The sequence below is a fragment of the Passer montanus genome, unplaced genomic scaffold (genome assembly GCF_014805655.1).
Source record: "Passer montanus isolate IOZ18808 unplaced genomic scaffold, ASM1480565v1 scaffold12, whole genome shotgun sequence".
In the NCBI taxonomy this organism is placed as follows: domain Eukaryota; kingdom Metazoa; phylum Chordata; class Aves; order Passeriformes; family Passeridae; genus Passer; species Passer montanus.
Genome location: NW_024358722.1, coordinates 12129610 through 12250952, shown reverse-complemented (window position 1 = coordinate 12250952; position 121343 = coordinate 12129610). Strand labels below are relative to the sequence as shown.

Below are 121343 nucleotides of genomic sequence, written 5' to 3'. Positions count from 1 at the left end.
TGCTGCAGTTCTGTGTCCAGCACTATGCTTCACTGCCCGTGCTTCACACTCATAGGTGCCTCCAAGGACACAACCTGAGATGCTAAGCAAAAGCAAACTTACCCAGAACCTTGCCGTTTTCACCTCCAGAGCAGAGTGACTGAGACAAAAACACTTCTTGAAATCAAAGGAAAACCGAGAGTTGCATGCTTTTCTTGCAAGGCATGTTATGCAGAGTTGCAGTTACCCTCTCCTGCCCCTGTGAATCTTTAAGCCAGGTGCTGTTTTGTGTCACCAGGAAACAAGCCTATCTTAGTGACCCCAGAGTTGTTTGTACTCCAAGTAACATCTCTCTGCCAAACAGCAGCTGCTCAAACTCACTCCTGAAGTCACAGATTGCTGCATTTCAGTGAGCAGTCATCCCAGGTCTGTGCTTCAGAAAGTTGCTCTACTCTGCTGATTGTTATCTGAGAAATAGGAAGCATTTCTTTGGTGTTCTTATTTGCTTTTAGGACATGGTCTTTATCTTTTGTTTGCACACCTCCAAGTGATGCTGTCAAAATTATGGACAGCTTGGTTGTATGTTAATGAAATTTGCACTTAGCCTCATCCTCCTGATCCAAGGATCTTCAATAAGGTAAGAGCAGTGTTCAGTGAATTTTGAGAGGAAAGCTTTCTGAGGTTAGAAAGAGCCTATAACAATGCCTTAAACACTTTCTAGTCACTGGACACCTAACTGTAGTAAAAAGCTGATTTTTTTTTTTTTTTTACCAGTGACCCCATAAAGCAGTCAAGGAGATACTGAAAATGTTTTATTTTATAGATGATAAAAAACTTTGCCCATAGCTACTTCACAGTCTTAAAAATCGTTCTTTTTCCTATAGATAAGGAATCTTATATTCACATTCCCTCAGATATGATTGTGGAGTTTTCCAGAAGTCTTTTAAAACTTTGATTACTAAAAGCAGTTGTTTAGAAGGTGTTTTTTAAGGATATCAATGGTGACTACAAAGCTCCAAGGAGGATAGGATAAAATAAGAGACTTGTGTGGGTTGGCTGATTTAAAATACTTTGCTCAGCATTTTAAGTATGTGGCTTGCTGGCAATCCATTTTATAGAGCCCTTCCTTGCTTCCCAGAAGCTCTAAATTTAGGAATGCAGTTAATGTGAAATTAAGAGCTGTCCGTGCTTAACACACAGCTAACTATGGAGAAAACCCAAGGAGTAGCAGTTGAGCTGGAAGAGACCAGAATAAATATAAACTGAGTGTGATGTGCATCTGCCAAACATGGTGGGTGAATCTTCAGGGTACAGTTTCATGCTTCACTTGACACCATCTAGGTCTATGGCAGTGCTGAAAAGCTTTTTGCTTTTCAGCAAAATAATAAGGCTTTGCTCTTTGGATCAGATCATGAGTTTATCCACTCAAAACAGTTCTGGTTAGCTTGAATGTTTTTTCTGCTGGTTTGTCTTGTCTGACTTGGTCAATGCAGTCTGTACCAGAAAGGTGCTGGGGAAGAGTGTGGTGTATCCTGGAAGTACTAGGGAACTGCTGGACTGGCTGACTGTGCACCTGCAGTGTATTTCTGTATTTAGCAGGAGTCTGGAGGGAGCCGTGTGTTCATGTGCATCTGAGCTGTGGCTTTTCTGCATGGGCAGCTGGAGAGGGCAGAGAGCACTGCAGAGTTCCCAGCCAGCTGCCCGGCCTTCACCCTGCTCTGAGTCACCGCCCAGAGTGAGTGAGGCGACAGAAGGCCGGGAAGGAGGGAATGCCCTTTGGAGCTGGGGCCAGCCTGGGTGAGGGTGGGTGTCAGTCTCTGCTCTGCAGCAGGTGAGGCATGCTTGAGTATGTCCTGATTTGCCAGCAGTGCAAGTGGGCAGCAGCTCACAGTGGTGAGCGAAGGCAGCTTCCGACTCACCTTGTTTCACCAAGTCCCAAGGCGTGCAGAGGTCTGATTGCAGTTCATACCAGTGATATTCCTACATAAACACTTACAAATTCTGGCTAAAGCTAGGCTTTTATCCCTTATCCACTGGTACTAGTTTCCTCAGTATGTATTTGCAGAAATTGGTCTGTGCAAATGACAGTGTCCAAAGCAGATCATTGGGTGAAGTGGATGGAGACCTCTCAGAGGCGGTCACCCACTGCAACACAGAGGAAACTTCAGGAGTTGTAATAATTGACAAAAGATGTCTCATCTCTTCAGAAGGTCTTTCCCCCATTCCACAAGGGAGGAGCAAAAGCAATTGCAATTAATTAGGCTAATTATTGCTACTCATCAGTGAAGCTGATATATGTAAGCAGTGAGCTGATCCTCCCTCCAGTGTACAAAGTCTAATAGTTCATTTCCTTCATCTGTCTGTCACCTGTAGTGAATTGATGTGCATTTTCACCCTTGCAGAGGAAAAGGTTTTCCTGACAGCAGTCTGTGCCATGTGAGAGAGATGCAGGAGATTTGCTTGATTCTCCTTGTTGTAAGGGTTTTAAGTTTTAGTGTGGACCAAGTCTTTGTGAGTTGGGTAGGAATTTCTGAGTATTAATCCTGACTGCATCTGAGTAGTACTAGCCACATTATAGATCCACTGGAGAGATTTGTATTTCTGTTAGTGTGTGTAAATTAGTTTGAGAAGAAAAATATACACTGATTTTCATTTTTGGGGGAGTGGGGCAATAGAGATGAACCAGAAGAACAGCTTGAAGGCTGTATGTTTAGTTGTATTTCAGCTGACCCTAAAAAAAGCACCCAGTTGTGTTGGTTTTCCTATTTGAAACAAAACCATATAACAACAGCCCTCAAACCCCTGATTCAAACTCCCAGCTATGTTTTGCTGGTCAGAGTTTTAGGAATTCACTAGGGTCATAGAAAATATTGTTCTGTTTTGTGGAGGGATATTTTTTCTTTTTATATAGGAAAAAGGAGGATACAACCCCCATGACTCTTAACTGGGTTGCAATGTCTCCAGTAGTTCAATTTGGCAAGATGACAAAACCAGTGCAGAATTTAAAAGGTAATTAATGCTTTTGAGAAAAAAGATTTTTAAATGCCATGGTGATGAATCAATTTTTTTTAATTGAACTTTTTTTCAAGAAAAAGAGTTGCAGATCAGGTACTCATGTTCAGGTCTGCCCTCTTGTGATGTGAGTGTACTAAATGGCAGATGGGAATGTTGATGATTCATGGAATATATTTGTGTGTCAACACTACCTCACCAGAAAACAGCTTACCCAGAGGGATATGGAACTTAAAATTTGTTTTCAGTGAAGCCTGCTCTGTAGTACAAATACAGTGAGCTCTTGCTGTGAGAAGACAGATGGGAGAGCCCTCTGTGATGCCTGTCTAATCACCTGAGAGGTGCCTTTCTGCTGCTCTTTGTGCTCTCTGGGTACTGCTCTTGCAGTCGTGGCTAATAACAGCACCTACAGGCTGTGCTGGTTTTGTGCATCCACTGCCAAGTCAGCCCCTGCTTACCTGTGATGTGGTTTTTCTGACTTGTGAGTTCTCACCTGTGTGTGACCACTTATCTCCTCCTGGCAGCAATGACAATATTCTCTGCTATGAAAAACTGCTGGGAGCTTGACATCCTCTTCCTGCTGCAAATCTTTGACCACTTCCAGCAGCTCCAAGGCAGCCCAGGGAGAAGTTGGCATTGACCACCTCAAATACTCTGCTGTGCAATCTGAATAAATTTGAAAAATGCCACTTTTAATCTCTTGAGCTCTTACTTTCAGCTGCTTCTCTGCAATCATGATAGCCATAAATCATGTTTAGCCTAATCTCATTCCTCATTTTTATTTTTAGTATGACTCCAGGAAGTGTGACTTTAAAAAATTATTTTAAAAAGAGCCAAATGCTCAGTAAAATCTGTCCTTCCAAAAAAAAAAAAATTAAAAAAATCTGTCCTTCCAACAGTATCATTAGGCAATTCAATTAGTTTTGGTTTGACCTTTAGATGCCCAGTCTTGCTGGGCTGTGCCTGACATTTTGCCATTCAAGGAGTAAAGGATTATCAGCACAGGAATTTAACAGTAGTTTTACAAGCCAAGTGGCTGCCACTCCATCCTGGGTGGGACTTGGGCAGCACTTGCGTGACTTTGCAGTCGACAAAAGTTGATTGCAAATTAGCAATTAAAAATTTTATCACTGTTATTATCACCTGTTTTATTTCCTCATCTCCTCCCTTTAGAAGAGATAAAAAACCCCAGCATTCTTGTGCTCACAGAAATGATAATGAGTAATAACGTTATTTACTTAGAACACTGGAGTATGGAAATACTGAGATCACATGTGAACAAAAACATAACTCATTTTGTCCTTTATCTTTCCTTCAGGAAGACTTTGACCTGTAAGTTGTAAAGAAGCTGGAGTGGAGCCTGGGTCAGTCCCAGCAGTTCAGCTGTTGGAGCAGTGATTCATTTGTACCCATGCTTAGTTCCAGCTGTGGTGCTGATAATGAAAAGCTGACAGCTCAAGGGCAGGGGTGGAAAGGACTTTGTCCAGCAAGAGAGCAGCAATCTACAGCTGTGCTGCCTGAGATATAATTTGTTCACCAGTGATTTGATTACTCAACAGTCTACATGGATTCACAAGCCATTCACAGGACTTGAATTTCTAAACAGAATGTAGACAAAAGTTGCCTTTAATGTAGGACAAATCCCTGTAACGCACTAGTAGGGCTGACACAGGTGACAGGATCTCTGCCATAGCTCTGTGTTGGGCTGCTGTTAAAATGAGGTGCATAATTCATGCTCAGCACAGGCAGTTGAGACCATGACTCATTTGTGCCTCTCTAAAATATTAAACTTCCAGGCCACTTCAATTACAAGCCTGGCAAGACATACAACCTGATACAGTAAAATATTTATCTGTGTTACCCAGGTAATGGCAAAAGAATCCAGTCATTACAAAGAATGCTACTTGTGATTAATTATTTAATTAGTTTCTTTAATCATTTTGGCTGGCTAGGAGTAAAAAGAGCTGCAGTTGCATGGACATTTCACTTACTAAAGTATTTTGGAGATGCACGAAAGCTTTGCATCTTCAGGAATATAAGCCTTTAAAGTATTTGTGCATGTGTAAGCAACTGTTAGTCTGAAGCAGGGTGGAAGTTAAAAAGAAACTGGACAAACTTAAACTTCTGTAACAGCAAAGATTAAAGATGAATTCTAAAAGAGAATCTGAAAAAGATCTCGAGGTATTTGAGTTTGAGGAGGGAGAAATACTAACAGTGCATTTAATCAATGCACTCAAATAGCACATGTTAAGTAATGAAGCTCTACTGATTAAAGATTAATTTAAACGTTCTTGATGATTAGGTGTAATGTAACAGAATTAGTGCTTCCAAATTGCTAAAATGAGAATCTGGTCCATGAGCTTTCTTTTTATTCTAGATGGTAGCAAAAGCTAGATTTCACATGCATTGTATCACAGGTCCAAAATTCAATTTTTTTATGTTTCTGTAGGCAGCTCTGTATGCAGACAACAGATGTACTTAGCAGTGGACTTTGCCTGGAACTGAATGCATGCAAATGGCTCTATATGTGAAACTCTAGAATGCACTGAAAAATCTGAGTATTCCAGCTCACGTTTCCCTGCATAATGAAGTCACTGACTAGCATGATCAGATTATAAAAAGTCATCTTTGGTGTTTATATAATACCTAGGTTCAGCTGAACTATTTTTAATCAGGAATTCAATTGTTTATCTTGTATGTTCTTTTATATCCTTTCATCCTGCATTTGCATACATTGTGATGACCTTTTGTGGAAACCCTGCAGGATTTTTATAACAGTTCAGCTGAAATTCAGTGTGAACTTAATCAGCTGTTACAGGCTGGGTAGGATCTCAGAAACCCAGTTCACAGAGTGAAGAGCTTCTGTGAACAAGGGTACATAGAGTTTTTCTGTGATACTCATTGCTTTTCTACTGGATCAGAATGTTAATCCATTTATTCTGTAAGGATATTTCATTTTTCATCTGTTTTTAAAGATAGTGTAGGGTCTTGGCAACTGCTGATCTCCGAGCTGCAGCATTGCAAGACTAAAATTGCAAGTCAATGTTTTTATCTTTTTGTTTTGAACATAAAGTCAAGTAGTATTTTCTAAGGCCTCTGCCAAATACTGGTGAAGAGTGACTGCCCCTAGGTGTGTTGGTTACAGCAGTGGTTTGCAAATCTTCCTGGCATTCTGCAATGATTAAGGCTTCTGCAGAGTGTTTTACACAGTGTATTGGAGCAAGCTTGATCAACTTTTTCCCCTACAATCTATTGCCTTTATTCTGCAAATTCACAAGTGGATTCTACTCGGTTGTGTCTTCACTCAGCTGCTAGCTTACACTTTTTCATCCATCTCCTCAAGACATAATCCACAGCTTCTAACAGGTCATCCTGCACAGCAGTGCTTGCACCCAGTCCTTCCAAATGCACCCAGTGATTCTTTCTGTAACTCCCTGAAGTTACCTTTGCAAAAGCTGTGATGCTTGAGTTTCTGTCAGAGAGGAGGAGGAGCAGAACGAGCTGGGCAGTGCTGGGCATGTGTGTGCTGGGACAGCAGTACACATCACCCTGGCTGCTTTACAGTCAGTGGCAGCCTCTGCCTGACCGCGTGTCAGAGCTGCTCCCTTCCTTGCTCACCTTTCACAGGGAAAACTTAATGCCCAGGAGCAAGTGTCTGGCAGCACAATGAATGGCAGAGATTCCTCACCTGGAGTGTGAGCCTTTCTGCTGTAGATTTGGACACGTGTAATTAATGTTTGCTCCCAGTCCTAGATGCTGCTGCTGTTTTCTAGGAGAAGGAGCCCAGGGAATGTTTTTGTGCACTCATCTAACGACTGATGTTGGTTTAGGTTTGGGGTTGGTTGGCTGGGGGTGTTGTTTGTTTGGTTTTTTATGTGTACCACATCCTTAGGGGAGAGATGATCAATATTTAAGGAATGTAACAACTCCTATACTACCTCCACTTGGAGACAGAAGTTACCACAATAAGAGTGTGTGTTGTAGGGAGTGGAATGTGCAATATAATTTACATAGTCCAAATTACTGGCCTCCACCCCAGTTTGAGACAGCAATAGCTGGTGTGGAACAAGGAGGTGTCAAGCCTCTGTTTCCATTCCTCCCTGCCTTCAGGAAAATAAAGAGCTTATCACTGGGCATGGTAGATACTCCTGGACATGTCTGAGACATTGCCCTGGCCCGGGCTGCTCCCTGCTAGGTTGTCTGCTGGTAATCTTGGCACCAAGATAGTCTGGAATTCAAGTACCACCCCATGGTATGTCCTATTCACCAGTCAAGCCTGAGAAGCCTTACTAACAAACTGTCACAAAGGCAACATAATTTGTTCTTCAACTGTTGTTTATTTTTCTGTTCATCTTTGGTAGATTTGCCTTGGTAAGAATTGAACTCAGTCATCACTAAGCATTAACAGTGGAAAAGAGGATGCAAGGCTGCAAATTCCTTGGCATAGACAAGTACGGAGAACATTAAATAGTAGGTTAAGTACTCAAGCCTACACTCTGCTGTATCGAGCTCTTTCTGCAGCATATCACTGCTTTGATCCATACTTACAGTTTGCCAATCAAGGCACATTTTATGACAAGATAACATTTTACTTACTTTTTCACGTTTTTGCTCTGAGTAGGACTTTCTGCTTCTCTGTAAAAGGTTTGAATTAATGTCTTCTCTTTAGACAGATGCTGCCATTTAGAAGTGTTATCTGAAAGACATGCAATTAATTCTTGACCTCAATTAACTCAGTACACCATACTCATAGCTGAGTGTGATAAGCAGTTATGGTTCTATGATACTGAATTTGCTGTGATGTATCATTCTGCATTAACACAAGGCATATCTTGTTTGATAATTTTTCAGAACCTCAACACATCAGCCTGTTCTGTCTTCTCCTTCCTCCCCCCTTCCAAAACTTACAGTGGCTTCCACTGATGTCTCAGTCTTGACAATTTTAAGTAGAAGCAAGTGGAAAGACCTGAGTTCTACCAATAATGAGACTTCATTTATCAATCTCACAACTGCATTTAATGCCATTTTTAACCCCCAAAACTGGGGATGGATCCTGACCTGAACAACATGGTGAGTGTCCTGCTCAGAGCCTCCAGCTTCTATTGGAAACTTTGTGGCTGTAGAGCAAGGAGGTGACACTGGGACTAGAGAAACTTGCATTTGAGACAGTGTGAAATGAGACACAAAACACTGGTAGGTTGATCAGCCTCAGCCTGGCCACATTGGATCGACAAGGGTGTGTAGGGCTCCAGAGGAGCTCAGTGGAACTCAGACTACTGACACTTCTGTATGGAGAAAAAGGGGTAAGAGTCGAGCAGATGATTGAAAGGGTTTTTATTTCCTACTTGCATCACTTCTGTTTGACAAAGGGAGTTTCTGTTATGCTTTTAATTTCTTCAATTTTTTTTTCCTAAATATTACAAAAATAGTATTACAGTTGTATCTATCATTAGGAAACCGTATGATTTTGAAACCTTACTTTAGTTTCTTTGTTTCTTTTTGTTACAAGACTTAGGCTGAACAAATCAAACTGTGTAATCCCTTGTGGATTCATCCATGCCATTAGGATTGCTTTTCTTAGCCACAGTTAACAGTGGTGTAATGGGTTTTACAACATTTTATTAAGTTGAAATGCATCAATAGCACTAATGATAAACAATTGTGGTATTTCAGGAAGAACAATTTCCAGCTCTTACTGCACATGGCAACCTATGGAGCTTTTGGGCAGCACTTGACTGTGTGGCATGAAAATAGGAAGTGATTGCCCCTTACAAACATGTTAGTGGTGTGGCACAGACTTAAGGAAACCAGTCTTGGATTTCTGTGGTAAAAAATACATAACAGCATTACTATCATCTAGATGAAATCTCTTTGACTGATGAGTGTTGCCTGAGTTTGTGCTGTTGGCTGGTGTAAATCAGGATAAAGTGGTTTGGACTGGCTGTGGGGAGGACAGGAATGGGCTTTATTGTTGATGCCAATCATAGGACAGGGCGTGGTGCCTCCTCCCTTCCTCTCCTTCTGAGCACATTGGGCCTGCCCTGGCTTAGGATGATAAACTTAATACAAAACTACAGATAAGATGTGTAAGGGTTTTTTGGAATTCTACTTTCTCCTGCATCTATAGAAAAAAGAAGGCTTCAGTTAAGACCTAATTGTGGCCTTGCACTACCTGAAGGGAGCCTACGAGAAAGATGGAGAGGGACTTTTTACAAGGGCACGTAGTGATAGAACGAGGGGGAATGGATTCAAACTAAAGAGAGTAGGTTCAGATTAGATATTAGGAGGAAATTCTTTCCTGTGAGGGTCGTGAGGCACTGGCACAGGTTTCCCAGAGAAGCTGTGGATGCCCCATCCCTGGAAGTGTTCAAGGCCAGGTTGGATGGGGCTTTGAGCAACATGGTCTAGTGGAAGGTGCACAGAGCAGAGGGGATGGACTAAATGGTCTTTAAGGTCCCTTTCACTCAAAGCCATTCTGTGATTCTATAACCTTTCCCTGTAGGAAAGAAAAAAAACAAAACCAAAACAGGATACCTTTTAATGCCGAACTGATAGTGTTGTCTACGTTAATTAATGATTACTCATTAACCAGTGCCAACAGTATCTTTAACTGATGTTTTCCCAAAGAAATTATTAATTGCTGCTAACAGTGGACATCAGTATTCTACATTCAGCAGAAAGACTGCAGCTGTGTTTTTCAGGCAGGTAGCAAGGCTGCAGGGGATGTGGGTAGCTTGAATGCAAATTATGGTGTGACTTCTCCTTTTGGATTTCCTTGAGCTTGTGCAAAAACTGTATAAGCAGCTTGCAATGTGGATGTGTTCATGACCTTCTTTGGGTATCCAAGTTAAACATAGTCTTGAGGAAGCTCAGCAAAACAGTTGCAAAGCTGCATATGGCATCATAAGACAAGGATGCTGTGCTTAACTGGGGGAGGGAAGATGAGTATTTTAACAGATCTGTCCTATCAGATTTCAGTGATGGTATTTATTTTACAATGCTGGCTAGCTGGAAATGTACAGTGGACCTTGGATCAGACCTGATTAGTTTCTCCCCAGGTCTTCAGTCAGCTCAAATATGATGGATCTTTGCACTTTGACCAGTGCTGTTTGAAATCACTGGAATTCAGCACATGGACAAATAGACTCCCCCACAAAGGCAGCTGTCATTGTTACATTGGACTCTTTACCTTCTTTTTCAACTTGAAAATCACCACTTTCCTGAAACATCAATATTAATTTTAGATTGTAACGATATAGAATTCAACAAACATAAGAAGAATAAAGTAGTGTGAATAACTCTTTTATTTTGTAACAAGCTGTTCACTAGGGATTGAAGTGTGATAATCACATTTAATAACAGTGATAAGTATTTGTTTAGTTCTCTTGTATTTATGGTTTGGTCTACAAACACTGACTTGGTGTTAAGAGTTTACCAAAACCCAAGTAGGTCAGTCTGGTAAATGCTGACTTGAAGTGAACTTGAGTGAAAATAAGAGCTTCATCTGATCTTTATGAAACATATGAACTTTACGATCAGGAACATACACTGTAGTGCTTAGTTTGCCAGTACAGATGGAGAAAAAAATATTAAGAGATTAATTCAGGGCCGTCAATTTCCTGGTTTTTCTATATATATATATATTTTATTTTTTTTTTTTTTTAAATGGCTAATCACAAAACAGTGTGATAACTAGAAAATGTTAGGAGTCCCATCTGCCTAAAGATGGGCTGGCTTCATCTCTGTGTTTGTACCATGTTTCCTTATACAAACTTAATGGGCTTACAAAAAAATCTTGCAAAGTGCAAGCTTATATATAATCAGCATGTTATCATTGCCTGAAGTAGTAAGATTCTGTAGATGGGATTGAATTAAATCAATGTTATGGATAAAAGATTTCATAACCAAGCAAACAAAGAGGTTAAACATTAATTAGCTGGAGTAACTCTAGAGCTCCTTTCTTTCAAAAATGCCAACAAACCAACACAAAACAAGATGCCACAAAAATCAAAAGCAAACCCTCAGCTCAAACTTACCTTGGTGACAGTAGTATCAATGGGGTGAAGAAAACACCCATGGAACTGAGATGAGGACCCAGCTTTGTTGTGCTCTCTGTAAGCTGCCCATTGGCTGACACACGGAGTATGGCAGAAGCACATTCCAAACAGCAGCAAAGGGAAGTGTTGCTCACTGACCGCCTGGTTGCATTGTGCTGTATCTGTTACCCATCTTTAATGAGAGGCCTCTCTCAAAGTCTTCACTCTTGCTTTAATGTGAAATCAGACACCTCAAAACACCTGAATTATTCAGCTCACAATTACAGGCGTTGGTATGGAGACTTTATTATGGTATGAAAAGGCATTGTAATAGCAGGAACAACCTCTCTGGTTTTTAAGATTATATTGATTTGGCCAACTGTGAAATACATTGAGTAACCTTACCAGGTCTGCATATGAGTTACAGAACATGTAGCTGCAACAGGAGGCCTTATATTCTTCATATGCTGGACCAAGAGTAACCCAAAAAATTATAAATATGGTGTGTATGTCTTATGTAAAACAGATTGAAGTGGAAAATCCAAGAGTGGCATTGTGCGAAGGTTAATGAGCTCTGCCTAAGTGGAAAATTATAAAATTTGCATAGAGCTGGTAGAAGAAAGGGAGCAATGACTACACCTGCCTCACCTTCTGCTAGTCTTGACTAGCTGGGAAGTTGTTCAAATGGGATATATTCTGGGTTTTTCCTGTCTTACAAATGGTGAAGGTCATGAACAAGATGACTGCACTGTTCTTAACCAGCTCCAAAATTCCTTGATTTGCTCCTGTTATGCTGTAGAAAGAATAAGTACATTCAGATACTAATGTACCCAAATTCTTTTGGGAGATCAAGATAGCCTTCACTGAATCATCATATGGCTTTGTCCCCCTCTGTAGCTTATGCTTAGAGTGTCTTTAGATTCTTTGTGGTGGAAGTAGTACAGATGCTGGTTATCACACACAAAGGAAATAAATGCATCCAAAACCAGTTAAAAACAAGCCTTGACAAATTCTAGATAACAGAGTACTTCTAAATATTAGAACATAATCTACACCTGAAAAAGTTTATGAGCTATCACTTTTTATGTGTCCATAGCCAGTAAATCTATTTTGACACCACCTTGGACATAGCAAACAGTTGGAAAGCACATGATAAATAAAAATTAGGTATTAAATGGGACAAAAATACCTTCCCATAGAGAAGCCCAACTATGCTGGCCAATTAAATAGAGCAGCAGCAATCCAGCAGATGAGCTCCATCTGAAATGCAGAACAGGGAGGATGCAATATACGTTCTCAACAATCTCTCTATAGAAAGACCCAGGTTGATGCAGGACTTAGTAGATGGAGTGATGGGACCACAGCCAGCCCCAGCATTAGACATAAGCAGTCTTCTCTCTTCCCCAGTATTTTTGTATGCTGATATTTTTATATCCTGATTTTGTGTAGCTCTGTCTTCCATGTTGCACAGCCTCCTTGGCTTGGTTTGCTCTGAGAACACCACAGAAACTGTGTGACAAACTTTATTTTTTACTTTATGTTGGACAGGACTTCAAGCATTGCACTGGAGTTGCCTCAGTGGAGCCAGAGTTTCTTCTTCTTTCTGTGCCTAACTGTACAAAATTCCCTTGGGCAAAATTACAAATGCAATAATGCCTGGTTATAAAATGTTTACTTGTTCTCATTTAGGCTTACAAAAATTTTGGAATGAAATATGAACTTAAAGAGCTATGTAACAATCCAACTTGCATCATATTTAATGATTCCTGGTTAAAAAAAAAAAAACAAACAGCCAAACAAACAACAACCAAAACCCATTTTAGGTCAAATGCTGCTACTTCAATGCTACTTTTTTATTCACTCAGGAAAAAAATGCATTTTATTTAGTCTTTCTTACACTAGTGATAAAAAAATGGCCCTAAAACAACTCAAGACGTTAACTTGGCATCCTGCAGCCTTGTTAAACAAGCACTGTCTAAGATCTGATGTCAACTGAAGCTAGTAGAAGGGAGAAGAAAAGTGTGCATTTATCACGAGCCTGAAAGTTTTGGTCATGCCTGTGATGTTTCCTCTGAGGCCTATAATTTTTTTAACATGAAAAAATTTAGCCTTTCATCCAAGGGTTTAAATATTAGAGAAAATGAGTAAAAATGACAACTCTGTATGCTAGAGCCAAGGGAACTGGTAAGGCTGCAGCTGGCTCATCTTCATGAAAGGATCTGGAGGTGCAAGCAAGGGAAGAAAACTTGTCAGGGGGCTGAGATTCAGTTACAGCCTTTTTACATAAATTCAGGAATGTGACAAGTGTTAAAGTCAATGCCACAATTTACTTCCTTTTGAACTGCTGCTTCATGTTACCCTGAAATGTCCTTAAAAGAATTAAAGTGCAAACAAAAGCATCTTTGACCAAAAGGTCAAATAGACTGATAACATTTATGACCTGGAAAGAAATTACAAAAGGCAAGTGGCCTGGGTTTTATGTTTTGTGTGTGATAAATGAAGGCGGGCCTTCAAAAGGAACTCCTGTGTCTGAAAGATTACTGAAAATAGATCTTTTAAAAAGCATGTCTGCTGTTGGATGACTACAGGAAAGAGCATGGGATCAGCTTGCCACTGAAGTTCAAGGGACTTGGACAAGCATGGTTCCTCCTGAGGTGCAGCTGGTGGAGATGGAGTAACTGATACTGGCCTTTAAATTTAAGAATCTACTTGGAGAATGGAAGTGATTTTGCCTTTCTTACAGAGGTTGCAGTAGAAGCTACTGTTATGGAGTATTTTGGAAGGTTTAACTGTTGTAATGAAAATGTTAAATGTTTTGAAGACAGTAATGCAAAAATGCTTCACACTGGGGTATTTAATACTGCAAAGCAGCTCAAAATTGAAGGTTAAATGTAATTTAATTTTTTTCCATATCCTAAAACTTCCTCCCTTTTGTGTTTTGGTGTGGGTTTATCTTTTTTTCCCCTTTGTTCATTGCAGATTATAGAAAACATAGGTTCTTGATGCTTCTTTAAATTGTGACTTTTCCAAATCTAATGCTAACTACTTAATTCACTTGAGATGCTTTCTGTATTTATGTTCCCCTGAGTATATTCCCCATTTTATATTATGCATCTTTCAACAGCCTGTGCTCTGCATGTTTCCACCTCTGTAGTTCCTCATGGCAGTTTAGTCTCCCATGTTTTCTATCATGCTCTTTTTAAAAAAATAAAATGTTATATAAATTTTGTTTTTAAAAGTAGCCAGTTGTTTTTTCTGAGAGGTTGGACGCAGTAGTTGTTTTCTGCTCTAGAAAGAAATTCCCAAGATTTCTCAGAAAATTTGTTTTCTTGTCCTTGCTCCCTGTATGACAGAGATTATGATTTGTAAAAGGCCATTTTGTTTTTATTGTTGTCAGCACATGAGTGCATCCTCCTAACCCTTTTTGCTCCAACCATATGGCATCTGCAGCTTCAGTTTGCTGCAAGGAAAGCAAGCGGAGAGAGCTGATTGAATCTGGTTGTGACAAGTGAGCAGCTTTTGATTTGCCAATCTTTGACCCAGACTGAGGTTCAAAAGCATTCCAAAACTTGCTGTTTGCTAACTCCAGAAACTAATCCTTCAGCTAGCTGGCCTTTGCAGCTCCAAGCCTGGATTCCATTATGGCTGTGACTCCTGGACTGCTTGGATGGCCACGCTGCCACCTCCTCCTCACAGCTCCGCTCACAGGCAGCTCTAGGGCTACAGCCAAGCTGGGATGCAAGGATGTGCCACTGAAGGGCAGAGCATGACAGTCACAGCAGCTCAATCACTTCTGGAAGTGCACCCACACGTGAGAAATGTCACCTTCAAAAGGCTTCCGAGGAGTTTGTGACTGACACCTGACTGGAATCGTGCAGCCAGAGCCAGTGTTCAGTCCAGCCTATGCAGTGACCTGTGTACTCCTCAGAATAACTTGGTAAAGCAGACAAATATAACAGATGTTTGTTTATTACTATGTCACATTCACACCTCTGACATGTTTTCTCTTCTTACTGGCAGGAATAAGCCCAACCTTCTTCTGTGTTTTTGGTCTGTGGGTTTTTATGAAGGTAAGTGGGAGACAACTCCAATATTTATTTATCTGCTCCAGCAACCATTGACATTGGTTAATGACCTAATTTTACCAATGTTCATACCCACAGCTACCAGTTAATAAGCACATTAAAATGTATTTTTACAATTATCAATAGTAACAGCCCTGTCAGTATTTCTGTGAGGCTGAAAAGAGGAAGTTATAGGGGGGGTATTCAGTAAAAAAACATGTAAACTTTAGAGAAATTATTAAAAAGGCCATAAAGTGAGAGCTGCTTATTATTTTGCCCTTTTTTGCATTTATAGTAGTAAAAAGACAAAGTATATATAATGAAAGCTCATGAAGCTGAGAGATTGACAAATGGCTTCCAGAAAATGGAATTTATTTTTCTTAAAATCGAAACCAAAAATAACTTCTGATATTTCTGGGCCTCAGAGTTATTGACCTAATAAAAAATTGCTGCTTTGTCTTGTATCCTTTCTGTTTGCAGTAATGGCACACGTGTAACTTTGTACTAGAAAGGATTCTTCAGAGGCTCAGACCGGGTGGCACAGCTGGCTTCCCAAGAGCAGTGGGGTTATTTCATTGTGCACACTTCCTAGGACCTGGTTTGTCCATGGGAAGGCCAGGAAATGAGGAATAGGGGTGGGTCTTTGCTACGAGCTCATTCAGCAGAATGCTAAACCACAGCTTCCTAAGCTCTAAGGCAGTCACTGACAAAGAATGAATGCTTTGTATGGCTGCTTCCCCATGTGCAATTCCTTTCTGCAGGATAAATTGCCTGATTCATTGCTTGTCTAACATCATTTCTGCAGCCCCTCATTGGATGCACCAGGTTTCAGAACAGTGTCCAAACTGTGCAGTGTGAATAAAATTAAGATAATAAATTTTTAGAAAAAGTATGATAAATATTTTTAGTCTTGGAATTATACATAAAACAAGCTTCATTTTGCTGTTGGATGTAAAAAAATGAAAGTGTATCCTTAACAATGGCCTAAAAATTGTCCTTTTTCTACCTGAGAATTTTGGAGAAAAATTTTGCTGAGAATAACTTCAAGTGTATACCCAGAGTTTTTTGTATGACAAATATGGAAAAAAACCTCCAAAACAACATAAAACTCAAGTTCTACTGATGCTGGTAGCACTTCAGAACAGCTCAAGCTGACTGCATAATGATTACTGAGCACAACTGTTAGGTTTAACCTAGGAATAAAAATAACACAGGCAAAAAAAGCCCAGACTTGGAAACACTTATGCAAGATGTGTGCTTTTTGTCAAAAAGGTCAGAAGTTTACTGTTGTTTTGTTTTGCTCAAATAGAATATGATGGTATTATTTAGTTGTTTGCATTTTTAAGTTCTCAAATTAAATTTATCTGCAATAACAACTTTGTTTGCTTCCTGGAATAGAGGTTGGGATTTAATTTTGTTGATGGTACAGTCATTGCTGAAGCCTCATTGTCTAGGAAACGGTAGACTAGCTTTACACATGGCATGGTTAGTATGTGAAACCGATATGTTTTTCAGTCCACGTATTACAATTTGAACTTTTTTTTCCCTTTTTTCAGCACAAAAAACTTTCTAGCACATCTCCTTGTTAAGGTGGTTTCAGCTGCTACTCTCCCTTAAGAACGCAAGCAGAGTTAAAATCACTTGCAAAGCCATTCTGCTCAGTGTAAGTGTTTTAACGGTTCAAGAAAGCAGAGGGAACAGCCTGGTCAGGCCAGAGGGAGTTGATGGAAGTCTGGCAGCACTCTTCCATGGACTCTTCAGGGTTATAGAGAGGACAGGAGCAGACCTGTGTCTGACAGGCACAGCGAACAGATAAGAGGCAACAGTCACGTATCGCCACAAGGGATGATGCAGTTACAGAGAAGGCAAAAAATCCTCACCCTGGAGTGATTTTGTAAAGGTGCAGGTTCTCTGGATGGGGCTGTCAAATCTCTGCCCTCAGCTGCTTCTGTGCTGGCATCAGGTGCACCTGCAGGTTGGAGACCATCACAGAGTTGGTTTGGAGGTACATGATGTTTGTGGCTCTGCTGGGGAGGGATGAGAGAGAGGGAAGACTGGAGAAGTTGATCTATAAAAAGCACGCACAAGGGACTTAGGACTACAAGGAGAAGACAAAATGCACTGTTGCTGTCTGGGCCCAAAGGGTCTTTCTGGTGGTGCTGAGGGAACCTGTGACAGCATCCTCCTCTACCTTCCCCGATTGCCCAACTTTAACCAAAAAACAAGGGCGAGGGGCAGTCGTATGGCCGAGCCATGCTGCTCCCTGGTCACAGCACCACAGTTACACGGGATGCACAGGATTGCTTATCCAATTCAACTCCCTGCCCTGCACAGGACACCCCCAGGAGTCACACCACGTGCCTGGGAGTGCTGTCCAAACTCTGCTTGAGCTCTGCCAGGCTTGGTGCTGTGACCACTGCCGGGGAGCCACCTCCAGTGCCCAAACCACCTTGTGCTAACATCCATCTTAAACCTCCCCTAACACAGCTTCAGGCCGTGCCCGGCTCGACCCGGTGTCGCCCCGCCCGGCTCCGGGACGGGCGCAGGGGCAGCCCCTGCCTGTGCCCCCTCCGCGGAGCGCGGGTGTCCGCGGGCCGGCCCGGGATGCGCTGCGGCATCCGTCCCAGCGTCTGTCTGTCTGTCTGTCCGTGTAAGTGAGGGAGAGCGGGAGGGCCGGGGGGCTGCGCGCTGCCCGGCGGGGGCGGCGCTCGCCGCAGCGCCGAGGCGGCGGCGGTGCCGAGGTACGAACCCCCGCCCCCGGCAGGTGCAGGGTCCTCCCCCCGCCCGCGGCACCGCCTGCCCTTGCGGGTCCGGGGCTCGGCGCGGTCCCGCCCGCGGAGCTCCGAGCCGAGCCGGCAGGGAGGGGAAGGGTAAGCGAGGGGAGGGGAAGGGAAGGGAAAGCGAAGCGAAGCGTGCCAGGCCCGGCCGCGGGCGCGGGAGAACCGAGGTGAACCCGCGGTCTGCGCCTGCCCGCCCGGCCCGGCGCTCCCGCCTCCCCCGCGCTCACGCCGCCCGCCCCCCTCTCTCCCTCCGCAGGGAGCCGCAGGGCGAGCAGCGCTGCCGCGGCCGGGCCACCCGGGCTCCTGTCAGCCGCGCCGGGGCGGGGGAGAGGCCGCCGGCACCGCCGTAGCGCCCGCCGCCTTTTCGGGGAGGGGGAGATGGAGGGCGGCCGGGAGCACGCGTGTGTGCCCCGCCGCGAGTGCGGGCTGGGGTCCCCCGGAGGCCGGAGGGTCGCGCCGGAGCCTTCGTGGCCCCGGGGCGGCGGTCGCTGCCTGCCCGGTGCCTCACGGCGGGCTGGGGCTGGGGCTGGGGCCGGGGCCGCGCCGGCGGACATCCCCGCCTCGCCCCCTCGGGGAGCGCTCCCTGTGCCACCTTGGTTTTGGTTCTTGCTGTCCCCGCTCGGGGAGCGCTCCCTGTGCCACCTTGTTCTCCCTCTGCCCGCAGGACGGTCCCGCGCCCTCCGCTGTGAAGAGCATGGCCGTGACTCTGGAGCAGGCCCAGAGAGTGGGCTATACCTGCCTGAAAGCACTCCTCAGGTTCGCTTTTATGGTCGCCAATAACCTGGTTGCTATTCCGTCCTACGTCTTGTATTTAATTGTGCTGCAGCCTCTCCGAATATTGGACAGCAAAAGCTTCTGGTATATCGAAGGAGTGTTATTTAAATGGCTTTTAGCGATGGTGGCTTCCTGGGGCTGGTGGGCAGGATACACAGGTAAGAATGTCTTATTAATTTAAAACATAATAATATGTTGAAAGACTGTTTTCATAAGGGGATGTATAAGGAAATCTACTGCTGAATGTAGTAGATATTCAGGATGTTCTTCTTTCAGTTGTCTTACACAGACGCATTTCTGGGTTGAGATGCTGTGTACTGAAACATTTTTTAAGTCATACCTAGAAACTTTATATGTTTTAAGTGGTTTGCAGTCAGTATTTTGTGCTAGTAAAACGGGAAATATGACTTCTCCTTAGTATCTTGATCATGTTGTTTTAGCATTTCACAAAAAAGATATGTCTCCTCAAAAGAAAGTTGATTTGTACTGTGCGTGTAGCTAGCAGAACTAAACTTTTCTTGTATTAAATGCGTGCATCTCTAAACCATCTCCCCTTAGAAATATCAGGAGACAAGGCTAAGAAGTTTGACACGAAGCTCATGTCAGAAGAGTAGGTCTTCTGTTCCTTGCAACAGGGACTGTCTTTTCTGCCGTCTCAGAACAGAGGGAAGCAGAGGGAACCTCTTTCATTCAAGTAGTGATACGGAATATTTCTCAACCGTATGACTCTTCATTTACTGTTAGCAGAGCTAATTACGGTATCTGTAGGGTTTTTCCCTCTGCATGCTTGCTTTGTGGTTATTACTGAACTTGTTTTTGCTCATTTAGTATTCATAGGCTCTTCAAGGTGATGGACTGAACTGAAATATTAAGGAAGGCTCTGGTCTTGTCCTCAAATGCACTGATTTTCATCCTGGCTACTGCACTTCATGCAAAAAACCAGCCATCAGTTCTTTGTGTGAGCTTTGGAAAGGGAAGAAATGAATCTATTGAGTGCAAAGTATGAGCAGCCCTCCTAAAATTCTTTCCTTCTCTTCTGCCCAGGCTGCATCTGCAGGTCTTGTGTAAACAAGAAAAACAAGGAATGGCAGCAGACAGCTCTGGAGTCTGGTCAGACTCCTGCTTAGTCAGAAAGGCAGTGTTGACCCAGACGGAGTCTTGTTAGGCAACGAGAGCTGACGCCTCTGTGCCAGTGTGGCCTTTGGTACCCTGTCGTGTGCCTTTCCGAGATGCACAAAGTTTCTGTGGATCCTCTAGGTGAGCTTCCCGTTCTTTTTAAGGACATGGTGGCAGCAGCAGCAAGCTGGACTCTGATCTGTCGGGCTAGAGCTGTTGCAGCGTTGCACTGCTTCAAAACTGCCTTGCCTGGTACAGCTCAAGCTTATCCAGAGATGCTGTTTAAAGACCTTTTTATATGTTTGCTCATTAAAAGAAGTCCACATAGTGTTTGCAGTGGCAGGTACACTTGTAAAACTCTGCTTTATGTTGTAAAGAACGAAGGCCTTCCAGAAGGAAGGATTGACTTTCAAGGTGTCTTTGTGTATTATTAATCGGAAATGGGAAAGTTTATGGCCGTAATGGTGATGTTAAAGTCATACAGCTCATGACCCCGAGGATTCATTATGGGTACTGAATGTGCTGGTTAAAATTCATTGTCCCATGACAGTTTTTGAAAGCCATTTCCTCAGGGTAGTTTTACTGCTGACTGCAGAACTGTGTGGTTTCTTTTGCCTATTGCTCGGGAGGTGGTCTTAGCATGATCTGCATATCCTAGAATCTTCCTGAAGCATCTGTTGGTTGGTGTTGCTGATGTACTTGACAATTTGAAGTAATTTGTTTTACAGTCTTGAAATGTCTTAGTATATTTGTTTGAAGTATTTACAAACTGCTATGCAGAAATGTTTTAAGGGATGGTGTACGGGTAAGGAGGCCCTTCTTTTTGCTTTTCACTGTGAAGCATGGCTTTGGGGAGGATTTTGAGTAAATGCTTGTATGAAAGTTCAGTTTAAATGCATTTTATTTGACATGAAGGTATTAGTGTGTTTTATACCGAAATTATATGAATTAGCAAGAACATCTTATTTCCTTGTCCTTTCTTTAACCTCATCAGTGCTCTCTACCACTTGCAGAACAAACCTGGAAAGTGTATCATTCTGGCTTCAACATATGCAGACAGAGTAATCTGTGTGTCTTTTTTCAGATTAATAGATTTCTAAAAATCTGCCACTGGGTCCCCTGTTATTTATACAGTATGACATAACTAACTCAGAACTGAAATACTGCTTTATTAGAGTTGGTGTCCAAGACTTGCAGTGGTACATCTGAAAGAGACATTGCTCCAGAATTCTTCTGTTCTAAATTCCAGAAAACTGAGTCAAAGGTAGGCTTCAGTATGTGCTATCTTTGCAAAAGTAATTGCAAGACAGTAGGTATGCATGGGTTCATTGAAAAGATTAAAGTTTTTTCTTTTGAGTAGCAGAGTAGTTGGTGAAGGTTTTTTTGTTGGTTTGTTTGTCTTTAAGAGGGTAACCAGATACATAAGTTTACTTGTCTTTTAACTGGAGGGAGTGGTCTGCTTCACTTGTGTTGCAAGTATGTTTTAGTTCTTTCATTTTATTTATTTTTTCCCTTTCCAAGACTGGGTCATCTCTTGGGTAAGAAGTGACATAAATAATTTGTCATTAAGGACTTAAAGTCAGCCTGCAAAATAGATTCAGGGCAGACTTTTTTTGCTCCCATAATTTGTGTGTAATGTGTAGGAGAAAACTCGACACCAAATGAAGAGAATATGGTGAGTGCTAGCTTATCCTTCTGGGCTTTGCTACTGTTGCATAATTGTTAGTATATTTTACTGAATATAGCTGGAAGAGCTGAGGAAAAACTCCTGAATGATGTCTGCCCTTCTCTTCCTCACCCGTCTAAACCTGAGGGGTTTTGTTAGGAACATAGAGGATTTATTACAGAAATTACCTGATCTGTGTCTGTATCAGTAGCTCTAATCTGTGCTTTTGATGAATGTAGGTGTTTCTGTTTGCAGATGCACTTGATATTATGTAAAGAAATAGTATATGACTGGACAACCAAATTAAGGGACTGGGAAGAAAAATTGTAAAGGTCACTGTCCTCTCCCTAATCTTTTTCTTCTTAAGATGCAAGTATGAGAGAGAACTTGTGCATAATTGGTTTACTTTGATTTTTAAAGGGCAGAGTATGATAAATATCTCTGTTGTTCTCTTGAGCTCCACAGAATTTCTTACAAAAATGAAAACTGGGTTTTTTTTATAAAGAGCGTACAGACAGTCTAGCGATGTTATTTTATTTTTATATGATTTCAGAAAGGCCTTCTTATAACTAGAAGGCTTCTAAATCTCCTTTTAGATTCTTCTAAATCTCCTTTTTTAAAGGCTTTTTTAAGTAAATGCATTGCTCTTGGAGGAGCTGTTCAGCCAGGGCACTTGGAATCTGCATATTAGTGTGATTTGAAAGGCACCTTTGAATAATATTTCTAAATATTAGATGCATTTGTTGGAAGAAGCGTTCTAAAAAAAGCAAACTCAAGAGTGCTTGATCCTTTGTTGACAAGTACCTTTTTTCCCTGTACTATAATTTGTCATTTAATATATGAGTACACCAGATAGCACTAAGTGGTGTGGTAGATGGGAGGGAGATGGAGCATATCTGTGGTGGTGAATTTCTGATGATCTTTTTGCTCACCTACAAAACCAGTTTTAAAGTAATCATCTTAGAGATTTCATCTTCTTTGGTCAAGTATTGCAGAGTAAGTGTAATATCCATGTACTTAATCAAATCACCAAAAATAGGACTCCTAGAGAGACGCTTGCTTAATTAATTACACATAGACAAACTGTTTTGTTGCCTCTGCTGCAGTCCGAATGCAGGAGTGGGTAGGAGCCCGTGATGGTGTTGTTGCAGTATTGCAATGAGCAGTCTCTAGCACAGCAGAGCAGTCAGCTGGCAGTGAGTCCTGACCCTGGGGGTGCTGAGGTTCTGCCCCACTGTGCTCCACTAAGCTCACCCCAGCATGGGGAGCGGTGCTGGTGCCCAGCCTGCGCCTCTGCGCTGCGGAGGAGCTGATGGAGGGTGAGTGTCCTCTGGCTGCAGCAGTCACCTGCTCTTCTGTCAGCACCAGGGGAGAGAAACTCTGGGCTCTGCAGGCTTGTGTGCACCTGGGCAGGGGGTTTCTTCAGATCTGTGCCTGGAATATTTAATACTCCAGCAGCAAGGAGGACTCCTTGACAACACCTTGCATTTCAGCCTCTCAGTGACACACGGAGCAGTATTGGATAGGTCAGTGGGCTGTGGGCAGGTGAAGAGAGTAACACACCTGTTACCACACACTGAAAACTCTTAGTGCTGTGACTGTGCTTGCTGGTATAATGATGCAGTGCTTAATTAAAAGTGGAACAATTCTATGGTGTTACTGTTCTGTGTCAGCCAGGATGGTGACTAATTTTAAAGAGTGTCTATAAGGATTGTCAGGTTTTGTCAAGTGAGAAGAATTTATCTTTCCTTCTCTGTTCAGCCAAGTAAAGAAAAGCTGAGATTGAGATTTTTGATTTTTAATTGTCCTCATCTCTTCTCCTCCCAAGTGATATAGCTTTTATTGGCTGATTTATACATGTGATTAGAATAAGACTACTCAAAAATTTTTTCAGCAATCATACCTTTTTTTTTCCTTCTAATGCAAAATCTTGTTTCCGTTTTATCAGTCAACGGCCTTAATTCCTTCTAAGAATGCAAATATTTTTGTCTTCCAGAGCTGTAAAAGATACAGGTGGAGTTGCTGTGACAACACTTCCTTGGTGCAGACAGCATGTGCTGTCTGCACTGCTTCTCATGACCGGTTGGCCCCTCTCCTCGAGCAGGAAGTGCAGCAGAGGCTGAAGGACAGCAGATGAGATAAAGTAAATTTTTTGTCCCATACAAGGCAGGCAGAGTTATTTCAGGAGACCGATCTATGTGTCTAACCCTGCTGCTAGTCCTGCTCTCCTCAGTTCCTTCGGTGTGATTTTTCACTGGCAGTATTTTGCTTTTGGGTCTGGTTGCTACTCTGAGGACTGGGCAGAGAGAGGCACAGGGAAACAACTTCTGTTTTTGAGGCCAGGCAGTGTGTGAAATGGAGAAGGAAAATGGTAACATGATAACATGGTTCTTGCTAATTTTCTCAGAATGTGGAAAGGTACCTGAATTTACTCATTAGATTTGGATAGCAGTGTACTGCAAATAAACTTCTGGTTTATGCTGGGGGCGTGCATTGAGTTTCTAGACAATTTCTAACTTAAATGAAGCTTTCCTTGATGTGTAGGTTATGCTGAGATCGAGCAGGATTTTTTGCATTCATTTTTCTGCTTGTAAGAGGAAGTTTGTGTTTACCTTTTGAGCTGTCTTGATAAGGAAAGGTCAGAGTTGGATGAGCTGGGGACATTGGAGCTGTTTCCACTGTGGCCTCAGAGCAAAGGCCCATCTCAAAGGCAGCTTTGCGTAAGAGGAGGGAAGGTGTGCAGTGAACTTGGTGTCAACTTCTTTGTGCATGTGACGTGTCTGTAAAGAGAGCTGGACAAAGACCCTTGTCCTTTTCTACTGGCATGTGGAAATCACATCAGGAAATCCTCATATCTCCTTTTGGGGACATGGGTTACAGTTACCGTACTCCTTTGTAGTTCATCTAATGCCAGCAAATGTAATCTAATGTGTCAGAAGCAGTAAAGTTTATAATTCATTTTTATGTTGTATCATTTCACTGTAAAGGGTCATTCCAAAAGATTAGATAATGAAATAGTCTCTGAGTTGATTTTTTTTTTCAGAAAGCTGCTGCCTCCTGGCACAAAGCTTAGAGTAAAAGCACACACTATTGTTTTTGTTGTTTGTTGCTATTTAAGTCCTTTTTTCAATTTTTGTTTGTTTTCCCCCTTTCCCCCACCCTTTTTTAGAGCAGGTTAGTCTCTGTACCTGTTTCATCTACTCTGGATAATACAAGAACTATTGCAAGCCTACCAAAGCATAGTAGAGATGAAATTATTGATGAATACATATACAGAAAGGTGTGATTCTATAATTTGAAGTCCAGCAATGGCTGTGGAATGCTACTAAATTAGCTCATATTCTCACAGCCAAAGGAAAGTGAAGTTTCAGGAATTCTGGGTTCCATTCCTCCTTATAGCTGAGTTTGCCATTTTTAGCATGTATTTTTATCCCCCCTAGTTCATCTGGGCCTTTGTTTTTAGCATATCTATTCACATTAGTCTTCTTATTTCTCCCTTCATTACTGAAGGGATATGACTAAGAATACCTGAGAGATGTGTCTCTGTTCTCTTTACCTTTTCCTGTTCTTTTCCTTGATGGTAGGCTTTTAAGAACTATGTGAAATAACTACAGGAAATCTTTTGTCCAGCTCTGATTTGGACAAGCATAATTTTAGAGAGTATCTTAAATACTTTGTCCACAAATTCTTTGCAGTGATTTTTTTTTGCACTTGAACAGTGTCATAATGTGTATTGAAACATGTCAGAAATTATGCCTTTATGTCAAAAAATGCAATTTCTCACTCTCATTTAATGTAACTAAAGCATGGAAGTTTTGGAGATTTTCAAGAAAGCTGTAGAAAAAAAAAATTGAATTTTTAATGTGGAGAAGAAAACTCTTTTTCTCTGAAGTTTTGTTCTGGGAAATTACTTTTTTAGAATGAGGCTCAAACAGATTAACAGAATACATCACTTTCCATTTTCTGTCATCTGTGTGAGAGGGACAGAAAAGTCTTGCCAAAGGTTAGTTTGGCAAGGTTTTAAGGTGCTGAAAAATGGAAGAGTTGTGCAACCCTAATTAGACTGGGTGGTTAGTAAATCCTTTATGGGATATGATCATAGTAACTCTGCAGGGTGAACTGAGCTGAAGTGCAGCTCCAAGATATGTAATCTGCTGGTGTTTGTTGGAGTGGGATGTAAACTCTGATGCTGAGGATGACACGTCAAACGCGTGATTGCGTAGGCACGGAATTGCCCTGCTCTTGCAGCCAGCAGGGCTCAGATATTAGTCCAGCCACTTGTGTGTGCACTTACTGAAATAAGTAAGACTAATGTGTTTGCATTCCCAAAAATGTTCCATGACACCAGTGAGGGATTCTGTGTATGAGGCTGTTCTGTGTTTTTCCTCTCCCCCCACAAAGCATTTCAAGCAGGGAGTGCCGCAGAAGAAAGCCAGCCCCAGCCTTGCAGACTCATCCTACCACTGCTTCAGTTTCATTGGCCAAATATTTCATGATGTGTGCTGATCTGGATCTCAGCCGGCTCTGGCCCTACCCATCCACCCCTCTTTTTGCTGGGTGCCATAGAAGACACAGTGCCTAACCCAGTTCCTTTTTGGGTGTGGTGAGAGAAGGTGGGTACAAACAGCAAAGAGAAAGAGGAAGGAAATGCAACTTTTGGTGGCAGCACCAGCTTTAGTGTATTTTTTTAACTGCTGCTTACAGCCTCAATTCAAGAGAGCATTCCCATGCAGGATAAGGCTTTAGTATCTGAATGTCACTGAATTAGACTTCTTCAACTTTTCTTGCTATTTTCTTAACTGGTTGATGTTGTTTAGACTGGAAGAAGAGTGCTTTCTGCCAAATTCTCTTAGAAAAGAAAACTAAGCTTAGGGTGAGAATGAAGGACTAGGATAAATTAAAAACTAGTTCATAAAAAAATAAGGAGATGAGTGGTTCTGGTGCAAACTCAGCAGTGGGGTTTCTTTAAATTTTTGTATGTGTACTAGTGGAATTTGTCAGCTACAGAGACAATTGTAGAATATTGCAAAAGTACTTAAGCTGCATGAATAGCCAACACAATGCAGAAGTTGTTTGGTGATGAGCAATATAAAGTAATAAACATTTAAGTAAAGAAGCAGTTTAGGAAATAGATGAGTGTCATGGTGGAGAGCTTAGGGAAAGTTTTGTCCCAGTGAACAACTATACCTTCTGTTATAAAATAAGTAAAGAACAAAATGGAGAACAATACTAAAAAAATACCAGTGGTTCACCTTCACAGATCAGTAGTTTTGTCTCAGTTGTTCTAAAGCTATTGAAGAATTAAGACCTCTCTAAGAGGGTCATGAGCCCCGTTAGTGCAGGCTGAAATCAAACCAGAACCATTTCACTCACAGCTGAACTCAAAGCAGAACCAAATTAGACAACTCAGTGATTGTGTTTCCTGGGCAGAGTGGAAAAGATTCAATCTCCTTGACTCTGTGTAAAGGAGAAGGGATTTTTTCATGTCCCCATTAAAAGGTAGAACATTGCAAGTCTATGAGATTTAGTAAGACAGCAGTACCTGGAGATTATGTTTAATTTTTCCTTAAATATTTCCATTATACCTTTTCACAAATGCTATACCAGATAATGCCAATGGTGTTTGTTCTTTTGATTCATACAACATAACTGTAAAACTTCTTGTTTAAATGTTACACTTCTAAAGGGCAAGGAATTGTCCTTTTCAAAGGAATGTAATAGTTCATAGCTTAGACACTCACCTCAGTTTCATAATTTAAGTGAAAGAGGAGAGGAAAGATTAATAGCTTTATTACTGCTTCTCACTTGTGTGGAACTAAAAATAGAAGTGGTGTTCTAAGAGCAAGGAGCAGAGCTGCTGCTGTTTGGGAGGACATGGGTTCAAGAAAACTGACTCTTTAGGACTCTGGCATGAGTGCTTGTGGATTTGGGGCTTTTTTGGTGACAAAAGGGAGGACTTTGACTTCTCTTAAAATTTACTTTAATTCGTATTCTAGGATCCCGTACTTACAAGCATGTGGAGTTTCTGTGAAAGTTCATAGTGTCTGTGTTTGCTTGTCAGAACTGGGGGAGAAAAAACCCCATCAATGTTAGGAACACATACTTTTGGTTAATTTAAGCATCAGTTATGTTTGAGTGTGGTGTTTAAGGTGGGCCATCGAACATCATTTTAATGTAATTTTATGACTTGGGTATTTATTACCTATGTAGATAAATGTGACCATGTTTAAGTATAGTTTCCTGATGAGATTAAGCTCCTTGTTTAACAGCTATTCTTCCTCTCACCTCTCCCACACTTCTGATTTGCCTCCTTGCAAATCTGTCTGCAGTTGACCAGATGGTTCAGATTCAGGCATAGTTGTGTTCTCATGAGTTTCGTGAAAATTGACAGCGGAGGAGAGAGACCCAAGTTTGTGCCTCAGCTCAGGGTGCTGCAGGCAGACTCAGCCATTGTATGTCTTGTTTGACATCTGCTGCTTGCTCAAACAGTGCATCAGTGATTCAGGGCTTGCCACAGTGCCAGCATATCTTGTCTGTCCTGTTGGGGGAAAGGAGGTTAGACGGTGGGTTTTTGGGAAAGCAGCATTTGTTACTTCTGCTTCTGGAGCAATGCATTAACCTGGCAGTGGCAGATGGTGCTGGAAGCAGCATTCATTCCTGTGGGGTTTAGTACACCTTGCTTATCACAGTCTTTTAGATCCAAAAGGCATATGCAGAAAACTCTTCATGCTTAATATTAGGAAAAAGCCTAACTGGTAAAAGAACTTAAAATATTGAGCTTTTAATACCTTCTACTCTGTATTAAACAAGTTCATGTAGCCTCCTAAAAAGAGGACTGGAATGACATCAACCTGACTGAAACTCCATCCTGATTTTGGCTAGACTAGTGTTAATGTTCCTCTTAAAACCACATCAAGCTCTCAAGAAAGAGCAGTGATGCTCAGATTCCTGTAGGCAGGTCAGAGTCAAAGAAAAAATCAGCTGTGAATCTGACCCAGGGATATGTAGAAACATGAAGGTCTAGGCATATTTGAGTGAAAAAATGGGAAAACCGGGGAGAGAGCAATGGTGTGGATTGTAAGCAGCGTGAGAGTCTGTCAGTAAGGGTTCTGTGCCACTGTTGTACCACTCTTAAAGGTATCACATTAGAAGCGTGGCCTCTTGAGTTTTGTACCTGGACCTGTCCTATTTTGATATGCATAAATATATATATATGGCTTGGCAAATCTCCAACTCCAATAGCTGCCAGTTTGCTTTCCAAATGCATTCTTCTTTCTTACCCATTTGTATTGCCTGTGGTTGTCTCTGGCATGAAATTCAGTTGTTGTTGCTCCTGTCAACAGCATTACTTGGAAATAAATAGAACCATAGCCTGTGTATACATTAATAGAGAATGAATGACCTGTGAGGTTCAGTTTACATTTGTAAAAGTGTTTCCAGATGCAGGCATGGTTAATATAAACGTCTGTTAAACCTCTTGTATGGAGTGGGTGACATGAAAATGAACAGATTAATATTTTTTGTCTTTAGAACTCTTCTGTTTTATTATCCAACCTAATACTTTGGTCTTCTAATGTAGTAACAGAGGAAGGGAATGGGACAACAGCAAGGTCTTTGCCCAGGTAATTCTGTTGTCTTGGTTAACAGATCTCAAAACACTCAGGGTCATTTGATACCTGTCTTGAGCTTCTCAAGTTTGATGAGATATTTGCAGGCTGGAGGAGCACTTCTGTTCCTCCTCTCTTTCAAAGGGAGTAAATACTGAAACATACCTTTCTTTTTTCTTTATTGCTCACCTTCTCTGATTTATTTTAACATCCTACTGAACTTCAAAAGCTAAAATGCAGCACTGAGTTCATGTAACCATGTCACTGCGTCACTGTAGGAAGGCAGAGGGTTATTTTGGGGGGCTGCTGTGGAAAGGAACCCTAGCAGGTGGCCTCCTCCCTTCTCTTCTAGTCCTGTTACCACCCTTTCCTGATACTTTGCAAGAACTGTGTAGTAAATCTGGCTGTCTGGTCACTCACTGGGTTTGATCTGAGGCATTTTCTTTGAGCAAAGTATGGAGGATTTGGTTGGGTAGGTAGAATTCAATGTTTGAATGGTACTGACCAAAGTTCTTAGTCTGTGGGAGTGCTAGACTTCTGTAGCCTGACTATTTTTTCTTAAATTTTATTTTTGTTTGTTTGTTTGTTTGATGAAAAAGTCATTTGTAAGACTTCTAGCAGGAGTTTCAGGAGTAGAATAAGCCAAGGCACTAGTAGCCACATGTCATAAGAAGGTGCATTTAAAGTGCTTACAGTGCCCGTTGCTACCCACAGACTTACAAATATTCACATTAATCATTTAATTGTAAAGTTTGAGAGTCATATCTTCTTTCATTTGTGGCATCCATCTATATTTGAAATGGAAAAGCTTATTTCCACAGTCTGTCACAGCTCTGTTGTTCAACTGCTTTATGGGTGCTCTACAGAGAAACTGCTCTGCGCTAAAGTAGTTTTTAACTGAACTACTCTGAAGTCTGTTCTTTTTCTTTTTTTGTTCCCCAACATTTTTCTGCTGTCATTTTTACCACTTGTTCTAAATCTATTGAAACTTTTTTTTTTATTTGTGCTGTGGAATTTTTCTTTCATGTGAGGAGTGAAAAGAGAGAGAAAAAGAGAAGCCTAAATTACTGTCATTGCTGGAGCATATTTCACAGTTTGAGTCTCAGTATTTCATTGAAAGGTGCATTCAGTACTGGTCTGTGCACTGAGGATGAAGGATAGGTATTGGAATCATCCTCTCAGAATGTTTGAATGAATTTGTTTCTACAGAGTGACCATTTTATGTTAGTAAGAAGTACTGCTGAAGTTCCAAGTAGTGTCTGTTGGCCACAAATCCAAGGTACTTCTTGCAGTTGTCAGCAGGTGTAAGAGGATTATTTGTTTTGTAATAGTAACAGATGCCAGAGAGCTAAACTTTTGAAGAATTAGGAATGGTAAACTTTCTGCTGCTGCTTTGAGGTACATCAGCTAGAATAATATAATGACAGAGGCTGTTTTTTCCTGCTAATTGCTTAATTTGTGATACCTTTAATGGCATAGTCAGGCTGTTGCTTCCGATGTTGTGATGGGCTTCTGCTTACTGTCAGCCTGAAACCTGGCCACACACTTAACTCTTATAAGTCGCTGAACTGGTATAGGATAACCTGGGGCAAATTTAATAACAGGTTTTGTTCTCTTGAATAGTTTGTTGTGTCATACCAACAAAAGTAATACTTAAGATTCCAGCTAGAATTGGTATCATACACATTCCAGCATGCTTTTCAAACTTACTGTGGCCTCTTTTTTTAATAATGGAATTTGCATAAACAGAAACATAAAACTAAAGATAGGATTTTTGTATTATATTTATTTGCATCATTAGCTTCTAATTGGTTTATGATGAAATTATTTTATTAAATTTGTGGTAACTGAACAGCATTTCCCCCAGCCTTTATAAAATCCATTATTTGGAAAAAAATTAACCTGATATCTAACAAGCAGGACAGTGGGACAAGGGACAGTGTTTTCACAATTCATGTTACAGCTTCCTTGTTGTAAAGACTGTTATTGGTACATGGATGAGAAGTTTTTTAAAGTCCTTGAAACATCATGATGGAAACATTTAATACTTCCCTTAAAAGGTTTATTCTTTTTTCTTGCATCTGTATCCAGTTATTTTTTGATTCTTTGCAGGTCTTTCATTTTCAGGTGTCCCCCTCCACACTGCAGGTTGAGCATGTCCAGTGCCTGGGTGTGTTCTGTGGTGTGAGGCCACACTATCCTGCTGGAGCTGGAGGATGGCACAGAGGTGTGTGGGAGGAGAAGAGAGTAATGCTGCAGCTGTTGATTAGCAGCCAGTTTTATGGCTTGAGGATATTGATTTTCAGATTATGCTACATCTGCAATCTCAGTGTTCTTGTGATCATTCATGTGCATTTTTTCTGTCCAGACTTGAATAAGTTGAAAAGATTTAAATGGTCAATGTCCTTCAAGTGGAGACAACCTCCTCAGTTCTGAGGTCACTGTAAGGAGACAAGAAATAAATGCACAGAAGGGCCTTTCACCTTTCCCATGCAGGCTATTTAACCAAGGTAATCTAAAAGTAAAGGGTGTTCCTGGCACTGCTTTTGTGTGCTGATTATTTCTACCGGACAGTGAGCTGGGCTGAAAAACATCAGCTGTATAACAAGGCATCATCAGGTCTTGTGGTGGTGACTTAGGCTTAGAATATGAAAAGGTAACTGCAAGGTGTCAACTTGGTTTAGGTAAACCAAAGGTAATGGTGGGATATAGGGGTGGTCTTACCACAGTTAGAATCTTGACTTCCACTGACAGTATTGTTTTCTTGACTTGAACCTTCAGCCAGTGATTAAAGTCATGCAGTTTGCCTCCCTGAGGAGGAAAAGCAGATTATCTCTGGTCTTGTTTTTTTGTATTTAATCAATATGACTTATTTATTGTATTTAGTCAATATTACTTATATGAAATACCATGTTTTTCTGAGCCCAGTTGATTTGAACACTGAGAAAATGGATTCCTTGCTTAGTACAGTAATTAGATTTATTTTTTAGCTTATGTTTTGAAAAACACGATCTTAGTCCTTAACTGTTGTCACTCTGGCAGCTTTTCTTGCTATGTACCCTCTTGCTGTGACCCTTGCCTGCACCTGGTCCCAGTGGTAAAGTTCAGAGCTAAACAGTTGAATTCTTGGGGCTGATCAGGCCTCTTCACCATGCTATTAATTAGGGTTTCTGTGTAGGGAGAGATGAGTGCAAGCTCTCACTTGGAGTTTCAGGCAAGTTGCACATCTTGTATAAGGAAAAAGCAATGTTTGCTCACTTCCAGTCTGACTGCAGTTTTCTGGTTCCTGTATTTCATAAACCTCAAGGCATGTCAGAGATTTTCATGGGTACCAGAAAACCCTTGATTAGTTACCTCTCTAACTATTATGTAAGTGCACTAGAATCTTTTTTTATCAGTTTCCTATGAGAAATTGCTTTCTCTTTTCTTGCAGCCCAGTGACAGTTTCCTGCATTCTGCGTGTCTTTTACCTCAAAGAGCCTCTTGTGTAGTGCTCTGAAAAGTTTGTGATCCCAAATCATACTTAAAAACTTAAAACTTTCAGTGAAAAAGGTGAATTAGACTTAAAATAAGTGTCTTTTCATTGCTGGCCACCCTTTCCAGTCCCTCATGCAAGATGTAATTAGGTTTGGCTGATTTCTTCTGCTGTCCCTAGAAAGACTTGGTATAGCATGGCCTTGGGATATTTGTTGGAAAATTGCTGCATTTGTCATGTCATTTCTGCAGCTGTGTTTTTTGGGAAAAAACATCTTAAAAGCTTCAAGATGTCCTGGTTTCCTTTTTATTATGTTGGAAGCTTTCAATCTGCAAATCTGAAATGGAGAGGAACTGGCCATTTCTTCCTGGGCAGGTTCACTGCTATCTGTTCACTGCTATCAGCTCTCTAAAGCCCTACTTTCAACTGGGCTGGCTGGAGGATCTGGATTAAGTGAGAGCAGAATTTTCAGTATGGCTGGAACTGTGACTTTCAAAATACCTCAACACTTTTTTTTTTCCTTCCCCCTAAAGAGTAAACCAGCAATTTTTGCAGAACTTTGTAGTGGTAGAACTTGCTACAATGAAAATAACAATGTAACAATGAAAATTTTGTGCAGTCTTTATCAGGATTTGGTTTTGTGCACCTCAGCAGTTATCAGTGAATATACTTAAAGTTTCTGTAATAAATTCCTTCAAGTCTTGTGTATTGCTCCCAGAAGCAACCAGGGCTTGAATCTGTCCACTTCAAAAGCAGAAAAATCTAATGGGGATTGCATCCACCTATTTACCTATCTAGGGTAATAGATGATTCTTATCTTTATTTCTTTCTAGCCATCACAGTCTGCTCATGTTTTATTTTCTTCTTGGAACAGCATTACAGATTTTTCCCAATTATTTATTTAAAGCCTTGCTTTTGCCTTGCAAGTGCATTTTTTTTCAGTGAGTCTTCATCCAGTTTCCCCATTATTTACATTATTTTGGACTACACAGTGCAGACCCTATTTTTGTCATACAAAGAAGAAAATTTGATCCCAAACAGCGTGCACCTCTGCAGAAGCAGCTGAGCAGTTGAATGGGAGCTGTGGGAGTGCTGTGTTCCTGTACAGGACTTGTTGATTATTAGTTTTGGCCAGCTTGTTCTAGGCTGGCCAGTTTGCATCAGGATTGTCAGAGTGAACAGCTGAGGTTGCAAAGCAGGTTTCAGCCTTTCCCCACCTTCGAAAGAGAGAGTTCTCTGTCTGGAGGAAACAGGCCTGCAATTTCACAACTTGTTTGTTCTGCATAGACCATTGTCCTAATGGGATTTTTCACACATTTGGTTTGGATATACTGTTTTTTGGTGTTGATGACACAATCTGAGATGTGTCCCTTTGCTCTAGGACCAAAAACCTTGGCTCTCTTTTCTGGGCATTGTCTCCCCCAGACCCTGACTGGGTTTTGTGTGACTGCTTTAGTTCTGTATCTATTAGCTTTTGAGGGCTGTATGATGTCTTAGCTGTACTTTCTGAGCCACCTTAACAGTTGAGGCAAGTGCAGTACATTATGAATGGGTCTTTCTGGCATCACAGGGAGTTTCACATCTGGAAAGACAAGCAGCAGGATCAAATTAGTAATGCATACCATTGCTTGTGACTCAAAAGGAAACTAGTAATGGTACTGTAGTTTTTGGTACTGCTTCTGGGTAATTTCTGCTTTCTTGTCAGTTGCTTCTGCAAAGGCAGCTCAGGTTATTGCTAGGATGCAGTACTTTAACTGTGACAGGGGGTGTGCTTTCAGACTGCTGTCTTTGGGAGAAAATTTTTTCTCTGATTTGCTTTCCCCAAACAAATCCAAGCCCACTAAAAATTAAGCAGCTGTCATCCTGTCCCTGCCTTAGTAGTGGCTATATAGTCTCTGTGACACATGGCAACAAAAATTTTGTACCAAGGATGTTTAACTTTCTCTTGTACATCAGCTTACAAAGAGGAGTGGGGAGGATGCAGGTTTTTAGCATGTTCTAAACATATTCTTTAAAAGAACAAAACTCTACACTTGTGGTGGTTTAGAGACCACAACATGCGTAACAAGGTTGTTTCAGAAAGACATTCACAGCAATTTTGAAGGTAACCTGGGTGACTTGTCCTGGTTATGCTTTTCTTGTTGGGCCAACCAGACTTGCCCAGCAGGTCTTCCAGCGTAGCAAACCACAGTTCTGAAAGGATTCATCCTGGTTCAGCTGGTGCTTGCTGCCCCATCTTGCCATCTTCTGATAGCCCTGATTGTGCTGCCTTGCCCCTTCCAGTTGTTTTTTCTTTCCCACCAGCACAGATTGTCCCATGATGTTGCAGTGACTCTCTTCTGCTTCTCAAGCAGAGCAACTTAGGTAACTACTTTAGATAAATATTTTGTATAAAGATAATACAGGAAATAATTAGGGCCTTCCCCCTCTACCTGTTGGGATTTTTTGTTTACTTGTTACTACTCTTAAGTTTTGTGTTTGAGTAGGTGTCACCTGCTATATCTGAGTATTATATAGTAATTTGAGTATCTTGGTGTTCCAGTAACTTAAAGTAGTTCAGTTTCAGTCTCGCTGCTTTCCTGTATTATGTTTGTCATGCAGACAAAACAGTCTCCATAGAGGAGTTCACTTTTCCATAATATAGCTAGAGATAAAAATATCTAAAGGAACATTTTCAGATGAGGGTATCACGACTTCCTAGCAGTGAACACAATGGCTTATTCTAAACGGCTAAAATGCATTGTTGCCTCCAGCTCCTGGGGTTGGTCCCACTTTTTTTTCCTGTTTGATGATCCCAGATGAATCATACTCTGCTTCTTTCATATTAAGATTTGAACTATCTTCCAGATTTATATCTTTGCTGCAGTTCTGCAGCAGTAAGACAGAAAAATGTTGCCAGTTTTTATTTGCAATATGTGCTTTGTGATTGTAAAGGCTGATCCTTCTCATGCTGCAGGATGAAGTTGTAGGTTTTGTTATAGCTGTACATATCATACACATACAGCTGTACATATAGTATACATACAGCTGTACATAAGAGAGAGTTCTGTAAACACTGTGTTTTTCCTCCTGGTATCAGGCTGTCAGAGTTGTTTAGGTTGGAAAAGGACTTTTGAGGCTCTTATAGCTGAACCCCCCACTCGAAGGCAGGTCAGTTGCACAGGTTTGTGTCCTGTCAGGGTTTGAACAGCTCCAAGGATGGACATTTCACAACCTCATTGTGCAACCTGGTAACATACTATAGTAAAGATGTTTTGTGGTTTGGTTGTTGTGGGGGGGGGGGGTTTGCCTTGTGTTGAAGTGGGGTATCCTTTATATTTTTATTTGTCCCTATTACCTCCAACCTGTCACTGGACACTGCAGGGAAGAGTGTGGCTAAGTCAGCTTTACACCTCTCTGGGCCTCTGTCAGGTACTGACACATGGGTACGATTTTCCCTCTAAAGCCTTTTGTTCTTCAGGCTGAACAGTCCCAGCTCCCTCAGCCTCTCCTCCCATGAAAGATGCGCTGGTCTCTTCATCATCTCAATGGCTCTTTGTTGTGGTTTAACCCTAGCCACCCCTCAAGCCCCACACAGCTGCTGCAAAGCTCCCCTGCTAGCAGGATCTGCACAGAATTGAAAGTAAAAGTGAGAAAACCCAGGGGTTGAAGCAAGATTAATGAGGAAAACAAAAGCTGGGCACACAAGCAAAGCAAAGCAAGGAAGTCTTTCTCCAGTTCAACATGGCAGGCAGGTGTTCAGCTGTCCCTGGGAAAGCAGGGCTCCATCACACAAGTGTTTGCTGGGGAAGACAAGCTCCATCACTCCAAACATCCTACTTCTTCCCTCTTCCCCCCACTTCATATACTGAACATGAACTCATACGGTATTTTCTGACTTGAACCCAGCAGGGAACAAGATCTCCACTCATGCAGCAGATGGGTATTTTTTATAAGATAACAGTAGTTTTTAAAGGGAAAATAAAGGCAAAAGTGCCATAGCACTTATATTCCTGTCTGTGTTTGCTGAGTCAGACCCTGTTTGTCAGCTCTGTTTCTACTTGCTTAGTGGCACAGCAGTAGTGATGGGGCAGATGAGTATGGCTAAAGTACTGTAGCAACCTGCTGGGTTCAAGATTTTAAAAATACAGATCCTCAGCCAGCTGCTATTTGCTGGAAAGGGTGATAAGGGTAACAATAATAGGAAACTTTGTATTTGTCGCATATTTTCCTTACCCCGCAGCACTGGTATGTTTTTTTACCAGAGAAAACCAACACTCTTTCCTTCTCTCTTGCTCCTCTGTAGTACTTAACCTTTTGCAAAAAAGCGTGCTGGGAATGTTGTAGTGGTGTTGTATTCCAGAATTGCTGCTTTCAAAGTAACTTTTCTTTTTAATTCTAGAAAAGCCAGACTGGTTTTCATAAAGCAGTCTTACAGATAGACGTTTTTTCGAGATTAGAATATGGTTTGCATTGTAACCATAGTTAAATTACTGTAGTTCCAACATACAGTATACTAAAAAGGACTTCTAAGATATCAACTTAGTGTAGTCCAACATCAGATGTGCCTCTTATTAAAAGCAGACATCAGTATTATGGGTGAAACCCTGAAATTTTGACTCTTGCATTTTAAAACCATGGAAAAGTATTATGTAGGTTCAGTATTTAAAGTCATGTGCTTAATTGGTGAGAATCCTTTTTCACTTGTAAAAATTATACCTGTGGATAAAGAGACCAAAATACAGAACCCACAGCCTTGTCTGACAACAGGTCTAGTTAAGTAAGCACTGACCTCTGTGATGGAAGGTAGTCTGTGGTGTTTCCGTCACCATCTCTGACCTTGGACTTGAATCAGAAAGTGCAGAGTGGTAAAAAAAAATGTATGTCTTGGCGGTCTCTTAAAATTTTCAAATCCATCCTCTCTGTTTAAAGAGGAATAAAACATCTCTGGACCAAAATTCTGTGGGACAATTTTTTCATACGATAGGTCTTGTGATCAGTGATTGTCAAATGTAGTTACTTCCATTGTGCAGTCTGAATAAGCTGCAGATCTTGTGCTTGCACTATGTAACAACTTAGCTGAGATCCTTCTATTCAGAATCTTTGATATTTGTTTTATGAAAATATGATTCTTTGCTTCTTTCACTTACAGCATTACAACTTTTCAGTCATCCCCAGTGTTTAGAGGCTTTTGACCAGGAAAAGGCAAAAGTTCATCTTTAGCTTACATCCTTTTTTTGGTTTATGGTAATCTTAAAGACAGTCCTGTAAATGTAGTCTTTATTTCATGTTGGAAATAAACGTTTTATGAACATAGGTTGACATTATTTCTTTCCACACTGTAACTGGGAGTGACTAAAATGGTACAGGATGTCAGCTTTGCACATAAACTGAAGTGGTGGCAGTAAATCTGAACTGTATTTACTCTTGGCTCAGGTTCACCTGCCTTTTTATGACCTTGGTGACAGTGTGCTTCTAACTAGGTAATCTTTTGTGTGCATACTTTAAAACTTGTCAGGATAATTTTCAACTTTTAGGCCTGATGATTTGATTGCAGTGTCCCTTAATAACCTTTACTTGTGCTGATTTTTTCTTTTGAAATATTCTTTAATGGTGAGAAAACTTGCTAGACTACCCCACTGTTTCACTTCTCCTTCTAGACTTCAAACAAACTATTTTTTTTCTTCTGGTCATTATACAATCTGCAGTATGTAAGGTATTAAAGCTTTAGGATATTAGTTCATGAATGCATTGATGTTCTTCTGGGTGGTTAATGTATTTTATCTGTCACTGGGGAGGAATGTGCTGTTCAGCTCGCTCCTTCTGCGAGTGCTCTGACTCATGAGCGCGAGGTGCTTCAAAAGGATTTCAGCGCTCCATCTCCTTCTTCAGTCTTGCAGTTGGTTTTCTAAGAATAGAAGCAGCAAAACAGACAGCGGAGTTCCTTCTCAGCTGCTACAGTTCATTACCACTGTAGTCATGAAAGCTGACATCAATCTTCACATCTCACAGTTCCTGTTTACCTGTGTGGCTACAAACAGTGGGACGTGTACTACTCCTTGGGAGCAGGCACCACCATCTACAGCTGGGCTTCAATTTGGATGATTGAAACTATGAGATGTAGGGCTTGGGTGCCTCTACATGTCAAGCAGTGTTGTGGGAGTAGCATGAAATAACTGAGACCTCCAGAAAATGTGGAGGGTATGTCCAGTGCAAGACATGTTCTTGTAATACTTAAGACATATTGGAACCCTTCCTTAAATATCTGCTGTGGTCATAGCTTGTGTATTCTGACAGGATCTATTAATTTTAAATGTTTTCTCATAATATAAACTGCTTGCCTAATACAACTGCCAAATGCTGAAGCTCTTGAAATTGGTATTGCCAGTACTTAAGTCAGTGGAAGAAGTTTGCTTCCTTGAAGGTGAGCTAAGGTTTTGCTGATTATTGATTCTCATTCACATGTGGGTAGAAGGAGCCCTCTCTTCAGCCACAAGCATCATCTCTTGTGCCAGTGAATTATAGAACTCGAGTAAACCGTACCCATGAGGTCTTGAACGTGCACTCCAGGAAAATTAAGTCAGTCTTCAAAAGCAGTCATTGCTAGAGCCTATTTCCAAAAGGAACTGCTGTGCTTTAGGAAAAACCTGCTTCTTGGGCTGGTAAGAAAGGTGACAGCCAGGATATCTTTGTTGTAATTGTCTCCAGTTTTCAACATTTCTGACTGCTGGTTAATTGAAGTAAGAGGGTGAGTTGACTTTGGGGATAAATATTGTGACTACTGAAGTGTTCTTGTCCACAAAGTAGATCTGACTTTAAACTGCAGGAGGAGGGAACAGAAGCCAAGAAGAACTGAGAGCAAAAAAATCTGTGTTGTTTCGTACAACGAAGCATAGAGGTGTGCGAAATGGTTGGTGACAAGAAACCAAAGATGGTGACTGGGACATCTTAAACCCAGCCTTGGCTCATTAACATACATTGTAGGAATAACCTCCCTTTATTTGCAGCCTTTCCTTCCCCAGCTGCTGTTCATCCTCTGAATTTTCTACTTCAAAGTGTTTTTCTTTGTTGAAATAAAGGGAAAATTTGTCAGTGCAGTCAGTTTATCATCATGAAAATCTGAATCAAGTTATCTGTTAAGGATGCTCTTTTTGTTAGTAAAATCTGGTTTGAAATTGCTTGTTTACAACATAAAGATATGGTTATTGTGGTAGCCTTGAAATCAACAATACTTCTGTTAGGAAGGGTACATTCTTTAATGGAAGAAGAACAGTATATTAAGCCCTGTTTAATGAGATATGGTATTGTATGTATATGTTTCCTTTTCTGTGCTGTATTTTTATTCATCATCTGTACCTCTTGTGTGTTATTAAAAACAAGGTATGAAGTCTTCCTTGGCAGTAGGAATTTTGGAAGGAATGGGTGGGATAAGAAGAGCTATTTTTCTCTTTCAAGTAGTATATGTCTGATTTTATCTAGGTGTTTTTAAATATATTCTGACCCTAAAATACATGCTTAATAAGTGCAAAAGACTAAGTGTATGGTAATTAGCTTAGTCCATTTTTTGTTTTCCTTTTTTTCACTGTAGACAACCAGTTCTCAGAGATAAATACCTTAACCTTTTTGTGAAGGGTAAAAAACGTCTAAGTAGTATTTAACCTTTGGCATCACTTCTGGGATTTTGTAATGCCAGCTATCAAAGAATCCCATCTGTTAGGGAGAGACAAATGAGTTGAACAACTGTACATGGTTACTCCAGTTGAAACATGCTTTGACGAGTTGTTTGTGAATAACAGTAAAGCAGGATTGCAACTTGCCAGACATGAATGCTTGACTAAGAGGGGAAGTGTTTGAAACATGGAAACCTGGTTGTCAGGTATTAGTCACTGCTCAATACCTAACAATAACATTCTTCCTGCTAGACAGCAAGGTGGCTTTTGAGGAAGGCCTTTCCTCAGTAATGCTGTTTATTTGTTGCTGAAGGTTTCCAAGCGATCGACTAAAGGTGATTCTGTTCAGTTCTAGGAGTTGTCAGTCTGCAGCTTCTTGGAACAAGTTGTCGTGAAGCCTGGTGACATGGATGGAAGTGATCAGAAGGGAAAATAAACAGTGAATGGATCTGAAAAGGCAGGGTCCTGTACGTGGGGTGGAATAACCCTGTGCACCAGTGGCACAGTCTGGGAGCTGACCTGCTGGGAAGCAGCTCTGCCGAGAATGACCTGGAGGGCCTGGTGGACAACAAGCTGTCCTTGAGCCAGCAGTGCCTTGTGCCAAGAAGGCCAGTGGTGTCCTGGGGTGCTTAGGAAGAGCATTGCCAGCAGGTTGAGGGTGGTGATCCTGCCCCTCAGTTCTGCTCTAGTGAGGCCACATCTGTAGTGCTGCATCTGGGCTCCTCAGTACAACAGGGACGTGGAGCTACTGGAGCTGGCAGGGACATGGAGCTACTGGAGCTGGTCCAGTGGAGGTCCACAAAGATGGTGCAGGGACTGGAACATCTCTCTTAGGAAGAAAAGGTGAGAGAGGTGACTGAGAGGTGACATCTTCAATCTTAGGTATCTGTAGGGAGGTGTTGGAGGACAGACCAGGCTCCGCTCAGTGGTGCTGGGCATAGGACAAGAGGCAGCAGGCAGAAACTGATGCATAGGAATTCCCACCTGAATGTGAGAAAGAACTTCTTTATTGTGCAGTGACTAAGCACTGGAGCAGGTTGTCCAGAGAGGTTGAGAGTCTCTCTCACTGGAGATTTCAAGAACTGTGTGGATGCAATCCTGTGCCATGTGTTGTGGGATGACCTGCTTGAGCAGGGAGGTTGGGCTGCATGAGTCACTGTGGTTCCTTCCAACCTTACCCATTCTGTGATTCTGTGGAAAGTTCTGGAGTGGAAGTTCTTAACTTCTCCCAGTTTTTAGAGAAAGTTGTGAATATTGTGTGGACTCAAGTCTAAATAGCAAATAAAGTGGAGATCCAAATCAATTACATGTTTACATATATTGTAACTTTCAGGCGATTTGTGTTTCAGTAGTTGTGATTAGAATGCTTAAGGTGACTTCCCTGACCTTGCCGTAAGATGTCAGTCTTTAAAACTGGGTGTCTTTTGAAATAATAAATTTGGACTTAAGTTGTTATGAGGCCAAGGAGATCTATGCCAGTTCTTAGGGCACACTGTAGTGAAACTACTGACTATAACAAAGAAGAGATGCTGAAACTTTCAGGGCATTTTTTAAGTTTTAAAATACAGTATGCAGAATGAAGTTGTTCATATTAATGTCTGGGCAGTTGCACAAATCAGTAGATTGCCATTCTTCCAGGTGTATTGAAAACTATAAAATGAATCTAGTGAGTGGGTAGTTAGGTTAGTAGTCCTTTGCTCATCCTAGTGGCATACTGTAATTGAAGTGCTTGAATATTTATTCTTAGCATCACTTGAATGCAGACAGCTACATTAAGGACATGATTACAAAGTAGCCAAGTGTTCTGAGAACTTGCAATAGCTAGTAATAGTTCAGTAAAAATATGGAAAAAATTGTATTACTTTTGTTCTCTTCTTGGAGCTCTGTAAGGATTAGCTCATAAAAAGCTAAGTCTGCAGCTCATTAAATAAATTATTTTCTTGATGTAGTACATCTTGCACTTCTTTTTATGAGAGAAGGATAAATATTTCTGTCCTGGGGCTCATGTAATTGCAAGTAGATTTGTCTTCATCCTTTTCTGTTGAAGCCTTTTGCTCACATCCTGAAGTCACAAGTGAAACTCTCTTTAAGCAAAATCACTTCTGTCTTGCCTCATTAAAATGATTTCCTGCTCTTTACTCTCTTTATGTTATTTTACTATGTTAAACTGCATTTGCAGAAATCTGACTATTGTCAGGCTGTGGACACAGAACTGCTGTCTTTAAAAACTGGTAATAGAAAGAAGCTGTGGAGGAAAGTTTGCTGGATCTCAGGACCCCAAGTAACAAATACTTGTCTTTGAGCTGTTTTTTTTCTTCTTACAGTGAAGCAAAGCAGTGTTGTTGGTTCTGCTGCCATGCAGCTGAGGTTTTGATTTCAATGTTTCCAACTGCATTGGAGGAATGTAATACTGCAAGTATTTCTTAAAGCAAAAGGTTCTCCTTTGTGTGGGGAGAAAATTGAAGACAAGCATTTATTCCTTCCACTGTGGGGGGACACAGTGGACTTAAAATTCTAGAGATTTGAGGGTTTGGTTTTTTTCGTCTCTATAAAACTGCAGTAGTGGCAGTGGTTTTTCTGCACGCTTCTGTGGTTTGCTGTTCTCTTTTCAATCCAGAAATGCTGTGTGAAGGACTCGGACAAAGTGATTCTGTTCTCCTTGATAATCAGGTCAATCAATTGACCATAAAGCGTTATTAAGCACAAGAGACAGCCTGATTGCCTGAGGAGGAGTGACAGAGGGAGAAGCAGCTAGAGGAAGGCCAGCTGGTACGCTGGGATTGAATAACCCACTACCTGTCAGCTGAGTGGCAGGAGCTGGGCTGTTGGCTTGGCTGTGTGGTAGGTGTAGTGAGTGGAGTAAATCAGTTGGAAGACCTAAATCAAACTTCATTTTTCTTCACCTTGTGTTTGGAGGGGGATCACAGAACTCACCTTTTTCTTACTTTGCAGATGAAACCTGTTAGTGTATTGTGAGCTGCTTGTTTGTTTTATACCCTTTGTATTTAACAGCAGTGGGTAAAATAGGTAACAAGAGGTTTTTTTCCCCCCTGTGTTTCTTTGATTGGGTCTATCTGAAAGTTTCAAAGTCAGACATTAGTCTTCACCTAGTGTGTTAAAAGTGTACTTTTTTAAAGCTAATTGAGCTTCATAAGTTCTCCTCTTTAGTTGTTTTCAATTGCATGCTGCTTCTCATGGCTTGTATTTTTCAGTCATGATCTTCTTTTTAATCCATTGTGAAGTTAGATCTCTGAATAATTTTTTAAGCGATTAATTTAAACTGTTCTACAGTTTAAATTTTTAGTATTAAATTGCTAGTTCCAGGGAAATATTTAGAGTAAAGAAATGCATTTATTTTTTCAGAGTGATCTAGAAATAAAATGGTTTTATTTGGACACAGTTAGCTACTTGTGAGAAATTTGATTTTGTAGATACTTGATATATTTAGTACTTAGTTCTTACTACTTCTAGAAAGCCACAGTTCAGTAAGACTATTGTATATTGGCTGCTAAATAGAAACACTGAAGTAATAATTTCAAAGTCGGTATGTGGTTGATTCATTTAGCTTTAAAACAATTCTCATTTCATCTCAATTTCTTGCTCTGTGATTGGCTGCTAAATAGAAACACTGAAGTAATAATTTCAAAGTCAGTATGTGGTTGATTAATTTCCCTTTAAAACAATTTCCCATTCTCATTTCATCTCAGTTTCTTGCTCTGTGGGTGCCACTCTGCCATAGTGAGATATGTGAAATACTTGATAAGGAAGGTTCTTGTCAACTACAACTGCCATGGCCAAGCATTTCCCAACTTTCATGGAGTGAGACAGAACATGGCAGGGAATTTGCACAAAGTGAGGAGGAGGGATAAAGGGGCTCTTCCAAGTTCATGGTGAGAAAAATAAGGAAAGATCTGTGCTTAGCTTTCCCAGGAAAGGAAAGGAGATTGAACAGTCCTCTTCACCCTCATATTTCTAGTCTGATTTTATCTACTTGTGACCAAATGCAGCATTTTATTTTTTTATTTTGTGTTCAAGTCTTAATTCTGTACTAATTTTGGAGCTGTTAGAAAGTAATAAAGTGGCAGTTTTCCAAAGTGTGATGCTAATTGATTTCTTCAAGGGCAGGGAAGCTATGCATGGATTATTGCTTCTTGTCTTCAGAGTGTAGCCTATTACCTTTGCATCAGTTAAACCATCTCTTCAAAGACAGTAAAGTAATTAGCCTGTGCTGAGAGTTTTTCACTGCCTGAAGAACCTTTAACAGTACAAAAGAGTCAGTAGTGCAAGTGAAATATTCTGTTTGTTGTCAGAACCGAAAATAATAGCCAGTAGGAATCACTTAAGGTACGGAACAAATACAGGAGAAGTTACATCCTACCTGCACGAGCAATGCATCTTATTTTCCTTTGGAACTTCATAGTGATCCTCTGTCTCTATCCTTTCCCTTAACCCTGCACTGCAGTGTCCATCCCTCTCACTGAAGAACAACAGACTCTACTCACTTGTCTCTTTGCCCCAATAGCAGCATTAGGCATATTCTGGTCTTTAGTTCACAGCACATGTTTCCTTGTTTCCCATCCTGTGTTCTTTGGGAGGCAGTCTTCTCTTTCTCCACTTATTTATTTCACAGTGATGGAACCATCAATTTCAACCTCTCTTCCTTATCTCAGAGTGGTTTTGATAGTGTTAGTGTTGGGTGATAATCAGCTGTATCTTCCTTTTGAAGATACCATTCTTGCCACTGGAGCATCTGGTCTGTAAAGTATTAACTAATAGATTCTGTCATCTGAGCAGCATTTTCTGAACCCACTTCCTTGCCTTTAGCTAACTTGTTTAGATTTGAATTAATGCGTTTGTTTAACGCAGCATTTTAAACCTGATGATCCAAATACAGATTTTTTGTTTTGCCTTTACTGGAGTAGAATAATAATAGTGAGTGTAGAAATGGAAAAAAACTTGCAAAGTTTAAAAAAAACAAACAAGCCTAGCCAGCAAAACCCACAGTTGACAATATAATTTTCTTTTTAATCTAATGAGGTGAAATAGATGAATACAAAAGCTGGGTCAAAAAGCTTATGTAATTTTCAGATCCTAAATATAGAATGGTGTAATGACACAAAAAGATCAATGTCCGTGCACATGTTCTGGTAGAGTATTTTTGTTTTGTTCTTATTCTGCGCATGCAGTTTCAAACTAAGCTGGAATAGCCCCTGCTTGGAAAAACAGTCTTGCTAATATTCCTGCCTTATGCTGTGTGCCAATACAAATTGACATGTAGCATGTAGGTTTCTCTATGATTATAGTCTGGGTGTGGGGTCATTTTGTTGATAGAAAAATTTGTATGTTCTCATTGCTAAATTTACCTTTTTTTTTTATAGTAGTGGAATGGGGTGATGATGTTAAAGCAGTGTCAGAAGATGAAGCCATGGTGCTGGTGAACCACCAAGCGACGGGTGACGTCTGCACTCTGATGATGTGCCTTCAGGACAAAGGCACGGTAGGCTACATCCGGGGCAGGGGTGGCTGCTGTGTGTGCTGTGTTCCCTGTTCACGTCCCTGTGCAGCCTAATGGCTCACTTTGGGGTGTTAACCACCAGCTCATCTCAGTAGGGAGCTTTTTGTTTGGAAAAAGTGTGACAGCCAGTAGCTTGGAGCTGGTATAGACCCTGAACATTGTCTTTGAGAAGGTGAGCTGTGAGCTGAGTCACTGTGCATCCAGTCAAGGTTAGCGCAGAGGGAAGCAGATCTCCTCTCAAGTAATCCTGTACTTGTCTTTTTCCTCTCACCTCATGCCTTTGTGCTACTGAAGCCAAATTTGCTCAGACCAACACAGGTCTAGCATCTTGGTTATGACTTTATTCCAGCATGGAGTTTTTCTCAAAGTTAGAGCAAGCTGTGTATGGGATTTTGGTAGGAGTGAGGGCATGCCAAAGTTAAGCTACCTGGCGAAGATCCAAATTGCTTGAGCTCTTATTTCACAAGCCCTTAAGGATTTCTTGGTGAGAAGTTTTAACTAATGTTAATTGTTCCATGCATTGCTGTTCAGAAAATTCATATCTAAGGGGTGGAAACCAGAGTATAGGATCTAAACAGGAGATCAAATTTAAATACAAATCAGGAAGAAGGGCATGTGTGCATGATTAGGCTACAAAGGGTAGGAGGCATACCTGTCAAGCTGAAAAAATGCAGCAGCTGTATCTGTCTTAGTGTTGTCTTCTTTCTTTAAGTGTCTTAGTGTTGCTTCCTTCATCATACCCTGAAGAAACAAGGAAACAAGAACTGCTTTTTGTTCCATCTGCACAATTTGTACCTGGCACTGTTTTTCTTAGCACAAATTAATATAGTTATGCTATAGGTATGCTTACCTTTATCAGTGATTTACCATTTTTTAGAAAATTTTTCAGATCTTGCTTATGACAGCAAAGCTGATGAAAAAAAACCCCAAACCAACAAAAAAACCTTTTAAACAACCCCCCTCACAAAGTATAAAAATGCTACTCAAGATGGAGCAGACACCTTTCTTTCTACACTAGTCTAGAGCAGGCTGTTGTAAAAATACTTCTGATTGCTTTCATTTCTTTTGGAATTGAGGGAATTTGGTATATATTCAGTATATATGCAGTGCATTCTGTGCTGTACCCAAATGAGTAGAATGACAGAATAAGCTCTTCAATTTCCCTCATCAAAATTCTACATAGGACAGTCTTGTGGTAAAGATATGACTGTGAGGGTGGATATGTATGGCATATGATCTTAACCACTAGTTTATAGATCTAAATCTAAGTCATGTTTATCCCATTTGACCCCATAGCTGAAACATTTCAGTCAAGACAGAGTAAGTTTCAGTGGATGTAGGAGATGCCAGAAATGAAGGAAGGCATTGAGATCACAAATAATCTTCACCATGGAAAATTATTAGGTTTGCATGTTTTCAAAAAAGCAGAAAACCCCTAAAATCACTATTTTTTCCCTTAAGTAGTTGCAGTCATTGCTCTTGGAATGTGCATGTCCAGAGCTTAGTATGGCTTTGGTGTTTTTAGCTAATAAAGAAATAAAACAATATGAGCTTCGATACATGCTTAAAATACAGTAAGTACAAGTGGCTGAAAATAATGAGAGCGATCAGGATTGTTTATCTTTGCTAGAACTTGCTGGATCAGGTGCCTTTAAATACCATGCTTTGTATTTCTAAAGAGAATTGTCTTTACTTAGTGTGACTGTGGAAGTACTGGAGGAAGAAAAAATAAACCTATCTGTCCAGAAATAATTGTTGTACAGTATGCAAATGCTTAAATTAGTCAGCTTTTCTTAAATCCAGTTTAAATTTAATATGGAGTCCTTCACTATGGAGTACTAATCTGTCAGCAAGATTGTAATTTTCAAGATTTTTTTTTTGTTTAGGAGAGTTAAGCTTGTGCTAGTCCACAAGCTTGCTTTTACCAGCCAGTACAGACCAAAACCAGATGTAATCTGCAAGTGCTTAGAGTTTAATGCTGCCTTTAAAAAAAAGTTCATGTAATACATCAGAAGTGTTAAATTTAAAGTTCTGGATTTTTCTCTGTAGTGAGGCAAACCCATGAGACAGTCTTGTAACTTGACAGAGTTTCCCAAGGATGGTGTCAGGAGCCATGATGGTATTTTTTTCCAGTATTTTATAAATCCTTAGATACCAATGAGAGTGTAGCCTATCTGTTTTAAGTCAATTTAATCTCACAAAGCAGTAAGATAAAATATATCTGCTGAGATATTTCTGGTTTTTTCGATTCACTTACATGAATAAGAAAAGAATGATCTCTCATTAGAGAAGTGGAACTTTAGCTAAAAATTTGAATTTTAGTGGAAGGACTGGATTGGCATTTTTTGATTAATACATTATCCCATAATAAAAGCTAAACAGCAAAATTTCAGGTGAACCAGAAATGACCTAATTATACTTTTATTAAAGTTTGATAAATTGTTCCGATTTCTTTGTGAAAGTAAGAGTTAAAAAAAGTAAGTTGTGGTCTCATAAATATTGAAGGTTATGTGTTTAACAAAAAGAAGTAGATTAAAATGCTGTTGTTACTGCTTTCTGACTAGATTAGGACTGATAAATATGGGAGTTTTTTCTGATTTGGAAGAGAAAGCAGTGCCAGGAAGGGTGTGTAGTGGGGACAAAAGAGCAGCTTGCAGTGGTTTGTGTGCAGATTTCAAGTTGTGCTTTCTCAGGTTTCATTGTGAAGTTACAGATGCTTGAAAAATGAAAGTCAGTCTGTCCAGGTTGCTTTGTTATGAAATCTGTGTAGACTGAAGTGGGCCTGTGAATAGAAAGCACCTAAATTATTTTAAATATAGTTGGAAAAAGCTTTTTCTAGCTTCTGAGCTTACTTAACCAGGAAGCATGAAGGAAAAAGGACCTGAACTGGCATCCAAAAGTTCTTTGAATTATTTTAAGCAATTATTACTTTGTGTTCAGAATACTTCTGAATATCTTTGTTTAAGCCTCTTTGAAATGCAAGTGATAAGAGGCTCATCTCATAAGTATTGTTTTATTCCTGAGGATACTAAATAAACGAGTCACCAACAAAATTTTGCAGTGTCCTCTGTTCTACCCTTGCTACCAGAATAAATGAATATCCATTAATGTCATTTGCCTTTTGACTGCAGACAAGACAACTGTGTCCTATTCTTTGAACTGCTTTTTGATTTGTTATGTTAGCACATGTATATATTATTTCATACATAAAAATACTTTCTCTTTTTTACTTCTTACCGTTGCCTAGGCTTACACACAGATTTATGATCACTGGGCTCTGAAGTTTGTCTCTTTGTAGCCCACACGCAGCAGACTGTATGTGTCTCAGTTGTAATTTGCATGTCACACTTATCTTTGACAAAAACTCATCACTCCTCAAAAAGGCTGGGGAAGCCCAGGGATGCCAGTTAGAAGCCCTGTGGCACCTAAAACAAGGTGAGATGGACTTTGAAGAGCAGTGATCAACTTGCAGGATAAATTACCATTATCTAAAGAAAAAGACACTATCAAGTGGTATGGTAAGGGAGAAGCTGTAGCACTGGTGGGCAAGAGATCCTCATCCAGGATTGCCATGGAACATCTGGGACCAGTGTTGACTCCCCAAAAGACACGTTTTCTTTATAGCACAGAAGAGTATTAAGTTTGCTTATCTCCTCCAGTAAAATAGATTATGTTGGTTTAACTTCTGCTTGATACAATAGAAAGTAGTTGTCAAAATGCCAAAGTAGTAGATGAACACTGGCAGGTCTGAGTACTGCTGCGGGCTGAATCATCATTAGTGAAATTTTGGTGGTGTTTTTATCAAAGGATGTGGTTCCCTACACCAGCCTGTCCCCTTCGGGTGATGCATGAGCATGAGTTTATTGTAGTGCCTTGATGAGCAGTAACACCTCTGAGTGATGCTTTTTTTGACTCTTGTCCTCAGGGCACACCTTTTCTCTCTTGTTTTTTTTTGCATAAAGCTTTTTAGTTTGCTGAAATGCAGACATTAGCATTCTTTCCAGAGAATAATTTGGCTTTAAGATCCTCACTTTAATTTAACAGAGGCCTGGAGATCCCTGTAGGATAAATGATTTCACCAATATTAGTCTCAAGTACGGCATTGGATCTAGGAACTACTTTTTCTTCTGTCACTCACAAATACATAGTGTGCCTTTGGTCCTTTGGATGTGTAGCATCTAGTAAGGAATACCACTGGCAGGCATGTTATCTTTATTTCTTAGGCTGCTTTCTTCTGTGTTTGCCTCAAAGTGCGTGAGAAAGATACAAAGCAGAAGGGGCTTGAATGATCATCTGAGCACCAGAGAAATGTCACAGTCCTTCATATTCTTTGTTGATAGTGGTAAATGGAAGAGTGCTGTCTTACATGACTTCAGGTTCACTGAACTTGTGCTAGTCATGATGTGGCCTCATAACACAGGGAAGAGAAAAGGCAGCCTAGCCTATGATTGGGAGCATGTAAGAGACACTGGAGCTTCCAGTTTTGGGGAACCACTTCCTACCCCTCTCAAAAACTGCATGTAGGAGAGATAGAGGAAAAAGACCTTGTGAGAAAAACAGCTTTCCCCTTCTGTTGTTTACTTTATTGGGAGTAATTCTCCTCTGTTAAATCTCAAAGGATGAGATTTACTGAACAGGTAAAGTAGCTGCCTTCATGTCCTGTAAGAAGTGATGGTCAAGTGAATTGATCTGCTCAACCTTGCTGTTTTAGCCTTCCCACTGTGCTGCTTGACTGGGACGAGCAGCAGTCTTTGATTAAATTCTCAGGGACACAAGTGGCTGCTCTGCCATGGCTAATACTGTAGAACTGTATATTATATAACAAAAAGGCAGCTGTTTAATTCTGCTCTCGTGGGAGAAGCATAGCACCTGTGCTGCTTTATATTTTGGGCATAAAGGACCTTATTCTATTTATTTGCTAGTTTTATTGCTGTTGTAAGAGTGACAAGAATGCAACCAGTATATATATAATTCATCCTTCTCTGCACTTGATAATTCACTCATTTTTAAAATTTATTTTTACTTTTCAGGTTGTCCGTCAGATGATGTGGCTGATGGACCATATTTTTAAGTATACAAACTTTGGCATTGTGTCTCTAATCCATGGAGACTTCTTTATAAGACAGGTAAATGAAAACTCATAATAGTGCTTTGATTTATCTTTGTATTTGGAACATTGTGGTGCTATGGGACTTACTTATCACCTTCTGGTTGGTTTGCGTGACGAAATAGCTTTGCTGTAAAGTGTATATTTGAGAAGGTCTTTTTTCTGAATCTACTTTCTTTTCCAAGCTATTTTTTTATTTGCATAGACACAAACGATGGTGGAATCTAGTTGTGAAGGGAGCCTATTATGAGAGGCGTGTACAAGCAAAATACATGGGCAGTCCTTTTTATCTCTGTTTCTGAACACACTTCTCATCTTTCTTTAGTGACCTTGAAGCCATGCAGGGAGTCTGTCTGGTTAGGTCACTTTTCTGGCTGCAAAGTTTCAAATTAGGAAAGGCAGGACTGTCCCTTTTGATGGTGACATAGTAGTGGATCAATTTAAGGTGGTGATGGACCTGTGTAAATAGTAATTAATTGGTTCTTGAAGGTTAATTATTATTTGAGCATTAGGAAAGAATGTCTATTGAGCTCAACATCTGAAATGTTAATGAATGAGACCTTCAGATTGTTTCATACAGCTTGGGTAGGGTGTTTTGTTGTTTGGTGGCTGTTGATCAAACTGCACTCTCAAAGTAGAAACTCAGGAGGCCGATGAAAAGCATGAACCTGTTTCCAGTTACATGAACTGCAAGATCCATCTTAGATGTTTCTTTCCTCTCCTTATTCCTCTGTCTGGACATAAAATGTGTAGCGAGACAGAGAGAATTAATGAATTTTCACATTGCATAGAAGAAGTTAATTTACTCAGAATGAGATAAAGAAATGCCTACTCACAGCAGTACACAGCTGAAGTGAGATTCACTAACACTGGAGGCATAGTTAGAAAACAAAGGTCTCTAGAGGCACACAGCTGTGCATTGTGAGAGGATGGATGGAAGGGACAGGGTTGGATGCTTTGTAAAATATAAATCTGTTCCAGTAGGTAGAATTCACAATATGCACATTTTGAGGTACACAAGGCTGTCACCTTGTTAGTTATAATTTCTGAATGTGGGGTTGCAATTCCAGTCACAAAACCAAACTATCTCTGAGCTGCAAAAACTAAGACTTTTCCTCATTTTTGTAAAGTGGCTGACATAGACAACATCACAAATACAATGATGTCATTGGGAGTCTAAAGATAAGCTAATTAATGTTTCTAGGCTGTTAGCCTTTTGGTGTGGCAAAACCCTTCATATGAGTGAGTAATGGTCCTTTGCCTAACTCTAGTAATACTTGGATGGTTATTGTTCACTGCTCTTTTCTAACTACAGTGATATCCTGGAGTCCTGTGGTCTGATAAGAAAGGAGTGGCTTAACGGAGGACTTTTATATTCCTTTATAATTGCATTAATATGAGCAGGCAGAGCCTTTTCCTTCCCTCTCATGCTAAGTTGGAAGTAATTGCAATGGGGAGACTTAAACGTAGGAGAAGCACTTTCACAAAACTCCCTTTTAGTAAAATACTGTCTTTCATTCAACCCCACGTGTTCCCTCTTCCTTCTTCTGACCAAAAAAAAGCAGCTAACCACCAAAGAGTGCAATGTTTGTGGCAGTTTTGTTGACATTTCAGAGAATTAAAATCACCTCTGCTGAGGAGAGCTTTAATTTTGCCCTCCTGTGTCTTTTGAGTGATTTGACAAGGTCACTTGGAAATACTCAAAAATGCTAATTAATGTAAAGAGATTCCTCTGAAAATTTGGATAGCTTAGTGCATGCAGAGATGGGAGGAGGAAAGATTGTTCCTGAAGATATTTGTGCAGTAATTAAGGCTGTATCTTACTGTTCTGAAATGAGGAAGTTCTCCTAATGCACCCAAGAGGAGAAGTGGGTGAGTCATTGGAGCAGTGCAGACGGAGTGAGGTCAGTGGTTGTGCTGTGTAGCCCAGCTGAGGCCTGCTCTGCAGACCTCCAGTTGGTACTCCAAGGACAACATTGCTTTTTGTTGTCTCAGGGGCTTCTTTCTATCTCTGAAAAGAGGGAAACCTTAGAAGTATAATAATTACGTCTGATTTTTATCTCTTCAAAGCAATCATTTTATTTAGATGTTTTATCCTTACAGGGGAGAACACACCGTGACCAGCAGCTTGTGTTACTCAAAGATCATCTAGAAAAATATTACAGGAGCCGCAATCGGAAATGGATTGTTTTATTTCCAGAGGGTGGCTTTCTTAGGAAAAGAAGAGAAACAAGCCAGGCATTTGCCAAGAAAAATAATTTGCCATTTCTTAAGCATGTCACCCTGCCAAGACTTGGGGCAACACAAGTAATTCTGAAAACGCTTGTAGCACCACAAGAGAATGGAACTCCATCAGGTGGAGGTGCTGTGGGAAAAGGTAAAGATCACATCACTTCATGGGTATAAAGAAAATTAAATGTCAAAGATTTGAGTTTAAAAAAAAATTGTCTAGAATTTGTCTCTTCAAATATAAATACATGTATAAAAGTTTTCATAATTAGTTTTAGTTCTGCTAACTTTATTTTTGATCTTGAGACAAAAAAAACCCACCTTAGTTTTAATTTGATTTAGTTTGTGGTATGGCTGCATGAGTGCTCGTCTTGGCTCACATGATGGGTGAAGCAGATACTGGAATAGGCAAAACCCAGAGTGAGCAAGAAGGTGATCTACTCCTTTGGGTAAGATTGGTGCTTTGCACTGGTTTGTGACAGCATGGAGCTATAGTAAAAGTATTTCTGGAATATGCTAGCTATGTTCATATTTTTATTCCAGGCTTTAGAAGTTTCTTTGCATCCACTGCTCTAGACTTTATTCCTCTTCTTGAACTATTTTCCACTGAGTTCAGGTTCTTCTGTTCTGTACAGACCTTTGTGTTGCCTGTCCCCATTGTTGCTGGAGCAAGCTGTCACTGATCATTAGATTTGAAGGATTGTTTTGGCTGTCACGTCAGAAGAGCTATGAGAGAATAAGAATATTCCTGCAGCATTATGGTTCTGGGATGCCTGGGCTGTAGGGGAAGGTATAGCTGGGATATAAATAATGCCTATAATGGGACCTGGTGCTTTAGTCTCTCAGTTTTTAAAATTAACTTCTTGGCATGCTCAAGAACAGGGTTAGATCTTTTTTTAATTCCTTGTGGATTTCTGTTACTTATTATAGAAACAGTGGACTGGGGGGTTATGGTAGTTTCTTATTGATGGGTGGGGCTGGTCTTTCCAGAGCCAAATTTTGATAATCATTTAGCATTTTGAAACAAAGATCCTTACTAACAAAGCCACATTTGCAAAAGACTTAGGATTATTTTTTGTCCGAAGTGCAAATCTCAGGATTAGCAAGAACCCTTGTACAGAAACTGCTTCCAGATTTTCAGTTTTGAAGTTATTCTTGTCAACATAGGAAATAAATTGAGATTATGTTCTTGGAGAAGTGAAGGTAGGATTTAAAATGAGCTGAAAAATCAAGCTGTGGAATGCACCAGAGTGTTTCCTGTCAGGCTACATTCACAAAAGAAAGGCTAAAGAAAGCTCTTGTTGTCATAAAACATTTTAGGTTTAAAAGAGAGAAACTGAATAACCTGGTCCTTGTTAAAAAATTTGGGTTTTTCTGAGGAGAAAAGTTGGGCCTGTTCCTGTTCTATTTCTTGCTGTCTTAAAAAGGTATGGAGAGTAAGAATTTCCCCAAATTAATTATAAGTTGTCTGGTTCTGGAGGGAGGCCAAAAGTGCTTGTGAAATACCGATTTTATATTTTCCTGTTCTTAGGTTGCTATCAACTTAGCTGAACATCAAGCTTGGCTTCCTTTTTTTTTCCCTCTTTGAGTGGCATCATTCAGACTCTAGAGAAATGAGCATTTGATAGTACTTGACCTAACTGGGTACTAAAATAAAGGAATTCTCTCAGAAATAAAATGGAACCATATTGTCCATCCTACTCAAGGAAAGATAATTGGGCAAAAATAGGAATGAAATGTGTGGGTTTAGCTGTCACTCTTTCATAGTAATGGACTTGAAAATGTACTAAAAAGGATGAAAAAGGAAAGTGAAAGTAAATTTTATATGTTAGAAAAAAGTAGTATTTGATACATAGTGACAGAGGTATTTTACATCCTTTCTTAAGCTCACAAAAATGTTTCCAGCATTGTGAAACTTCCCTTTTAGAGATGTATGAAATATTAGTTCTTGATTGTATCTTGTATAAAAGATTCCTCCTCTCATCTCTTGCTTTCTGAATGCTTTTATTGGTGTCTTGCCGTGTCAGAAAACATTTGTTGAGTTGAATGAGATATAGTTGTATAAATCATTGTGGTTATATTATAAAGTTAGAAGTCTAACAAAGCTACTGGATATATTTACTTTTAATCTCTTCTATCTTTTCCCTTTTTTTAATCACATGAAAACCCATGTCAGTGAAATCAAGCTTCCCTCCTATTCATTGTTAAGCTGTGGGTGCTAGAGCCAGGTGCAGTGCATAGGGTAAAGGTTTTGCCAGTGGCTGGCATAGAGACTGCCTGTAAACCTTCTGTACATTCTAACTCTTCTCCTTTGCTTGGGAAGTGGTTTCTTTATCAGAAGCATCACACTTGAACTTCATGGTTTGCTGGACACATTTTCATCTGCAGCACTTCTTGTGCTCTGTACTGTCTTAACAATGTTCCTGGAGTCCTGGGTTGCCAAATTGTTCAGCTTACTATAGTAAGCTTTCTACTCCATCATTTATTATTCTCCCTGTCTTTTTGTTTCCACCAAGCTTTTTTGATACTCACGGCAATTCACCTTCCTCTCCCACATGATCTTAGTTCAATTGGTTTATAGATTTAAGAGTTTTCCTCATCAAAAATTATGTCCCCTTCCTGTTGAGTTTCCTTGGTAGCTGTTTTAATGTTGAGTCATGATACAGTTCTGTTCTTGACTGCTGTAATTTTATTAGTATTTCATTAATTTTAAATGATCCTTGTAGCTTTTATACCGATGTAAATTTGATACCATTCTACTTTCTCAGCTGAAGAGATGTGTAAATCAGGGTGAAAGAAGAAAAGATGACAAAGGAAACTATAATAATAAAAGATAGTTTGTCCTTAATATACTGTTACCACAGTTTGACAGAAACCAGGTCAGATAGAGTTGTTTGATTGTGTCACACCCCAGCTCCTCAGCCCAGCTGGCTTTTGTATGTCACATATCACTGAAGCTGTGGCCGTCAAGAATTGAGCTAATTGTAGGTCAGTGCTACATCATCTATCCTGCTCTAAGGCCAGCTGGCTTTTGTATGTCACATATCACTGAAGCTGTGGCCGTCAAGTTGTAGTTCAAGAATTGGGCTAATTGTAGGTCAGTGCTACATCATCTGTCCTGCTCTAAGTTCTCTAATCTGATTTAGAGGTGGGTTTATATCGAGAATTGCAAGGTTCAGTAACCTCCCCAAAAATTCATTAGTCTTAATTAGGATCTTAATATCCAATCAATTTAAATTTTCAATTTATTTTTATGCTAGTAATGAACTTTGCACAGTTTAGGAGCTGATTTCTTCCTCTGTAAAGTGATAGGAAGAACAAATGTTCCTGAGCTATACAATTAATACTGTTTGATAATTATTGTACTTAAAGTGATCAGTTCTTTATCAGGGGCTTTTCCAGGACAAGCAGCCTCTTAATTTTTTCCTCTTAAAAGTTTTCTTTCATGTTTAAAAACCCAAGTACCAGCCTTCATTGGAGTGAATTTTAACTTATTGCTGGTAAATACTAAATTAAGTTACTGAAATGCTTATTGCTTTTGCTGCTTTTTGAAACTCTTATTTAGTTTAACAAAAATATGCAGTTGTATTCCTAAATTGGTAAAAGGATGGGAAAACATAGGAAAGGTAGTGCAGTCATTTGATAGCATGACTGCTGTTGAAGTTAAATAATGCAGAGAATGTAAGTGATGTGTGTCCCTGAAAAGAGAGTTTAAGGTACTTCTGAAAGCCTCCAGAGGGGCCAGCACTGCTGCCAGCACCCTCATTCCAGAAGGTTTTAGTGCAGAATAGAAAATGGGCAGTATGAAAACACTTGATGAACAGCCATCGTCACCCTGACTGGGTGGTGACCCACGTGTGTGTTTGCAGGGGCATTTTAACAGCTTTCTGAATTTTTTTAGCACAACACTTAGTCTTTGACATGGTTGCAAATACACTGTTTCTTCAGTTGATAAGAATTGATTTTGTGAGTTTCAGAACTATCAAAATGTTCTAAATGCCAAAAGCTGAGAATTCAAAGGAGTTTGGAGCTATTGTTCTTCAAAGATGCACATTCCAGAGCTTATTTTTGATCAAATTTGCTTTTTAAAGTCTGTTTTATTTTACCGTGCAGCAATTTTTTTGTCTGATAAGAGGTTACTATGAGCTTAGTTAGAGCCATACTGAAATCTTACCTTACTGTTTTCAAATGCAGCAGAGTACATTCAGTTCTGATGTTGTTTGTCTCAGAGAAATTAAATTTTCAGTTCTGCAGGGTTGTAAATTGAACTTCATAATTGATTTTTTTAAAAAATCAAACTTTTTCATTCACTGTTACCTGAGGAATGTGACTTGAATAACATGTGAGAAAGCCTTTGATTGTTGTTGTTTCTTCCCCCTGGAAAAAAGGCTTCTTGTTTTGTTCCAGGTGGTTTGTTGCATCAAAATCTTGGAATGATGAGTAATATATTCAGTCTGAGAGTTAATCTTTGGAGAAAAAAGTTAATTCTGGGGTCAGTGATCCAGCTGATCACACAAGGACAAGTAGAGAACAAGGGACAAGTTACAAGAATGGATTGCTGTGCAGGGGGAGCCAGCAGCCTCTTTGGCTGCATTCAGAGTGGTGCAAGTGTTCAGGAAACCACACCTCAATACTGGTGAATGCCAAAAAAGACTTTCTTTTCCAAGTGAAAGCTGCAGTCCTCAGGTCCACACCTGGCTGCTGCATTCTTTCCACTCGGAATCCAGTCTGGCAGTGTGGCACCATCCAGAGCCGAGCTGGAGGCAACCTTTCCTGCTGAAATCTTTCTATGATTTATTCTTTTTCTTAGTGGCAAACAGTCTGCTGGTGGGTTTGAGGAGTTTTGTGCATTCTCTGATCTGGTGTTTAGCATCAGTTGACCCCAGGAAATAGCAACCCCAGGGAGGACAGAGAGGGGGAATGAAGAGAAGCTCTGAACCCCCATAAATCTGTGATTGTAGACAGTCAAGTTGGGAAAGGACTTCAGAGGATGACAGCTCGAGTGCCTTGAAGACTCTGATGATGAGTTCCCTCTAAGTAGATGGGGAGCAACTTAATACCATTGACTCCACAGTGAAGAAAATAGTTGTGAAGTTTTGCCTCTGCTGATGATTTGGAAAAAAACCCAAAACCCCAAACAAAAAAAAAGTTAGGAAGCTCTTTAAATTTTACTTCAGATATATATTTTTTTTTATCTAGGCCAGAAAGCTGCTGTTCCATGTGATCGTTCAGTTTTGTCTTAGCACTCATAAGGCAAGTACGTACCATTCCCACTAAGGTGCCTCACTGCTGTGGGGTTTGGGTGCTGTTGTGTAGGGCAGGTGCCTGTGGGCATGTTCAGAAGGTTTATGTGCTATTTTAAAAGAATCAGACTGTTAACATTTTCAAGCAGTTTGAAAAATCCGTGTCTTCCACTGTGCTGGCAAGCAGACTGACACCACAGCAGAAAAAGCAGTGCTTGGAGAGATCAGCTGAAGTATGGTCTCTGCAGCAGCTTCTTCTGCTGAGGCCTCTGACAGTGAGGCTGCCCAGTCTTTCAGCAAGTACTAGAAATGAAAGATGAGAGTGTCTTGTAATGGTAGGCAGAAAGTTGGAAGAGTTTGGCTGGCAGAAAGGTGTGGCTGAGTTGGCCAAGCCAAGCTGGATGAGAGGAGTTCTTTAGCACAGGTATATGCAGCTCCCTGCTTTCTCAGGTACAAATGCCAGACCTGAGATTCACACCATGTTATAACTAATGCAGCACTCTTTGGTTTGAGCTCCTGTTAATAGGGTTTATTCTTGGTCAGAGGTCTGCTTACCCCTGAAAGCAGCATCCTTGGAGATATTTAGGTACCCCACTCCTTTGTGTTTTGTGCAGTTATCAGTTTCTATTACAGTTTCAGGATCTGTTGGAGCTCCCAGGCTTTAAAATAAATTTGCTTATGAGCAGGTTGCAACACAATATAACCCCCCCCCCCCCAAAAAAAAAAATAATTACAAGATGTATTTCAAAATTAATTTTCCTAAATCCTTGGTGATGTAGGTTTTTTTGGCAGTCAGATATCTTGGATGATTATGTAAGGCTTATTTTAAACCAGAGCATGCACAAATACTGTGATTTGAGAACACGTGGAGGTAGCTGCACTAACACCTGCTTGCTCTAAAAGGAGGTCTGTAGAGGCTGATGTTGCTGTCAGAACTTTTTTTTCCTGGCCTGGGGTTTCTGGTGGACTGTCTGGTTTGTTTTTTTCCCTCACCCTGCCCTGAAAAGGGTTGGAGGTGAGTTTGGAGCTGGACTGAAGAATCCAGTGCTGCACCAGCTCTCTCCACAAAAGCAGAAGGTGGGAAATCAGCACAGCAGAGAACTGCAGGAGTCTTCCCTTAATGAAGTGCAAACCATTATCCACTGAAAGAACAGCTTTAAATATAGCTAAATATTGAATAAATTATTCTGAAACACTTTACTGCAAATAATTAGAAAATGTGCCCATATTCATCTGGCACTTTTTCATTGCAATTAATGATCTTTGTTGCTTACTCACTTAGGCAATTTAACTTGGGCAATTTACTTGCCTTTATCCATTCTTGCTTTACATCTGGGAAAATAATAACTTGAATGCCTTTGTTTCAAAATCTATTTCTAAATTAATACTTCTGTTGATTTAATATTAATTTCATATTGGCTCTTCTCTGATTCATTGCTACTTTTAAAATGAAGCACTCTGTAGTTAGTGCTTTTCTTAAGAGAGACTTGACATGCACTCTGTCATGATGCTGGCAAGCCTGCAGCCTCCAGTTCTCATTTCATGTTTGTCAGGGCTCTAAAATACTATGTTTCCAGATGGTAACACTGAATGTTTCAGCTTGACCTATGCAGCTTGCCCTGGGTCAAGTTTTGGAATAGCATGTTGCATGCTAAGAACTCATAAGAATCTAAATTTTAGGAAATACTGTCCAGCCCTGTTAGAGTAGTGCATTTGTAATGAAGCAGTACAACTCCACTGATGAGCAGACATCAAGAAAACACTGTCTGCTTGTTAAAATAATTGATAGATACATGTGATAGCATTGCTGTAATTTTCTTTTCACACTTAATTAAATGAAATGCAAATTAAATGAAATTAAATGCAGGTAGAAACTCGCAAGCCAGTCCTTGCATGTGCATTCTAGCTGGAGTCAGTACCTGTGGCTTTCAGGGTGCTGCTCAGACTGAGTGCTGCAGATTTCTTCAGCTGTGTGGTAAAATTAGGGTGGCTGTTCTGGGCAAGGCCACACATCTAGCCCAACATCTTGTCCGTGACTCCAGGTGGATTACAGAGTGAGAACACAGCAAACAAGCATCATACTTCTCCAAGCTTGTGGCACTTTCCTGTGTGGTGGGTTTCCCAAGCCAGGTGGGGATTTCTGCCTGCTTAGTTAACCCTCCATGTACTTACTCAGTTCCCTCATGATCCCAGCTCCTGGCATCCTTGACACCCTTTAGCAAGAGATTCCCCAAATTTTTCTTTGCACAGAGAATAATTTTTCTGTTTACTATGAAAACTTTTCCTCTTGGCTGAATTTTGAGTGTCTGTTCTTGTATTGGGAAGGATGGTGAGCAGTCAATCCCCATACATGTTCTTGGTGCTGACAATGTTCTTGTCAGCCTCTGTTACATTTCTTTTGTAGCTTTCTCAACTGCAGGCTTGAAGAGTATTGTGCTTTGTACTAAAAGCTAGCAGTTCTTACCTGCTCTTGCCCGTGGGTGTCTGTTTCTGATAGTCAGCTCCTTAAATCCTTTGAGATACTGTCTGATGTGGTGTGTGCATGTTGTTGTACTGGAGTGTCAAGCAGTAAGTGAGCACTACTCTGCTGGCCTGGGTGTAACATGACCCCAAACACAAGACAGCTCCAGAACAGAGAGAAAATTCACAGGCTAAATTCAAAGTGCCATCTTGGCAATGTGACCTTCCTTCTTGGTGTGCTCTACAGATCTGCTGCTCTCCCTCTTAGCAAACCTGTGAATTGGATACCTGCCAGAGAGGGGTCATGGCCGGGTTGATTTATGACCTGGACTGTTGCTGGTTGCAGCCTATATTCAGATTTTATAGAGTCATGGAATATTCTGAGTTGGAAGGGACCCACAAATTTTATTCTCTTTACTCATCTTAATAGCAAATATTTTCACCTCCTTTGATAATTTTTTCAGTTTCTAAGTGAGCTGAGCACCATATGAACTTGTACTGGTGTTAGCCTCTCCTGGACCCTTGTGGGTGCAGTGTCTTCCCCACTGTGAAAACTGATCAGCTTTGTTCCTTGCTTTCTCACCCTGAGTACACCCTGAAAGTGTTGCTTTTCCTCTTCATCCTGCAACTCACATTTTTAAGAACTTTTGAGAGATCTACATGGTTGCTGCTCCTTCAGTGATCTTTTAGAAAGGCCCAGGTGCAATGTGCTTGAAGTGCAGACCAAGAAGCTTGGATGTTTATTTTGGGATGTTTCCTTTTGGTGAATGGGGGGAAGCACCTGACCATGGGGCTGAGATGTCCTTTCACTGTACTAAAGCCTGGTGAGTGAACTTGTTCTATTCTGTGTACCACGGTATCTAAGAGCAGCAGAAATAACCATGAAATAAAATTTAGGTCCAGATGAAGTTTGCAAGAGTGTTTTTATGCTCTGTAATGAAATCTGGATTTGATTTTTGATGGTCTTATTTCTGCCTCATACCTCATGATGTAATATAAAAATTGCATAACTCTTAAATAAAGTGACATGGAATTTTCTTTTTGTTTCTAGAGAGCAAATCCAAAGGCCTCCAGTGGGTGATAGATACAACCATTGCATATCCCAAAGCTGAACCTATAGACATCCAAACCTGGATTCTTGGCTACCGACAACCAACAGTGACACATGTACATTACAGGTAGGAAATAAACCTGCTCCTCCTGCCCTGAGCTCAAGTATTCACAAATGAGTTGTGTCATTTCAGGACAGTGGGAGTGGGGTTTTTGTGTCTCACACAGGTAGGCAACTCATATTATTTAAACACAATACATATTTTTTAAAAAGTTCTGTGACTGTTTTGTATCTTAGGACAGACATTTAAGTTTTGGACTAATGTCCTGTGGTTGAATAGAGTGGTGGGGAATATATCTGAAGGCTAGGTCATCTTTTTCACTTTAGTGTTAACTTATCTTGAATTTTTTAAATTTTGTTTTTTTAATAATGACAACTAATTAAAAATCACTGTTGTTAAATAAAAAGATTACCTAATAAAATATTATATTTAACTTTCTAATAAAGAAATGCTGGCTTTTTCACTCAAAGAATACTTCTCAGTAGTTGAGCAAAGCAACTGGAAAAAGCTGCAACTCTCATGGACAGCTGGGATGGGAGACTTAAAACTTTTCTCCTCAGCAGTTCTTTGTCTCAAGACCTAAACTGATGGAGAGAAGTTGAATTTGGCTTTTAGTTTACAGTGAATTGCAAGTTACTCCAGGAGTATTTTAACACTTTTCCTATTCTAAGTAAGTTGTTGCATTTGATCCCAAAATCACATTATTTTGTCTTACTCCCTCTTGGTGATTGAGAGAGCTTTTTTTTTACAGAAATCTTTCAAGTATTCTTGTGTGGATCCCCTGGGTGGCAGTTTAAGTGGGAATGACCTTCTCCATCATCACTGCTGTGGCAGTGTTGTGTGATGCAGAGTACAGGCTGCTTGCTGGAGCTCCTTTCCACAGCCGTGTTTAAATCTGTCCTTACTTTTTATAGAAAGCTGCCTTCCAAGTTTCCCTGAAGGTGAACACACTTATACCCTAATTTATATAAGATAGCACTATATCTGTTGTGCTTTATTCAGGTCACCTTAGTGCTCTCTGAGATCTCTGGGACAATTGCAAGTTGAATGTATTTAGAATTCTTCTGAAAAGTATTTCCAAAAATACTTTCTTTGAAAAAATAGTAAGCTAATGAAAGTTGAATTCATTTCCTGCTTCTAAATGTATATTCAGACCTATTTTTGATCACAAGCATAAATATAATGCAATCTTTTTTGCATTGAACTTGAATGTTTAAGTTCTTGTAGTACTGAAATTCTAAGAAAAATATAAATTATTTATTTTTTGTATAAGTTTGTTATTTTCTTCCAAAGGGTCTAAATCACTGAGTTAGACAGGGGCAAGCCTCTGTGTTTGACTATTTTATGTCTAAGAAAAATATAAATTATTTATTTTTTGTATAAGTTTGTTATTTTCTTCCAGAGGGTCTAAGTCTAAGTTAGACAGGTGCAAGCCTCTGTGTTTGACTACTTTATGAATGTTTTTAATAACCTGTGTTTGTGATGGCTGGCCCTGTAAAAGCAGTTGATGTGTGTCCCAAATGGAAAGTCACACCATATCTGTCCCCAGCTGAGCACAGGGTGTGATGGCTCTGAAAGGAGACCAGAGTGCCTTGGGTTTGGCTGGAGCTCGTTCTGTCTTCCAGTCCTGCTAGTTCTTGAGGCTGCACTCTGAGGTGGGTGCAGGTTGGCACATGGATGTCCTCTGAATTTCCTTTAATGTGCATTAAGTGTGTCTGCATTGGTGTTATACTTCCCTGCATTTAGTGCAATAAAATCTGGCTCATTTTTTGTAATTTGGAATGTCTTGGGAGATAACATTTGAAATAAATTTTAAGGGTAATTTTGAAATGACTGGGAAGACAGCACAATAGTTTTTCATGTAGTTTCTTTTAACTGAGTTATAGGGGGGAAAAAAGCACCCCTTTGGAAAAAATGAAGAATAGTTTTGTCCAAATGCCATCTGTGCTGTATGAAAGAAGAACCAGGATTTAAACATGCTTATTCCTTTTTAGAGTAGTCCAGACCAAGGTATTGATGTATGACAGCAGTGGGGAGGAAAAAGGAACATTTTTTGTGCCATTCAAACTGGAGCAGAAGAGACTGCAGAGCTGCTTTTGTTCTGGTGGCTCACTCAGTCCCTTCTGCTGTGCCCCTGGATCACCACCTGTCTCTTTCTGCCTTACAGACTTCAAAATCTGGTGACTGCCTTTTCTCATAGCCTGGGCCTTTGCTGCAGGATTATTTCTTTTTCATCCTGCTCAGGGAGCAACAGAAGAGAACACAGCAAGGAGCCTTATGTTGTATTTTTTAGGTGCTTTTCTAGCTGAAAAGGCTTGGTTTAATCCAGTAATCTTTTTTTTGAAAGCTCAATTTTGATAATGAGTTGAACCTTGCTTTTCAAACTTCAATTTTCAGTACAAATGGCACAATTTTCAGAAGTTCATAATTAGGCTAAGCCGTGGCCTGATTTTCCTCAGAATGTCAAAAGAAACCTCCCTAGAAAAAGGAACAATTACCATGTTTGGATCTAAAAACACAAGGTGTGAAATCTTTACCCATCCACTGAATAGCTTTTTGACCCTGACTTATCTCATAACTTATTGGAAAGTGCCGCAAAACTCAGTTTGCTATCTAAAATATAATACTCAAGGAAAATATGTAATGAATTTCCTCCAGGCCAAATGGCACTGGGATTTTTGTGGGAGATGTCAGTCAATCTGATGGAAAGCATGTCAAACTAGAGACACCACTATAAGACCTGCCTTGCAATGAGTCTGTTGGAAAGGTTTGTTCGCTCTTCTCAAATAGTTTGGGTTTATGCTTGGGTCATTGTGTGGTGGGTGTTGCCTGTAAATCCAGACTTGCTACAGTTCCACTCAGCAGAAATAAGCTCAGTGGTTTGGTGTGCGTGTAGCAAGGCCACGGACTGGCTGCTGTTCTCAGCTCCCACCACTTCTGTGCCATGAGTTGAGTTGGGGTTTATTTCTTTTCTTTTCACACCAGGCACTTGTTTAGTCTGATTGGCTTGGTTTTTAGCTGAGCACCAAGTTTCTCCAGCAGTAATTTCTTGAGTGCTGCAGTTCTGTTGGCAAAACCCGAGACTTGCAAATATAAAACACCTTGACCACGAAGCTGGCTTGGTGCCTAGCGTCCCCTCAGTCAGGGATGGTGTGAGGCTGGGTTTCTTGCCTTGGCTCCCTGGCAGGGCGATGCCCTTGGATGCTCCCATGCCACGTTTGGGCTGTGTGGCAGTGCTGTGTGCAGCAGGGCAGCCCTGGCGTCAGAGGCAGCGTGAGTCAGCTGTGACGCAGGGCTGGCCGCGCACGCTGCTCCCAGCCCTTTGCTCCCCTCGCAGCTCTTGTGCTGTGCCGCTGCTGGAACAAGCTTTCAGCTGCTGAGGAAGTGCTGCTTTTGTGTCTGCAGTGATACAGATTCATTGAAATAAGCCAGGCTCCCAGCTATAAATAAGATGAAATGCATTGTGGTTGCTGAATGAATGTTGCAGAAGGGATCCCGTTTGACATGTATTTTAATGCACTTTTTTACGCAAGTAACTTATTTTTGGTCACGCCTGACATCTACCAAATCCACTGTCCTGGATTTATTCAGAGCCTTTGAAAAAGCAAATATGATGACTTATATGGAGTAGCAAGTAATACAGAACTTCAGGGTAGAAGAGGTGATAAAAGGCAGTTAGTACTTAAAGTGGTAGCTGTGAATTTCAGAATTTAAATACAGAATCAGAGGTTGTTTCTCCAGTAAGAACAACTTAAAACAGATAAATGTTTCTAAATATGCCATATTTTTGAAAATTCTTTGATGTCTTCTGAGAAACAACCTATCAGTAGCTAATTCTCCACAATTCTCACATACGCCAGTATGTCTTTGGCAGTTAGATCTAGTTTTTTAAATCCTTTCATTTCTGTTGGAGTGTCGTTTATTCTAATATAATCTGGTCTGGGACATGGACACAAATCTGTGTAAGAGTTTAAGAAGTGGCAGTCCCTCAGTCAGGTACCTGGAGTGTCCCTGCAGCTGCTGCCACCTCACAACTGCCAGTAGGCACCTCCAGCTGCAGGGTGATGCTTCCTTACTGGAAAAAGATTCTTTGCAGATTCCCAGTGAAATGTCTTTATTTCTACCACCACTTTTCACTTCTTAGGGTGCAGCCTATGCTGCCACTGCTTTTAGCCCCTTCTCCACTTCTCCTGGGGACAGAAAATCAGCTGTTCTTGTGATGAGAAGCAAAAAAAGGTATTTCTATTCTGCTTAAATTTCCTGGTCAAGTTCTTATCCAGTCCTATTAAATTCCTTGTTTGCCATGCCAGGAATAAAAATGCTCTTATTTTAGTGAATGTGAGGTTAGCTTTGCCCAAGAGTAGAAAGATCCAAGTGCCCCACAGACTCCAGGAGCTTCAGATGTTACATGTTGACCTTATTCATTGCTTTGGCATTTCTGTGCGATGATGTTTTATCCCCCTGAGGAGATGAGCAAATTGTTTGCTTCTAATGGCATTTCTGATCCTGCATCCCCAAAGGTGGGGTAGAGCCAAGGTGATGCTCATGCCTGACCACATGGACACCTGTTTACATATCTCATTGAAAATAAGAAACTTATTTCTGCATCTTTTAACCCTGGACCTGGCAGATGCCAGCATCCAGTGGTTGGGGATGAGCCTGCTCCCATCAGAGCAGTGGCTCTCTGCTGTTGTTTTGGATTGCCTGTGTGGGGAGTTTTGTAACAGTAGACTTGCTCACTCACCTTCCTGAACTCAAGTCTCCTTCAAGAGAGTGTTCTTGTAAAACACAGATACCAGCTGAGCCATCTGATGGGCAGAGAACCATGGCATTAGCAGTATGTTTAGTTTAAATATAGGGGAGTTTAGCCTTGCCTTATTGAGTACAGAAAGAGCTTCTTTCCAGAGTTTGAGGATTTCTTTTTAAAATATTTAATCTCTAATTTAGATCAGTCATTAGTAAGAATGTTCTGCTGGTAAAAATAACTCTGGATAATCTAAAAATACATTTGAAAATGCTTCTAAATACACTAGCACTTAGCATTGCTGAGTTGTGGCAGCCAGTGTAGCATTACTGGAAAACCAGTTGTTTTTCAGTCTGTTAATGTTTGTTCAGTCTGGGTGTAGCAGTGTCTGCTTCTCAGACTTGAAAGCAGCAGAGTTTATCTCCAGAGATTCAAGCATTCTGGCAGCATTATTGATCCACACAAGAGCTGGATGGATTCAAGCAGGGAAGTGGTGTGCAGTGGCTCCATTAGTCTCTCACAGTGCTGGTATCACCTGTGCTACTTCACTGCTCCATTAAAGTGCCAGCTCAGAAATTGTTTTTAACAGGTATCTTGCAAGATCCTGTGATGTTTCCATATTAGGAGGAATGTTCTTGACAAAACAGAGTTGTTACCCATTAGGTCAGGGGGAAGTGAAGGCAGAGGTGAAGAATATTTTACAGTCTACAGTGGAGACTGCATGTGAAGCCAGGTAAACCTACACTTCTGGCCTGAGGCAACACACATTCTCTTAGTTGTGAACCCTCTTAAAACCTGTGTAAGGAAGCATCTGTCCTTCAAAAATACTCTGTGAAACACAATATTCAGTTGCTGAGCCTTTTATCTCTTCACTGCAGACTGGCAGAAGAGAGTAAAAATAGTGCTTGGCAGCCCAGTTGTGTTTGGGGACACAGAGTAAGGCTTTCTTAGTGTTCTACCCTCAACAAAGTGGTCCTTGCTCTGTGGCTGTGTTTTTTACTTGCTGCTACGTGGTTTAATTTTAACCTGCTGTACAGCATCTGGGCTTCAAGATAAAATAGTTCTTTATTGTTTGTCTTTGTTCCTAATATGCAGACTGAAAACTTGAGCTGATTACTGAAGCACCATTTCATAACATTTGTCTTTGGCCAAAGACTTTCCTTCATACTCTGTTTTATCTGAGATAACAGTTGCTAATTTCTGGTTACCAAGACTGGCTGTACTGGAGCATAGGGAGCTCCACAGTGTGAGGAGGATGTAGGTAGAGTTACTTCAAAGGCTGCAGAGATAGCTGAGTTCATGTTGATACCATAGTGTGTAAATAAAGTCGTTCATCTCCTTATATTGAAGTTGTCTCTGTATGCCACAGCACTGTGATTGTAACTCACTCCTTAGAGCAATGCTTTGCTGCTTGACTACCCCACTTCCAGCTTATTTTTCCATGCATCAGACTGAAAGGAGGAAGGACAAATGACAAATAAACAAAGCTGGCAAAGATGTTAAAAACTGTAATGGCAACAAAAGCATTCTTCAGAAGTGCCTTATTTTCTTATTCTGACGTTCCCAGATGATTGTGGTGTTAGTTCCAATTCTTTGCAGTATGATCAGTTAAGAAAGACTGTGTTGAAAATTAAATGAAAACTCACTAATGAAAATAGAAGCATGGTGTAAATAAGAGGCTAAGTGGGATCTCACCTGGAAAGAGGAACCTAAAGTAGAAACTTTGCATTTCAGAGTGTGAATTTTTCAGGTTGCCCTGATTGACAAAATTCTTCTGCATTGGCCTGCCAGTACAACACTGTGGATGTTTAAGTTCTTGTGTATATCAAAAGGCACTGAGGGTCTGCTGAGGAGGTTTCACAGTTACTGTGAGGTTGGAAATTCTATTTTGAAATAATCCAGTGAGGTATGGTGGGTTATTTGGGAGTTTCAGGGTGTGTGTGCCACAGTGAATTCTGCTCTAGGTGTTTTTCTAAGCCAGATAATATTCAGCATAGAAGTACCAAGAGACAAGCAATTCTCCCATCGGTGTTTTTAAAACAGAGCAGCAATATTTGAGTACAGGGTCAGTTTTCAGTGTAAAATGTGCCTTGTAAATTTCAGAGAAAGCTGCCAGCATCGTTTCAAAAGCACAGAGGGCTTGTTTTCTGGGATGTGGAAGAGCTGTTGGTGCTTGGTGATGTCATTATGTGGCTTCTGCCTGCTGAATTGTTTCTTCAAAGCTGTGAATTAACTTTCTCATTTTTTAATTTATTTCATTCCACTTGGTTTGTATTCTTTTTAGGGAATAGTAATATAGTGTGGTGGTATTCTGTTAAAAAAAGAACAAACCAGTGTCTTAATGGTTTTTATCAAAAGCTGTAGTACAGTATTTGTTGTAGACTGATGCCAGTGTCTTCTGGGTGGTTCTGGATGGCAGCCTGGAGTTTCCCACTCTTGTATCCTTAATGCCTCTGTGATCTGTGAGCAGGAGAGAGTGCAAATCATGCAGTTAGATTTATACAAAAGTCTTGTTCTCTCTGTTTTGTGGTGGGCTGGGGAGAAGAGTTTTGTTGCAGAATACATTTGCTAGGCTTAATTTGTATTTGTTTCCTTGATAGGATTTTTCCAGTGAAAGATGTACCTGCAGAGCCTGAAGCCCTCACAAATTGGCTGTACCAACGATTCATTGAAAAGGAGGACCTCTTGACACATTTCTATGAAACAGGTAGGATGATACCTAGCAAAGAGAACCATGCTTTGCTAATGACTTTCCTTACAAGGATCTCAAAATGGTTTAGGAATGTGTAAGCATCCTTCACATGCCTACAGGAGATACAATTATTGCTATTATTACTGCTTTTTATGTGGCAGAAAGTATGATTAAAGAATTATCTAGGAAAGGCAAATTACCTGGGCAACATTAGAAGTAGGGTAGCATTTGGAAGCTACCAAAAAGTAATACACAGTTGAGCTGTGAAACGTGCTGCTATGGGATTGCATGGCAAAGATCCATGATTGAAAGCATGATTGGAAGGACCTGTGAGAATTCCATGGCACACATTCCTTTGAGCAAGGATCTGCAGCCTCGGCCATCACAGTTGTTAATGGGAGGTGTTCAGTGTCTCAAATCAGCTGAGTTTAGTATTCCTGGGTGACTGTGTTAAATGAAGATGCTTCTTCTGTGAGATGATTTATTGCAAAGCCTGCTTTAATTTAGTTTTGAGTACTTAATTTATCAATCCAAGTGCTTAAAGAGATTAATAGAATTCTTTAACAACCCAGAGTTGTATTTCGTTTTATGAAATGTTGCTGTCACTCAGCCACCATTGATGACAGAGTTCAGACTGCTATATAAATCACATCCAAATGCATATATTGGACTTTATTAGACAAATAATTCTGTGAATATCTTTTAAAAGTGTAGCAAATAGATTGTAAAGAATTCTTGGTTTTGTGACATTATTTTATGCTATTGAAATAAGTCATACCCAGAAAATCTAACTAGTCCAGAATTTCTGAGAGTATAATTAATATAATCAGATTTAGCCATTAAAATGCATTTCCAAAATAGCATAATTGGTAATAATTTGCCAGTGCAATCAGTATGAATTAATAAAGACATGTTTTAAATGTAAATGCTGTGACATAGGGCCTTATTAGGCATAAATTAGTATAATTTAAAGTTACTGCCATTTATACTTTTTGAGAACTTGCTTGCATTGCTTTAGTTGGCCTACTGAAAAAGTGCTGCTACAGTTTTTGGAAACCCCTTGGAAAGGTCCTGAGGTTGACTCTGAGGGGAGTCCCTGAGGTTGCTCAAGAGCCAGCTTTGTACTCACCTGGCACATGGTCACAAGAGGGTGTGGTTTTAAGACTTGGGGCTATTTCTGTTATTATTAATCATTATTATGTTATCATTATCATCATTATATTATTTTACAATACACGCTGCTTAGGAACTTCTCTCTCTTAATAAAGCTTACCTCAAAAAGCTGGAGTAACATTTAATGCTCCATGAAACTTCAAAAGGTTGCATTGACTAAGCCAAGAATATATTTCTTGGCTTATTGTTATTTGGGAAGCAAAAGAAACAAAGCCTTTCTCCATTTTTCTGTGTTCTTAAGTGTCAAGAAATTAAATCACCTGGGGAAAAACTGTCATATTAGACCTCTGGAAATCCAAACCAAAAGAAAAGTATGCCTAAAATTTGACATGAGATTGTTATAGGTAAAAATTGATCCAGCCAATTAGATTAAAAATGAAAATTAAATTTATTCGTGACCAATGTACAGTCCTGACCACCAACAATGAAGAAGTAGCGCCAACCCTGGGATCGGAGTGGGTGAACTGTGGTCCAGCCTCTATGGCACCAAATCCCCCTGTTCACCACCAAGGCCTGGCAGAGTTTGATTTTTATACTCTTTTTCTTGCCTGCAGCAGAGTCCCTTTGTCCCCTCCTGCAGTCCTTCATATTCATGCAGTGTCTGTTCTCTGTCCTGTGCAGGACAAAGCCACGTCAGGGAATTGATGTGTATCTGTGTCCATTTCCCGGAATCCTTCATTCAGATGTATGTCTTTGATGGTCCTGTCTATCTGAGGTGGACATCTACATGGGCCATCATCGCTGGGCATTGCCTTGTTCATGCCATCAAGGAGTGCCCATCTCCTGTGCAGGCTAGGTTTTCTTTGTATGTTAGTGATGCACCTCCTCCTCGGCTGCGAGCTGTCCTGTGTGGCAATCTCCCTCTCCCCTTTGCTGGTGTGATCTTAAGGCTTTATTTTATATTACATTAATAATCTTACATGTCCAGCACGAATTACCAACTTATTAATAACAAAATCCCATCATTTTTTACAGGTGCATTTTACACACTTCATTTATACAATTAGAACCATTTCAAGTTAATAGCTGTAGGTAACAGACTCCTGTTTTAGGCAGTTAGTGGAACACTTGTATTGGCAAGTTCTTAATTTCTCTGAACGCTCCAGCAAGATAACCTTGAAGCCCACAGTAACACAAGTGAGATTACATTTAGCACGACAAAAACACTTGGGGACCAATTAAGGAAAAAGCCCCAACAATAAACTAATAGCAGTTGGAAGAGTGATGGTGTACTGAAGTCATTGTGCTCCTGATTCCCTGTGCTCAGAAGCCAAGTGGTGTGAGGTGATGAAAAAAGTAAGGAATGGCTTCCCTAATGCTATGGAAACATTCTTTGTTGTACCAGATTGGAAACCTCCTCTGGAAATCCTGCATACAGTCCATTATCCCTGTCAAGGAATACAAATTGAACTGGGAAGAGGGACAGATAATCAGAGCTGAGATTAAGGGGACGGTGGAGTAGTTTCTGTGAAGAACAACTACAAGTGCTTGGCCTGTCTCAGTTGGGAACGGGAAGGGTCAAAGCTGGCTTGGGAGGGAGACAGGGAGGAGACAGCTCTCTGTACCTACAGGGAAAAAGAAAAGGCATTTAAACCAGAGGTCAGTGTTGGTACAGAAAAACAAATGGGCCATGGAAGAACAAATCTAGCCTAGAGTGGACAGGTAGAAGCTTAGCTGTGAGTTACAAGGGAATAATGAGGTGGCAAATCTGCCCAAGTGTGAAATACCTGTCAGGGAGAGGTGGATGGGGCTCATCAAGGATGTTTTTAGGCTTTTTCCTTGTTTACTTTTTTTTAAATTAAGAGCATTCATGCAGGAAGAAAAGCTTTGTCTCAAATGCTTGATTGCAGTTCCTCCAGTGATTGCAAATGTGGAGCACAGAGATAAGATGCTGATGGTATCTAATTGCCCAAATTTTGTGGTTCCCAGGATTAAAAATTGACATTGCTGCATCTTTACTCTTTGAATCATTAATTTCATTTTCTTCTGAGAGAAGTTGAGACTCCATAATGCTGCAGCAAGTTCATCTTCTCTGGTGTATTCAAAGTTTTATATCCCCTGTTCAGGATTAACAGCAATAAAAGAGCTTTGTGTAATCAAGTCTTTGTGCATCTCAGTACAGTGTAACACAGATGATTTAATATGCTGATGTAAATATATGCAAATAGTTTGCTTATGATCATAAAGCTCTGATGTATTCAGGCACATTTAATTTAGTGTTGCAAGTCAGAAAAAGCCAAAGTATGGAGAGACCAAATTTTATTGTCAGATGAATCTCTTCCAGTCTTTCCCATCTAAGCAAGGATTTCAGTAAAGAATTTCTGGAAAGTTCTGTGGCAAATTATAATGTTTCCTTAGTCAGTATGAATGAGTGTTCAAACAGTATGTGGAAACTGTTCTTTCAAGAAGGGCTCTTGTGTGTGTACACTTTACATTTTCAAGGGGAACCTCAAGAACATAAATGTGTTGCTTCTTCACAGTATACAGTATCACCACCAAACAGCTGTAAAGTTTAATGTGGTATCCATTCAATTTGATCATGGAGATACTAATAAAACTTGAAAAATAACACAAAACTTAGTTGACAGTTTGATCTCTCTGCAAAGGTTGAGTACAGTGAAAGCAGCTTCTAAGGGATGCTTAAAGTTTATAATGACATCAAAATTGTTCTTATTAATTAAGGGGTTGTGTTTTGGTTGGTTTTTTTATTTTATTATTTTCTTGAAGGCTTCTGGAGAATCTTTCATAATTTTGACAGCATTAGAGCATAGAGCAGTACCCAGTTAATTGTGTATGGATACCATTGCTGGGACAAGCAGTAAAGAAGCAATAAAGTGGTGCATTAAGGCTGTCATCCCTGTGCAAAGCATTAAATGTGTTTTCTTTTCTCTTGCAGGAGCTTTTCCGCCACCCCAGGGTCAGACAAAAGCGATTTCTCGGGAGATGACCCTCAGTAACCTGTGGCTGGTTGCCATACAATCATTTGCATTTTTGTCAGGAGGGATGTGGTACTGCCTCTTTCAGTATTTGTACCATTGCCTATTTTAAAAGTGGAATGGGACCTGAGGACACAATGGGAATCCAGGCTCTTGCAAATGAGTATCATGTTTTATGTGCAAATGTGAATATTCAAGAGTAAAGGAAAATACTGGATGGACTTTTACCTCTCTTTGGGGGAATTTTAAATTCCACTAAAAGTGAAGATCAGTAACATAGTGACCTGATGATGTATTATTTTAAGAATTGTCTGTATTTTTAAAAATGTATACTCTCACCCACACTTAAGCAAATTCAGCATTTGGACAAAAGGTGCAATCGTACAACCACCGTAGAAGAATGTCTGTGACAAGAAAGCTTTGTCACCACAAGTATTTCTTGGCATTGTAGTTAGAGCTCAGAAAATTCAGCAACTTGTCTCTTCAGTAGTGTGTACAGCATTGGTGTGGTAGAGATTCCTCATTTGCACAACGTGTACTTTATTGCAGCTCATTGTGCTGGAGTCAGAGATCCTCAGCAGAGCTGGTGGAGGTGTCTTTGTGGCTACGCAGTCAGCAGTTGTTGTAGCAGACACATTGATCCAAACCCAACACCCAAATAAGATCTGGTGTCAGGTCTGTCCTCTGAGGCACTGGTCCTCAAACAAGCATTGCAGCATCACAGTGTGATTAAAAGCTGTCCACGTGGGATGAATCAGCCCATCCCTGCTGTGGTCTTGCCATCAGCTCTCCAAGTTCCATGTGCTACCAGTGTCTTGTGTTATAGGGAAACTTGGAAAATACAAAGTCACTCGGTTAAATTCCCTTTTTGTTCCGAATGCAGCTAAACCCTCATCATCAGTTTTGAAAATGCACTTTCAAAGGTGAGAAGTCAGTGAAGGAAAGACATAAAACTTAGGGAACAGAGGGAAGCTTTGTTTGTCATGCATTGGAAGGCAGAGCAATTCTAGCTGTTTCTGAAGGTCTGCTGGTGCTGCTGGTGATTTTTAGCCACCTTTGTATTTTGTATACTGCAGTCCAACCAAGGTGACCTTGGAGTGGTTTATAGAGGCCTTTTTCTCCCTGCTAGTTGCAACAGTGCTAAATATACTTGTGGGAGAGTTTAAATAATTAAATGCCAACCATCTTAATGTTTTGCTAAAAAGTAATAGAAGAAAAACTAGTTTCATAAAAAGAAGAAATAGGTATAATTGCTATCACAAATCTGTAGGAAGATACCACTGAAAAAATAAGTATGGTAAATATTCTGAATAACTACGTGGAGGGCAGTATTAATTAGCTCACCACTAAAATCTTACTGCTAAAGTCTTACTAGAATAAGGATGGTTTGAACTGAAGGGCAGATGGGAACAGAAGACACTTTCAGATGTGTAGTGCAGGATCCTTTTGAAAGGACGTCTGTGATGTACAGCCTTACTTCTGGCAGGTCTGGTTGGCATTGTGTTTATGTGATTATGCACAGATTTGCGAGAACGGTTCCTAAAATAAAACTAATCTCTCTAAATACAGGCAGGGTAGCCAGAACTTCAGATGTTGGCATACTGCCTTCTACAGAGTAATTTTGTTGAGAACAAAGTAAGCCCTCAGTGGTTTTGGCTCTGAGCTAGCAATATTGATTCCCCTTCTGTCTCCCTCTGCTGCTACATGAATCACAGGAGGTGGTGTGCAGAATACAAAACCTTGCCAGTGTTCCCTTTCGGGGGGGCAAAGAGCATACCAAAACATGAGGCAGTGCCAATTGCCCTGGCTTTGTGGAAAAATACTTTGTCAAATATGCCATCCCTGCCCCTCCCCATGCAGCAGGGGTTGCTCAGTGGGGATGGACGCAAGGTGACAGCACAGTAAGGGCCCCTGAAGTGAGTGTTGCCTCCCTGACTCCACTGCAGGCTGGAGGCAAAGTACAGTGGTTGCCAGTAGCTTCATGTTTAAGGCAAGATGCTGTTTATAAATACCATCTCGGCACCTGAATTTTGGTGTAACCATTAAAATGAGGTAGATATGCAATGATAGGGAGGGAGTCCATGGAGTATTTGTTGTTTCGTGTTCTTGCTAAAGTTCAGCTGATGGAATGAATGTATTTAATCTGCCATTTGACAAGGGGTGTTGGGGCAGCCCAGCACTGTGATGAGGAAGTGGTTATTTCTGCTGCCCATGGGACTGACTCTTTCAACTCCAACAGGCAGGTGGCAAGCTACTCACTTGCTGTCCTCCCCCATGTAGTTTGATCAGAACCAGAGAGATGCCCAGAGTACAGCTCATATTATTCTGAGCTAGGACAGACTGGACTGATGCAAAAAGGGAAGTTTATATAAGCAGAAAGCACAGCAGTTACTCACATCAGAAGATTGTTCCTTATAGACCTTGTGAGCTCCATGTAAGAGCATCTTGTTTTGTCAAATGCAGTATTTTTCCCAGTGGGTTGCAGTCAATAACAAGTGTTCACGTGCTGCCTCAAGAAATTAGCACTGCACAGTAATGTTTCAGACAAGCGTTTGATTGATCTGGTCCTGTTCATTTTCACTTTGTTCCTCTGTAGTTCTTACTCTTACAAGACATTTGTTTCCAAGCACTGGTTATTGTTTCAGTAGGGTGTGGAAATGGTGTCAGGTCCCAGGCTTCTCTCCTGCCTGCACTTGGAAACGTGAAGAGCGCCTGACACCACAGCTCCGTATGGCCAAGTTGCTGTGGGTGACACTGGAATGAAACTCTTGGAAAACAACTCCAAAGGAGCCTCCCAGCATGATCCTGGATGCTGCTTCATGAAAGATAATAAATTGGATAAAATAAGTTTTGCTATGAAGGGAAAAATGTAAAATGGATACAATGTGTAGGGAATTCAGTGCTAAAAATACCATGCTGGTGCAGACTGTCTGGAGCTTAGCAGGAGAGTCTGTAAAACAGGAATTCCTGTCTGCTGCAGTTTGGTTCTACCTTCTGGCAGTTGGCTGCAGTTCTGGATGTAATGGGTATTTTGCTGCACCATCCATGGGTTTCCTCCTCTGGAGAGTTCAAAATGTGTTTTGATAGAAACATGAATGAACCATACAGTTGATCACAAACTAATATCACATTGAATTTCTGTTGGGGGAAAAATAATGGTAAAATGATGAAAAATGAAAAATTCACAGAAAAAATTCTAACTGAAGGCTGTTGCACACAGAAGTGAGAACAGAGCAATTTGAGTGCATTGCAGATGAGAAGAATAAGAATAAAGTAGTTCTCTGCCAGGGTTGCCCACAAAACATCTTCACGTTTCTATGTTTAATTGTTCATAAAGAAGTTGTTACAGTTGAAGTTGTGTCAGTCCTCACGGTTTAGCTTTGCTGCTCTGTGAATCCCATGATGTGAAGAGCACCTGTCCATCCACACCAAGCAGTTTCTTCAGTGCCCTCGGGTGAGTGCGCCGTCATTTCAGTCTCACTTGGGTTCCACGTGTGCTTCTGTTGAATCATGCAACAGTGGCGTCTCTTTTTCTTCTTCTTTTTTATTTTTTTCCCCTTTTTAAAGTTGCTGTCACCAGATGTTGAAAACTGAAATTTCAGTTTACCTTGATTTCCTGGAAAATTAAAAGCTTCCCTCTCCCTCCTCCCCCAGTCACAAATAAGGTGCATCTTCTTGCAGTACAAATAAAGCGATCACTGTGGTACTGTTCCTTGTTCACTTGGTTTGCAGATGATGTAACTTTTCTTTGTGTGACACTGCCATAAAGTGCTGTTAACTTTTCTCACCTGTTTGTACACGATAATAACAGATACCGATCACTGTGTGTGACAGGATTCAGCTGCTCCGCTTTGCCTTGACATACATTTTGGGACCAAAGGTACCTAAAACTGGGATTTCCAAACCACGAGCCCAGGGTTGGATGCATTCTCTTGACAGTCAGCTGAAGATTTTGTGGTGATCTGATACAATCACACAAAACAATTATACATCTGGGGTTCTGTATTTTTTTGGAAATAATGGAGCCATATGAAATAAAGGGTTATTTTGCAAAATTGCATATTTGATAGTTTTTACACTTCTTTTAAAAAATACAAAGCAACAATGGGAAGAGCAAAATGGAAACCATACTCTGGTTTAAAATGTCTGCAGACATTAGAAATGTTTCTGAGCAGCTCTGCTTTTTCTGTAAGAGCTGTAGACTGCCTGGCTGTGATAGAAGTTGTCATTGGAAGGATTCTATGCATTTTAAAGTTAGATCTTTTATTTTATCATGAGATAATTAAGTAATTATTCACTGAACAACTGTCCTATTAAAATGAGTTAGTTACTTAAAATTACTCCTCCATGATGTTCATGTTGTATGATGAACAGGGTTTTTTTTATAGCAGTTATCTTCACCTCCAGTTTTCTCCTTCCCTTCTCTGTTACCTACATTTTTGTTTCATGTGATGAAGTGGATGTGGAAGCCTGGAGTGACTGTCAGTGGTTTTGTGAAGGGCTGGTGATGTTTGGAATTATTTTGCTGAATTTATTTAATTGGGTATTTTTTTTATAAATTCTTTCCAGCAGCTAATATGACTTTCAGAAATGTAGACAGATACCAGAAGCAGCATTTCTCTTTATTTTCCCTGGGCTGGGTTTTTTTTGTTTGTTTGTTTGTTTTGGATTTTTTGTTTTGTTTTGTTTGGGGTTTTTTGTTGGTTTTTTGGTGTTGGTTTTTTTTTTTCCCTGTGGCAAAAAGAGTTTTCTTTCAAGACTATTTAATATGCTTCTGATCCTTAATAGATGAGAAGATCTTATTTGATGGTTGTATTTATTGTGCTTTTAACTAGTGGATACACAACCTTTACTGTGCTTACCATAAACACAACAAATAGTAAAATAACTCTTTGGTTCACTGTACAGCCGCAGTGTTAATTTGTGATAGATAACACTGTTTATTAGGAAGGACACAGGGACAAATGTTTCAGTGCCAGAAGTGGCAAGAGAAGGAGTGAATCAGTAGGGGAGAGAGGGGACAGCAGCTTCTGCAGCCCTCACTGGCTGCAGCACCCGCTGGAAGCTGTGCCAGTCCCCAGCTGCGGAGTTCTTCTGCAAGTCACTGTAGCCATGAGTCTTCTTAAAGTTTCTGAGAGCTGAGGGTGTCCAAGAGCAGAACCCAAGCCCCCTTGACCCTGGTTTGCCTGCTAGAAGGATGTGACTCCAGCCTTGTTGGGAGAAAGGCTGTTGTCATAGTGAGATCCATAGTTTTAAAGAGGGATCTGTTTTTAAGCCACCCCAGCTGGTCAGAGCAATGCCAGGTGGGACAGCCCCACCCATTCTGCAGCCCTGGCACCTCTTGGTGGCGATGGCTCTTGGCTCCTGTCCCCTCTTGAGTTCACTGCTGGGGCCCAGTTCTGCAGTGTCTAACAAAGGGAAAAGGAACTCCTTGGAGCATTGTGAGACATCTCGCACAATTTCCAAAACAGCGCCATAGTTGTAGTGATGTCTACCTCTTTGTTTCCCATCTGGGTTTTGTCCTGTTTTTCTGTGTGGTGTTTTTCTGTGTGGGGTGGGGGAATCGGGGAGCGGGAGGGAAAACTCAAAATCTGAATATTAAGACACTGGTGGGGTATCCAGTGCTTACCAGCTGTGTTGTCATATTGAAAAAGCCATTGTTTTTAATTCCTGCCTAGTATGAAATGTTTGTTTTTAAAAAATCCTTCCTGCTGGAAAGAAAAATGTATTTTTAAAAAGAAAAACATCCCTCTTGGCTATAAGAATGTCAGCTGTATGAGTTGTGACCATATCATGACATGCTGATCAGATAAATAAATTTTTATCTCTCAGGACTCTATTGTCTTTTTTGCTGGTCTCATAACTTAGCTTTTCTGAAAGGATGCTCTTGATTTTTAAGGACAACTACTTTCAGCTGAAACTTGAAATAAAAAAGGTATATGAATGTCATGTGTGCTTACTCTGGTTTACAAAAACCCCCATTTTTGTCTTGATTTAACAAAAAAAAAAAAATCATCCTGTGAAAAATAATGTAAGGCTACAGTAAAAAACCAGGTGCCTGAGGTGGTCAGGTGTTACATGCTGCAGTTACTTTGATCTCAAAGGCAAAGAATAGGTATCTCCTGAGAGAGAAAAAAGAGGTTTTCTGGTCAGTACCTTTCTATAGCTAGAATCTGTTAACTTGAACTTCCCATATGTCCTTGGGCTCTCTGGGGTCGATTGTCCTTTCTAATGTCAATCTGGTTTTGTACCAGGTTTGACTTAAGACATACATCCTCATGGGTTTGTAGAAGTGGTGCATCAGGAATTTCAGAGCAGCTAGTGCTGGGATCTGGTGCAGCTGAATAAAGGCTGCCAATATTTTTGCTTAAAAATAAATCATCAAGTTTGTTGTAATTGGCATTATTGTGTAAGTATTAAAGGCTGGTAAGAACAGATAGGTACTGGATGAAAGGTGGCAAGCATGGAGATTTTTAAGTTTACCTTGGGAAACTGGAAGTTCCAAAAAAGTGGATGTTGTCAAAGGGATCATTAAGATCAAACTCTGGGTCTATACAAAGAGTAAATTATAAGGTAACCTCAGTAGAGCTCTTCTGTGTGGCTTTGGGAAAAAGCAATACTGGTCTTTCTCAATAAAACAACAAGGCTAAATCAGATTGCAAATGTGGCTCATTATTATATGCCACAATAGAGTTGGTGTTTTGTAATCTCACTTGAGAACCTGAAGGAATAAAACGAAAAGGTCAATTTATACTGAATTATTTTTGAAGAGGAGATTTTTTCATTTGTAGTTAGCTAGTATAATTCTGCAGATCTGTTCAACTGTGTACAATATTTTCATAAATTATGTTAAATAAACCACTTTTTATTAATGAGGACAAGTTGCTGAATGGTCCGAGTCACTTAATGCAGGGCATGTTTGATGCTGAGCAAAAGGAAGGTCATCTAGCCACTAGGAACAGATGTCTTCCAGAAAACACAAGAGTTAAGGAATTCTGGCAACTGAGGGCTGCATGGGCATTTCTGCTTTAAATACATAGAAGTAAATTAAAGGGAAGATTTGACTCTTTGAGCAGATAGACCAAGTAGGAGTAGAGGGTAGTAGGATTTCCCTCTGCAACATTAGTGAGACCATACATTGAATATTTACTCTAAGTGGTGAGGCAATACAGAAGGGATGAACCTGGCAGTGTTTTCCCCCAAAGTGAAACTGTTGGATTTTCTACTCCTTCTGTGCTTTTGGCAACACTGAAGATGCTTCTGATACTGTTCTTGTGTTCCCTTCTCTCTGCAATTCTCTTAGGCAGACACACTGGGTCTTCCTCATCAGCAAGGATATGAAGGGAACAAACCCAGAGCTGTTAGATAGGGGCTGTCCTGCACCTCTGTGGAAGTGCACAAGATATCAGGCATCCTGAAAGATGCCTGACAAAAAGAGATGAGAAAAAGCTCCCTTCGCTGGATAAGACAGTAATTTTCCTGCACAGAAAATGCCAAACTTAAAATCTGTTAGAACAAAACTGATGGTTTGGTTTGCTTTTTGGTTTTGGGTTTGGTTTTGTTTTCTTTTGTTTTTTTGCCACTGCTCTGACTAAAGACTTTCTTTCAGCTGGCAAAACCAGTGGAACATTTTATGTGCAATGCTCTGCTCTGTTACACCATGGCCAAATAATTTACAGGACCTTGCGGACAAGCAATTTTAGGAGCCTTCAGAGCTGAACCTTGTATCCTATAAGGTGGGTGGGGTTGCTTTTTCAGGAGATTCCTTATCCAAAGCTGATGACAAAAAACAGATGTTAATAATATTTAATATTTAGTAGAATCTTAAAACTAAGCTCTGTTAATTGCCCACAGGCCTCCAGTAATATTTGCTGAAGCAATGTTGCTTAGGTAGCACTGGATTAATTTCTGTAAAAAAAATTTTCTCCCAATTCTGTTTATTCCAATATTAAGAGTTGATTCCACTGTCACTAAAGGCAGTAACTGATGGGTTTTCTTACTCCAGCCCTTCCCCTAGGGAAATACTCACAAGATGCAGTTTGATGTTCCATGTTTGTACCACAACTGATCCCTAAAGTTCAGAACAAGCAGCACTAACGCATGCTCCTGTGAGGCCCTTACCCAAGTCTCTCTGTTGTGCTGAGAGGAGGATCTAGGTCAAGATTGATTTTTAGCATTAATCATTGAATAAACCTTACACACATGAACTGAAGCTTTACCAACACAACCCCTAAAAGACCCCAGGCAGAGACAATTAAAGCTACAAAGTTAATCTGGAAAATCTTACAGAAAGAAGGAAGTCTTGTCGGCTTAGCTTTTCCAAGGGTTAAGTAAAATACCACTTTGCTATGTGCAAGTACTCAGCAAGTGCTGTCAGTCTGCTGGACTCCAGGCTGCAAAAAAAAAGGCTGAGGAGGCAGCAGTTCCATGCAGAATATAATGAGCAGAGCTCAGAACGAGGAAGGGAGGGAAAGCCCCAGTTTGGGCATGTTTTCAGCTCTCCATCCTTCAAGTCCTGAAATCAGAACTGTTGCCTTAAATGTTTTATTACAGAGCTGAAATAGAAGTAGGTACTGTTTAGCCTAATTACACAGGGAGGTTGTGACCTACATTATGCAGGTAACAAGAATAAATAATTCATGGGCTTTGGCCCAAACGTCTGTGAAGCTTAGAATTTTATTAGCAGCTAGATGGCAAATTCTTTCTTTATGCTCTTACCTTCTCAATGCAACATTTCTGTTTTCTGCTCCAGGTTTATAAACCCCCATTCTGCAAGAAATAGCAATAAATACAATGCTAATTTTTTCAGAATCATTTGCATCTCTGGAGTAACTATTAAATGTCTTCCTTCTTTCTTATATAAGCACAGATGCACAGAGAGCATAGAGAGCTGCATACAGAATCAGGCCCCAGATATGTCTGAGCCATTATCCTCATACCCAGAATAGTCAGGACAAGTGCCTCAGAGAAAATTGTAAGGATCCCTCGAGTGGACAAGCATCAAATAACCTTGCTATATACAGAAATTTTCTTCCTAATCCTTCCACTAGAAGTTGGCTTGTGTCCTGGCCCACTGAAATTTACATCCCTGTTTTTTACTTTCAGTTTACCTCCTCGCTGTCAGGGTTTGTTGGTTTAGTTTTCGGTTTCATGTTGTTGACCTGATGATTTCTGACCTTGGGAAGGTTAATGAATCTTGCAGGCCACTTGGAAACTCTTTCAGAAGTCCACTTTTTTCAGAAAAAGTTTCATTTTTTACAAATCTTCTGGGTTTGCACTGGTTCTTCCTTTCCTCTTGTATTATGAGAGATTTTTTAAAAAAACCCAAACCCTGATGTAGCTTTTCCCCTCTATCTTTCCTGCTTTTATATCCTCTGTCAGTCTACCACAAGTGAGTATTTCTCTGAACTATTTAAATTTCTGTTCTCATTGTGGTAGATTCATCATCCACATAGTTAAGTTCCTTCTGTTTTTTATTACAACATTCAGAGAATTGATTGTCCTATCGGTATAATTTATTTAAATACTTATCCATACAGCTTGATGGTGAGAGGATTAGATTGATTAATGGATTTGTAATTTCCTGACTCCAGTGACACATATAAATCAAACAATACATAAGTCAGCAGCTACAGAACAAAAATTTGCTGCCAACAGTTTTTAATTTCCTACACAAAAATACCCACATTTAATTTTATTGAATAGTGAAGACTAAAAAGATAAAGCTGTTCCCTAAGGTGAAGTGAGAACACGGAAGTTGCTTCCTTCATATTAATCTTTCTTTTAAAAATAAAAAAAAAACCAGTCAAATGAGATCGAGTTTAATAAGCTTGTGCTGGTATGTCCCTGAAATTTTTGAGATCCTAGGAGCTGTTACAGAAACCAACCAACTGCTAATCTGAACCAGAGACACTGATCAAGAACACTTTGGGAAGCTGCCCTATCTCCTAAAGGATCTATGAAAAGTTGGCCCCTGATTTTTATTTGTGGATTTCTAATTTGTTATATGAAAATAAATACAAAATATTCAATGAAGCCAAAGGATAAGGATGTGGAGAAACTCCATCCTCCTGACCTTTATTTTCTTGTTTGCATTTTTCTCTGCAGCACTTTGTTGTGTAAGGAGATATTATATATCCTGGGTATGTTAATGCAGGCAGCACAGCCAACCTGGGTGTATTAAGGGTAGAAATCATAAGGTCAGAAGTGCCAGTTGTACTAATTAGTGCAATCCTGACTAAGAACAGTTACATGACTTTCTTTTTAATGAGCACAAGGATTATGGGAATTTAGATAGAACAATAATCTATTTTTATCTGGTATTTTGTAAGCTCAGAAGATGAATCAGGAATAAGCTGCACAGTAAGACAGGCCAGAGCTGCAGCTAAATTACCAAAACTGCAGGAACAAAACATTCCTTATTTAGAGCACTGCATGGAAGTCTCCTGGTTAGGGCAATAACCCTTACTTGGTACCAAAAGTATGTGTTACAGTGACAAGGTTAAGTACGAGCATGGCACCCACCTCAGAATTCAGTATAACAAAAGTTGTTAGTTGTTTTTTTAACACCTCCGTGTTTGCAAGTCAGGAGGGAGAGAAAATACATTTTGCTAGCAGTTAATCATACTTATTTCTTCAAATTGCTGCATCATCTGCTATTGAAGGCTAAAACTGTTAAAAGGAAAAAAAATGGCAAAAAGGAACTCTTGGGGTGGGGTTTCCATAAGGAGTAGGAGTTTACTTACATGCATATGTAAAATACACGTTCTCTCTATGCAAAGTCTCTGCACTGGGATTTGCTTACTCTCTTCCTGCCTTGTGCAGTGGCTGCTGGTAGTTAAACATCAAAGGTGGGGTCTCCTTCTTGCCAGGAAGACATCTGCATTGTTGCAAAGCTGGAGGCAAACAAAACCAAATCATAGGGAAAGTCAAAACTTTCTACATCTTGGGAGATGGGAAAGGGGACACGGAGCATTTAAAGGATTATTAAATGGGAAAAGGATGGGGATAGAAAGCCAGCTTGTTTCTCCCACTGGACTCTCTCTAAATGCAGCCTAGCCTGGAACCTGCAACCCACTCAGGTTAAGTGGGTAGGCACAGCATTTGCACTTTGTCAGCTTTATATCTGCCCTTGAAAGTGTCCAGGATTGGGTTCAGAAATGTAAATAAAGTGTTTCTTCCGTCCTTCCAAACCATAGTAAAACTTTTCATGCTTTTCACCACTGCATTTATCTCCACCTGATCAAAGCCACATGTATTTTTATGATGACCAGATCTCATGAGTGTACCATCACCCTAGATACATAATTCAACAAACTGGCACACTCTGGTAGGTCTCTGTATTCCAGCACATTTTCCAGAGAGCTGAAAAGACAATGAAGTGCACCCCACTATCCTACATGAGCTGGTTGAACCATTTGAAATACAAAAATTGCTGTGGACAAAATATTTTCTGGTGACTCACCTTAACTGGGAAGGTAGGGTGAGTCACAGTATCCTTCAGGAATTTATATTAACAGTTGATAATTTAGAATTTTTCAGATAGGACATAGAACAGGATTTTCCCCATATCAGAATTTAGCATTAACATCAGAAAAATTTAACTTGTGTGTCTGATTTAAATTGTGCTGCTCTTAGTTGAGTAAATTCCCATTGTACTAAAAATCACAAGGTGATTTAACTTTTGGATTGCTATTTCATGCCCAGGATCCTGTTTTAGGCTGAAAACAAGTTTAAGAACACCTGGAGAAACGAAAGTTTAATGTAAAGGACAAAATTAATGTTTCAGCTTGTACAAGGCTTTGGGCTGCTCACTTTTTTTTCCTTTGAAGTGTAAGGATTTGCCACAAACAATTGCACAGGCCATCCTGTCTTGGCCTTGGGCAAAGCCCAGTTTCCTTAAGATGATAAACCTCTGCTGAACACATCCCAAGTGCAAAATCCTTCCAGAAATTATCTGTCACAGCTAGAGAGAAACGTGCTGTTGCTATCTAACTTCCACTTAAAGGCTGGAGAACATTTCTCAAAGAACATCCCATAGGCACCATCTGTACCTGGATTGCTCGGTGCCTTTTTGTCTGATAGTGCAGCCTGACAGTGTTACCTCTCCTGCTGTGGTTCTGCAGAGGCTCAGCTACCTCAGTCCTTCAGGACACTATTCCAACTTGCATCACCAGTGGAGGTTTCCAGTACTGAAATGTTAAGAGTCCTTCATCCCCTCCAAAAGGAAATATATAAATAAGAGAATCATTACATCTGTGCTGAGATTTTTGGACCCCACTTGTTTGTTATATAAGATCTGTCAAACTGTTTGCTGTCCTCAGTTTTCTCTGGTGATGCAGCAGGTTACTAATCTTGTTACATGCCTCTGATCCCTGGTAGGTATCAGGTGTTTGATAAACTGACTATCAAAGAGATTAACTAGGAAGGCCTGGGCTTCTGTGGCATTGGCTTAGCATTGGTACCACTTACTGGGCTGTGCTGGCCCAAATAGGAATTTCTCAGGCCAAGACCTGTGGAATCATGAGCTTCTGCCCAAGCAGTGATTGAGATATTTTACGATAAATGTTTCAGCTAAATAGCCAGCGAGATGCTGCGCTCTTCTCAGCCTTACTTTCTCCCTGCTCACCTGCTGTCCCAGAGCTGGGTAAGAACTCTGCTGACAACATTCCATCTGGATTTTTAGCTGAGTAATGGCTCACCACTTAAGCCTCAAATGATGAGAAAGCTCACTCACTTATCTCAGGACTGCACCCTAAAATACAAAAATAAAGAGGCTGGAAGGTGCTTCTATTCAGCTTCTACAAAAAAGACTTAGAAAGATATTTAAAAATTGAAAATTGCTTAACATTTAGACAAAAGTGGAAAGAAAAAGCAGTAAGTGCATATGTGTCAAAATCAAAGAGAAGTGGCATTTATAATGATGAGTAGACATGACAGGGATGCACTACTTTTTGCACTGTACTAGAAAGTCTTTTCTTCCAGCTTTATAAAACATGGATTCTTGTATTGTTATTGGAGGGAATGAATTACAAAGTAAATGCCTGAGGCTGAAGCTGGACCAGATGATTGCCTCACTGAGGTGAAATAACCCTGTGGAAGAGAACTGCTCAAGCACAATCTCTCAAACCCAGTCACATCAGCATTGCTGGGTACTGTTCAGAACACAACCTGCAGTCAGTTCCTAGTGCTGCATGCAGTCCATGAAAAGCAACCTCTGGAGCTACCTCCTCATAGCAGTGTCTCCCCTGTCTGCAGTACTGGCTCTGCCAGGCTTCCCAAAGGTTGGGAGCACTGGGGGTCTTAATTCATGATAATTTCCTGATTTATTCGTGGCAGACACAGAGCTTGCCTCCTACACCTCTCAGTTTCTCTGCCAGTGGAGACCATTACATTAAAAAGTTTTGGCTGGTGTTCTGCCTTCAGATGTTCCATCCAGAGTGTGGTTTATTGGTTTGGCCAGGCTTTGATTTCAGTCTGTGTGTACACACCAGGCCAAGAACCAAGGCAGCAGAGGGCTGACTAATAGTGCTCATTGGATCTCACGGCACTGCTCCAGGAGGTTTCCAAACGGCGCTAGAGGAGGAGGAGGAAAGTTCAGTGAAAGAAATAGACTTTAGGATGAGGGTCTGGTGAGCTCACCACTGACAATGAACCTATGGGACACGTACTCAGCATTCACCCTGATGGGGATTGGTGGTACATTTAGCAGCAATTAAATGCCCCACCCTGCCCTCTTTTGAACCATTCTCTGTTAGGGGACTCAGTATTTTTATTACAATTTGTCTCTTCCTGCCTTTTATTCTTTTCTAATATAAACACTTTACTTCTAGATTGTTCTTTCCAGAAAGCTGAAGAATTACTTGGCTGAAGCAGTTATTTTGAATGTTGGACATAGGAAGCAGCTTTGTAGAAGTAATTATCATAGAACCATTAAGGCTGGAAAAGATCTTGTGCACTTACATACAAGCTTGCCATGGTTTAGTTAATTGGCTCAGGCATGTGCAAGCACATTTATTTTAGCTTCCTCCTAGGTCTCCAAGTGCACCAGTTGTAGTGCTGTAAGCACTGTGATGAACTGGAGCTGCTGTGTAGCTCTGTGTGTAGGCCAATTTCTCCCTTTTCTCTCCTAAATCCATTGTTGCAGGAGTAGCACCCCGAGTTCAGAACTTTTATAATGGTGAAATAGCCTGTTCTGACAAATTGTGTCAAGCTTTGAAAACAGATTAGCATAACCAAACAGAGATTATTTCATTCTTATTTTCAGGAAGCATAAGAACAGTGTCTCAAGAAACCCAAGCTACCTGCTCCTGGGATCCATTTCCATGGGGGTGTCTGCTCATCCCTCTGATGCAATGTGTTAACAGGAACATTGATCCCTCTAAGCATATGTCTCTCATCCTTGTTGACAAATGCCCAGCAGTAGATGCTGTGGGTGATGCATCATTATGTAATTGTGCTTGTGGTGCAGACATTGAACCTCCTGTGACATTACAGATCCTGTATTAAAGACAGAAGCAGCTTTACCCTAAGTATTATTGCTGATGTGAACAGACCTAAACATGGGCAGATGCATTGCTACTACATGCAATGTTAGGCAACCGTGACATTAATAATTTTCATTTTAAAAACTGTGTCTTGTTTAATTTGTTCATAGAAAGAACCCAAATATTTGTGTTCTGAAGATTTTGTAGACTAACATTTGTGGTGTATAGAGTTAGTATTAGAGAACTGTAAGATGTACATTAAGAAATGTATTTTGACCTTGACTACTCAGGCTTTGATTATTCAACCCTTCCAGTTATTATAAAAGGGGTCAGGTCCTCTTGTGTCTACTAATTAAAATTAAAAACTAAAATGTTCCAAATTTGTCTGAAACCTCAAAACAAATTTAGTATACCAGCGGAGAGAAAGAGATTAAAAATATGGGAAGGGGGGAGGGGGAAGAAAATGAATGTCCCAATTCATCAGAATGCTATTGATTTCGACACTGAAATGTTGGAGGCCATTTCAGTATTTTAAACAACACATGAAGCCTTGTGGTCACTCTATTGGACTGGCCTTGGAAAAGCATTGGAAGGCACTCCCCTCTGGCCTGCCAAGTCACTTTGCCTCCCTGTGCTTTTGTGTTCTGCACTGAACAGCACTGACACAAACCTTATGCCCACCCAACCCAAAGCTAGCTATTTTTTGTCAGCACAATATGCTAAATTAGGTTGTGGTGGGATCAAAGAAATACCAGATTCTGTGATTCTGTCTAAAGTGAAACTACAGAGGTTAGGTAATGGGTCAGCATTTCCCACTGGATGTGACCAACATGACTTTTACCTCAGAAACACAGAACTAACAACTCAATTTCAAATGAGTTTTAAACTGGGGTCCTGCACCTTGTGGTATGTCTTCTAAGCTTCCTCCTTTCTTCTGCATGTCCCATGCAACCACAAACTGCATCCTCAGATCATCTAATCACAGAGACATCATTTGCAGCCAAAATGACAATTGATTTTACTTTGGTTATCACTCCAGTACACCAGCACAATTCAAACAATGAATATGAGAGGACATTGCTATTTTTCACAGGCAGTTGAATCACAGACAGCAGCAATCTTCATCTGAATTTTTCATTTAAAAAATGAAACCTTTCATGGAGCTGACTAAGCTGTCTGTGTGAGCCACCAGGAGACAGGATTGATGGGTATCACAGGAACAGTGCAAAGTCAGTGATCTGAACCACTGAGAAGCACAGAGCACACGGTCACACCCTTACTGAAGATACTGAGTTAAAGCTGTCAGTTTAGAACTGTGCAGGCCAGCATATCTTAAACAAGAATTCAGAGCCACCTCTCGTTAATTAGGAGTCACATAATTATGTAGTATGTTTTTTCCATTAAAGACATTAGGGAAGGCTTTTTGGGGAAAAAAACTGTATTTTCTGGACTGAATAAGAAAAGATACAGTCTCCTCATCCAGTCTTGGTTGAGTCATGTAGTTGCAATATAGTTGGTGTCCTTACAGCTGTGAGCTTTCCTGGGTGCTCCTGTTAGCTTAGGTAAAACGACACTCAAATAAAAAACTGAGCTTACCAATGACCTTGCTAGTGCTAGTGCTGTAAGCACAAATGCATGATACCATAATACTCCTAACAGAGTAAGATGTATTAAAATAACTATTTGGACTGTCTGCAGTTAGCCAAGCCAAAGAAGAGGCTGCTGCTTCTCCTATTACCTACACATCTTTCATCCTGTGACTTAATCAAATACTGATCTTAAGGCCAAAAAGCTAAATTCCACTCTAAAAAGGACAGCTTTAGGATTAGGTTCAATGCTTTATATTTTCAAGGCATTTGAAATTAGTTTATCCATATATGACTTTTTCCCTTATGAAATTTTAGACAAAATTACAGTCTCTACTCCATCATACTAGCAGTTTTCAATAAAATATGCTATAAGAATTATCCAAGAGGTTTGAAAATTTATAATGACTGTGTTAAGATACAAGATTGTTAAATGCTTATTTAGAACATGAAAAAGGATTTAACGCTATTGTGACAACATATGGAAATTATCTTTAAAACATGAAAATGCCCTAAGCTGATTGTATTGCACTTTATTGCCATAAAACAGAGGGTTGTCTGGGAGTCTTGATATTGCATTTCCATCCCACATTTGAGGGGTGGAAGAAACATCCCCAGTTTCCTAAAAGGAGAAGATTTTTTGTGGTTGATTCATCTGTTGTTACTCTGCCTCACAGATTTCAGGGATACTGGCCATCCTCGGCTTCATTTAAATCCTGCAAGTGTGATCTAAGAGGGCTTTTTACTGAAAAAAAATAATAGCTACACAAAGGGCAGACTCCCCAGGTTAATGACCCCCATGTGAGAAAAACAAGTGGGCAGAATATAGGCATTTTATTTAACCTGGTCAGCTGGCCAGTCTGTAATGGCTGTGGTGACAGCAGCATGTGCCCTCCATACCCAGTGGGTGTTGCAGGGAAAAAGCAGCAGAGCTTCTATTAAGGGAGGAGGAAGCAGAGCTCAGGAGACAAAGAACTCAAATCTGTAGGAATCCAGCATTACCTGGTTCTGTCACTCATAGAACAGCTTGAGAGGATTTATCGTCTACACTTCTTTGAGGAATAATTCTTGGCTTGTGCAATAAATTACTACAAGATAAATGTATGAGAATATTAATAATAAAAGCATCTTGCTCTTCTATGCTGCAGCTTATCAAAAGATCAAAATCTTGATCATTACCTGTCTCCTGATAAGTTGGTAGCAGAGCTCATTTCATTCCACTGAAGCAGAAGTGACACACAGCCCCTGTGTCTGCCTTGCCCATGGCCACACAGGAAACCAACAGGGAGGGTTTCAGTAAAAACAAACCACCTCATTTTTATCAGAAGCATGTGGGATAACTGATGTTGCTGCTGTCTGTGTTTAAAGCAAAGGAAGGACTTACTTGACTGTGTTCTGTTTGATTCTAATGAGATATTTGCTACCTGGAACTGGCAAACATTATTAGATTATACCAAGTAGGCGGTGTTGTTATTCCTGTAGAAATTACATTTACAGAACTCTCCTGGAATCATCTTGTTTCCTGAAGTTTTCCAAGTATCACACTGATAAAAATCACAAAACTGATTGTTATACATGATATCCGCTTATGATAGTTCCTGTGATACAGGGCTAGTTACTAAAATAAACCTACACTAGCTCTTCAGAGTGAAGTCAGAGACGAAGCTTCTATTGACTTGAATGGAGCTGAGACTTCTTGTTAATACCTTAGTAGAACATTAAGTTCTGATTTTACAAATTTAGCTGCTGAGACATTAAAAGTTAAGGAAATTTCTTTCATCAGCTGGATAGGAATCTGTCCTTGCTTTCAATGCCTGTCCTCACACATTTTGGCATTTTTGCCATGTTTGGGTTTTTTCAGTGACCAGCTCCAGCATCTGTCTTTAGCCTGGCTCTCCACAAGCAGGGTACAAACTCATTATGTCCAGCAGGTCGGGATCAAGGAGAGGCCATGTCCGAGTCACTGGCAGTGAGCCTGGAGCAGCTCTGTGCTGTGCTTCCTGTGGATAAGTGCTGCAGCCTGGGGGGAATGCAGCTCTCTGCTGAGCTGGGATATCCGGCATGGCAGGAGCCAAGCTCCCACAAGGCAGGTTGGAATCACATTTCATTTGAGAAATGGAAAGAGAAGTCCAAGGGATGTGAAGTGGTTTTGAGTGCAGTATAAAGAGACTGCTGCTCAGTTTTTTTCACCTTATGCCATTCATTATTTTATTGCCCTTATTCTCAGAGTTGCAAGACCCAAATTACTATGTGGATATTAATACATCAAATCATTGCTGACAGGGAGAGGAACCACTCTGATATTGTGTGGTGATTGCAGCCAGTTGTGTCTGTTTTTATAATTATATTGACCTCAGTGTTATTCATTCTGCACTGACACCCGTGTTAAAAAAAAGGAACTGCACATATTTTAAATTAAACTTGCACTGTTTTTTTCTAGTCATGTACATAGAAGGCATCCTTCCACCACCAGTTTCTTTTGGGCATTTTAATTAGAAAGACAGCCAGAAAGAAAATAATAAGCATTTTTGCCTAAGATATTCTATGATTTTAGCAAGGTGTTGGGCCATATGAGCTCCAAAATTCATTCAGACCAAATTAGTTTATGATTCTAGGCCTGACTCCTGTTTAGAAGGAAATGCCCCTTCCCATAGACCTGTGGGTTATGTACTTTGAAGCCCCTTGCTGATGGGGCTGTTTTGTACTTCCAAGCTACAGCTGCTGTATCCAAAGAAGCCAAGTCCAAAGTTGCTGCTGTGCCTGGACAGCAGGGTATATGTGTGTGCATTGTGTACAGGGGTGTCTGCTGCTCAGAGATTCCTTGTAACACCAAAACTTGAGGGGGGATGTGGGGTATGTGTGAAATGAGGACAGGATGACAATGTTCATAGCAGAAATACCTCCCAGTAATAGTTGTCAACTCCATTACTGTCAAATTAATTCTGAATTGTTGCCCATCATACACTGTTTAGCTTGAAGGCAGTGAAATGGTGGCTTTGCCTCCATGACAGAAATAATAAGAGTAGCTCAGCCCTCTGAGGAGCCTTGCAAAGTGGCAAAGGAAATGTCAAATATCATTTGGTCAGAGAACATTTTTAAAGTCCTCCAAGGAAGAGTCCTTGTTCTATATACTTTATCTCCACTAGATATATGAAACAGAGGGAGCTCTTCATTTAAGATGTATCAGCTTTCAGACAAAGCTGGGGATATTTGGAGTTGAGGCTACATTTGGACTGAGACAATGTAATTTGATTTTACAGGCCAAATCTGCACCTCCAAGCAGCTAAACTTTTGACTTGAGAGCAGCAAAGAACAGTAGATGGAAAACCAGACTGACATTCAGCATTAGCAGGCTCAGTTTCTGGATCAACAATTAACTTGGCAAGTGGCACCAGGCAGGTCCATGGCATTATCAGTACTCCTCCTCTAATCTGTCACAGTGAGAATCAGTGCAGCAGACCTTCTAGTCCAAACCAACTCTCTCAATATTTGAACTCTTAGGCAGTATCTACACATGTTTACACACTCTGGTAACTGAGATTGCATGACAATGAATGTAAAGGACCTGAATAAATGAAAGATTATATATTTAGATACCTACTTAGATTTTAAATCACCATAAGAAGTTTGTTTCTACATTTCTAGTGCATGTACGGTGTCTAGAGAAAGGAAAAGATAAGGACAGGCTGAAAACAAGGGAAACTGATCCCTCAGTAGACCTGAATAATTCCCTGGGTGCTTTTCTGTTGAGTTGCTGGTTCATTTAAGTTTTTTTCCTTCCCTCACAAGGAAAGATCTACAGGAGCTTTTCTTGAATCTCCAGCTTACCACACTGAAATTTTGTGGAAACACATTGAGGAAGACACTGGGAAGGTGCAGTGCAAGTCTGTCTTCGTGAGCCACGTAGAGATCTTGAGAAAGCAGCTGAGGGTGCTGAGGGAGCTGAATGTGACGTTCTTGTCTAGGAAGCACAATGAAGCTGAGTGCTACCAGACCTGTACATTAATTCCAGAATTATCATAGGTGTATGGAGTGTGAAATAATGACAAGGCTTTCTGATCTGTGATGTTACTGATGAGAATGCTACTGGTACAGAGAGAATTAAATGTTTAAGAGTCGTATACTCGGGCTGATCACACAAAATCTGGATTATTCTCTGGGGTCAAGCAACTGCTGTTTTTACTTAGGGCTTCACAGATTAATGGCCGTTCTCCATCTTGCAAAATGATCTTAAAATTACAGTCAAAAAGGAACTTAGAAATTACAACGTCAGTCTGCACTAATTACTCTGTGTACAAGTATTTTGCTATCCATACAAATTCTGTGTGCCAGGCTAACAGCAGTGCAAGGTCCCAGCAGGTGCTGGTGAGAAAGCAGGTGTAACTGGTGGAGTAATTTCAAGGAGAGAACAACCCCTGTTGCAAACTCCTCTGGCAGGGACTTTACAGACTCGACAGATTTTGCCCTCTCCCTTGCTATCTTCCCTAGGCTCACAGCGGTGGCCGTGTGGCTCCCTGTGGCCAGAGGGAGAATTGCTTTTCCTGAGCAATCCCAGTGAAGATTTTATTTGTGGGGTCACTTGGATATATTTCTAGGAGGTGCCATTATAACTTTTGACTTTTAAATGCTTCAGTCTTATCCATATAAAGCTTTGGAGCATGACTAATTAATACAATAATCACCTCTTGCAGAGAACACATTAACTCCCTGAACTCTCAGGACTTACAGGATCAGAGAGAATGCTGGAAGTCGCTGAGAAATTGAATTAGCAGATTCTCAGGATGGCAACCAGTAAGGGGCTTCATGCATTCATGTGTACTGAGGGATGAGCACCATGCCCCAGGGATCCAGGCAAAGCTGCTGTCTTCACTAGGATTACACCATGTGGGTACTTCCCTGAGGACAAAAGGGAATGAGCTCCAGAGAGCTCTGAAGCCCTGTATTTATTCAAACTAATATTCTGTGAATCAAATTATCTAATTAGCTAAACATGCATTTGACCACAAAAATGTTATGTTATTTTTAGCTGACGCTGCAAACCTACATCAGGGTTGCATCTTTTTATCACTGAAACTCTGCATGTATTTTCTACAAAATTCCCCTATTTCTTCTGCTTTAACTCTTCAGTGATCCACATGACTGCTCTTGAATTTTGATTCTCAGAGCCTGTTATGTCTCTTCATCCTTTTTATTGACAAGGTAAGCTTCTAACAGAAAGATAAGACAGAAGTAATCAGTAGTTTTACCTAACAATACAAGTAATGTTTTCTTTCTATTTTTAAATAGAAAAGGAGAGGGCAACTACAGATCAATGTGATCTGTAAAATAAATAAAATTTATTCCAATCTGGATTTTTATTACACATTTCCAGGCTTCAAGGTAAATTCAAGATGATACTGAAATCCCTAAGATGGAAGCAAAATAGTCTCAGATTCTGAGCTTCAGCCCCTCCAAAACTCAGTGAAGTACCACAGAAATCAGATTTCACATTCAGAAAGAGCAGTTTTCCATTTATTTAAGCATTTGTTTTTCACATACCACAATAATTGTTATCACCCTAATTTTGCAGACTTGGGGGCTGTGGACTGCCTGAGGTGTCAGCAGCCATTACCCTAAACTGTCTCACATATACTGTAGCTACTCACAACGTCACCCTATTGCTTAGCATCGCTGTAACATTTTGTCCCTTCGTCTTTTTCCAGAAGGATGGTAGCAATCTGGAAGAAAAAAAAAAACATTAATCAAAAGCTGCACAGATGGTTGTGTAACAGCTGATAGGTAGCTGCACTTGCTGATGAGTATTTTGGAGGTGGCAGACAGCAAGGGCAACGAAGAAATACCACTAGCATTTAAAGGCACTCTGCCAGGGCACGAAATAATAATCCTGATAAAAGAAATATTAATCAATTTTTCCAGCAAAAAGACTACTTAAAGAGGAAGAAATTCCCCTAAGGACAGAGACTTCCTTCCTTCCTTCCTTCCTTCCTTCCTTCCTTCCTTCCTTCCTTCCTTCCTTCCCTTTCCCTCTTTTTGAAGACAATTTTAAACTGTGCTTTGCAGAAGCGTTCAGAAATTATTACCCTGTAAACAGAAATGTCTTAGGTGTCTTGCAAAAGCATTTTGCTGTGCCCCACTCTTTCTTTGGGAAAGAGCTTGAGCTGTGACAATAGCCACAGATCCCATCAAGTCACCTTCTGATGGAGTGCCAGTCATGTATCACTGCAAACTGCAGAAGGGACCTACAGTGCAGTTTGTCTGACTCAGGAAGATAATCTGCTGTGTCCTTCAGGAAAAGCCTTGGCAAGCATCAGGAGACCAAAACCATCAGCAAGTGGTTGTTCATACCCCAGAGTGCTGCTGGCTCAAGGCACAGTCAGCCAGACCAGAACTGCTTTTCATGTTTCCCAGTCATCCTTAGCAGAGGGTTTGGAATGTGGTGTAACAATCAGGTATTATTCTGACATAACGCTCTCTCAAACATTAAACTCTAAATTACAAGGACTGGTGTTGGTTTAGGCTGCTGTGCTAGGAGCTCATCCTCACTCAAAATTCAGAATAATTCCTCATGCATTTAGCCGTTTTAGGCAGTTCTGCTCATTTTACAGGTGTCCTTGCTTTGCTTGGGGGTCCATTCTGTGCACAGACAAGTGAAACATAGCCATAACCTGTAACTGAGTTCTGTTCCTGTTGGGCATTTTCCTTAAGCACTCTGAGGTGCCTTTGATTTCTGGTAGTGCAGTCCACGCTTTCCAGGAAAGTCTGACAAAAGACAGCCAGATAAAAATATAGAACTACCCTCGATTGCAGTGACTTTTTTACCCCCTGTGGGCTGTCACAGGACTGAGGGCAAATAATCCAACTGACAGGTAGTTCCCTTGGAAAATCCTAAGCAGAGATCGTCCATGCGGCAGGTTCTGCCTCTGGTCCCTGATATCTCCAGGTAGCTTTTGACATTTTCTGCTGCTGGATTTGCTGAGTGCCAGAATAACTCCCCTTTGAACACGACAGGAACAGCTTCAGTGACCTATAAAATCATGATCTGTTTCCTCTCTTCCACTTGGAAGATCAGCCTTGAACTTCCTTTGCTGCCACAAGTAGCTGAGTCTCTGTGTCTGGCACGTTGTGATAGGTGCCAAGAGGCACAGTGTGTGACCTTAGTGCTGAACCTGCCTGGTGCCTGTGGCTGCACAGGACCTGCAAAAGCTCCCCCACCTCTGATCATAGGTGTCCTTAGCTCACTCACTGAAGCGTTCTGAGCCTGGTTTCCCAGCCCCAGCCTCACACCTCTCCTCTGCAGTGAAGGTAATGTGTGTCTAGTCAATCAGCGTGGGCTCTGAGGGGATAAATCAGGCTGTGCTAGAGGATGGCATTCAGGATCATGAAATATAGAAAAGGCAAATGCACTGTGACTACTGGAGAATCCTTTAGTAAAGGGCTGTGCTAGATTTAAGAAACAGTGAAACGGTCTAAATGATTCCCACTAAAGATAAACTTTTGGTTGCACAAAATAAAATTTAAAAAAGTATACATGCATTTATATGTATGTATGTATGCATATGTATATACTTTTGGTCTTGAAATTCCCTTCTCAAGGTATTTCTATATGAACAAAATGTGAAGCAAAGGACAAGCTTTCATAACCATATTGGTTGTACCAGTCCTGCAATTGCTGGCTCCCTGCTTTTTCCTATTAACCTGAATGTATTGTGTCTATCTTTTACATAATGAGTTCCCCTCAGAAGCTGGTGCTGCCTAGACAAGATGTCATTAAGTGTCTTCCTGGAAGCCTCCTACAGAAATAAAGCTTAAAAACTGTGAGAAAAAAAGAAGTAAGGTGGCCACCTTGCTCTTTAAATAATTACATTTACTCACAGTGTTTGTTGGTGGTTTCAAATCAGGACAGCTGAAAATGTTTAAACATATATGAGCATGAAAGCAAAACTAGCTAATATGTATCTGTCAAGTGTAAATTTTCTAGAGGCATAGATGGCTCCTGCCTTACAGAAGGGATGTGATGAGGCAGTGAGTTCCTTAAAGAGTTCTATGCAGCCAAGTTATTTCCCTTCTGTTATCTCCATTGATGGCAGTGTCCCCACAAACCTCACTGCCCACCTCTTCCTTGCTCATAAAGTTTAAACCACACCTGAAACAGGTATTCTACTTGTAATAGATATGCACCACTTTCTCTTCTCCTTTTGCTACTAAGTAAGTAAGAGATAGGACTGATGAGGACAAAACTCTGCTGTTGTTCAAACAATAGGAACAGGGGTCACACTGTCTCTCTGCTGGCAGTTGTTTTTTAAAATATACGACCAGTTCTTGGGCTGAGAGATGGCAGTCATCCTGTGTGAAAAGAAGTATGTTTCATTTGATGTTTTGTTCTGGTGAGTGTAGGTAGCACAGGTTGTAAGACATTTTATGTTCTGCTTCACAGCATCCTCCCTTAACAGCAGTGGATGTGGAACTTTGAAAGTTAGGTATAATGTTAGATTACCACAGGGAAAGAGACAAACCACGGTCTTCATAAGCAACATGTGGTGGCCAGCTATTTCCATTTCTGCTGACAAATCTTCATGCCTCATTACATACAGAAGGTAGACTTGACCATTAAAGATCATCGGAGCACTTCCCTTAAAGAGAGGAATTCCCAGTTGCTCTCCAATAAGACTAAGAGATGAAAGTATTAACATATTCTTATAGTCCTATTCTTGGTATTGGTGACTTCAAAATTTCTGAAACAACACTGTTAGATGACTTTAAAATAAGAGGAGAGGATCGTGCTGTCTTTCTGTCTGTCCCTTCTTGTGCAGCCTCTTTCAAAGTGGCTATTCGGGAACATTTCTCATCTTCAGGTACATCAGGACTAGAACAGTGTCTTGTTAAGTCTGTGCTGCTTTGTATTAAAGATTTTGGAAAATTGTGCCAAAAGGAGCTGGAACTCTCTTCCATGGTTATTTAATGGCCATACATAAATTACAGATTGTGTTTCTGTAGCTTGCCTTACTTCAGAGACACTTTTTGCTGTGCCTAACAGTACTTGCTCTCGTTTAAATGGGAAAAAGAATAATGGTCTTGATGTGATTCGGCCTTGATGTGGTATCTCTAGATCAGGCTTTAAAATTTGTGTCTGAGGTTCTTGAGTAACTTGAAGAGGATGAGAGACTTCACAAATGGATGCTCTGTCCTCTTGCTTAGCATGAGTTAGTGAGAAGCCTCATGGCAGAAAGTGCTTCCCAGCTGAGGTTTCATTGCTCTGAGCATTAAATCTGCTGAGAACTTTCCTCAGCCACCAGATGACATGCCCCTGTTTTCCAGCATGTTGAAATCTTCCTCACTCTTCATTTGGTAATCCTCTGGAATCAGAGCATATATAGGACCGCCATCTCCAAAAAAGATGCTTCCATCCTGGAGTTAAACTGGCAGGGAGTTTCTACTTGCTTCAGTAGGAATTTACCTAGTTGTGCAGGCTGCTGGTGGACCCAACCCATTTTGTTTTGATATAGCACTCCCTCATATAAGAAGATAGAATCTTCTTAGATGCAACACCAGTAAACTCAATGCACATTTTTAAATAAATGTGGTCTTAACAAAAGACCTTTACAATCAATTTTGAACTTTGCTTGCAGAGTGATTTCACTTCAGCAGTCAATCCTAGCCTACTCTACTCTCTGCTGTCACGCAGTAGCTTTGTCATGGCTTTTAATAAAGAATGAGACGCAGTAGCTTTGTCATGGCTTTTAATAAAGATGTAAAAAAATCAAGTTCAGATGCTTATCTGATACATACTGAAACCTACTTAAGCACCTGTGCTAGACAATCATAAGAACATAGCTGAATTTACTGTAGAAGGAAACATGAAATTCAAATGTGTGTCATGAGAGAAAGGCAAAAACTGAGATGGATTAAAAACAAACTAACTTTGAATTAACTACTGCTTCTCCAATGATTATATTCTCCTGGGAATAACCTACTCATCTTAGCACTATAGGCTTGATTTTGTAGAAAGGAAACACACAATCACATTACTTGCACATCAATCACTCAACTCTAAGGTGCTTTTTAACCTTTCTAAACATTAAAAACCAGTGAATTTTGCCTCCATAAGGGCAGATGTTCTACCACTTAACTTACCAAAAGAAATGTAATAAAGATAAGTTCAGTGAACCTCTGTTTAGGATAATGAAAATTAAACTTTGTGAATATTTTTATCTAGTAAAAATGAATAAATTGAAAAATAAAATTATGTTTCCTCCTCATCTAGCCTATTCCATCTTCATTTATGATGCATGCATCTAGATGTAATCACATAATTCTAGGACGCAAACCAAGAATAATTAGAAATAATTATATTAATTTTCAACAAGTTATTTGAATAATTAATTGCACATATAGGATGAATGAGGCCTTCTGCAGAAGCAGATTGTGAATCAAATTTTTTCCTTTGCTTTATCTGAAGAGTGGGGATTTTTTGTTTTGTTTTTTCACATATGGTTTTAGGGATTTTTACCACATTCAGTATTGTGGTGTGATAAAGCTGGGACTCGTCTTCTGACCCAGAAAGTCTCTTAGTATCTTAAAAATCAGAAAGTCTTAGAAACCCAGAAACACTGCAATTAAATGGAAATTTAAAAAAAAAGTATGAAAAGGTAATGAAAAAGGTTTTGAGATAGAGAAATCCTGGTTAACTGTGAAGCCAGCTTAAAAAAGCAGCAAATATAGGTGCAGAAGAGAAATTCTCCTTTATTCTCAAAAACCACAGCTCTTCCATGAAGGCTCTGAACTTACTGATGTAGCCCACTTGCCATAGTCTCCAACTTTGCTCCAAGATCCATGCACCACTTTAAGACTTCCTAGACAGCTGTCATTGTCAAACAATTCCCACAGAAAGCACAAAAAAATTTTAAAATATGTGTTTTGACAAAGAGACCAGCAAAATAGAATCAGAACCATTGTGCCACTGTGGCAGGAAGGTTTCCTGAGTTCACACAGATTGAAGGTGGCTCAGAGAGGGGCAGGCTGCCCATTCCTCTTGCAGGTGACTAGAAGCCTTGTGAGTATAAGGACTGTTAAAGCACTTCAGTTTCTCTTGCCAGCAGACACAGGGATGCACACTTGGTGCCACTGCCATCAACTCGTTCAGAGGACATACTTTTTGCTCTGCTCATCAGAGGTGCCAAGGCCCTTTGGGGATATCACCTGAGAGAGCAGGGAATGTAACCAAGAGCTCTGACCAAACGTCCCTGTGCTGACGATGCTGAACTTGTGGCTGGTGAGCTCAGTGTGACTCATACAAGCAATCCTGCCAGAATCACAGAACAGTTTGAGTAGGAAGGGGGCTTCATGATCATCCAGCTCCAATCCCCCTGCCATGTGCAGGGACGCCCTTCACTAGATCAGGTCACTCAGAGCTCCATCCATCCTGGCCTTGAACACTTCCAGGGATGGGGCATCCACAGCTCCTCTGGGCAACCTGTGCCAGTGCCTTACCAATGCCACAGTACAGAATTTCTTCCCAACAGCTAATCTAAACCTGACTTCTTTCAGTTTAAAGCCACTTCCCCTTGTCCTGTCCCTATATTTTGTCAGTCCCTGAGTTTAAGAGAGAATCCCTTCTGTCACAGATCTCAAGGTCCTCAACACAACTGAAAAAAGAATGACTATATTCACATACATTGAAATGTCCTTATTTATAGACTCAAAAAAAATATCTGTAAGAAATCCTTTTTTCTCCCACCTCAAAACTCACTGACTGCAAAGCAGAACATCAGACTTAAGAAATAAGCAGCCCAGATTCCCCTGTGACTTTGATTCCATGGATATAAATCTCTGCCATCTGAAGTGGTCTCACAATCTGATTGTTACAACTGTGGCTTACCCTTTCCCGAGTGCAAAACAAGGCAAGGCAGATTCTTGCAGGGCTCCTCTATCTCCTTTGTGGACACTGGCCTTTCACAGCATGGTTTTCTGCACACTACTGAGGCACATGAAAACTTTTTGATTTAACAACATTTTGGTTTAGGAAACCCACAGAGTTTTTGTGGATTTTATGCAGTGTAAGTCCTTCATTTATAATGTACTTTCCTGAAAACATAGGTTGTCAACATAAAAATGCTAGAAAGCTTTCTTTCATTTTTTGTTCCTCCTCCTCTTCTAATTCTCTCTTTTATTTATAAAGCCTTCCACTGATGCATACAACAATTTATCTGGAAGCTTAAAAACAGAAACAGCATAGTGGAAAAGAGTCTTTAACAGTAGGATTCTGAGAGGCAAAGAGAGTAACAGAAGGTCTTTGTTTACTGGAAACAAAACCCTGATGACAGTCTCCCTGACACTGCTCTGCCACTTGTGGAAGCAAGGAGGACAGTCCTTAGCTAAGCACACATTTTTGTTAAAATGTAAAAGGCAAAATACTGTGCATAGTACATAAAATGTCAGTGATTTTCCCAAGCTGTCAAATTCCTAAATTTCCCTGGCTACAATCTATCTCAGAATTTTGGTGACAGGATAATCAGCACAACATTTCAAAACTTTCAACAAATATTTCACAATCTCAAGCCACTTTTTTTTCCAATAGTTTTTAATATCAGTATTTTCAACTTTATCATCACGTGATTAAGAATGAAGGCCTCTTGCCCCCAGGATGCTTGTTAGAGCTCCCAGCAAAGGCAGCTGACTACATTTGCCATCAGCTCCTCTGTGTGCCACCTGTTCCCAGAGGCTCTGTACACTACCACACTGCCTTGGCACCATCCCTTCCAAGTGCACAGAAAGGTGCTGCATTCAGGGAAAGCTGGAGCTTCTCCACATTTTGCAGGTGGGATGACCTGAGACAGAACCTGGAAGAGATTCTGCCATCATTGCTCATGATGTGACCTTAATGTGAATTCTGTGCATTTTTCTCCCACAGGAGAATCAAGGCAGGGAGGAATCTTATTATTGGGATTATCTCATGGGTTTGTTGGGGTTATCTCATTGGCAAATAGTGACTGACCTCATAATGAAAGTATCTGTGACAATAATGGTGTATGGAATTCTGGTGATGGCTGAAAAACTTCCTTGAAATATATTGAAAAACTTGAAAAATTTTCTCCCAATATATCTGAAGGTACTGTAAGTACAAATAAATTCATATAAAACATTTGAGACCGGCTGTTCCACAATAAGAAACTCTAATATTGCTTTTAAAAAAATTAAGCAGCTTTACTTACTTACTGTATCACTTACAGCAAAATATTTACTTACTGTATCACTTAAAGCATTTTTTGAGCATTTTGAGAGTTCCTAGATATGAATTTTAATCTGGAAAGTTTCCCTTTCAAAAGAGGATAAACTGAGGCACAGATCCTAAACTTGTCTGCTTTCCTTGACTTAGTAAGCAAGCCAACAGAAATCATGGATTATCATACTTATAGAATCCTTCCTTAGAGACAATCCCAATACTTTAATTTTAACTTATTAAGGATTTAAGGACACTCCATAATTTCTCTCTTGAAGTTCTATACATGTCAAATAATCAGTCTTTTAATCAGCTTAAACAGTGGTCTTAAAGATCAATTCAAGCACTTTCTGTTCTTAAGGTTAATGAATACTATTTTGAAAATTAGCATATATATGAAGACAAATATAACATATAGGGCTATTAGTTTAATTGCAAGAAAGAGAGCAAGTAATTACACACTTTCAAAATGCCCAGCTGTGCACTGGATTTAAATATTACTTTACAGAACATAAGGAATGGATAATAAAAAACCTGGAGATAGTAGAATTCATATGCTCCTTTCTGAATGCAAAAATGTGTCTTTTCTCCTCAGTCTCCTCCTCACTGATTCCTGTCCTCTTAGCCTGTCAATTTTACAGTCCCTTGTGTCAAGACTTGACCTACTGCTGAATTTATTTCAAGGGAGTTTATGTTTTCCTCATCTGAATGGTTTGTCTTCAAGGTACAGCTGGTGCAACAAACTCCCTCACTGGAGCTTGCTTTGCTGCACACATTGCTCTTGGAGTCTCAGTTGCCTTTGAATCCAAGCAGTACAGAAGATGAAAAATAGCATGGTCTTAAATACTAGAATTAATGCTGCTCAATTTTGTTCCTTTGCTGTCCTGTCCACATCTGTGTTGTACAGGATTTCTTCAATGAACACATTCTTTGTTTCCTTCACAAAGCAATAGAGGGAAATTTTACCCTCTGGTACTTTTTAGTGTGTTTCTCTCTAATATCCCAGTTTTTGGTGATCCTGTGTATGATTTTTGATGTTAAAGTCAGTAAACATAACCAAAACATTACCAAAATATTATGTCATCTGTGTACAACAGATGTAAATGTACAACAATGTACCCTATGTACGACAGGGTAAATGTAAAATGTCTGGGCATGGACCAAATGAGAGAAAGTGAGGGGGAAAACTCAATGTGCATAAAGATATGTGAGGACAAATGCAACTGAATGTTAAAAACCCCAAACTACTTCTGTGGTGAAAATGCACTCAAATAAAACACTCATTGTCTCAGTCACTCCAGTATTTATAAGTCCTCTTGTTGTCCTGTAAAAATATTTCTAAGACCTCTTACCTGTCTCATATTGAATACTCAACTCCTCCTTTTTTTGCTAGAAGCCTTTGGCACATTTTTGAGTTCCTGGACTATGTCTTTACATGTCTTTCACCTCTCTGAAAAGAGAAAACCAAACATTTTTCTCAGTTGTTTTCCTAATTGTTTTTATAAAGTGCATTTATTTTTCATTATTAATCATTTTTATGGTTTCATTTTCAGTACTTTTCCTATTGAGCTTATTTTCACTTTCTGCACCTGTGCAATCTTCTCTGATTGGAAAACAAAACAAAAAAAAAAAATCTGCCAGAAACATAACTTAACTTCCTTCAGTACTTTACCACACTTTTTTGCTATCAATCTGTACAATAATATTATGTTTTATTTGTGTTGTGGACTTTCACAGCAAAATGTTACACATTTATTTTTACCTATTTCCACATGCAAAAAAGAAAGTATCTTTAGAGAAATATCAAATTGCCTACCATACTATTTATCTTCAGCACTTAATATTTTGTCAGATAACTAGGTCCTGGAATAAGAGAAAATGTACTCCTTACAGCACAAAGGACACGTCATCAAAACTGAAAAACTTTGGTGGGCAACTACCAAAGAGTACTTTTATTTTGTTTCAGTTTTGGGAAATTTGACATTAAAAAAAATGTTAAAAGTAGAATATAATATTAGAAGAAACATTATAAATATGTTATTGAGAACTATTTGGTGGCTTTTGAGGGCCTGAAGTCAGCACATGTATTTTCAGGACTAGAAATGTGAGTTGCTCCTGAACCAGAGACCCAAATTGAAAATACAATACATGACATAAGTGGCCCCCATTTCAAACTTGATATATAGTTTTGGAATTATTCGTGTCTGGGCTTACTTGTCCATATATAAAAGGAAAAAAAAATCTTATAATTTTTAAAAGTGCAAAAATAAGAAAGAAAGAAAATGGAGTGCCTGTCAAAAATTTTAATAACCACTTTTAGAAATGCATTTTTCTCAAAATTAGCCAGCCCTTAGTAAGTATAATAAAAAGTAAAATGACTCTGCTGCTGGCTTTTGAAACATGACATTTTGACACTTCTCTGATTCAAACCAACATTTCTAGAGAAACTTTTAAGATAGTGCCTAGACAAAACACAGTATTGAAATCCTACTCTATTTCTTTTGAAATATAAATAGAAAGGCTCCCATTGATATCAGTGGGAATGCACAATGACCTTTTGCTAATTTGAACATACAGAAGTTGGAAATTGAGATATTTGAAACCAGTAATGAAGCTTACAGCCTGAATAATACATACTGTACTGCTTGTCATTTTTATTGTGCAATGCCATAATTTATTCACTATGCTAATGGTGCACGTGATGATTTTCCTTCAAGGTAATTGAAATCAGTAATAAACACGAACCCTTTAGATCACCCTGTTACTCATTAATTACAAAACCAAAATATCTTTACGCAGTAGAATTCATTTGATTATTTTTCCCTGCAATGACCATACATTCTCTACAGATAGAAGTCTATACAATTTTTGTAATGGACAGCAGGAGTTTTTGTGCCTCCTGATGATAAAAGTAAAGGTTTTGATTTTTCCAAAGACTAATAGAAGACTATTTCATAAATATTCAGTCATAGCATGACACCTACTCACACCTATTTCAAAGCTGAAACAAAATTGGGAAATAATTGAGAGCATGTGGAGATGCAAAATGAGGAACTACTCTGTCCTGTTGCTGAATTTCTAGGTCAGGACATCCAGCTGCTCCCTTTCACACCTGATTCAGGAAAGGTGTCCCTGCCAATGGCAGGCAGTTGGAACAAGGTGATCTTCAGGGTCCCCTCCAGCCCAGGCCATGATGATTCTATATTACTATAAATATGCTACAATGCTTTGCTGAAGGAGTTCCTGCTCCAGTCACAGCTACTGCCACATGGATAGAGATTAAATTGAATCCTGAACTGCACCTTGGCATCATTCCTTATCATAAATGATGCTAGAAAATACACTACATTCTTCTTAAAATGCATGCAATGCCATTGTGGCGTTACTCAGTGCCATTTAATGTAACCACGGTATTTGCTGGTTGGGATGTGGACCCACAGAGTGCATTTTCCAAATACCACATTTTAAGCCATTACATTCAGCAGGTGGTTTGTGTAAGGGTGTACACTGGGTTTGTACCATGGGTGTTCATACGTGGTGGGACAGGAAAGCTGCCACGACTTTGGTAGCTACTCATGAGCGAATTTTTGAAGACTTATGAAAAACTTTCTGCACTGGTTTTAAAGGATGATTTTTACGGAATACACGAGTTGGAAGGGACCCACAAGGATCATCGAGTCCGACTCCTGGTCCTGCCACAGGACAACCCAAAAGTCACACCATGTGCCTGAGAGCTTTGCCCAAACACTTCTAGGGCTCCGCCAGGCTGCTGCTGTGACCACTGCTGTAGGGAGCCTGTGGCAGTGGCCAGCTGGAACCCTCTGGGTGAGGAACCTTTCCCTGATATCCAGCCTAAGCCTGCCCTGGCACAGCTTCAGGCCGTTCCCTCGGGTCCTGTCACTGGCACCACAGAGCAGGGATCAGTGCCTGCCCCTCCTCTTCCCTCACCTGCAGACTGCAACAGAGCCAGCCTAGATCTACATTATTTTTAACCGCTTAGGGTTTTTTTTTTAATATTTCTGAATAGTGGAATTATCTATCATTATCTATCCAACACATTTTAGGAAAGGTGATGATTTACTGTTATTTTCAATGGAAAAAACCCGCCCCTTCCTGAGGAGCTATAAATATGCGACTTATTGATACCTGCAGGTCCGGTGATTTGTCTAATCAGGAAGAAGGGAAGGAAAAGAAAGGAAAGGGAAGAAAAATGGAAAAGGGAAAAAGTCGAAAAGAACGCAGCGGGCAGAGCAGCGGCGGGCGGCCCCCTCAGCCGCGGGGCGGGGCGAGGGGCTGCCCGGCCCCGCCCCGGTCTCGCGATGGGCACAGACCCCGCGGGGCGGTGCGTTTGAACGGCGCGGCGCGAGCGCAGGGGCCCGCGCGGCCCGGCGCGGTCCGTGCGCTCCCCGCCATGCCCGGCCGCCCCGACGACTACGAGGTGCTGCTCACCATCGGCGCCGGCTCCTACGGGAAGTGCCGCAAGGTGCGCCGCAAGGCCGACGGCAAGGTGAGGCGGCGGGCGGAAGCGGCGGGGGCAGCGCGGCTTCGCTGCGGCCGTGCGCCCCTGGCCGGCGCTGGCGGCTCTCCGCGACACGCGAGCGAGCGGCGGTGGCAGCCGCGCGGCCCCGGTCACTGCCCAGGGTGTTTCTGCCCCCGCAGATCTTGGTATGGAAGGAGCTGGACTATGGCGCGATGACGGAGTCGGAGAAGCAGATGCTCGTGTCGGAGGTGAACTTGCTGAGGGAGCTGCGGCACCCGAACATCGTGCGCTACTACGACCGCATCATCGACAGGAGCAGCACCACGCTGTACATCGTCATGGAGTACTGCGATGGGGGAGACCTGGCCAGCCTGATCGCCAAGTGCGCCCAAGAAAGGCACGTGGGATGTCTGGAATGCCCTGCACGGGTCCTGGGCGGTCCAGAGAGAAGGGAAACTTGCTTTGTAACCTCCGAGCAGTTTCGGGTTTAACCGTCTGGACCCAACAACTCTTCTCAAGCGTCAAAGTTACAAGAGCGGTGGGAGCTGTGCAATTGGCTGCATCACCGGATGGATGTTGGTGCTGTGCTAGTAGGAAACCCAGAGCTCTCCTGTCAGGCAGAAGCTGTAGGGGCTTTCTGGCTCTGAATGGGGTTAAGAACATAAACGAGGAGGTTACAGCTCTTTTTGACAGGCATCATGGTCTTCCCCATGAGTGAAACTCCTGGCACCCTGGGATTTATGAGAACGCCAAAGCATGTGGAAGGGAGGGGTGATTTTGAACGCAGTGTGAAAAGCTATTTTATTTGCCTTTATGTAAAGCTTGGAGAAACATCAAGTTGATAAGTCTTCACCTTGGTCTAATTTTAGACTTAGCATCCTACTGAAGTATAGTGTCAGTTTTCACATTCTTAGGCCAAACAAAGATATGACACCACCTCTTACTTTGTGAGCATAGTCTAAAACAGTTCTGCAGCTGCCTGCCAGCATCAGTGCTTTCATTTAAGGAATTTTGTGTTAAAAAATCAGCCCTGATTTGCCTCTTATTGTATGTTGCTCATTATTAACAAGTGACAACATATTGTTATCTTAAGTGATCAAAGGGACAGATCTCATCACAAAAGCATCAAACTGGTATTTGTTAGCAGTGAAAATGCTATGTGTTTGTTAGGTGGTATGGGGGAGGAAGGAAATACTGCAGGGATTCTGCAATGAAAGCCTCAATGTCATCTAACATATTTGCAGTAATTATTTTAAAAGATCAGTTTTAAATGTAGAATACGTAGATGCCTGTTGCTGACAGTGCTTATTTGAGTGGTGCTTTATAGCAGTACTCTTAAAAAGTTATGGAACTAAAACTGACAATGACCAAACAAACTGATGAGTGTTCAGAAAATCAATTAAACATTGTGTTCATTTTTCAGGCATTTCTTGGATGAAAGCTTTGTTCTCAGAGTGTTGACTCAGCTAACATTGGCCTTGAAGGAGTGTCACAGACGGAGTGATGGTGCAGTCACTGTGCACCGTGACCTGAAACCAGCAAATGTCTTTCTAGATGGCAAACAGAATGTGAAACTTGGAGACTTTGGACTGGCTAGGATATTGCACCATGACACCAGCTTTGCCACAACTTTTGTTGGCACTCCATACTACATGTCTCCAGTAAGACCTCTCTTCTATACGTTATCTTCCCTTTTGCCTCTCCAAGGTGTGCTGTGTTGGTCTCAGAGTCCATGAATGTTTGGGAGCTTTTAGTGAATGCAGGTGACTTTTTTCATAAAGTATGTGTGTTCTGGAGACGAGGTTATTTTGCAGTTATTTTCATCTCCTTTCTTCCCCACACAATCAATTTCCTTTTGATAATAGTTGCTCTTCGCTGTATAAGTTTGGTTATGTTGTTGGGACACTAGAGGTGTTGGAGTATATTGTTCCTGAAAAGGAACAGGGAAGTTAGCTTTTATGCTTCATACTGTTAAGGTAAATAGCTTATTGAATTACCTCCTAATGGTACGATTTTGAGTTGTAGTGGAAATGAGCAGGAATTACTTATTTTCCTGATACAGGGCACTTTATATGGGAAAGATTAATGTTGGCTGAAATAGAGTTGCATCAATTAAAGATTGGTGCAACACTTCAGTCTTCTGCAGCATAGTACTGCCACAAATAGTTAAAATCCTTCTAGTAAGAGTAGATATCATAGTAAGATGGAATATTAGTAGTTGCTCCCGTATATTTCAGGTTTGAATAATAGCTGATTATCCTGCAATAGTGGAATTATGTCTTTGTTAATAAACCTAAGATTGTTCTCTTTCTTTAGGAACAAATGAACTACTTGTCGTACAATGAGAAATCTGACATCTGGTCTCTAGGATGTATTGTGTATGAATTATGTGCTCTCTCGTAAGTATGGCAGTGTGACAACCAATGTGGAAGCATAACTGCTAATGTAGATGTGATAATATTTTATATAGATGAAAGCTTAAAGGTTTCAGAGACTAATCCTAGATTTTTATTTCTCTATTGATCTTGACATTAGTTAGTCAAAACAAACCTTGACTGCAGTTTTTTTCCATAGTCTGATACTTTTTTTCCCTGAAAATAGTCCTGTAAAACTAGTGAAAGAATCCAAGAAAAATTTTCTCCTTCAGGCCTCCATTTACAGCTTTCAACCAAAAGGAGCTGGCAGAAAAGATAAGAGAAGGGAGGGTCAGGCGAATACCGTATCGTTACTCAGATGAGCTGAATGACCTTCTCAAGGAGATGCTGAATGTAAAGGTAAGAAGCAATTACTAATTTTCCACCTATAATTTGAACTAGTGCTGAAATACTAGTTTTTCTTCTCAGTTATGAAACAAACCTACCTGGAGTAGTGGTTGTTTTCACCTTGTCACTGGCAGTGTCCCTCATAGAGAAAGGAGGGAGGAGTTTGCTCCAAGTCCATCAAACAAAGGCAGCAGCTCACTTGTCACTGGCAGTGTCCCTCATAGAGAAAGGAGGGAGGAGTTTGCTCCATCAAACAAAGGCAGCAGCTCGAGTGTCATGCCAGGGTCACAGGATGCCAAAAGGTGGCCTCAGTATTGGCTTACATGGGATTTCCTGATTGCGTGCTTATTGAGGCCTTATAACTTCAGGGTTAAAATGGTTCCAGTGTGTTTAGGAGCTGGAAGAGGCTGTTTTTTCTTCATTTTGTGGCTTGCTTTATACGGCTAATGTTTGGTTTGTTCCCCCACAGCTGGTGTGGGGGAGTTGAGAAGAACATGGCAGGGGCACCAAAGCTGTAACAAGCACCCAAACCTTCAGCAGAGTGTTTGCTGAGGAATCTGCTGACAGCTGCCTCTGCAGGCTCACCCACCTGCTTCTGACTCTGCAGGGAGAGGGTCCTGGGCTGGGAGACAGTCTTGCAGCTCTGAATCTGAAGGCTGGTAACAGCCTCCTCCCTTAGCTTTTATCCTCCTGCTGTGCTACAGCTTCCTAACTCACGTATTCTCCAGTCTCTCCTTGACTTTGCAGCCCCTCAGCTGGTCTTGCCTGGAAATCTCTGGCCTCAATGTTTCTTCTTACAGATGGAACCTATTGGTAATGCCTTTCCATTTCCTAATTTCCTTTAGGATTACTGCCGACCTTCTGTTGAAGATATTCTGCGGCATCCCTTGATAGAAGATGTGGTGACAGAAGAACAAAAACAGATTTCTGATAAAAGAGGCTTGAGATCATGGGAGCCAGACAGGCTGCAGTTCTCAGATGCTGTAGCGAGTGAGCTGAAACGAAAGGAGCAACAGTTACAGGAGCGAGAGCAAGCCATTAAAGAGAGAGAACAACGTCTGGAGCGTATGCTATTCCATTTTGGGAGGGGCGTGGCAATGGGATTCTGATTCTGTTGGAGGAAGAAAAAGTAGACGGTTTTTACAACGCCCATTTTAATTTACTGGGATACTGTATTCCTGCATTCACCACTAGAATTGTGTCTAAAGACCAAACCAAGAATGCTCAGGGCTTACTTTGCTATACTAGCTTCTTTAAGTTACTAAGATGGAACTGGCAGTTTAGATATGGAAATCTGGTTTAGATTATTAAACATGAGTGAGCGGCAGTTAGGAAAGTGTATAGAAACATAAGGTCTGCACTGTGCAGTGTAGGTTGCTTTTTCACCTACTGTGTAAGTAAACATTGCCTATTCTGACATGTAATCTAAGGTGAGCCTCATACTGGAAAAAAAAAAAATCTTTGAGTAAACTGTCAACTGCTTTTATGGAAGCTGCTCCCCACAGGTAGCTTACCTGTGAGTCTATAGATGGCTGGTCCTCAGGTGTTGGCATTTGCCGCCAACATGAAATATCTCTCTGCATATGCAGTAGGCTCTGCAATACAGTTCTTAACCATATGTATTTTTTAATCTGAGCCTGAATAGCAGCTGCTGCTGTTGTAAGCAGGGTGTTAAATCATAGCTGAATTATAATCTCTGCTATATAAATATTTAAACCAGGTGTCATGTGTGCCATGAGTTAATGTGCAGAATAGGAAGTTGCTATCACTTTGTTGTTGCAGACCCGTCAGTTTGGGGCAGAAATGTGCCTGGCATTTCAGAGTACTTGGCATTGCTTTATTAGTGCATTGATAAAGGTGTATCTACACAGCAGTTACCCTTTGTTTAGAGCCATAGAATCAGAAGTGTGGGTGCACCTGACTGGCTGTTACTGCTGTCTTTCCCTGTAAGAGAAGCCCACCATGCACAGTCACTCTAACATTTACATGTTCACGCTGCATACTACCATTTCTGCTTCCAGAGAGAGAACGGGAGCTCTGTGTTCGGGAGAGACTGGCAGAGGACAAACTTGCTAGGTATCTTCCCAACCTATAATAGTCTGTATTAGAAGCTCTACAGTCTTGCAACAAAAAGCTTAATCTTCTCTTCCCAAACCAGAGCTGAAAGCCTGCTGAAGAGGTGCAGTCTCCAGAAGCAGCAGCAGGAGGTAACGTGCGCGGAAGGTCCAGGTATGCAAATACTCCAGAAGGCGCTTGCACGGGTCGATGTAGTCTGGTGTGACCAGAAGAAAGTCCCTGGTGCTCAGCGTGCTCAGCACAGTCCCCTTGGGGCAAGGCAAAGCCCAGTTATGGCTGCAAGGTTGAGAAGAGACTTTTGATTTTCTGCTTTGCAGAAGGACTTAATGAGTGATGCTCAACCATAAGCCTGAGTTAGCACTGTTTGCACTGCAGTTTTGTGCTGTCTGGGAAGTCAGGTTCTTGTGGTGAGCTAAGGGAAGTGCCTCCTTGTAACCCAAACCTTTCTCAGAGTTGCACTTATTTTGTGTATGGATGTCTTTTAACAGACCTTTGATTTAGTTAATTTAAATAAAATTGCACATGTCAAATAAATTCAGTTTTCATTAAATGTCCAAAAGCTTCAACACAGGAAATATTATTTGTTGCAAGGTACCCAGCTGTGACTGGTGGGTGCATCATATAAACTATGAAGAATACACACTGCTATTATAGAAAGGAAAACTCATTTGAAAATGTACTAAAACACTTCCTGACTACCTCTAGTCCAATCTGTTTTGTAGTAGTATTTTATACCCACTTTGCCCTTGCTTGTTCATTCTTTGATATCATAAGGGTGTCATCTGTTAATTGCTCCTATCTTTTATTAAAAATAATATTCAAGTATTTAAATGCCTTTTTAAATAGTGCTAGGGATAGTGAAGGGCTGGGTCAGAAGTAGTACTCTAGAACAAAGCCATGTAAACACTCTTTAACATGCAGTAACACTCCCTTCATTTAGTTTTGGTCTGATAAAGCAAGATAAGCATGTCACTGCCTCCGAAGCAAATAAAACTGAAGTAGCTTTTTTTTTTTTTCCAAGAAGTGCCTATCAGAGCAGAAAAGGACACAAGTAAAATGCCCCTAGAAAGTGGGTGCTCCTTGAGCTGTATCTAACATTTCTGTCAACTTTGAGAATTCCACCGGTCTCTCAACATCTTGTCTGCCATCGACACATTAAAGAATTTGAGAACAAACTTGCTTTTGGCTTTCTGATGTTGCATCTAAAACTGGATGACTGAAGGCAAATGAGCTTCAGCTCTTACTTCTGTTCTCTTCTGCCTTTCCCACCCCTTTACGTGATATTTTGACTTTACCAGGCATATTAGTTTTTGAGGATAGGCAAAACCTGTTTGGGTGGTTAATACCTCGAGCTTGATAATGCAGCAAAGCGAACGTAGTTATCACAAAACTGAGTAAATTTTGCAATATCTGTAGAGCATGTGATTTGCTGCTCTTCCATTTCATTCCATGGTGCTCTTGTGACACTGTTTCTAAAATTATGCCCATTCTCATACAAATGGACCAAGTGTTTCTCTAATAGTGGTACTAAGATTGCTTGTGTTTATACAAGCCTAATTTCAGAGCCTAATTTGTACCCTGGTGACTTAATTCAAGGATAGAGTTGGAACAATGTGGGTAAAGCACAAAGACTACTGGACAGGTTGAATGTGCCCCTGCTGTGAAGCAAAGAAAAGCTTTTTTCAGTAGCTGAAAATTCATTCTGCATTTTCTTTTTGAACTGGCTTATGTTACTGTTTAATTAATTTCTGTCCTTCAGAAGAAACAGGTCTTCTTAATCAACTAATCTTTCCTTAGGTATTGGGAGGTGCACCCTAAAAACTGCTATGGCATATATCCTTTTACCATGGTCATTTAAAAGGCTTGGTTTTGATTTTTTTTTCCTCAAAAAATAGAAAATAATTGTTGCTATTAATGGAGATGCATTTAATTAGATCACTTAAAGCCATAGGTAGATGACAAAATGGGCACCAGGGTTAAAAGCAATAAATGCTGGAAGATGCACTAATGCAGTACTTTTTGATTTCTTAAGATAACGCACTCCTGCTTCCCCTTTCTACAACAAAGAAGAACTCACACTCTGATGGAAATGAAGAGAAAGCTGTACCTCATAATATGGAAAACTATTTCCTTTCCAAAGGGAAAAGCTCTGATCTCAAAAGGCGTCTCTATGCTGCAAATCTACGGGCTCAAGCACTGGCTGAACTGGAAAAAAACTATCAACTAAAGAGCAGACAAATCTTGGGCATGCGTTGAAACTGCAACAGATGTATTTATCTTTGAAAAGAAGATTAAATGTATAGGCAGATACTTGTGCCTCCCTCTCTTAAGCTAGAACCTACTGAAAAATTATTTTAACAGTTGTACAAACTCTTCATTTATGACAGGTAGTTTATGATAATGCATGAGATACTATATGATGAAAACAGGTACTTTTGATACCAAATAAAACAAACTGAATTAATTGTATTATTAAAGAAAAATATTTTGGTCCTCCTGTTTACCATACTTCACTCTTCTGAAAATATAAAGAATGAATATATATAAGTGATGTTTAAAAATCTGATGTAAAAAAAAATTCAGGTGAAAAATGTACAGAAATTCACAGTCTGTAGGTTAAAATGCTGTATGTAATGCACAGTTGTTGATAAAGGAAGTGTTGATATTCTGTATCAACATATTCTGTATCTGATTTCTGTGGGAAAACAGTGCCTTCTTTTCAGCACTTGTAAATATTTTTTAACAAAAGAGCACAGATTTTATGCATCTCTTTCTACTAAGTGCTCTGTCAAAGCAGGTTACTTTTAATGTTATGTTTTGACTAATGTGTGGGATGGGTCAGAATAACATAACTTCTGAGTTTATTTTCCTTTCTGCCTGAGCAGCTGAATGCCTTGTCCATCCTCCTACAAGGCCTGTGTCAGGGCAGAGCATTTGAAATAACACCTTCTTTGCCTTGCCTGGAAACTGTCATAAACTGATCCCCTGAGACTGCTGTCCAGGATGGGACACTAGCCAGCATATTAGCATCTGGATTTTGCAGGGGACAGTTGTCCTTTAAGTAGTAAATCCTTATTTTCTTGAAGCTTAGGAAGTATCTCCATCTTACCCTTAACAATTCTCTGCTGGTGTACGAGTTGCTCACTTTAAGGTGATGTAAGTTTCATGCACTCAACTCGTGAATTTTAAAATATCCTTTGGAACTGTAGCGTCTGGCATATGTTTTACATAAAGATTTTTTTTCTCCCTGGATTGAAATACCATAAAACATACATTCTTAGAAAGCTGCTTGTTTTCAAAACATTTATTTCCTTGTTGGGCTATGAATGTTCCTGAGGAGGTATTCTAGATGGTTTTTACTTCTTGAGAGAGAATCTTCTTTGAAACATCAATCTAATTTGACATTAGATCATCTTAAGGGTCTCTTCCAACCCAAATTGTTTTGATTTGCAGATAAAGAAGTACTTGTGTAACCCAACAACAGATCTGCTCTAGCAGATTCTTAACAACCCAGCAGAACTTAACATTTTCTTAGAGTGGTTGCTGTTTTCACCACAACCTTTGCTTAAAAAAATTAGACATGACTATTTTGTTTGCTGATCTAAAACTACCAATATTTTGGTGGTCATTCCCTAGCAGTAGGTGTAGGAATGTGCCATGTGGATCAGTGCAGCTTTCCTCTGCATTCTTTCATATTTCTGAAGCTTCTCACATGTATGTGGATGGTAAATCCCTACTTTGTCACCATGTTTGCACACTCAGGTTTTTCTTTTCTGTGCCTGAATCACTGCAATGCAGTTCTGGCCTTCATGTGGATCTTTGTAGCTTAACCCATAAAACATTAAAGGGTGAGATACAGTGGTGTCAGTACAATTGGAAAAAATACAAAGGATTCAAGAATGTTTTGTATAAAATGCAGGTATCTATGAAAGGAGGAAAACAAGCAACCAAGAAAATTAATACTGATTAATGAAATACCATATTCATAGAGTCATAGAATGGTTTGGGTTGGAAAGGACCTTGCAGATCATCTGGTTCCCACCTCACTGCCATGGACAGGGGCACTTCACTAGACCAGGTTGCTCAGGACTCCATCCAGCCTGGCCTTGAACACTGCCAGAGACCATCCAAGAAACATCCAAAACTTCCCTGGGCAATCTGTTCCAGTGCCTCACCACCCTCACAGCAAAGAAATTCTTCCTAGACTCTAGTCTAAACCTACTCTCGGTTAAAAGCCATTTCCCCTTGTCTTGTCACAACATGCTCTTGTAAACAGACTGTCATCTTTCTTGTAGGCTTTGTCCAGGTATGGGAAGGCCACAGTTAGGTCTCCCCAGCGCCTTCTCAAGGCTGAACAATCTCAATTCTCTTAACCTTTCCTAATTGGGGTGGTGCTCCATCCCTCTAACCATCTCGTGAAAGGGCTGGCGTTTACAAATGCTTTGTTTTTAAAACGACCAAGGTAAGAAAATGGCTTTAGAGTCTTTTTTTTTTCTCTTGGAACACACATTTCTGTATTTAAAAGTAAAATGCTTTGAGAGAGCACTGTCTGTGGCTTTCCTCTTCCTTTAATTCTCTAGTTACCTCAAGATGGCAGTGTTGCTTTGTCATTTTTAAGAATTTCCTCTATTATCCATTAATCCAAAATCTAATACCTTATTTACATTTATTTTTACCTGTTTTGTTTTAAGCATTTTGCTGCAAGATGGTGACTTTCTTTGGCTACGGATGCTTTAGTACTTGCTGGAGCAATTATAATTATCTCCGATTTGCCATTTTGCATCTTTATGCATGCATTATAAAAATAGCTGAATCAAAATCCTGGTTAATAACTACACTGTTATGAATCTGAAAAGCTACAGAGTGTGCAAACTGTATCAATCACAATGGCAGTAATACATGAGAACAGCTTAAGTTACAACTGTAGCATTAAGCTGTTTAACTGTGTTACTTACAGCTTCTTCTTGAAGTATTATCACTCTAATATGATTAATGCAGTATTTCTTGAAGTTTTCGAAATAAGAACTTCCTAGCAGTAAGTGTCAAACGTAGTAAAAGGCATTCTGGAGATGGTCTTCATTCGCTCTCAGGATTTTTGCTTTGGAATACTGAAATTCACGTTTTCCTACAAGGGCGCAATTGTTTTTCCAACAGAACGTGTGTAGCATTGAAATCACACTCAGGATGCAATTTTCAAACATATTCAGGAAATAGAACATTCACAAATAGAACATCTATGGGAATGGCGACTACTTATGGAGTGCTTCCAAAACATTGCCATCATGCTGATGGATATGCTAATGTCTTAGGGAAGGGAAGTGTGTACACATGGATATGGTACAGCTCAAGCCTTACAGGATGATAATAATGGTGTACACTGTGGAATGTTGTGAGAAAAATTAATTACTGTTTAATACAGGTGTCAGGAATTTTAATAATATAATTAGTTGTGAGCATCTCTGAAATTGCAGAAGTTTTATAGGCATAGGAACATCAAAGATAGCCAGGAGGGGAAGTTGCATCATTTTAGAAAAATACAGTCCAGTCTCCTGATTTTCAGCTTTTCAGTTATGCCCTGTCTCCTCTGCAGCCAATTGAACGGCACTTAAAGAGTGTGAAAGTGCTGGCCATTTGGGCAGCTAAGAAAGTTAATGAAAATCAGACATAAGTATAGAGAACCATCAAGCTTCTATGTAAAAGTGGGAGATGCCACTTCTGAGTCCCTGTGTCTTTGATCCCTGTGGCAAATGTGGCCCCTGCAGCCCAGAAGGGTCTTCTCTACAGTGGTAAATCTGCATTTCTCCAGCTGTGACAGACCCTTGGCTGTTGCTCATCACCCATTTCAACAAAGGGATGTGGAAAATATGTGGGGGGACCACGATGCCATCAGTGGGGCTGATGCTGTGCCAGAGATCCACCACACCCTACACAGGATGTTAAGAGAATCTAGGTGTAATAGCGTATAAAACTTCTCAAAACCAATATCTGACAGCCAGAACACACTGTTCTCTGCTGTGTTCTCCACCTCCAAAGAAAGTTGTAAAACACCAGTTGCAGCATTTCCAGGTTTTCACCCAGCTTTAGTGGTTATTGCTTAGGGTTGATGGTTTAGCCTTCAGTGTTTGCCACAGATTGCCAGGAGTTTATGGATTACAGGGTATCCCTGTGGTCCAGGGCCATGGTTTATTGATCCCTGTGCTCTCACATCCCCTGGTTTGTTTGGTTTTTTGGGGTTCTTTTTTGTTTGTTTATTTGTGGGGGTTTTTTTTGGTTGTTTTTTGTTGTTGTTGTTGTTGTTGGTTTTTTTTTTTGTTCTGTTTAAGATTCATAGCCTTTGTTTAGTGTTTTGTGGTTTACTAGAGTAAATTATAAACTTCTGAAAGATACAATTCTCAAATTCTACCCCTGAAGAAAGATTTGTAATCTTCTTTCTTCATTGTATTTATCTCTCTGTGGTCTGTGTTGATTGATACTGGGACTCCTCTTAGTTTAGCTAATGAAGTCCGCAGAATGGATCAGACACAGGTGAAGGAAGGGGTGGATGCGTGGGGTGGTGTCAGGTGTAAACCCAGGGTAAGCATTTCTCTTCATGAGGAGCTCCTGGGGATAGAAAGGAGAGGCAAGAAGAGACTTCCCTATCCCCCACAATCCCTTTATTCCTTCAGTATCCATTTTCCAACCAATACACGCTATAGCTTTTTTGATCACCTTCATGCCAGGGGCACAAAGCACTCCAAACGGAACCTTGCTAGAGTCCAGCTCTGCCTGGCCATTTTGTAGGGGCCTACAGGTGGAAGGTGAACAATTTGGTCAGAGGTTGAGCTGAAATGACATTTTGCCACTTCTGATTTCCTCTCAGCTTTCACAGGGGGTGAGACCTCTGTCCCTGCAACCCACTTGCTTTTCACACTCACACATGTGCCTGGGTGGCAGTTCAGGGTCACTGAAGTGACTGCTGCAGTTTGAAACAGGGGCTGTTGTTTAATTCTTTGGGTTGCTGACCCCCCTGCTAAAAGCTGGTGAGCAAGGACACAAAGAGATTGTGTTGGAGGAAGGGGACCAAAAGCATAAAGTTTAATTTTGATCCTGAATTAAGTGTTTTGTCTGCATAAAAAGTCTTTTCTCCTAACACCCTTCCTTCTGTTGTGGTGTGGTTTTATTTTATTAGTAAGTTTATTGTTTCATTTGTAATTTTGTAGTTTCCTTATATTGTCTTTTTGTCCCTGCCCTTTTATTAGAACTTTCATCATTCAGCCGGAATTCGGCTCCCCCAGGACATCCCAGAAGTCCTGAGTGCACTTTGGATGTTCCATCACAAGCACAAAGCCCTCGGGAGCTCGAACCTGCCCAGGGGCCTCACGACGGCCGCGGAGGTCACAGAAGGACCCCGTGAGGAGCGGCGCCGCTTCCAGGGGAGGGGGGACCGCCATGCTGCCCCGGGGGTCCGCATCCATCCCCCACCCTCCAAGGGGGATGGCCCCGGTGTCCCCCTGCCCGGCCCCGCCAGTGCTCGGCATTCCCCGGGCCCGGATGCTCCCGGTGACCCGGGAGGGGAGGGGAGGGGAGGGGAGGAGAGGAGAGGAGAGGAGAGGAGAGGAGAGGAGAGGAGAGGAGAGGAGAACCGCTCGGGAGAGTCACTGCTCCTGCTGATGAAGCTGCAGATGCTCTACTGGTTACTTGCTTTAAAAAAAAAAAAATCTTGTTTTTTCTGTTTGTGTTCTGTTTATATTCCACTTTCCTGGAAGTGAAGTAGCACTTGCTGCCGAGGTCAGTTCTAAGCCCAGCATTGGTGCTGTGATTTGCAGCGTTTGCACGTGGCCTGCCATATTTGCATTGCCTCAGCTGCATGCAAGACTCACTGTCAGGGAAATTTATTCTAAAGCCTTTCTGCAGGTTCTCCTCCTGTATCTCTTACCGAGCTGTTTCTCCACATCTTCAGTTTAGGAAAACTCACAACTTTCTCAAAAAAACCCCAAAACATCCTAATCAAAACCCTCCAAACCAACCAACTAACCAACCAACCAAAACCAACCCAAACCCACACAAAAAACCTAATCAACCAAAAAGGAGCCACCTCCCTCCCCCTTCAAACCCCTCACCTTTAGAAAGTGGGGTTGAAGAAATTACTATGCTGCAGTGAAGTGCTTTGAGATCTGTACAGACCGAATAATGCTATTTAACTCCTCCTAGTTAATAGTGGATAAGATGCCCTGTATGTAAAAAATTGGTACAAAGTTGGAGAAAAACTGTGCATGTTTTGCATGGGTTTATTATTGTTATTATTATAAAAACAGGTGCTACCAAATATGCTGCCAACTTCAGTCCTAATTCAGTATCCCACAATATTGGGCTGTGAATTAATATTTTTTAGTGATCTTGCAGTGGAATCACCAATTGTTTTCTTAAAGAAAATCAGAAGCATCGACAAGGAAAGCACTGAATAACAACGTGTTTGCAGTGGTGAGGACAGTTTTCAGTATATGCAAACATAGAATTGTCTCCTACTCTCCTTGTTAGTAACCAAACACAGAACAATGGTCTTCCCCCATTTACAGGCTCATTCTCTCTCCCTGGTGACTCAGCCTGGAATAGGAGCTGCTCACTTCTTTAATGCCAGGAGAACTCCTTCCAGTGCTGTAAATCCTCCTGCGTTGTGCCAGCTCCAGCAGTGCTGAGGAACAGGACATGAGCCCAGCCTCATACCTCATGTCCCCAGCCACATTCACACCCACAAAGTGGGGTCCCTTCCTGTCCTTGGCAAGTAATAAGTAATAATAACTGCATGAAATAAGCATGAACATAATATATAATACATAATATTATACTTCGTGTATAAATATATAACATTTACATGCAAATATTAAAACACAAAATATAATATCTAATAGATACATGTATATAATGTAAATATATAATATAATAAAGAATTTAATAAATGCATGTACTAGACATTTCTCAGTCTGGGAGTTATTCTAAGGAAATTCCAATTTAGGCCTTGCATTACCTGGTAGTGAGTTTTTGGTCTGTTCTGAGCATGTAGCCAGAAGAAACAACCCCATGCTGGTACGTTGTCTTTGCATAGCTATTGAGTCCCTCTCAACACACCAACACAGGCCACAAGGTAAACTGAAAATGTCTCTGTGGCAGCATCCAACCTTTTAATTTTATTACTTAAATTAAGCCCAGTAACTGCTGAGAAGAAATTGACCCTGAATTAACAGGATGAGCCTGTCCGTATGTGCACTCAGTGCTCTGCTTCCTCACCTAGGTTGCTCAGAGTAGTGTCGCTCTTGCTTATGTGTTTCATGAAGTGATTACTTCTTCAAGAAAGAGGAAGGATGATTTTAGGTAATTTTACCTAAATTACA

General features: G+C 40.5%; 2 protein-coding genes and 1 long non-coding RNA gene across 5 annotated transcripts; 2 read left to right on the top strand and 1 right to left on the bottom strand.

The window, feature by feature from the left end:
- Positions 1-18193: 18193 nt before the first annotated feature.
- On the top strand, positions 18194-79203 carry LPGAT1 (lysophosphatidylglycerol acyltransferase 1). Of its 2 annotated transcripts, XM_039697760.1 has the most exons (8): positions 18698-18803; positions 19690-19902; positions 45537-45655; positions 50704-50799; positions 52884-53157; positions 61764-61890; positions 69169-69275; positions 73330-79203. In XM_039697760.1, exons 2-8 carry the CDS (start codon positions 19875-19877, stop codon positions 73479-73481), a joined length of 903 nt encoding a protein of 300 aa, XP_039553694.1. In that variant the 5' UTR covers positions 18698-18803; positions 19690-19874; the 3' UTR covers positions 73482-79203. The 2 variants fall into 2 exon arrangements, with proteins under 2 accessions (XP_039553693.1, XP_039553694.1); XM_039697759.1 differs by lacking the exon at positions 19690-19902 and having other exon boundaries at positions 18194-18803.
- Positions 79204-81532: 2329 nt separating this feature from the next.
- LOC120496901 lies at positions 81533-106925 on the bottom strand. 2 transcript variants are annotated; one of them, XR_005626376.1, is made up of 4 exons: positions 106804-106925; positions 104010-104107; positions 84115-84264; positions 81533-82138 (listed from the first exon to the last, which is right to left on the bottom strand). It is a non-coding gene; the product is annotated as an uncharacterized LOC120496901 (long non-coding RNA). The 2 variants fall into 2 exon arrangements; XR_005626375.1 differs by lacking the exons at positions 81533-82138; positions 84115-84264 and adding an exon at positions 94723-95158.
- A 97-nt stretch (positions 106926-107022) lies between these two features.
- On the top strand, positions 107023-115212 carry NEK2 (NIMA related kinase 2). The gene is made up of 9 exons (XM_039698068.1): positions 107023-107164; positions 107317-107534; positions 108561-108798; positions 109454-109536; positions 109785-109911; positions 110745-110964; positions 111921-111975; positions 112058-112128; positions 114008-115212. The coding sequence occupies exons 1-9, from the start codon at positions 107069-107071 to the stop codon at positions 114229-114231; spliced, it is 1332 nt and encodes a 443-aa protein (XP_039554002.1). The 5' UTR covers positions 107023-107068; the 3' UTR covers positions 114232-115212.
- The last annotated feature ends 6131 nt before the right edge of the window (positions 115213-121343 follow it).

Bases quoted from the DNA above. Each gene is read 5' to 3' on its own strand.
- NEK2 (XM_039698068.1), top strand. From the start codon at position 107,069: ATGCCCGGCCGCCCCGACGACTACGAGGTGCTGCTCACCATCGGCGCC. The intron at 107,165-107,316 runs GTGAGGCGGCGG...CTGCCCCCGCAG, and splicing joins GCCGCAAGGCCGACGGCAAG to ATCTTGGTATGGAAGGAGCT. The intron at 107,535-108,560 runs GCACGTGGGATG...TTCATTTTTCAG, and splicing joins GCCAAGTGCGCCCAAGAAAG to GCATTTCTTGGATGAAAGCT.
- LPGAT1 (XM_039697759.1), top strand. From the start codon at position 18,566: ATGGCCGTGACTCTGGAGCAGGCCCAGAGAGTGGGCTATACCTGCCTG. The intron at 45,656-50,703 runs GTAGGCTACATC...TTTACTTTTCAG, and splicing joins GCCTTCAGGACAAAGGCACG to GTTGTCCGTCAGATGATGTG. The intron at 69,276-73,329 runs GTAGGATGATAC...TTTCTCTTGCAG, and splicing joins GACACATTTCTATGAAACAG to GAGCTTTTCCGCCACCCCAG.